The 103,637-nt window shown below is 28.6% G+C and overlaps 1 protein-coding gene across 2 annotated transcripts; it reads left to right on the top strand.

Annotated features, from left to right (window-relative positions):
- Positions 1-6,632: 6,632 nt before the first annotated feature.
- On the top strand, positions 6,633-100,536 carry speck. Of its 2 annotated transcripts, none has more exons than XM_065515073.1 (4): positions 6,633-6,878; positions 85,733-85,918; positions 95,967-96,119; positions 98,988-100,536. In XM_065515073.1, exons 2-4 carry the CDS (start codon positions 85,772-85,774, stop codon positions 99,414-99,416), a joined length of 729 nt encoding a protein of 242 aa, XP_065371145.1. In that variant the 5' UTR covers positions 6,633-6,878; positions 85,733-85,771; the 3' UTR covers positions 99,417-100,536. The 2 variants fall into 2 exon arrangements, with proteins under 2 accessions (XP_065371145.1, XP_065371144.1); XM_065515072.1 differs by lacking the exon at positions 6,633-6,878 and adding an exon at positions 81,079-81,268.
- Positions 100,537-103,637: the final 3,101 nt, after the last annotated feature.

Here is a 103,637-nt window from a genome sequence, read left to right as displayed (position 1 = left end):
TCAGAAAGTCGAAGTGATAATAGATTTCGGTGTCATTTTTGCAAAAATATTATTATTTTCTCAGGCTCATATCTTGCAAACAATTCGGAACTGAGGCAAAGTTGTAGTCCTTGTCACAAAGAACCAAAATTGCGAACATATAAAATCAAAAAAACTTCATCTTCAAGATCAAAATCGCAAAAAACTTAAATAGATTTTAGATTCAAGGAAACAATCAACTACAAAAATGTAGCTACGATCTCAATAAACAACTTTCTAGAAGGTAATGTCAATAATATAAGTTAAACTAAGGGAATTAAGTGTTTTGGGCCATAAACTATTATAAACTAAAGCATAATTTTAGGCAGCTTTAAAAAAGAATTATCTCTAAATTTATTTCGAGTTTTTTAAAGTTTTTTGCGATTTTGATCTTGAATATGAAGTTTTTTGGATTTTATATGTTCACAATTTTTGTTCTCTAGGGGCTACAACTTTGCCTCAGAGAGTAAATCAAAATTTCGAACTGTTTGCAAGATATGAGCCTGAGAAAATGATCACATTTTTGCAAAAATTACACCGAGGCCCCAAATCTTTGGGGGACCATAAACAAATGCAATACTTTGGGCTGGGAGACACGGGTCTTTTATCACGTAGTGGTGTCCGTATATGGTTATTTTTTTCTGGTATTTTATCACGTAGTACATATATATTTAGTAACATATTTATAATCAATTCCATTTTACTGAGATAATAATTTTGAAATTTTTTCAAAATAATATGGTCTTAGCTCTTTTGCATATTAATAGTTATTAAGCACATTCTGTTTTTAGTGATAACGGTTTCTATGAATCCTAACCATAAATATGTTATTTAAGTCATTACTTGTAACTAGTTTTAGTGCCTCCAATGACATTACCGCATTAAACTAAAGAGTTAAAATGCTATTGTGTAAGTTGTTAAGTGGCAGAATTAATTATTTTAAATGTTATTACTTGGTAATAAAAGCTATTGCTGAGTATTTAATTAAGATTAAGATAATTGAAATGATTTTAGTTGTATGGTGAGTATATGTATATTTAAGAAAATAATAATTGAAAAATACTAAAATAACTGGGGTTTTCAATTCTATATGATAATGTCATTAAGGTTATATTATGAGAGCAAGGAACATAGTCTGATATGTCATGAAGTATTCATATAAGACGTCTTCAAGAATTGCCAACTGGGTATACGATTGGAAAGCTTGCTTAGATGTTTTTCAATTAACGTCCATCTGTTTTTGACATTTTGCTTTTAGTATTTTACAAATAGGGTGTCGTATAATCGACTTTTAATAGTTTTAACTTTTTATCTTGTTTTTATTGTAAATTGCTTGTGTCTTGGGCACAATTTTACTTGAAAACACCTTTAATAAACAAATTATGAAACAATGAATTTGTTTAAATATTAATAATAAGTGTATCTGATGTAGATATTTGAATGCACTTGCAAATCAAACGTTAACAATCTAAAGGGGTGTTTGGTTCGTTAAAAGTTCAGTTTTATAGCTGATATTGTTCTTAAGATACTTTAAACAACAAGTATTTTATTTGTAAATATGTATGTCTGACTAACTAACTAACTGTCTTATCACGACTGTTGGTTGCTTTTATTTGAACAAAAATTGTTGTTGTTTTTGTTTAATGAACAACGACAACAACGAAACTTTTGTATATAAAATAATTCATATTAAAAATTATAAAGATAACGAACAGAGTCCGTATTAATGTGCGAGAATAAACAGCCACTGTTATCAGTTGTTGTACAAAAAACTGAATAAATATTTTCGAAACAAAAATGTTTAAGTGACCATACCTTGAATTGAGTTGGCGTCATACTCCTTATCAGTTGCAACAGTGTTGGAAGTTTGCACTTCAGAGTGAATAATGTATAAACAACATGTTGTTGAAGCAGTGCTGTAATATTATTTCGATTAAGGAAGGACTTAAGAATTGTATATGGTAAATTGTTCACGGATTCAGAGAACATCGAAACGAATTGTAAATTTTACTTCATTATTTGTGAGTTTTTTTGTTTATATAAAAACACAATATGATAAGTAAAAATATTGCATTCTATATATAAATAAACATAGATCGGAAACTCTACTGTCAAAGACCTAACTCAGTTGTCAAAAACCTAAGTGATGAAAATGTATTAGTAAAAAACTATGTTAGGTTCTGTTGTCATAGAGTCTGACGACTTGTTAAACTTTGGTTGCAACCATAGAAAAAATTTTCTTGAGTTTTTGCAAAGATAAAAATTTTTCAAATTGAAATTAAACTTTTATTTATGAATATTTTTAATGAAATTTTACAGTTGTATATATTTTTCTATTGAAAATGAAAAAATAAAAAACAATTTTTAAATTTGTACTCAGGAATCCTGCAATTCCCAAAAAAGAAAAATTCCAAAAATTTAATTTTTTAGTATTTTTTGGCTATAATAACCATACCAGGGCCGGGGTTATCGGAGCCCATTACAAAATAATTAAGAACATATTTGATCATCTAAAGTGGGTTACTATATTTTGATATCGACTATGCGATTTGAGAATTTTTACCCTAAAGTTGAATTTTATGTATCAAAAATTTGGAATTTTTTTTTGTACGAAAACTGAAACTAAGAATGTTTCTATGATGTCTATGACTTTGTCCTATTGAGTCCGAGGACGACATGTTATTAGACGAAACTGAAGACATTACTGAAACGAGTCTTTTATCAGAACTTGACGTAACTAATAAAGTATTCAAAATCTAAAATAATCCAAAAAGAACTCCAATGGTATGATGGAGGATTTTATATGCTTAGAGAAAACTAAAAACATAACTGAGAAATTGGATATTCTTTATCATGCCTTACTTTCGATTTCTACAATCAGTGAGAGAGTTTCGTCAAGTCAAGTTTTATTAAAAAGTAAAAAAATCGTTTAAAAGGAAAGCATTTAAATTATATTCCTTTTTTAAAAGATTATTTCAGAAGATTTATGTTTTTTATATTTTGTTTGTAACAAAATTTGGTGACATGAATTTCATATATACAAAAATTATTTGGAGCCATTGTAGAATTAGCAAGGTACAATTATTAGAAAGTATGTTCTCAATTATACATTCCCTATAACGTCAAACAAAAGAAAATTAAAAAATATAAAAAGGAAATGCCAAAAAAATAATTGAATTAAAATTTTTATTACAAAAATTTACTAACAATTGAAGAAAAACTATATTTTTTTTAATAAGTGTTTATAATTTCAGTTAAAACGTAACAATTTCAAAAAAAATTTCGCGGTAACAAATTAAAAAAAGTTAATTAAATACATAGTTTGACGTTTTAGGGGTGAACATTGGAAACTCTCTCTAATAATTGTACCTGGTAACTGATTGTACCATGATTTGGAGCGAAATTTGTGCAGATACATATATAAATTAAACCGATAAAGTAAAATTTTGAGAGGACATTTGTATGGGGGCTAGGTGAAATAACTGCCCGATTTCTGCCATTTTCAATAGGCTTGGTCCTTGGTCCAAATTATATGTACCAAATTTTATCGAAATATCTTCAAAATTGCGACCTGTACTTTGCGCACAAGGTTTACATGGACAGACGGACATCGTTTAATCGACTCAGAAACTGATTACAAGTCGAAAAGTGGATCGGTATACACCACTATGGTCGTGTAGGGTATAAATATATTTAAATAGATCAAAAAGAAAGTCAATTGTGGGAATCGTTAAATGTTTTTTTTTTTTTTTAAATTTGTTCAACTTTTTACTGTGAAATATCAACATCAAATAAATATATTGTAGCTGATCGTGATGTTCCTGGAGGATGAGTTGGTTTTGGCCAACAGAGAACTATTTGAACTATTGTTTAGCACAAAAAATACTTACACCAAAATATTTTCGAGAATTTTGGAAAAACAATTATTCACTTGCGTCTCCGATCATATGAGGGATGGTTAGAGTGGTCAAACTGGTTTTCGAATTATTTGCAAAACCCGGGTTTTTTTTTCCTATTTTGCGATTTTTTTAAACCGGTTTTTTCAAAAGGACGGTTTTCGAGTTATTCGACTAACCGGGTTTTTTGTCTCGAAATTATTCGACAAAATCGAATATATTTTTTATCTATTTTAAGATTATGCGATTACTTTTAATAACACTGTGTTAGTTGAAAAAACTGTCAAGCGGGGCACCCGGTGGGTTAAACTAATTCGGGTACGCTGAATTCAGTGGTGCTAACCGTTTTTTTAGGTTAGCTCGTATTTTCGAGATATACCGCGTAACTCAAAAACGGGTTTGTTTATTGTAAAAAATTAAAAAACCGAATTTACGCAATAAAATTACTTTCAAGAAAGGCTTAACAAGTTTTTAATCTTCACAGTCGTTTTAAAAATATAAATTTTTTTGGCAAACAAAAAATTATTTTTTAGCAAATTTTCGAAATTATTATTTTTTTTCTCTTAATAATGCTCTTAATTTTTTCTAAGCGTATAGAAAATAAAGTTCGAAACAAAACAAGCCCTAAATGATTAAATGATTGATTTTATAAACAAAAGATCAAGCAAATATCGCCAAATAACATTTTAACATTTTTTCCCACATTTTTACAAAAAGTCTTCTATAAATTTTTTAATTTTTAAAAATTGTATACATTTTTGAAAAGAAGACACAATTTCCTATACGTTGATATATTATATATATATATCTTATATTTTTCACTAGTCAAATTTATGGATTCAAAATCAACAACAAACAGCAAAATTACAGAATCTTTGCATTGCCGACTATAGCAGTACTAAACATAGAAAACAGTGCAAGATGTAAAATTAAAAGTTAGGGCTTGTTTTATTTGGAACTTCGTTTTCTATATGTGCGAAAAAAATTAAGAGCGTATATGGATTTTCCAATTTTTAATGCCGTTTTAAAATCCAAAAATTTCGAAATTTTTCTATAAAATTATTTTTTTTGACAAATAAAATTTATATTTCAAAACGACTGCGAAGATTAAAAACATGTTAAGCCTTACTGAAGGGTAATTTTATTGCGGAATTTTTTCAGTTTATTCAAGAAACTAAACCGTTTTTGAATTACGCGAATATATGTTGTGCAACCTCCTCTATTTTCGAAATAACGGTATATCTCGAAACGGTTAGCAGCATTGAATTCAGCGTACCCGAATTAGTTTAACACACTGGGTGCCCTTCTTGACAGAAAAAAAGTGTAAATTTCGAGCACAGTGTAATTAGCGATTACTTTAAACACCACTGTTTACAATCGCGTGTCTTTTAATTTGGATAAACCCTGTTATAAATCAAATCGTAAATTCTTGGAGTACTATTTATAAATCGACGTATGAATTGGTGGAGTACCATTATCACTCTTTATTTTAATAACAAGGTTTAAGCGTTCCAGCTTCCTATATAAAGATATAGGTCGATTAGGGTATTACTTGAGTCGACGTGGGATAATCTGGTAATTTGTGTTATATTTAAATTAAAAAAAAAACAATGTAAACTTTGGCAGATAGAAGTCAGAAAACACATCGAGCAAAAAATAATCAGTTGGCTTTTTAACATCACCTGTAATAAATTCGCCTTGTTATACAAACAATATGCAGAAAATCTTTTTAATAGACTTTTTGGAAATTTTAAACAGTCAGAACTAAATGAAAGTTCATTTGATATAGAAGCTCAGCTCAGTTTAACATTATAATAAGTTCATAATCCACACAAAATATTTAATATTGCAACAAATAGCGCCTTAAAACAAGATTTTGATTATTTTGACAACTTTCGAAAAGTTAAAATAAATTAAAACTTTTAAACCGAAAACCGGTTTTTAAAAATTACGATTTTTCGAATTATTCGAAAACCGGTTTTTTGTATATATCGAATATTTGATCACTCTAGGGATGGTGCATATTTCACAAACGAAAACAAGATGTTGGCTATTGTATTTAAAGAGGTAAAAAGGAAAACTTTGTATTTCATTTCAATAAAGGACCCTATAACTAACCAGAAACTCTTATCGGATTCAATTTGTTCTGTATTCTGTTAACAATTCCAGCTAACGTATTTCCAAAAATTATTTCACAAAAAGCAATAAAGTAGTGCGTTCCCTAATTTATTGTGTGCGGCTTAGTAATCCTCCTATTAAGTTACCTTTGAAGTGTCCCTCCCCCACCAACAACAATTTACCACACGCACTTGTCATGTTGTGTATGAATCATACAAATCTTTTGAATCTCATTGGGGTTCTTTTATGTTTGCGGCAGATTTTAATGAAACTTATGTTGTGTTGTGGTTCCACAAACCGTTCTTTTTTTCGATTTCATTTCATTTTCGTTCGGTGTTGTTTGTGTTGGGCACTCAACACATTTGGGGTTGTTATCAACGTCATTATCACCAACAAACCAACAGCAACCTCATTATTATCGTTGTCGGTACGAGTGTCGTCAACATTATGAAGACAACACCAAAACACTCGTAGAAACGAGTGTGTGGTTGTGTGTGCCCTGAATGAAAACAATACTTATTTATTCGTCGTTGTCGTCGTCGTTGTACAATGTACAATTTTTCTTTTTGTATGTTGCTGAGGGGTTGAAATAGTTTTGTTTACAACAGTTCTATTTAGTCGCAAACAATCAAGCCTTGTGTCAGAAGCTATTTTCTAACGGTTCTTTTTACACGACAAAAACCGCCGACCGCGTATTCAATTTTCACAAAAATTAACAACAAACAAATTGCGAAAATCGTAAAAATACCGCAAATATTGTAAAACATTAAAAGTTGTTCAAATAAACGCAACTTTTTTTAATTTCGGAAAATTATTCAAAAACCAAAAATCTGTTAAACATAAAAAGTAAGTCTTGAATGAAATATTACTACTAATAATTTAGTTAATATTAAATTTTAAAAAAAACCTTTATGATTTATGGTTGGCATATGTTTGCTGAAGTATTTTGTTATTTGTTATTCAACCACATGTTAATGTAGAAATACATTAATTTTCGTTTTAGTTTTTGGACATAAAAATGAACTTAAAACAAAATTCATTTAAAAAATATTCGTTTCAAATTAATTAAACACTTGAATACTATATCAAATCACTAGATTTATTGTTGTTGTGTTATTAATTCATTGAATATTGTGTGTATTTTTTTTGGTTTGTATACACATGTTTTGGCCATTGTAGTTTTTGGCTTTTTGAAATTCGTATTTTTTTTTGGCACATTTTCAAAAAAAGGCAAGAACAAATTTCATCGTCATCTTCAGAAGATGCTGTTTTTCTTATTATTATTGTTGTTGTTGGGATGTAAAAGCCGCAATAAACTACAACAATAACAGGAAAAATAAAGAAAATATTGTATTCTTAATACAAGTGTCCATTATAAAAATATAAACATTTGCTGGCAATATGTGAATAAGGATATAAAGACCATAATGTTTATCTTTTTTTTTTAATTAGATTATTTTTGCTTGGTTATGTGTGTTTATTGAGTAAGGTTCGGGTAAAGTTTATATCAGTATATTAAAATTGATGTATTTTATATTAGCGGAAGGGAAATTGTGTCTAATTTTAAAAATAATAGCCGGGTTTCAAAAATTGTGATACAGTTCAGTGCGCCTTTGATTTTACAGTGCACTCGCGATAATATGAACACCCTAAAATATGAACACCCCAATATGAATACCCCAAAATAGGAACAGTTTTTACTTCCATAGGGTACTCTAATATATGAACTTAGTGAACTAAGCGGTTCATATTTTAAAGCCTTTTAATGTATTTCATTTATCTACACAGAGTTGAAATATAAATCAAAAGGGTAGTGGATAAATTATAATTCAACTGCTTAATCATTTTTGGACTTCCCTAGCTGTAGATGCGAATTAGATCCCATTTGCAAATATGAACGATCTTGCAAAAGTGAACTGGCCTGGTTTTAATTAGTTCATATTATCGCGAGTGCAGTGTATACTACATTATTGAAATGTTTTTTTTTAATATTTGAAGACAACTATTAAAATATTAAATTAGAATCAGAACTTTGAATTAATTAATTCAGAATTAAAAAATGTCAGCCATTCAATCCATTAAACATCTAATTCTCAACATCTAATTCTTTAGCTTCATTTAGTTTTCTTTTTGTTTTGCTCTTAATCATTTACAAAATTAAATGGAAAAAAATGACTTATGTGCTGTTTTTATAATACAAGCGAGTACTTTGAGTGGACAATTTACATGTATTTCGTTTTTGTTACAATAACAAAACACCTATAAAATTTCCAAAGACTCGCTTGTATTATAAAAACAGCATATTAGGCCTTTTTAATACTATGTAGTAAAAGATTTGAATTAAAGAAAATTTTAATGATTCAATAAGGAATTAGTTCTAAAAATAATAATTTCTCAAAGGATTGAATTAAATACATTTGAAATGAAAGTTACTTAAGCCTATGAACTAATTAATAACGGAATGGTTGAGAGATAAATATGATTTCGAAAATTGAATTAAGAATTAATTATTTCGAACCTTTGCTTCGAATAAAAAGAAATATTCAATATAGTTATTATTGTTTCTACTATGTAAAATCTAGTTATGCAGAAATTGTTACTAAGTTCAAAAGAAATCGATTCATATTATTAAAAGCTATGGTTCCTAAACCTAAAAATTTTCTGGAAATATTTATTTAAAACTTCCAGGTGTATATTTAAAGAGAAATTTCTAGAATTTCTTAAAGTTACAGTACAAACAGATTCATTGTTATTTGTTGTCAATGCATTGTCAATAGAATGATTTGATTGAATCCATAGACTTTTTCGATAATAGCAGAAGAATTACGATTTTTAATAATTTGGTCAAGAGAATTTCAGCCACAACAGAAAACTTTGGTCAATTAGACTGTATAATTTGATTAGCAATACATTTCGCTTATCACATTTGTGTGACAAAACTAGAAAAATATTTATTAAAAATAGGAAATTAGTTGGACAACTTAATACAAATTAAAGGAATAATTCAGCTGCTTAACATTAAAACCGTAACGGTTATAAGTGATATCAAAAAAGTTATTTCATAACAATTATTTTGTGACTTTAAAAATAAAAATCCATCTAAAACAGTTATTTTTCAAAAGAGTTTTAAATAGCCGTCATAAAAAAACTGATTTGAGGAATTTTATTTTTATTTTTTCCGTCATAGAATAAAAGTCATTTGAAGAGTTTTATTTTATATATTTTTCATTAAAATAAAATCAAGTAGGATTTTAATTTGTTATTGTTTGATTCCTATTATCAAATTGTTGTTGTTTTTTTTTCTTAAACAAATTAATTACTACAAACATTATAAAGAAAGATAAAGTAGATATTAAACGAAAAGAGTTTTATTTTCTGACGGGAAAAATAAAACTCTTCAAATGACATTTATTTTATGACGGAAAAAATAAAAGCACTCAAATGTGTTTTTTTCTGACGGAAAAAGTCCTCAAGATTATGAAAGAGCACGTCAATACGAATCTATTGGTATATAACAGTATAGGTCTTCATTGACTCTAACATAGAGATTTTTGGATTTCAAATTTTCTGGGTAACCGTTATTTACGGTCCCTGATTAAAACTTATAATGATATTATTATTTTGAGAAAATAATGACAATACCCTAGGAAAAAACGTATTCATTATACAACTAGTTCTAGAACATATGCATAAAGCCAACACTCGTTCTTGTTTGGCGTTGGGATCAATGATTTTTATTTGAAATTGTCAGCTTCAGAACTAGTTTTAAAGAAGCGCTGCAGAGAGACCACTTTATTAGGAACGGTTCTGGTACCAGTACATTTATTTTTTATTTCATATTTATACGAAATTTCTTGAATTTATTTTTCGAAAAAAAAAATTATAAAACCGGTTCCAAAAATTTATTTCAGAACTAATAAGTGATCTATAGAACCGATGTAAACTAATGCCAAGGAAAAATGGTTTCTTAAAAATTCTATAGAAGATTTTTAGAAAATATGTTCCACCGAACTCGTTCCAGAAGTAATAATAACATTTTATAATTTTAATAATCTGTAAAACTTTGTACCTAAACTTTTGGTTAATAATCACTTATTCCCCTAATGGCTAACACATTTAATTTATTGTTGAGTTGGCTATAGTTTCTAGTATTTTGATTTTAAATACGGTGTCTCGCTATCAAAATAAATAAATAAAATCCATAAAAATACTTTAAGAAATACTCGCGTATTTTTGGAAACATATAAAATATTTAAATTCCCCATGTTTTATTGGTCTGCCGCAGCTATTTTTGGATATACATTTTATGGAAATATTTAGTATTATAAATACAAGAATAAATACAAAGTAGCTTTTAAAATGTACTATTGATATTTTAAGAGAACACTAACATAAGTTAGAAAATTATTTAAATTTTATTGATCGAATAAAAAGTATATGAAAAATGTACATTTTTTTTTATTTCTATTTAAGCACATTGTTTATTTTAATCCTCTAGAACATGCCACATTTTGTGACTTCAGTTAGCTGCAATGTGTCATGAAAAAAACCCAACAGGGAAGAAGAAGTAATATTTATAATATCTTGAACATTATTGAGGTTTAAAATGTGTGTTTAAAACACAATTATGTTAATTAAGAGTTTTGAATAAGAGAAGAAAATATTAGAATATTTAATACTAACAATTTAGAGTAAATAACATTTTGTTGTTCCAGCACGTATGAGCAACAATTTTAACTAACATTTCCTTGTTAAACATGTTGCGTATACGCCTGCTACCAGCAAGTGTTTTTTGTTTAGTGAAAAATTGTTGTCGCTTCATTAACTGCGCTCACAAACATGAACACATGAACACTTTTCTCCCCTGAGCTTGTGTCAATCCTTTTTGTTTTTGATTTATTACATAAATATTATGTTACCTACACAATTCCCAATAGATTTTAGATTTTATTTATAAGTAAGTATGTATGGATTAGAAAATTAAAATAGAAATTTGTTTCCAAAGTTGTCAGCTGCCATCGTTAGTAAATTAAACTTAAATTTGTTAAAGTTCCTGTAATTATTGAAACACATTTCTTAAGTTGTTTTATTTCAAATTAAGTTTTACAGTGTTAAATTATAAAGGTCACTGTGTAATTAATTTAACTTTTAGTTAGCGGCTGTAAAATTTTTGTTGTGGTGACAAAAGTTCGATTATTTAAATCGTAATTCTTATATGTCCTAGGTCTATTTATAAGACTTTGCTATTAACACCGCCTTAAAGTGAATTCACCTTAATATGAATGTTTGGCTTGGTATTGTAGTCAGCTGTTTTTAACAAGCTGAGTACAATACCAAGTATCCAAAACAAAAACCGGTCAACCGGTTTTTTCATCTTTGTAAACTTTAACTTTTCGGTATTTTGAGAAACCGGTTTTTGTAAGACGGTTAACCGGTATTCTAAAGCTCATTCAAACATATTTATGAAAAACTTTGATACCATTTTTAAAAAATATTGTTTTATTTTATAGAAAATTGTAGCATTTAACAATATTTCGTAAAAGATATAAAATAATTGCATAACGATAGATTCTTATGAATCAAAAAAGTTAAATTTCCGACGATTTAGTACACAATTCCTAACATATTTCTTATTAGCGTCCACAAATAAAAATAAATCTAAGTTGACCTTTTTCATATTGAATAAAAATTTAATATAAAGCGGTTAACCGGTTTTTTTTTGAAGACAAAAACCGAAACCGGTTTTTTCAAAAACATAATTTTTCGGTTAAACCGGAAATCGGGTTTTTAGACATTCTAAGTTTAACACAAAGAAAATTCCTGTTTTTCTTTTTCTGTTTGTATTGCACAGACCTTATTAATAGAAGTTCCCAAAATTTCCCGACTAAAATTATCCAGGAATTTTAAAAAAATATTTCCGGAAATTCCTGAAAAACTTTCCCGATTAGAACTTTATTCTGAACTCGGACCAATATTGACGAATATATCCAGGTTAAATTTATCCGATTTGGTTAATTTTATATTTTCTATTACTGTAAAATTCATATTGCTTCATGTCATCGGGAATAAAATATATGTAGTACAAAGTCCGTAGAAAGTTTATATATATTAGGATTCAATCTCTTTGGTCTGAATTTTTTTTTACATTGGCTGAAAGTTTTAAATTTTTGAACGAAGAGAGCATTACACTAACTGAAAAAAATGTTGTAAGTTAATGTCTCAGATATTCTTATTGTCAGAGTTGTATCGTGGAATTTTATAGGGATCATTTTTGTGGAAGACCTTAACCCTCTATCTCGAAAATGTTTTCCGGAAAATTTTAGTTTAATTATATTTTAAATATCAGCTCATTCGGATCATAAATAGATTTTCGGAAATTTTTTTTTAAAAATATGTCGTGTAAATTTGGTAATTAAGCGTAAAGAGCTTTATTCACAACATGGATGTCACCGAAGAACATCCACTGAAATTTTCCGGCCAACATTTTCGTAAAATAGTTTAATCCTTAAACGTGCTTTTAAAAGGATTTTTTTGATTTTATCGAAAAAGGGTCAAATTGAACCTTAAAGAGTGGAGATAGTGGGTTAAGATCTTCCACAAAAATGGTTCCCATAAAATTCCACAATATAACGCTGACAATAAGAATTCTCTCAGACATTAATTTACAACAATTTTCTCAGTTAGTATAATGCTCCCTTCGATTAAAAAATTAAAGCTTTGACCCACTGTAAAAAAATTCAGAGAAGCTGGACTATAAGTTTAGTCTACAAAAATGATCTACTCAACATGCCCTTTCAGAATTATCAGAAGTATTTTGAAGTCTCTTAGCGCGAGCTAGGTTTTGATTTTAGATCCATACTTTCTTTTGATAATTTTCTTAGAATTTTGTGCAGATTCCGATTTTGCTATACGCCTGTCACGTGTTTTCACGCCCGAACAATTTGTAACAATTTATGGCTAAACAATAAAATTTGAGAAAGTTTATTTTTGTTGTCATACTTATACACTTGAACAGATTTATTTTAAAGATTTCCAATTACTTTTATAGATATTTACTTGTTTTTAACGATGTTAATAATTTTTAAATAATCCATAATGCTAAAATTAAATTTCATTAATTTTATCATCTAATCGTTTTTTATTAGTGAACCATTTAATTGGAATTACCCATATGTATTTAGATTTTAAGAAATTGTTTTTATTAGCTACATAAATAAATTAATATTATCAGCACTGTTTTGCCACGGGCATGAACTATGATTTGAATTATCAGATTTCAAAATAACGTCAACTCTGATATCATACAAAGTGTGTTAAATTGATTAGAATTCTGATTAATTTAATTAAATATTTAGAAATATATATATGTTTAATTCTTACACGAAATCTGCACGATCATTTTTCTCCTGCTGCTTCAAAACTTAACCAAATTTGCCGTAGTTTGCTTCAGCGTAAAATTATAACTAAATTCAAAATTCTTAACACAGATAAAGTTAAGGCTAAATTAACTCTTTCTGATGGAGATGTGGTAACCTATAATACTGAAGAATGTGCTGGATTGCTGAATCCTGAGGGGGCTGAATGAAAATTGTCTTCTTTTTATATTTTTATTTTACATATGTATGTATATATCAAAGCATATTTTATGTATTTTCTATTGGCAATGTAGCAACCACTTAATGATTTTTTTCTCTCTCCTTTTGATATATGATTTATACATACATATGTATTATATATTTACTTACTTTTTATTATTCAGTATTATATATTTTTTTTTAATTTGATCTCATATTTACTTAAGACTGGCTGTTAGTTAGTTAATGTTAATACATTTGTAAAATGTTTAATATATTAGATAGTTATTATCTTTATTTTTCTTATTCTATTCGTTTTCCCCACGTAATGTTTTTCAATTACTTTGATGTTTTCTGATAATAACATTGGTCCGTTGATTAATAGCAGTACTCAAATTAAGAATATTTTGCTACCTTATATGAATGATTTCAAAGTAGCGCATTTAAATTGTCAAAGCATTAGACCTTCAGCTAACTCTTCTAAGTTTGATGAATTCAAATTTCTTTTAAATGGATCTCTATTGGATGTTTTTGCTATTTCTGAAACATGGCTTAAACCCCACATTTCCTACCGCTCTGTCCATGTCCAGGGCTATACATTTTGCCGTAATGATCGTCATGGTTCGAGGGGCGGCGGTGTTGGTATTTTTATTTCGAACCACATAAAATTTAGAATTGTATTTAAATCGTCTGTAGTTGGGTCTTGTGAGTCATTATTTTTGGAAATTTACTTCGGTAGCTTGAAGATTCTATTTGGTGTTGTTTATCTGCCTTATGGAGATATATATACTTTTGAGTCTGAGCATTTTCAACTTCTCTCTATGTATTCCAATATAATTATTGTCGGTGATTTTAACTACAACCTATTTGACAGCTTTAAGTCAACTACTTTTCGTTCCTTATGTACTAGTATGGGCTTGAGTATTATTCATAATTGTAAACCCACACACTTCGATGTTGCACACCATAGTACGTCTTTAATTGACTTTATGTTAATTAGTGATTCCTCTGCTTTGCTTTTTTCAGATCAATATCTATATCCTGCTTTGTCCCGTCACGCTGCAATTTTTGCATGTTTCAAGTTTAATATTATCCATGTAAATGAGTATATTGAATACCTGGATTATAAATGTACAGACTGGGATGGGATAATGAGCTTCTTGTCTGACTTTGACTCGAGCGATATTTATGGTTCTAGTGATGTCGACATAATATGCTCAAATATTGGCGCCTTATTACAATCTCTATTATGTTTTGTTCCTAAAGTTAGGAAAAGAATAAAATATAATGATGATTGTTGGATGAAGTCTAACAGAGTTGTATTAGCTAAATCTCTAAGTGATTTGGCTTTTTTAGCATATAAACGTAATAAGTCTTCTATAAACTGGAGAATATTTTGCAAACATCGCAACAGAGCGAAAAAAGCTATTCGTGTTGAGAAGAGGCGACACTTTTCTAAGTTATTTAACAGACTTGATTCTGCTGGCTTGTGGAGAGTTCTTAAGAATTATGGCTGTGTTGGCAGTGATGTTCCTAATTGTACTTTTGATGCTGATATGATTAACAATTATTTTGTAAACTCTTTAGGAGGGGATGGGAGTCTAAATGTTGATTTTGGTCATCTTCAATTCTCTGAATTTGGTGCTTCCTTTAGATGTGTTGATGAATATGAAGTGTTAGTGGCTTTAAATAAGGTACATTCCAATTCTATTGAAACTGATGGCGTTTCTATTCAATTTATTAAAATGATATTTCCATATGTGTCTGCTCTATTCCTTCATTTGTTTAATTCTATTTTGACCACATCTAAGTTTCCTGTTGGTTGGAAGACTGCTCGTGTTGTTCCGATACCTAAGTCTAAAGTTATTAATGGACCTGACGATCTTAGGCCAATTTCTGTCCTTCCTGCTCTTTCTAAGGTAATGGAACATCTTTTAAAGGACCAAATTTTGGAATTTACATCTAAAAAAATTTACCACTCACAATATGCTTTTCGTCGAGGTTATAATACCACTTCACTTCTTCTTGATCTTACAGATTCTATTAGGAAAGACATTAATGATAATAAATTTAGTATTCTTGTTTCATTGGACCTATCGAAGGCATTTAACTCCATTAACTATCGAAGAATGATTGATAAACTTCGGGTTGAATTTGGTTTTTCTGCGTCGGCCTGTAAACTTATTCTATCCTATCTTAATGAACGATCGCAGTTTGTTAACCTTAATGGTGTCGAGTCTGGTACATTACATCTTCACTCTGGTGTTCCTCAAGGCTCTGTTTTGGGACCTGTGTTGTTTAATATCTATGTCAATGATTTACCGTGTATAATTAATAGTTCTGTATGTAAAACATTTATATATGCAGACGATGTGGCCTTACTATTTAGTTGCAATAGAGATTTTGCTGATGTTCTACGTAGTAATATTGACTATTCCCTTCGGCTTATCTTTGACTGGACTACATACAATTTCTTAACTATTAACGCTTTAAAAACAAAAGCGATTATTTTTAGTCCTTTCGATAAATTTAATGTTAATCTGGATATTTTTATTGGTGGTGTGCGGATTGAATTTGTTGAACAAATAAAATTTTTGGGAATTATGTTGGATAGAAAACTGAATTTTGCTGCTCATATCGGTATTACTGTTTCCAGGGTATTGCAGACTTTACGTAAAATATTTTCTACTAATGTATATTACCCTCAACATATTAGATATAAGTTGGCATATTCCCTTTTAATGTCTCAAGTCACATATGGACTTGAGGTTGTATCAGGTACTAATTCTACTGATCTATATAAAATAAATCGTATTGTTAATACCATTGTTCGTTTTGTATACAATGTAGGTCGAAGGGATCATATATCCATTTATGTTAAACAATTTTTAAAATGCACTTTTTCTGATTTTGTTATACTTCGGTGCATGATTGCTTTTCATAAGATAATTAGAACTGGAAGTCCATTACCGTTGTTTAATAAATTTACTTTTAGTAGATCGACTAGAAGTCCCCAAATTTTGGTGCCTAGAATTAATAATTCTTTCTATGAGAAATCATTTATAATTCGAATTGCTCGTTGTTGGAACTACTTACCAATTGAGCTGCGTATTTTCTCACATTCCAATAATGTTTTCCGAATTAAACTTTTGAATTTTTTTGCAAACTATGGAGCTGTTTAAATGTATATTTATGTACAAGCTTAATTTTTAATTTAAGTTATTTTTCTTACATTGAGTACAATTTTCAGTGCTGCTATTGATTTGGGCCTTTTGTTTGTTTTTTTTCTTTAATTATTGTTACTTTTTTCAAATTCTTTTTAATTTTTACATTACGGTTGGGGAACCGTTATATATAAGAAAATTCAGATTAATAAGTTATTTGTATTATTTATATTTAACACCTTGTTAATTTTTTTCCTATGCTTAGGTATTATTGCTAAGTAATATGTAATTTTGGCCTTGAAGGCTTTGTATTACTTGAATGAATAAAATAAATAAATAAATAAATAAAATAAATCTGGTTATGCCTTAACAAATAGTTATACTGTCGGGTATATGTTTGTATGAAAACTGTCAGAATAACTATTAGTTAAAACATAACCAGACTTGGTGTTACTGGGGGTTAGCAATTATATATGAAGGTGGAGAGTCTTAGAGGATATTACGAAATATTTTAAATGTGTTATACACCATAATTTATATGTATAAATAATATTTTTACGAATTTGCATAACGGATTTGAATTTAACGGTCTGTAACGACTGCCTAAAACATAGTCCCGCAAATAGAGACATTAAATTTGTGTGCATGTTTAGGGTAAACAATAAAATATCCGCAACAACATCAAGCAACTGATTGAAATATTTGTATTTTTACTCTCTATTGTTTACATTCGTGATGTGTACGTATAAATTGACGAAAATCTTCGTATTCTGAACAATACCAGCGAGGAACTATGGCCTAAAACATTCATAATGTTTGTAAATATGTCCATCGCATGCATTTATTAGCATTGTTTATAAGTATGGTAAAACTATATGTTTAAGCTGCTACCATTCACATCGAAAGCTCTAGAATTCGAATATACTAATTTTGTCCGTTAAGGAACAATCGAGGATACTCGAATGAAGATGGCGCTCTCTATAAATAGTGGCTGCGGCATTATTAACGTGTGTATATTAAAAACACATAGCGACTATTTAACCCTTTAATGCATATTGTTGCCAATTGTCTACATTCCAGTTCCACTTAATTTTAGACGAATATAAGCTTGATACTAATTCAGATTCTAATTCAGAAAAATCAAATGGAGTGCGAAATGTTTCAGCTAAAGAAATTCTAAATCAAACTAAAGCTAAAAGAAATATAATATATAAAAATCAACTAAATATTTGATATTTTATAGAAAAATAAAAGTAAAAATCATGCACTTAAGGGTTAAACTGTTGTTGTTTATATTTCAATAAATAAAGAGATGTTACAAATTTTAAACTACTAAACAACTTTTATTTGCAATCAAAAGTAACCGGTTTATTTAAAAGAAATAAACCACCGTTTTTAAAAGCTAAAAACGTAACAATATATAAGACATAATATAAGAAGTATTTAGATATCTGTATATGAGTAAAAACACTTTTCTTTTAAAACCTTTGACATCGACCTTAATTTTTCATTATGACTTATGTTTTTTGATTTTGGCAACTAATTTTGGAAACTCTAAGCAGATATGGAGGAACAATATTGTTAAATAAGTTATTACTCAATCACCATCCAGTGGCAATTTATAAGGTACTAAATTGAACAAGATTTTGGTTATTTTTAGTTTTTTTGACCAGTGCATGTGGGTCCCTTTACAAATTTAGACGCAAATTATAATTCGTTTAAGATATATGCTGCTGATGTGCCCTCAGGGAAATATAAACATGTATATAAAGAAAATCATATTAATCAACACAATTTTGTAATTAACAATTTAAACTGTTCTACTTCAGATCAGTAAAATTTGTCAAAAGTATTTTCAAATATGAAATATTGTAAACAGACAGATTTTTTTTGGAGAACACGAAATATTCTTTATGAAACTACTAGAAAAAAGGATATAATTAATGTCGTAATCAGTTGCAATCGGTCTTGGAACAGACAAATTATAATTTTTTATCAAACAAGCTCTTTTTAGTTATTTTTTAGTTTTTACAACACGTTTTACTTGGCGTGAGAAATTGTTAATTAGAAAATATAACAAACATACAAATCGCAAATACAAGAAGTTGAAAAATGTATTATTTTTGACCAAAAATTTGAAAAAAAGTTCTTAATTATAAATTTTTTAAATATAAAACGGCCGGTTTTTGAAGCAGGAAACCCGGTTTGCGGTTTCTGTTATTGAATAATCTAATTTTATAGCATTAAAAATGAAATAATTACAGTGAATTTCAAAAAAAAAATAATACTGGGGCATTCGTGATCGAATGAAATATCGTATCGGAGAATAATTTCGATAGCGAAATTATAATAAAATTTATATCGAATGTCATAACCTCTAATAAGAAAATTACGATAAAGGCACATCCACAGGACCATATTCTAACCAATGTTTAGTAGCAAAAATGGTCTAAGATAAAAGAGTTGGTTCGACTTACTGAAGTGATAGGATTTAAAAAATATTTTATTGAAATTTTATAAGCGGAACACGAGATACGTTTATCTCAACATAATTTGCTGAGACACATCATTAATATTGTACATACATACATATGTATATGTAAGAATACATAAGTACATAAATTGAATGGATGATCAAACTTAGATATAAAATCCATACAGATTTAATTAAAATATTATCAATTCGTTAACTATGTTTTAGGTATTTCCAAATAACAAATGAAGTATTCAACATTACTTAGTATTAAACACTTGAAATTTGTTTGAAAAACTGCATTTCTTTATCTTATCACAAAATAAAAGTTGAAATAATTTAGCACAATAAAAAGTTTATTTTTCTATTTATGTTGAGTGGGAAAATCACTTCTCTTATCAGTTGCACAAATATAAACAAATAAAACATGTACTTTAATCTGTAGTAGACACAATATGTGTTGCAATTATAACAGAATAAGAGCAAACAACTCAAATGAATTTTTATTATACTCTTTAAAGATTAAAAACGATGGAAATAGCTACAGTGTTTGTCGTAAAGAAAATATCAAATAAAAATTCAACCTTTAATTCATTTATTTATTTTTTTTCCTGATAATTGTACAACATTTACAATCGTTAACAAACAGATACTTTATTTATTTATTTATTTTTCTTTTTTGCTGCTTTCTTTTCTTGGCAACAAATTGATTTATATGTTTTTTTTTTCTTTTCGCCTGACTGATGTAAAAGTTACATTTAACACACAACACAGCAAGTCGAGGATATTACAAAAACCTCAGTATGGTAGAATTAAACCAGCAGTTTTAGAATAAGTCAATGTATCCCTTAGTTACAGTAATTGTAACTAATGTCTGATCACTGGCTGGCTACAATTTATATAATTTGGTTCATTTGACTCGTATGTAATCATTGTAGTGCATATTAAAGTCATTTGGTTACTTTATACATCCCATGTAACCGAGCGTGAAGTCAATTGCCACTTTAGTGTCTCTTAGTAATCACTTTAAACGTTTATTTCGTAATGCACTTTAGAAAGTATTTATTTTACCCACCAGAAGTAATCTATTGGAGAGTATTCGGACAAAGGTTTGTTTACAAGCAATTGGTTATTGAATTATCTATTGAGCTCAATTAACTTCCACCTTACAGGCGTACATGTAAAATAACTAGTTATGTAGCTCAGTTATGTATCTAGTTAGCTAGTAAGGTAACTGACTATATTTGGCCGGTATGTGAATCCAATGCGTTGACTACTTCCGACCAGCTATTAGACAGTATATTTGTAATCTATGTAGGGTGCATGATTAAATACTATGTAGTGGTCATTCTAAATGTTCACTAGTTCGGGACAGTTATCCAGAACTGCTGGGAATATACAAATACACAGACTCATAAATACTTACACATTCATTCATACAGACGTACATGAATAGAAACATCTACGTATGTATGTTTGTATGTATGAAAGCTACGTTCAACAGAGTTCTACCAAGTCCCAGCTAGTTTTCTTCCTGTTCGATTTTTTGCTTGCTTACAACTGTTTAACTAAGAATAAATGTTGTGTTGAGTAAAAGGAAAAGAAAAAATAATAACAAAAAAACAGAAAAAGAAGAAGTAACTTTTTTCTTTATAAAATTCAATACAATACTTAGTAAAAGATAAATAATACGTTCAGATATTTAAAGTTTAAAATGATTTAAGAAGAAGATCGTGATGAAATTTTTGGTTTACATACGATCATTCACAGATACGTTTAATTTGAAAAAAGTCAAAAAAGTTTTTGAAAAAAGATATAAACAATTTTTTATTTTTATTTTTTAAGAACAACTTAGAGAGTTCTTGACCGATCTTTTTGCAAAATTGTTTCTGAATTACTATTCAATAGGACATGAAATCCCCCATATATAATTTTAAACAGTTCAATGATATTTTTTTCTATCTGTTCATTATCAAATTTTATCCCTTATACCTCATGTAATTTATATATATTCTGGATCGTTATAGATAGCGGAGTCGATTAAGCCATGTCCGTCTGTTTGTCTGTCTGTCTGTCTGTCTGTCTGTTGAAATCAATTTTCTGAAGACCCCAGATATCTTCGGGATCCAAATCTTCAATAATTTTGTCAGACATGCTTTCTAGAAGTTTCGTATTTAAAATCAGCAAAATCGGTCCACAAATGGCTGAGATATGAGGAAAAAACCAGGACAACCCGATTTTTGACCTATATCTGGATTACTTAGTCATTATTATAGACAATAAGGATATCTAATGATTTTTTTTAAAAAACGAAAATTTTTTTTTTTAAATTTAAAAAAAAATTTAAATAACAATTCGAAAAAACTTTTTTTACAAAAAATTAAAAAAACAACTTTGGAAAAAAAAATAAATTTTGTTTACATAAAAATATTTAAAATTTGTATTTTGAAGTATAATTTGGTGAAGGGTATATAAGAGTCGGCACAGCCGAATATAGCTCTCTACTTGTTCTATTATAAACTAATGGTTTCAATAACGCATTTTATAAAGTACAAATCTAGGCTCACTAAAATAAAAATATGAAAAGTTTGACTAATCATTTAATTGGAAAACTATATGATGAATTTGTACTGAATTATTGTATTGAATCTAATGAAATTCCCCAAAAAGGTATATTAGCTCCGTAACACTTTAAAAAAATATGTGGAGTAATAGCTGTATTATTATGTTCTAAAACGTAGTAAAAAATTTTATAAAGTTTTTAATGGATTTTAATGTTTCCTTTAAAACTGATTCATGAATGAAAATATACATATTGTTTAGCTTGACAAATTATATTTTACCTTGTAACTTGACAAGCCTTAAAATAACTTGATTGTCAAGCTCATTCAGGACCGTGTGAAAATCATAGTCACAGGCAACATGAAAAAGAAAATGTGAAATTTTGTAAATGGAAACAAATTTCCTTATCATCGCCCTAAGATTCATAAAATTATAACGTTTACCCATTCCTATTTGCGGTAAAAAAAATCCATTTTCAAAACTCCAATTTCATTATTATTTTTTATTTTTTAAAAACGTAATTCTTGACAATAGTTTGATCAACAGCTTTTACTTTTTACTCTACTTAAATTTTAATGAAACAATTTCAGAAGATTATGACCCAGATCAAATATATATATATTGATTTTAACTTGAGTCGATTTAGGGCCATTATTACAACTTGCCGTTATAGTTAAAGTTACCTTAAGGGTACCTTTTTCTATTGCTTAAAGTTACCTTTAACTATAACGGCAAGTTGTAATAATGGCCCTTAGTGTATTGTAATAAGTATTGATATTGGTTATAAATTTGTAATAAAATATGGCGACCGCTATATTAAATCCTTACAGCTTTTCTATAAATAATTTTAAATTATGAAAATACAAATTTCAATTTCAATAATTAGTTCATTAAAATCTACATATAATCAAATACACATAATAAATACCAATTTTGTCAGTTTACGTCAGACCGAAATAACTACAAATACCGTCACCTAATTAATCCAAATTGGCATTACAATACATACATATCTTTTAGCCTTTTCGAATCCTTAGCCTACCTTGAAAATGTCTCAACAAATGAATGTTTTCATTAAATTCTCTAAAATATCTGGATATGTTAAAGTCTTTATTTCCTTTTCTATTTCCAAGAATTTTGTACAAGTTTAACTTCTACAAACAGCAAACAAACAATCAACGTGCACAAGCACCAAATCACAGTCCCAGCGGTTCTGGAAACTGGTGACTAATCCCAAAGACAACTGATAACTGAACTAATTTCAGGGAGTAAGCTAATTGACCCCATCAGTCTCAGTTCAAAGTCTTCAACCCAATCGGTTATTAGCTACAAAGATACAGTTCAATAGTCGGTACTTAGAGTTAACTCATTCTTTGGTAATGCATATATTATTAATAAAGTGACAGACTATGTACTAACTCCAACGATCTCCAGAACTGCTGGTTATGTACACATTAACATACAAACATATATAACACAAGTAAATAACTAGTTGTAATCATAGAAGCAGTCGTAATGACCATACGAGACTCTTTACTTTCATTATTATACGAACATAAAGTCGGAAACTAACAGGATCTTACATTTACTTGACGAGTATTCAAACGTTGAATTGAAAATAAAATTTAAGCTAAACACATTCTTTACGAAGTTTACGATACCTTCTGCTTATGTGAATTAGGATGACCCCATTTGTATGGGAAAAACATTTAGTTGATGATCCCAACTAAAATTAAAGATTATTTTATGATAAAGATGTGTTCGGATATACTCGTACACATATGCCATTTCGGCATAAAATAAGTCTTATAGATTAAATGCATATTCAAATCGTTATAGTTTCTCAGTGATTTCCAATTTGAATTCTAGAGATATTCGATGTTTGCCATGGTATCCATAAGCATGATCTCATCTTGGCTAGTTTGTCCAGTTTTTCATTCCTGATAATGAAATAATAACTTGTCGTTTCTTAGGGTTTTAAACACCTCTGGACTATCCGTCAACTACAACCACTTAATATCCTCCATAATTACCACAGCCTGGAAAACAGTATTGTGATCCGAAAAAAGTAAAGTATCCGTGGTAATTTCTTACTCTTGTTACTTCATCCCATCCGATAATATGGTGATGCAGTTGGTGTTTAAATAGTTAATTTGAATTCTGTCACATCTTGAGTTTTTCACGGGAATTCCAGGGACGAGAAATCCAGGGAATTCAGCTAAATTTTCAATACCGAAATCACAAAGTATACAGAGGCGTCAAATTTGACAGTTCAAAAACACTAAAATCAGCTTTTTTTGAAATTGTTTCGATAGAAAGAGAAAGCAAATTTGCGGTTTAATACAGACAGTGCGTTAAAACAAACAACTATATAAATAAGCACAAAACCAAACCAGTTGAAATTGTTTCGAGCGAAAGAGACACATATATTTTTATTGCCGTGTCGCCTCTGTATGCTTTGTGCCGAAATTCCGGGAAATTGTGCGATAATTCCCGGGAATTATTTTCCTTAGTTTTATGTAATTTTTTTGAACTTGATTTTTTCTAAAAGATGCTTAAAGCTGCAAAACAAATGCAGAATATTAATACAAGAAAAAATATTAAACACAAATAGACCAATAACAAGTTCATTATTCAAAATATTCCAAAAACTCGTGAATGTTCATGGCAGTCACAGAATTCTATCCGATCGAAAGTGGAATATTTAGTATTTTTCTTTCACAAAGAGTAAAATTAAAATTTTTGGAATGAAACCACCTTCCATGGAATTGAATTTTGTTTAATATTATTGGGTTTTTTCCAGTTTTAATTAACATCTTAATTTAATTTTTTATTTAATAAGCAAAACCATGCAATTCAAAATTAAAAAAATAAAATATTTATTTTTTGCGAATTAACACAAATAAATAGAAATTGAAGCCATTCCAATACAAATGACAAATGGTGACAGGTTTGTATATAACCAAAACTAGAAATCGTATCAGTTTATATAAAATTTTTACTGGATTTATTTATTTTAAAACCAAAGACATTTTTTAGATTTTTAACGATGTCTACATTCTTAAAATTGAATAATTTTTTCTAGGCGGGAATTTCTGGGATCCCGGATAATTTCAAAATTAATCCTGATTCCCTGGGAAATGAAAAAGTACGAGAAAAGAAAAACTCTAGTCACATCCTCCAGTAAGTAGTAGACATACTTTCTGGAAAGTTGTTTATTATCTTTTGGTGTTTGGTTATGTGTTGCAGCTTTATAAAATATTTTTAATAGCTTTCGTCAATGAAGTTCTACATGCAACACATATGCCCAAGTAGCACTTTTAGTGCACTCGTCTATAGCCAGTGTGTCATCTTCGGGCTTATTGCTCTTCTGCAGAAACCCCATATTCTGAGTGCTTTTTCAACTTTGCTATCAATGTGGTCCTTCCAGTAAAGTGTCCAATTGAGTATAACTCCTGGGTATTTGTGTTTGTTTGTTATTAGTAATGTCTTCTTTTGAAAAAAGGACATTCATAAATTGGAATTTTCCGCTTTCTAGTGAACACACAAATGTCTTATTCGGGTTCACATTAAGTCTTCTAGCTCTGGTCGAGTTATATGTAAATTAATTTAGAGTCGTCTGCATAACATATGGTTTTTGAATCCAATTTTAAACCAATTGCATAATTTTAAAATAGAAATGGAAGCTAGACATCTTGAGATCTAAAAAAAATCATGATAGTAGTGGTTTCTTAACTAAAGAACTTTTTTTGTGCAATTTATAAAAAAAGTCAAAAAATTTGCTATTTTTTTGGTTCACTTGAATAAAGGCACTTTAACTAATTTTAATGAAAAGCAGTTTTTCTTGTTTTTTTTAAATTTATTTTACTTTATTTAAGAAATTAGTAATGGGTACAACCCCCTTTGTTTTTAATAACTTCAAATATACGTGTTTTCATTGACAGATAAAGAGAATGTATGTAATCCAACGATATTTGATTCCAAGCATCCTTAATGGCCTGAATTAGTGACTGCTTGTCATCAAATTGTCTACCTCCTTCATAGACCTTACGAGATAACCAACCCCAGACATTTTCGATAATGTTTAGATCTGGCGAATAGGGTGGCCAGTCCAGAATATTAACATTTTGGCTTGCAATGAACTCCTTTACTACTCTGGCGGTGTGTATATTGGCATTATCCTGTTGCAATATCCAAGATATGGGACCAAATAGTTCACTGAACTTCGGAAAAGCTGATTCCAATAACGTTTTATAGCTTGCACCAGTAATTTTTGCACTTTGAAATTCAAGATCAATGGTGCCATAGTACGTAATAGCACCCCACACCATAACGCCGCCCTCTCGGCTGTGATGTCGGTTCAAAAATCGCTTTTCTTTGCGCAAATCATGGAAATAATAGTTATAGCCATCAGGCCCATCCAAATTAAACTTCTTCTCATCAGTAAATACAACGGTTCTCCAGTCATTTACATGACCTCTTTGCTGCACATCCCATACCATGTAGTCTCTTGCGAATTGAAGCCGCTTTTCCTTACGAGGAGCATTAAGTGGCGGCTTTTTTTGTAATTTCAGGTATTTAAGATACTCACAGCTCTTAATTACTCTGCGTATTGATGACTTGCTCGCTTGCACTCCAGCTTGAGCTCTTATTTTTGACAAGGATAAGGCAGAATTAGAAGCAATTCTGACGATTTTTCTTTTCTCATACGTAGATAAAGACAATGAAACCCTTCCTTTAAAATTTTTTCCATACCCCTCGGGGTCCTTGATGTAATTGTCGACAACTGTTGGGCTTCGTCCAATTTTTTTAGCTATTGCGCGGTTAGAATATCCTTCAGAACGGTAAACATCGATTTTAGTTTTTTCCGATAGATTTAAAATTTTTTGTTTTGCCATTTTGACTCGTAAAATGATTAAGATGTAATAAATTGTAATAAACAAACGCTCGCTACAAAAAATCATCGCTTACTTTAAAAATAATAAAAAAAATAATAAAGTGCCTTTATTCAAGTGAACCAAAAAAAAATAGCAAATTTTTTTACTTTTTTTATAAATTGTTAAAAAAAAAGTTCTTTAGTTAAGAAACCACTACTATCATGATTTTTTAGATCTCAAGATGTCTAGCTTCCATTTCTATTTTAAAATTATGCAATTGGTTTAAAATTGCAGAAGATACAGGCTGCTGAATATGGAATTTTTAGTGCCTTTAAATAAGTGAACCAGAGTGTAGAATTCTTAGGATATTATTGTATATAGGGAGATAAAATACCAACCTGTGGGCCCCCTCTACTTATTCTGTCTCTTAACATATGACATATCCAGGCGAGGTTAGAACATTATAGTTAGGGTATATAAGCCTAGATCAGATGATCTTATAATATTTTTTTTTTTTTAACGTTTTATTGATTTATTGAATCTGTCTATTTTGACCTTACAATAAGTATTTAAATCTTATAACTAAAATTAAAACTATTTGCTCTTCAGCAAGAGAGCCATTATGGTAAACTGTCACTCATCTTAGCGGGGTGGTAGATCTGCTCTACGGAGCCTGGATCGGGTTTGGGTCTGTACAAGTTGTCTTGCAAGCGTATTGGGATGGTTTCGCAGCTTCACAATATATTTCTCACGGACTTTCTCGAACTCTTCCTTTACCAATGTCACTTCTAAGTCTCTGTGGATGTTTTCATTTCTTATGTACCATGGTGCTCCCGTCATGGTCCTAAGAATTTTAGATTGGGCCCTCTGTATAAGATCAATACTGGTGTTGCTAGCCATTCCCCATAATTGAATTCCATATGTCCAAATTGGTTTTAAAACGGTCTTATACAGGATGACTTTATATTCAAGGCTTAATTTTGATTGGTCACTGATTAACCAATGAAAGCTAGAGGCTTTTAACTTCATGTGAAGTCTCTTGGTTTCTATGTGTCGGCGCCAAGTAAGCCGTCTATCTAGATGAATACCAAGGTAGGTGACATAATCTTATAATATAGCATACAACTTTCTGTAGAGCTGTATCAATGAATATACCCTTTATATAGGCATGTCGTTTAAACTTTATTGCGTTATCTGCTATTTGGCTTTTTACAATTGTGTCGAAAAATCGCTATAATGTTTTCAACAAGAATATCGTTAAGCTTATGATTCCTCAAAAAGGAGTCAACTCTAAATTTTTCAATTCTCACTTTTTTGAGAGAAATCTAAGTACAGTGGTCATCCTCTACCTATCTACCCACTGTAAAAATCTTACATCATTTTTTATACTCTTTCGCCAAAAAATACAGTTGCATCCGTCTTTAACTTTCATTGTAATGTATTAAAATAAATAAACAACTTTTTTCCTCTACTGAAAATTTTTAAATTTTAAGTTGACTCTCTTTAGAGTAAAATGTGCAATATGTTTTGGATTTGCGTAGCTCTCTCTTCCAGGTTTTGCTATGAAGACGACCCATGTTTCCCTCCAGGCTATTGAAGTGTACGAACATTTTAAGCAAGTGGTAAAAGTGCCTGCTAGTTTGGTTTCGATGAGAAAATACTTTCCGGCCATGCTGCCTTGTACAGCGAGAAACTTTTAACCGCATCGATTATCATTTGAGTGGCTATGATTATATTAGTTGTGGCATTCCATTCCAGAGAGATCGATTTTTCCGTATCCCTTATTCTCCGCGTTTGAAAGTATGCCTTAAATAGCTTGGTTTCTAATATTTCTGTATGAAAAAGTTTACCATTTTTTTAGGGGCAACTTTATTTATATAGTTATTTAATTGTGCACATATGCGTGATATGTACACATGAGAATGTTTGTGTATGTGCTTTTGTATATCATTCATTCCATGATAGAATTATAAAAAATATCATTTTCTGACCGTGGGTCTTCAAACTATCTAGAAATTTTGAGCAAATATGTATACTCTATGAAGCCATTTTAACATTTCCATTTAAAATTTTTCTATTTTGGAAAAACTCGCAATTTAATTCATGATTATTGATATCTGGATATAGTAAAAACTGAAAGGGTAGAAATTTGTCAAAACTGCATCAGCAAATTGCATTTGCATTATGAATGCAATTTTATATTAAAAAATTCATATGTATTTACGTAATTTAAAGAGGACATAATAACCATTCAGAGGGTTTCACAATCAACCGAATCGGATCACAACTTTACAAGACAGTATATGTAAGTACATAAAATTAAATGCCATATTTTTCTAAATTAGCCAAAAACTAAAAAAATCTGAAGATCCAGAATACATTTTTGGGAGCTGTACAGTGGAATGAATGATAGACATATTTATGTAGGTATGTATGTATGTACTACTTATGTATACAGTATCGATTCGATTTGATTGAATTACAGATTTGTTTGTGTTGTTTTTTCTTCTTGTTGAATATTTTCGAGTATGTTTAGGTAAAGAGTTTGTGTACATATGTATGGGAAATTCCACGAGAATCGCTACCACGACTGAAAAAACAAAAACCTTTGAAACTTTTTTTCAAGATGATTTGAATAGAAGAAAATAATAAAATGTTACTATGTGAAAGTATTTAGATCATATTACAACATTTTAAAGACAAAAATAATAGTTTAAACTGATTATATTAAATTTTTTAATGTTTTAGGCTAAAATTGGGGCGAAAACTAGGCTCCCAATTAGCTTGTAGTATGAAATGAATTTGACTCTGATTGTTTTTTTGCTATTGTCAAATTGTTTATTGAAACCGAATGTATGTTTTCTATTAATTTTTTTAGTTTTTGTATACATACATACTGTAAATATACAGAATATATATTGTTTTATTATGTCACGCACGATATTAAATTGTATCTATATATATGAAAATGAAATGGTCCATGTATGTAATGTCATCACGTGAGAACGGCTGGAGCGATTTGGCTGATTTTTTTTATTCGATTCGAAATTTTCAGGAGATGGTTTGTAAAGAAAAAAATTAAAAAATTACTGCTTAAACCGGCTATTTTAAGTCCAGTCAACTGTAATAAAAGAGCCCCTAAAGTATGCAGTACAAATTTAGATATTTTATTTGCAAATAAATAAGAACAGACAGGGTTGGAGCAACTTGACGAACTAACATTAGGTCAACTAGTTTATTATAAAATCATCCAAATATTGTTTTTATTTAAATATGACGGATTGTAAAGAAAAAATAATTCGTTTAGTGTAAGAAATTAAAAGAAAACATAACGCCTCTCACGATTCGAATATTTTCGCATATTTCTACATGTACCTCAAAATGAGTTCCGTTTTATGTCACGTACGATTCGCTCAATATTTTGGACAACAATATTTCGAAAGAACTTTTTATTATTTTAAAATAGAGTACCCTCTGAATGGAACATAAAGACCAAATTATTTTTCAGATACTCTTATTTTTGCAAAATCTATTCCACTCTATAGGTGTACAAATGTCACGTACGATGATATAGAATTGCCCATATGTATGAATGTATATATTTATGTGTATATATCTGAATAAATAGGATGTGTATTTGTATTATTTGGAATTTCCATGCACATACAAAAGTATCTACATACATACATATGTATGTATTAATGTGTATATATGTATATACAAATATGTATGTTGTACATGTATTTTCTTCATGTTAGTCTTACAAAACGTTTAATCCTTTTTATGGTTGATTTCACAAATATTTGTAATTGCCGAGGCAGAAATGTATTTATTTGAAACTGAAGTTTATTGAATGAAAAATGAGACTTGTTTTCAATTTTAATTAAACTAATTGAATTTGTGGCTGAGACCATTGAACTAAGAAATTTAATGTAGCAAACATATAGAAGTAGTTTTGGGATAATAAATAAAATATTAATTAAAGAAAACTCTATACATTTTTTTATTAAACAATATTTAATTCAATGAAAAGATTACAGCTTTCCTTAGACGATATTTTTAAAAGAAAGTTGTACTTTAAGTTGATATTAAGTAGTAGACTACTACTAGTATTTCATATTGTATAGAAAACTTAATTCTTGGAATTGAGGAATAAAGTTGCAGCATTAAAGCTATTAAAAAAGAAAATAATTATATGTAATAAATTTATAATCATGGTAGATTTTTGAGTAATAATGAAAGTTTTGTTGAGTACACAGAGAAAACAGATTCGTGATAGCAAGCGAATTTGTTGCCAATCGAATGATTCTATCGTAGTGATCGAATTTTACATTTACCTTTTAAAAGAGGTAACAAAAGTCTGGTTGCTTTAACCGAAATTCTTCTTTGTCAACTGACTTTCTCTTGATATAACCGAAATTCAGCTGGCAAAGTTTTCAGGGCTACAATTTTCACGTAAATTTAACCAAATACTTTTCCGAATCAATTGATTTGCAACAATATTTTATCTGTATGTATATAATTTGGTTACTGGTTCTTTGGCGAATAGTAACTGGTGTAATTATAAAACTATATATGAAATTAACATGTCACGTTAATTGGACCCATACACATATTGAAGAATTTGTTTAAAATTCATTGCCACAAATTTCCCGCAGGCAATTTTCTCCTTTCTTCAATATATTTAATTTCGTATGGGGGCATGGGTGGACAAAACAGTATAAGTATTTAATAAGAAAATAAATTACAGTAAATATTTATGTACAACCAATGTAATTTAATAAGTGCGTGACATTGAACCATTACAGCGGACATATTTCAAATGAGAAGAGTATGTACAAGGATCTATTAAATATTTAGGCCACAACAAGCGGTATTTTATGTTATAAATATATGATTTACCAAAAATTCAAAACAACACTCATGATTTTTATGCTTATTATTAGGGTTCCTAATTTCCCGGACATTTTTCTTTCCCGGGAGGAAGAAAAATTTCCGGGAATTTTTTAACACTAAATTAAACCAAAAACCAGAAAATTTTTTTCGAACAAATTGTCTTATAATTGTATCAGGGTTTTAAAAGAAGTATAACCATATTTGGTTGTACAATGTTGGTCCAGCCTTTATAAGGGTTTCTAATTTAATAGTGTAATTTTATCGGAATTGTCACAGTCGTAGTTTTAATCGGTATAAAATCAATAAATTCTTAAGAACTTAAGAATTTCGACTATGTTAAATCTATAAAACATGCGAAATTTTTCATATCTGATTGTAGATAAACAAATTTGAACCACTATTGTTGTTATTATTTTCACTAAATATGAATAATATTATTTGAATATCCCTAAAAGTTGTAATTTTAGGCATCTTAATAATTCCTTTAAATTAGATTCATTCTTAATAACTAAATGTTTCTGCTGTGGCTTGAGTTGAGTGAAAAAAATTCGGTTATTTCAACCGTAATACTTCTTTGCCAACTGACTATCTGCTGCTAGAACCGAAAAAATCTATGGATATAATAGAATGATTCAATTAACGACAAATATGGCTATCGAAACGAATCTGAAAATTGTAACTTTTAGAAGAAAACTTATGAATAAATTCCCGACAAATATTTCCCGAAAATTAACAAAAAATAAAATTTTCCTGAGTAGGAACCCTACTTATAATACTTTCGTGCTAATATTTCGTCATGATTAGATCTTGATTTAACGTAGGCAAGCTTTGCAGTAGTTTCGTATGTTTGAATGTCATTGGAATTGGAAGCGGAATTGGTACGAATTATTTCACGATTATCTTAAATATAACGTATAAAGCATTACTTTAACAATATAAAATCAATATAATGGCTATTCTTGAATATATCTTCTCAGTTGGTCACTAACTACTTTCGAGGCAGCATTAATGATTAGGAATATGAAAAATTATACAAATTTTCAAAACATCATATTGGTTTTTTTTTGACATAGTCTAGCCAAGCTTTTGACTAATATCGGAACTATTTTTTCTCCAACTTTTTTAAAGAAAATGTTTTTGAATTAAAAACAAATTTTGTAGTTATACGAACAAATTTTTAAAGTATTACCATTTTTCTAAATGACAAAATAAAAACTTTAAGCCATATTTTGTCCAAAAAAATATTACAATGAATGAAATTTCACATGCACAAATATATAATATGTCTCCATTATGTGTTTTACGTGGCAAAATTAATTAGGGGAAACTTAACAACTCGCAGAGAATTTACCTAACATAGCAATTCATAAAAAAGTATGTTGCCTACCTAACAGAATTTTTATGAATGTAAATAATAGTGATAGGAAAATTCTTCATTTCACAGTTATGCAGAACATTCTATTTAAAATGGAAAAATAAAAACAAATTTTGAAATATATTATTAGCAATCCCGCAATTCCCAAAATAGTATTGAAAAATTCTAAAAATGGGAATTTTTAGTTTTTAGGCTTAATATCCATACCAGAGTCGGGGTTATCAAAATCCTTTACAAAAGAATTAAAAAAATATTGGGACATCTAGAATCGGTTACTATATTTTGATTTTTTCGAATACGCGATTTGAGAATATTTGACTAAATTTGAATTTTACATTAAAAATAGATGCTTTTTGACTGGACCTCGGTATTAAAAATTTTAGAATTTTTTTCATTAAAAATATTTGATGAAAAGTTAGCTTTTCATAAAGAATAAATTCCTTATACATCCTCTTATAAATTTTTTGCGATAACTTAAAAAGAAAAAAGTACTTTTTTCCCAAAAAATTTGCGAAAAATCGCCTTTTTAAATTCGAATGCATATAACTTTGGGTTAGTCATGATCAGGGCAACCAAAAATATGCTCTAAAAAAAGTGTTTTATGCGCATAAAATATGCACTTAAAAACGAAAAATATGCTATTAAAATATAAAAAATATGCACTTAAAAATAGTTGGTTATTGTTTGATTTCAAAATTTCATTAAAAAAATATATATGAAGTAAATAAAATATTGAGCTCATAAATTAAAATTGGTTATTATAGGATTAAATTTCGATTTTAGTGAATTTGGCACTACATGATAATAGTTTGATTCAATTCATTTTATTATATTTAGCAATAAATTACTATGTTTACTTAAGTTTTAAAATTTTTAAACTAAATCTTTGTTTTAGATTTCCGAGTTTCTTAGACAATCTTAATCAATTGATTTGTCTCATCTTTTAAACTGCGTAATACTTCAAACTTTTTTTTGGTAATTAGTGGCATAATATTTTACTTTCTCAATCCATGTGTCCCAATGTTTATAGGATCCCTACTAAGGATGTACCCAATCAACCCAATTCTATATGAAGCTTTAATATTTTTTTTACCATTTAAATAATGTTTCAAAAACTCTATGAATAGCCTGTGTCATTTTATGGTAAAAATTGCAATGGATTTTGGAGCATTCATCATGTATCTAGATTAATATCTGAATACGGCTTCTAAAATTTAAATAGAATTATAAAAAAAATCCTTACAATAGTGACGCTATTAAAAAAATATAAAAAACTTTTTATTCAAGATTTATCATTGGGACTCAAAATTCCCATGTTTCTTCCTTTCTTATCCATTGTATCGTCTATCGATATCCACGTATATAGTTTTTTAATGATTTCTTAATAACATTTTTTTACAAGTTATGTAAATACATATATCAATGGGTTTTGAACGCGAAATTTTCGATGGATCTTAATATTCTGAACATCTGTTGAATACTTATTAAATTTTACATTATTGGTAAACTATTAATGCCCAACCATAACTGTCTCAAGCTGACTTAAATTCCTTCTTTTAAATGTATCCAAAAATTTGTTATGAAGTTGCCCATAATAACATACAATTTTGTAATTTTCTTTTAATTTTTTACGTATTTTTACTATTTGTTAAATTTTAATATTTGTATGTGTATATTTTTAATTTAATTGAAATATATGGAAACTAAGCACCCTTAAGTCAACGAAAATTCTATGAAGATAAGTCGATTATGGGTGCTCTATTTTTGTATTTAAGTAGCTTAGACCAATTATCATTGGACCTCAACAAAATAGTAAAATATAGAAATGAAAAATTACAATACAAACAATAAAATTATATCAGGAAAATAAAATAATGAAAAATAAAAGAAAATATGCAACAAAAATATGCAGTTATGAGTTAAATATGCAAAAATATGTTATAAAACGCAAAATATGCTAAAATATGCAGTAAAGAGCAAAATATGCAAAAATATGCACTAACAAATCGATGCCAAAATTCTTAAAATTGTCTGAAACGGATATAAAACTAACTCATATGTTTATACGACGAACAGCAAAAAATATGATATTGCATATTTTTGGTTGCCCTGGTCATGATTTTTAAACAATTCTTTTTCTATTTGACACATACATGTGTTGTTACTCCAATAAAGGAAATTGGAGATAATCGGGAAATATTTGGATCCGCTGTTATCAAAAAACTGGAGTAGGGTGGGTAAAAATGTTGAAAATTTAATTTTCAAATGCGAATATCTCCTATAATAATTGGTAATTGAGATAATTGATAGATTTATTGTATTTTTTTTAAATCGGAACACAAACGAAGAAATATGATCGTTTTAAAAATGTAACATACCCGAGGTGTCATAACTTGGGGACCCTTGGTCGCGCCCCTGGTGGGCCTATGAGGTCAGAGTTCAAAACTTAAACTAGACAACACATCCTCTTTGTGCATGTGTCATTTCAATTAAATCAGACATACCGTTTAAAAGTTACATATTTATTTGCCTCTATTATTTGTTCTATACCACTGTGCGCTGTCCAGTATAGAAGTTCCACACAGTGGGGGAAATGAAAAAAGTGGAAATAAATCTGTAACTTCTAAACAGATAGTCCGATTTTAATAAAATTTCCCTAGGCTGTAGAGTAGCAGAGTTCAAGTTTTAAATTTGGAATTTAAACACCAAGGGGAGCGGAGCCTCATGAGAACATTTTTGCCCCATGCAAAAATGTTCTCTAACCGATTTGAAAGATTTTTATTTATGTCGAATCTACTAAAAGAGTCCTACAAAAAACATTGCTATAGCTACTATATATTTGTTTCAAATATAATTAAAAACAAATTTATAAGTATTCATAATAAATAATTATTTCAAAATCTCTATTGAGTCATAAGTTATGTACATTTAAAGTAAAAAAAATAAAAGTTCGTTTTTTCTCGATTTGGTACTGCCAAGAGTCAAAAATCTAAAAAATACCATTTTTTCACTTATTTATGCATTCTTTAGTAATTGAGTTTAAATTTAGAATAACATATTTATAGTATAAATCTGACATAGTTTTTATTTGTTTACTTTTTTACATCTAAAAAATTTTAAATTAGAACATGAAATTCATTCGAATCCTTCATTTCTTTCATTCAGGGGCTGTTCAATCAAAACTATTCAAATATTTTCGCGTAAAAATATTGATTGTTAAAGTTTAAATGGAATAATATAATTTTAAATTTTATATATTGTATTGTTATTGTTTCTAAAAAGAACATTCTCTCTTACACAAGTGTTGGGTATTTTCGATTCAAGTTGACCGAACAAATATGAAAACTTGTTAACTTCCTTCATACAATTGCTTTGAATTTATGTCTTGCTGGCGGCAAGCTTCCGGCAATATTTCCTTTGAAGGATAAAGACTAAAAAAAAACACAAGAAATAACAGTTATTATTTTTAATGGCACAAACTAAGTCCTACAAACAAGTAGAGCACAATAAACTAAATGTCATTTTTAGTAAAATAATAAAAACTAGACTAGACGGTTGTTTGTGTGAACAATACGGAGTAAGAACACTCCTCATTATTTGTTTTCCTTTTCATTTTTTTTTTGATACAAAAAAAAGAAGAGAGAAGGAAAGAAAGTAGAAACAGAGACATTTGCATATAACGATATGACAATGAATGACAACATCAACAAAGTCTTTACACTTAAGTTAACAAATACGCAGTCATGTAAGAGAGTGTAATGTTTGAATGCTTGACAGTCCCGTTCTAGTGATTTTACCCATCATTTAGTAGTTACTTCAATAGCTACGTGACTAGTTATTTTAAAACGTGCATGTCATAGGCAGGGGGTCAATTGACCCTTTTTGATTACAATGATACTGTCCGATAGCTGGTCCAAAGTAGTCAACGCATTGGATTCACATACTGGTTACATAGCGTCAGTTACTTTATTAGCTTATTTGATCAGCTAGATAACTAGTTATTTTATCATGTACTGGTGCTAATTGACCAAAATAGTCATCTAAAAAGACATGTCATAGACATTCCAATAAACTATTACTTGTAAACAAATCTTCCTCCGACAACTCTCCAACAGATTGCTTCTGGTGGCTAAACTAACTACTTTCTAAAGTGCAGAACAAAATAAACGTTTGAAGTGACTTCACTATAGGTTACTAAGAGACACTAAAGTGACTCTTGACTTCAGGCTATGTTACATGTAATATCAGTATACTTAAGCAAAAGTAAACTGTATGAGATTTATATCAAAACAATTTGTATAAAACCAGTTTGTACGAATTACTTACAAAACGTTTAAAGTGACCACAATCTAGATTACTTAGAGACACTTAAGTGACAATTGTCTTCACGCTAGATTACCTGGGATGTATAAAGTAACCAATTGTCTTCGACGTGCACTACAAAGAGCAAAGAGTGTCAACTACTTGCTTAACTTCTGGGATATTTGATTGCCAGTTAGCACTGTAGGAGTCTCTGTCTCCTCTGCTTTAGCGATAATATGCCTTTAGTTAAGGATGTTCATATTGTTTGTTGCCACACTTAACTTTGCTTTAAGAGTGTTTTCAATATGTAAGTTCTTTTATGAGTTTGGTTGTGTGTTTTGTATGTTAAATGTTAAAAATTTCATATAACAAATGCTTTGTATTATTACCCTCGTATCTTTGTTAAACAAACACTGACTGTGATTGTGCTGTAAATGCCTGAGAGTACAGGGAATGATTGAACGTGAGTGAGTCTGTCAGTCAGTTTATTGTAAAATATTTTAAATTTCATCTATGACACAAGAGACTTTTATAGGATTAGCTTGGCTTAAAGTTTTCCATTTGGATGATTGTGCTGATGTCAGGAGTATAAATAGAGTTATGTGCATAAACAATACACATGGCCTTTGGGATGAATCGTGATGGAATGGTATAGCTGGGAATTAGGGTTGTAAAGCCTATAGAAATAATTAAAATGTTTTATTGATGTGAGGAATTTTTTTATTAAAATAATTTTTAAATATTTACAAGGTGTTTTTAGTTTCAATGTAGTGTTTATTTGAAAATAATTATTTGAGCCATTGTTTTTTCAAACTTAATTTATTGATTCGATTTAGAATCTAAGTTTGGAGATTAACTACATCGATTTTATTTCTATTTTCCTTAAAAAATCACGTTTATAAGCAGCAATTTGTGCTTTGAAAATTTTTCAGTTTTTGTAAAAATATCGGTACTAAATAAATACTTTTGCAATTGAATGCAAAATAATCGAAATGTGTACATAATTATAGTTGTAATGAGAAATAAATGACAAAATTATGTTAAAAAATTTTAAAGTTATTACAAATTCGCCAGACCATTAACGTGTCTCAGGCCACTTGAACAAGAAATTTAGGAAAACAAATTAACATATTTCAATAAAAATTAAAATAAAACCTAATTTTTACTTAAAATATATCAGTATTTACTTGTGTATGAGTTTTTGTCTTCGTAGGATACCGTTAACCTATTCGCAGGTATGACTAAAAAAATTATTTTTTTTAAAAAACTGCAGTTTTGAATCACCATTTTCAATTTTTTAAAAATTTTGTTAAACAAATTTCAGAATTTTTTGATCATCACATTGGGATTTATTGATCTCATAATCTCATAATAGAGAATAAAAATATGAAAAAATTGTGTCAATACCTCCTACAGTTTTTCCATAACTACGATTTAAATTTTGTGATTTTCGGGAAAACCCATTTTTTTTGCCATATTTTGGCGAATGAGACCAATTTACTTACTGTTATAAATTTTAGTAAAACCTATACAGAATCTTATATTTCAGATAATTTTAAATATATTCTGAAAGTTTTACTAAAAATGGACAACTTTAACCCTTAAATGGTGAAGGTCAAAGGTAAAATTTTGCAATATTTCGAATGAAAGATTTCGAAATATTATATATTTTTGGGGCGATTTTAATGAAACTTGAGAAAAATATATATATGGATTTTAACCCTTAAGAGCACTTGGGGTCAGAATTACTGTGTTTTTCGAGATTTTAAAAGTTTAGGGTCATTTGGACCCCAAGTGCTATTAAGGGTTAATTTCCATTTTTTTGCTTTTATTTTAAGTCTTGGAGTTTATTTTATATTTTCCCAAAATTTCATTAAAATCGGCTCAAAAATATATAACATTTCGCTATCTTTCCTTTAGAAATTACAAATATTGGAAAATTTGACCTTTGACCTTCACTATTTAAAGGTTATCGTTTTCCGATTTTAGTAAAACTTTCAGACCATATTTAAAATTACCAGGACTATAATATTATGAATATGTTTTACTTAAAATTCATATCAGTAAGGAAATTCGGCTCTTTCGCCAAAATATGGACAAAAAATTAGTTTTTCTCGAAAATCGCAAAATTTAAATCGGAGGTACGGAAAAACTATAGGAGGTATTGTCATACATTTTCCATATTTTTAATCCCTATTATATTTTCAATAAATCCCAATGTGATGATCAAAAAATTCTGAAATTTGTTTAACAAAATTTTTAAAAAATTGAAAATGTGTATTATTAAAATAAAGATTGTTTGGAGACGATCAGGTATATAAAAATATTGGCAATAAAATGGCTCGATAAATGAAAATACGTCGTAATCAGTCCTTGGAACCGAAAAGTTTTTATTTTCACAAACAGGCTCTGTTTGTTTATTTGCTAATCCTTACAACATATTTTAATCAGCGTAAGAGATTTTGAATACAAAAAGTTAAACCAATTATTTGGTTATGTTTGTACCAAAAATTAAAAAAATATCTGAATTATCTTTTAACCTAAATATTACTTATTGTAGTCGTGGATAAACAAAAATCGGTACTGAGTCAAATGTTATCTGCACAATTTAAAAAAAAATATTTTTCGCCATTTTCTTGTGAAAAAAGTACTTACGTTACTTTTTAATAATACGAGAAATTAATAAAAAATGTTTAACATACATACTTACATTTTTCTGAAAGATAACTTTATAGAAAATACTAGCTGACCCGGCAAACGTTGTTCTGCCACTCAAATTATTTCTAGTGAATATTTTTGCTCTAGCGGTATGAAAATACTTAAAAAATTTCATAAATATCGGTTAAGCCGTTACGGAGGAGTTCAAACACAAACATCGTAACACGAGATTTTTATATGTTAGATTAAAATTGAAAAATAATTTAAACTGTGTTGGCACTGCGAGGACAAAAGTCCTCCAAAATATTTATCCGAATTTTATTTAATCGCATAGCTGGAATCAAAGGCCTGTTTTACATGATCCAATATGTACTTAATTATTTTGCAAAGGGCATTTTTCGCCCTCTTCTCATCACTCATTGTTTTTAAAAATCTTTTGAAAAATGCTGGATTTGCAATCACAAATCTCATAAATCGCAATCACAAATATAACTGTAAAATTTCATTCAAAAATTCTTTTCTTCATATAGAAAGAATTTAAACTTTAATTTTAAAAAGAAAATCTTTTTCTAAATTAATTTTAAATTCTTCATATAATGTCGACCAAGTTATTTTTATTTATCTTGTTGATACTCTAACCAATTGAATTGCTTTTACAATTCTCCCTTCCATTTATTTATTGTGTCCCTTTAAAATAGTTTTAATTGTTGCCTGAGTTGATTAAAAGAGTTTTTTCCTTTTAAATTTGAATGAAATTTTTTTTTTGTTTGAAACATTTTTTTTGCATTCACTTTTTTATGAGGCAAATGACTGGTTGTGGCAAAAAAAGGACATTCAATTTGGTACAAAAGCGTACGTCTGTAGTTTGTATATGGTAAGTTAAAATAGAAGTCTACATAAATGTATATACTCGTATTAGTGAAATTTTCATCTTCTCATGCGAATTTGGAAAGAATGCATAAGAAAAGATCTCATCATAGCTGTCATTTATTCGTAGTTATTTATCATATTTAATACAACTGTATTAATTTCATTTAATTAGATGTTGATAATAATTTGCATTCTGCAACAGTACTTTAATTTATTTTTAATAACACAATATAATTCCTGCAATAAAAGTAAATACTTTTAGCATTTAAGTCTACGATATTTTAATGGTTTCATTAATGACTATATACCCGGGTTTATTGCAATACGAGTAAATTGAAGCAACATCTGGTATTCAGAGATTTTTCATTTCGCATGGCTTGACTGTTGCATATGAATACCATCACATGAATATACATACATATCTGTGGCAACACGCTAAAACAAGTTAAATCATAGTTTATTTTTTGTTATTGAAAAACGAGCTTTCTTACCTGTTTTAAATAATATGGGATAAATTCACTGAATAAGCTAGTTGCACTGGTTGCTTAGGCCAAATATTTTTTTATTTGTATAAAGATATTATACAAATAAAATATAGATCGAATGGTAATAACAGAGACTCAAGCTTAACATGTAAAAATATTAAAATTAAGAGTGATAACTCCATCAATTCATACGTCGAGTTATAAATGGTACCCAAAAAACTTACAATTTGATTTATAATTGGTATATTTGACAATTAAAAAATTAATTTTTCAAATTGAAATAAAATTTTTATTTATGAATAGATTTTTCTATTGAAAATAAACAAATAAAAACAAATTTTGAATCCCGCAATTTCCAAAAAAGTGTTGAAAAAATCCCAAAAATGTGTTTTTTAGTTTTTTGGCTATTATATCCATACGGTACCTTGAAATAACTCCCAAATGAAATAACTCCCCACGAAAAGATGAAATAACACCCAACAAATTTTTCATACAAATTAGGACTAATTTCATTATGAAACAACTCCTAACGCATAGGGAGTTATTTCATAATTTTTTGTTGGAAGTTATTTCATAATGCAATAACTCCCAATGAAACAACTTCCAATGAAATTTTTGTTGGGTTTTATTTCATTTTATTTTGGGTATTAGGAGTTATTTCATTGTATTGGGAGTTATTTCATTTTTGTTGGGTTCTACTTTGCAAAAGCAGAACCAATGCAAACAAAATTTTCTGAGTGAAGCCAGTTTTTGACATATCCCAGAGGAGTAAAACTTTGCGCTACGCCATAGGCCCGCAATGCAAAAACTGTTTGGGAAGCGAAGAATAATTTTCACTTCTTTTTTTAGATTACATAAATAAATTGCTTCGGATTTGGAATTATTTCATTTCTATTGGGATTTATTGCATTGGGAGTTATTTCACTTTTTTGGGAGTAATATTTTTAAAATTATGAAACCGCCGATTATTGGGAGTAATTTCATTTTACCCGTTGGGAATTATTTCATTTTTGATGGGATCTATTTCATAGGGAGTTATTTCATTGGGAGTTATTTCATTTGGGAGCTATTTCACGGTACCTATCCATACCAGAGGCGGGGTTTTCGGAACCATTCACATATTTGGCCATCTAAAATGGGTCACTATATTTCGATATGGACTATGCGTTTTGATTTTTTCCCTTTTTGAATTTTTTCCCTAAAGTAGAATTTTACACAAAAATAGGTGTTTTTTGGATGGATTTTCAATTTTTTTTTATTTAAAATATTTAATATAAAGATATCTTTTCAAAAAGTGTAAATTTCTAATACATCTTCTTAGAATTTTTAAAGATAACTTTTTTTTTAAGTTACTTTAAAATCGAAACACAAGCGAAGAAATAGGATCGTTTTAAAAATTAAACAAACCCGAGGTATTATATCGCTGGTTGGCCGCACCGCAGGTTAGCTCATACTGTCCAAATTCAAAACTTAAACTCGATAACACTTCTTCTTTTCGCATGTTAAATTTCATTCAAATCGGACTAAGTGCTTGGAAGTTACAGATTTATTTTCCCTTTTTTTTATACCACTGTGCGTTGTTTATATTTGAAAAATGTGTTTATGAATAAGGCCTTTAATGCATTCATTAACTTTCTAGCACAATTCATAGGGAACTTTGATGCGAGGTGATATCATGAGCCAACCTTTGCCAAAATCTTGAGATCTTAATCCGAAATCTATGAAAACATTTTTGTTTAACTTTATAAATTATTGATTTTGTTCATTTGAGATTGTTGTTTCTATTTATAAAACTATTTTTAAAATTTTGAATTGAAAATAAGTTTATTCGAATACATATTCGACAATTATATTTTTCTCTATACTGAAAAAACCGAAAAAAATATATTTTTTCCCTCTATTCGGGTGCCTCGATAGACCATTCGATAGTTGGTTCGATTCCCGCCATAGTCTCTGGGTGTATCTGCAGACAAGCAAAACACTTCGCAGTTTCTGTTTGTTTTTTTTTTAAATGACAACCATAGATTGTATACATATACACCTGTATTGTTTGCAAATGTTCTTAATTTTATTGATTAAAAACATTTTTGTTACAATTTTAATTACCATAAATTTCAGAATATGGGGGATAAAATAGTTTTAAAACATATTAAAATACGTAATTTAACTTAAAACGACATGAGATGTTTTGCGTTATTTTCACAGATATACATCCATACAAATACATATATAGTGTATATATGTGAATGTGTAAACATTCAAATGTACATATGTATAACTATGCACTATATCTGTTTGTATACATATGTACATATGTTCATTATATACAAATGTAACCAGATATTCGTATGTCCAAATAAACTTTATTTGTATCTCTGCATATGCATCTGTAATATAGTTTTATAATTGTACATATGTACACATGTATGTTGCACATATATAGTTGTTTCTGAATGTACATATGCCTGTATGTGCAATTATAGGAGTGTATTGTGGATAGTTATAGTCAGGCTTGTCAGTTTTGGGGATTTGTCCCCAAAGATGGGGATTTTGAAAGTCTTTTGGGCACAGACAATTTCGTCTGGGGACTAGGGGTTTTATTGCGGATATTTTAAAATATTTCGAAAATTTTATGAGAATAAAGTAATTAGAATAAGATTGTTTTTATTATTAATAAGTGAACTTACTAAAATATTGAATATACTTATCATTAAACCTGTATCTACTGTGATACAATTTTTACATTCAAATTAGTATTTGCAAACGTCTTAAGAATTTTGGCTTCAAGAAATCTTTTTAATGTTATAATACCCAAAGTTTCATTATTCTGAAATTTGTATCCCCAAATATATCCTATGTCCTGGTAACCCTATAATCATGAATATGAATGGATTTTCATATTCTATTTTTACCCTATAACATGTCTTGGTCATTTTAAACATGAAATTGTAAAGTTAAAATTATTCCTACAAAATATCTCCAAATACCTAAACATTTCGAATACAATTGCAATTAAAATTAGTCAAGTTCTAATGAATATGTATTTGTATAGTATAAAAAGGTTTTCAAACATATAAAGTTCGTATACAAGTAGTTAAATATATTTTCAAGATATGTTGTTTAATTCACACCATTTTTTGGAAAATTTAGTTTAAATGTGACAAAAACGAATTTCAAAATTCTTCTATAATATCGAGAATACTTGTGTGTGCTATTCACACTACATTATACTGATATAATTCGACCCTTGATACCAAAAGAATAAATAAATGAACCGAACGTATGACAGTTGAGTGTTGATGATGTTCTGTGTGATTGTGTAGAGATATACATAGATACATTGCCAACAGCAACACTAACTTAATTGGCAGTATTTGCCAAATAAAAAGAATGAAACAGAATCATCTGTATCTAAAAGCAACAAGCAACAATCAACATAATATGTGTTTGAATCTACAATGTAGATTCTACATACATGGAAGTGTGCATTATTTGCAAATTTACACACATGCACACTTAAACAGTTATATGCATTTCCTATATGCCATTTCCGTTTTATAACTTTTGGTTTTAATTAAAAATTGCAATATAAGAACATGACTGGTTATTAAAATAAAGGCAATTTACATTTGCTTTTAGGAAAAAAAATTTTCAATTTATTGTTGAATTAGAATTTAGTATCTAGTTTTTGTTGAAAACTTTATTATAGATGACATTTTATTAAAAAGTTAAAACAACTTTAATGGAATGTGTTTAAATAAATTTATTTTAATAAATAAAAAGAAAAACTGTTTGCTAAATAGAAAATATATAATATATATATTATATATTATAACGATTTTATAATGTTCGAGAATAAAGATAAATATTTATATTACGTTTGAAAATTATTTATTCATTTTTATAAAAGTTGGCAAAAATAACAAAGAAAGTTGTAAGCCTAAAAGTATGCAATACGAATGTAGCACACACTCCATGATATTAATTTTTATAACACTGTGCAAACAATTTTGAGTCATCGAATTTATAATAATTTCAAGACATTTAAAATCAGACAAGTTTTCCAATTTTGTTAATATATTTCTCATTGTTTAATTAAGTACAAAAAATATTTTATCGTACATTATAAGAAGTTCTTTATTCTAATATCATAGAGGTTTTCTCGATTTATTTAATTTGCTTTTAATTCCTAGGCCTTATAACAAGTATTTAAAACAAATGGATAATGGACCTCAAATTAAATTAAATTTCGCCATATATTATTCGCGTTGGAACTATTGTTAAGAAACATTTTAATTTTATTTGAAAGAAGTTATCCGGTATCTCTCCCACTATACGTCACAAATTTTCTTTTTTAACAGTTTTATAATTCAATCAGTCTATAGCCGATTTGATAAATAGTTGTATTATTACATTCAATATATTTTATTTTACTGAAATTAATGCATTTAAAATTCAGTGTGTCTGCTTTTAACGAAAATTTTTATACCCTTCACCTTCGTGAGAAGGGTATATATAAGTTTGTCATTCCGTTTGTAATTTCTACATTTTTCATTTCCGACCCTATAAAGTATATATATTCTGGATCCTTATAGATAGCGGAGTAGATTAAGCCATGTCCGCCTGTCTGTCTGTTGAAATCAATTTTCTGAAGACCCCAGATATCTTCGGGATCCAAGTCTTCAATAATTCTGTCAGACATGCATTCGAGAATTTTGCTATTTAAAATCAGCAAAATCGGTCCACAAATGGCTGAGATATGAGGAAAAAACCAAGACAACCTCGATTTTTGACCTATATCTGGATTACTAAGACATTAATATAGACAATATGGATATCTAATGATAGATATTTCAAAGACATTTGCGACGACGTATATAAGACCATAGTAAGTTGGACCTACAATGGGTCAAAATCGGAAAAAAAATTTTAACCCGAATTTTTTTTTCACAAAAAAAATTGAAAAAACAAAAAAAAAATGTTTTAAATTTAAAAAAAAAATTTTAAAATTTAAAAAAAAAAAAAATTTTAAATTTAAAAAAAAAAAAATTTTAAATAACAATCGAAAAATTTTTTTTTCGAAAAAATGAAAAAAAAACAACTGGAAAAAAAATTAAATTTTGTTTACCTAAAAATATTTAAAATTTTTATTTAAAATATGAGATTCGGCACAGCCGAATATAGCACTCTTACTTGTTTTTAATCATTTCTATCCATTTCTAAAATTCTAAGCTTCGTTTTTTCGTATTCTGCATTCCTTAACATACTTACCAATGCCGCTTGACTTGGGGTTTCTAAATCTTTTAAATGCCGCTCAATAACACTGTGGACACAATCCACATCTTGAATCTGTGAGTGTCCTGGTTAGGAAAATGTTTGTATTGCTCTTTTTATATGGCATTGGTGTGCATTAAAGCTGCATACGGCAATTATTTTATTTCGATTTTGCCGAACACAAGAATCAGTCTACAAAATTATTTGGTTTAGTTCGGTGCACAGTGGCTCATTATCGTTTTTCATCGGCCAAAACTCTGTAACTTTTGAACCGATAGAGATATTTTAGAATTTTGATGGACAGATAACTTCTTGAATTTTTCTCCAGTTTTTATTTTATTAAAATCGGTTCAGCAGTTGTTGAGCAATTTAAGGTTAATTTTTAAAATGCAATAAAATTAGTTTATGAATCGTTTTTAATGAAATTTTGCACTTAAGTATATAGTGATCCAAAAGTGAAAAAGATATATGTGAATTGTTAATGACAATCCCATAATTCCCAAAAAACTTTTCTAAAATCCCAAAATTGGGATTTTTTGATTTTGGTATCTATTGAAGGCACCAAGTTCGGGGCTATGAAATCCTTTTGCGCAGTATTGAAAAACATATTGGGACATACAAAGCAGGTTTTAATTTTTTGAAAGCCGCGATTAGAGAACATGTTGTCTAATGTTGAAATTTACATAAAAAATAGGTCTAATTCGGAAGGCTCTGGACAACGCACTAATACGAATTTTGATATTATTTTGCTTTTATAATATTTATCGAGATGTTATATTTCAGAAAAATATAAATACATTATTTATCTTTTTCTTATTTTCTGTATAATTTAAAATTAATGCAAGTACTTTTTTTGAAAAAAAAAATTGGCGAAAAAAGTTTAAGTTTGAATACACATAACTTTTGACTCAGTATAGGGTTTTAAATAGTTTTTTCTAACGATTATTGATAAATTTGTTGTTAATACAAAAAAAGATATTTCAAGAAAATCGAGAAAGAGTTGGATCCGTTATTAGCAACAAAGCAGACCAAGGTAGGTAAAAAACATAAAATTTTACTTCTAAAATGCGAATAACTCGTAAACTATAAGAAATAATATATGGCTAAAATCTGATAGCAAAGAAAAATTTTGCATCATTTTTAATTTTTGATATACTAGAGGTGCCCTACTTTGGGGCATTGTGGCGTTGTGGTGTTATAAGTCCAAATTCAAAACTTTAACTTATCGGCACCTCCTCTATAGCCATGAGAATTTTTATTAAAATGGGTCCATTCGTTTGGAAGTTACATATTTATTTCCACTTTTTTTCTCAGTTCCCCCACTGTGCGACGTATATAAGGCCAAAGTAATTCTGCACCAACGAATATAGCTCTATTACTTGTTTATATTATTGTTATTTTTAAAAATATCTACATGTTGTAGTTTTTAAAATCACTTTAATATTATTATTACTATTATGTAACAGGATTTACATTTTTAAAATACAACTTTTGTGCTTATAAAAGTAATAACTTATCGTTTGTTAAATTCTTAATTCTAAGTATCAACAAATGCAATTAACAACCTCCATGTACCGCCTTTTAATTAAGACACATCCTATTCCATTCAGTTTGAATAATTACTCATGAACGTTATTCTTATAAACGACAGTGTTAACGTAAATCTATATACATTCATATACATGTAAATATGTACGAATGTATGAAAGTACGAATTTATTACATGTTTACATTTGCATTTCATGCCTCCCACTTTGTTACATTTATAACAAATGTAATTACACTGATTTCATTACGATACATTGATAAAAATTATTTATTTTTAAGTATTTAACAAACATACATTCATATTATTATTATTGTTTATATGCAAATTGATGTAATTTTTATCTGGCAAATTATTTAATCAAACAAATATTTCATATGTTCTGCATTTATTGCAATATTAACATGTATTCTGCACTTTATTTCACTTGCAATATTTAATTGAAATTATATTCAATTAAATGTTATATGAAATTTCATGCCATTTCTGCTTATAAGCAGATTATTGTTATTAGATGTATTAAATTATGGGTTTATATCAGCATTAAAGTCAGGCAAATAAATTTATTTTATTATTTTCTGTTGCTGTTGTTGTCATTAATTTATTACAATATAAAACATTTAAAAACACATTATTAACAATTTGTTCACCTACATTTCAATTACTTGTAATATGAGTGTAAAGGTACATATACAATACACAAATACATCATTGTAATTTTACATGAACATACATATATGTACTGCAATGGCGGACAAAAGTTAACTTCAATACTAAATTGCAACAGTGGTTAGTAAAAGTGGTATTTGATAATGAAATAATTGGACAAGCAGCCGTCAAGTGAGTCAAGACTTTATTGGATAGTTTATACAAATAATGAAATACATGAAAATAAATTAATTTTCATAAATTCATAATTCATTCAACCTTTCAATGATCCAGTTTTTGTTAATTCAAATCAAATACAAATTGAATAAAAATATTTGTTTTTCATTTAGTTTTGTTTTGCTTTTAATCATTTGCAATATTAGTTGAAAAAAAATTACTTAATCCTCTTAGATTTGAATTGAAGAAAAATTGAGTCATTAAATCCATTAAAGCTGTTTTGTAATGGATTTGAATTAAATAAAACTTTGATGATTCAATAGGAATTAATTCTATAAATAATGAATTCTAAAATTAATGTGTTGAGTGCATTTGAAGTACAAAGGAATTAAGCCTATGAATTAATTTATGATGAATTCATTAATGATTTTGATCTTAAATATTAAGTTTTTTTTGATTTCATATGTTTACAATTTTTGTTCTTTATGACAAGGGCTACAGCTATGCCTCAGAAAGTAAATCAAAACTGTTTGCAAGATATGAGCCTGAGAAAATGATAATTTTTTTGCAAAAATTACACCGAGGCCCAAATATTTAAATTATACGAATATTCTCTACGGGTTTCTTGATAACTAATTAAGAAAGTTTCTGGAAGTTGCATTACCTTATCAAAGAGATCTATGGATGTTTGTAAAAAAATATCACCAATTAATCAACTTTAATACGGTATCAAAATATATACAAAGTCCGCCGTTATTTTTTAATTTCACAATTAAAAACAAGTAAGAAAAGAACAGAAACATTGTTCTTTTAAAATATCAATAATTTATATTCGTGACTAATTTTCGGAATTGGGCCTTATATGGGAGCTATGATCAGTTATGGACCGATCACCATGAAATTAGGTCGTGTGATTTATGTCTATATGAAAGGTATTTATGTTGAATTTTGTGTGTATACCAACATTTTTAAGAGATTTATGCACGTTAAAGTGATTTTCGGAAGCGGGTCTATATGGTAGCTATGACTAATTATGGACCGATCGTACCAATATTTGGTGACATGCATTTTGTATATATAAAACTTATTTGGAGCGAAATTTGAGTAGATACCTATATAAATTAAACATTTATGACCGATAAAGTCCAATTTCGGGAGGACACTTGTATGGGGGCTAGGTGAAATAACGGCTCGATTTTAGCCATTTTCCTTGGGCCGAAAAAATTATATGTACCAAATTTTATCGAAATATCTTCAAAATTGCGTCCTGTACTTTGCGCACAAGGTTTACATGGATATACGGACGGACATCGTTTAATAGACTCAGAAAGTGATTACAAATCGATCGGTATACTTTAAGGTGGATGTTAGATTAATATTTTTGGGCGTTACAAACATCTGCACAAACGCATTATACTTTCCCCACTATGGTGGTGTAGGGTATAAAAACTACTCCTACTCACTTTTACCCAACACTGTAAGTACGTACCTTTTTCTGTTGATTTGGTATTTAGCAAATGCTGTTAAACCGCAGATACAACATTAAACCATACGAACGACATACTAACAAGTGCTTTTATGCTAAATTAAAACCCCATGTGGTGTTAGAACAGACAAGAAAAAATGCAAAAAATATTAATTCTACCATAAATAAAAATTCTAAAGTTCAGCTTTGCGGATTAAAAAGTCTGTAATAATTTATGTATGTTCAAGTATGAGTACGTGTAATATGAGATTTACTAGATGTTACCTAATGAATTGGGTGATAAGTTGATGTGCATGCAAATTGATCACAAGTTTAAATTTATCTTTTGTAATAGCTGGCGTTGCGGGAGTTTTTAGTAGATAAATAGATTAGGTCACGTCTCGTTTACTTGGAAAATTAATTTAAATTGTTTGACATTAATATTATTATACATATTTTGTAAATGTTATTGATAAAAATCTGTCAAAGAATTTGAGGCCATTAAACATCGGTTTAATTTCAAAGATAATATAAAGCTTAAGACATATGAAATTGCTAGTTCTACAAATTTGGTCGAATATCGAACGATATATGGGCATTTCCTACGATTAGTCAACCAGGATCAAAAAATAAAATATTGATAATCATCGTGTTTTATTGAAGAAATTTCGATATAATTTGGTACAAGGACGAAGCCTATTGAAACTGGTAGAAATCTGTTCATTATTAAACCTAGCCCCAAAAAAATGTCCACCTGAAATTGGACTTTATCGGTCATAAATGTTTAATTTATGTAGGTATCTACACAAATATTGTTCCAAATAAGTTTTATATGTATATACCGAATTCATGTCAGCAAATTGTATTATGATCGGTCCATAATTAGTCATTGCTCCCATATAAGACCCTCTTCCGTAAATTACTTTAACTTTCATAAATCTCATAAAAATGTTGGTATACACATACAATTCAACATAGATAACTTTCACATAGACATAAAGTACGACCTAATTTCATGGGGATCGGTAAATAATTGGTCATGGCTCCCATATAACCCCACTTCGAAAATTACACTCGAATATAAATTATTGAATTTTTTCGGGCTTGACCGGCCATACTTTCTTTCTTTCTTGTTTGTTAAAGAAATTTTAAGATATTTAAGGGAAAATGCATGGTGATAATAATAAAAAAAAACATATGAAAAAATCGTACGTTCGATACCGGTATTTAAGCCAATTAAACAAAAACCAATAGAGTTATTTTACTGTGTAAATACAAATAAATAGAGACCTACATTTTGAAAATAAATTAATCGCTTTTAAATATCCGTTCCATTTCGCCTATTAACTACTGTCAGCTAAAGTTGACTTCTATTTTGCGTACGTTCGTTACCACATGTTTATAACATAGAGCTACCAAAATGCTATCGGATCGCAAAAAAAAGTACGTTCGTGACCCCAGGAAATGCCCATATAAATGTGCTATCCATAGAAAATTTGGTATTGAAAATGGGCAACATGTTAAAAAAATATTGGTGGTTGGTATATAAGATTCGGCACAGCCGAATATAACACTAATACTTGATATAAACTTTTCAAAGACAAAGCTAACCTTTTGGCTGAATTATTTGCAAATAATTCGAACCTACCCGAAAGCAATCAACCACTACCCGAGCTCGAAAGAGTATCAGTTACTATGCCGAATATATTGTTTCGCGCTAGCGCAATTGAAAAGGTTTTATCGGATCTCAACATATACAAGTTTCCTCGGCCTGATGGTATTCCAGCACTGGTCTTGAAGCAGTGTTCTCCGTCGCTAGCTCGTCCATAAGCTAACCATTTTAGCACTCCTTATGGTATGCTGGAATGTTGCAAATGTAACTCCAATTCCTAAAAAGGGAGAGGCTAACAATACTGAAAATTATCACACAATAGCAATTTGTTCTGCACTTTCCAAAGTTATGAATAGTATGGTTAACCACCATCTTGTGAAATATTTAGAGTCCAACAATCTACTACAGCAACTGACAGTAAGGCTTTCGTAGAGGACGCTCTACTGGAGACTTGCTGTCGTTCCATTCACCGTTTTGGTGAAAGTATAGTGGTGACTCTAGACATTTCCAAGGCGTTCGATAAGGTGTGGTATGGTGCGCTTCTATCAAAATTCATTGCTTTTGGTGTCGGTAATAACTTCTCTCCATTTATATCGAGCTTTCTTAGAGGTCGCACTATACGAGTTGTTGTAGATAGGATCTCATCAAACGAGTTCAAGTTAAATTCAGGGGTACCGCAAGGCTCCGTTCTGGCTCCTACTCTATTTCTTATCTTTCTAAATGACCTTCACGTCAAACTTCAAACCCTATCTATTCTTTTGCAGATGACAATAACATTTGCCATTCATATTCATTCAATTATAGACCATGCCTGTCGGATATTGGGGCAATTAGGCTAAACATGAATGATTCCCTTAATCGGGACCTTGTGACATGCAAAACTCAAGCAAAAGACAGATATTGTTGCTTCATCTGTTTTTATGGGTGGTTTAAATATTAAAGATATTGATATTCTAAGCATGAGTTTTCAGTGTGATGTACGATGGACAAAACACATTTTTCAAGTGTCGAAAGAAGCATTCAAGTGCCTTGGTTTTCTAAGACGGTGTAGGAAATCTTCACTCCTTCTGATCTCCTTACTATTTACACAACTTATATCCAAAATGAAATACAAGTTTCAGGTATTTTCCGCGTACAGGAAAGAGCGAAGGTACTTATCGGTGACAGTAGGGTATCCAGCTCTATTGACTCACTGGAACATCGTCGCAATGTGGGTTCTATTTCACTGTTCTACCGATACTACAATGGTATGTGCTCTACAGAAATTAGGGAACTCTTTCCCGAAACAAGTAGTTTTTTTACGAAATACACGTTTTTCGGCAAGGGCTCAGCCATTCGTGGTCGCTTGGACAGTGGATCGCACTACGCATTACAGGCCAAATTCGTTCTTTAGCCGTACAGTCCGTATGTGGAATAAGCTTCCTGCATTAATCGTTCCTGTCACTTTCAATATAGGAATCAAATTCCATAACCTATTTAGGGGTCATCCCTTGAGTGCTGGTCCAAGCAACAAAAAAAAAAAAAAAGACGCTGGTCATTTCTTCACGCAAGACAAAAGGCTTCACAGTTTGTGTTTGTTTAAAAAAAACTTCGAAAAAACTACAATACCAAGTCTTTTGGCGCTTAGATTTAATATTCAACTTGAAAACAAAATTCCGGGATTCTTGTCCTTGTTCAGTAAAGTGTGTTTTTAAAGCATTATTATAAAAGAAACAAGAAGCTAGGATAATTTTAGTATCCTTATGACTGTATTGGAAAAATATTTTACTCTTTACAGATGTAGTTGAAGGTCATGTTGTTTGTTTTATTTGCAGTTGCTTTTAATTAGTTATATTAGATATTACCTATATATATATATTTGTATTATTACAATAAATAATTACTACATACATTCGTAACCAAAGACCATGGTCATTTAATAATTCCTTCATACATTTAAATTTAATAAACACTTGCTGGCTGCATTTATAATATATATTATCATGATTATTTTTTTTATTGTTATTTTTTCTTCAACCAATATTTTGAAATTATCGATATCATATAGTAAAAAGTCATAAACAATATTAGAGGATATAAATATTTATATGAATTTACTTGTGCTGTATCTAACACATTGGGTGGGGTAAATAAATAATAAAATCTAATAAATATGTCTGTGTCAACTGTGGTAGTACGACTAGAAAGTAATTCCACTACAATCAATGAATTCATACCCCAACAACTTTATACAATTTACGTACGAGTATTCATTTTATTTTAGGAAAAACCTTTGTTTAAATCAAAACTTTCATTTGAACAAGAACAATAATAATAATAACAATAATACGAGTAGTAAATAGAATTGTAATAAACAATTGCAAAAAAACCGAATGAACAAAACAAAAAAAACATTGTTAAACAATAACGTTTGCATTTCATACATTTATCACCTAATTGTGTATAGATTAGAGTAATTTGTCGGTATAACAGTAAAGGTGTTCACCGGTACTGGCAATGATATTCGTTGCTGATCCCCTGATTCGCTTGTTCATTAGTAGTCAAAATAATTGGACCAATTGGTTCAATTATTTTAGATTATATAGGTAGTATACAAGTATACCTGAATTTTGTGGCAATATGTTAATTTGAATGCTTTGAAAAATGTACCCAGAAGTTCTATGAGACAGTCCCGGACTAGTGATTTTACATATCATTTAGGGTGGTCAATTGACCCCCTTTGATTAAAATGAGACTGTCCGATAGCTGATCCAAAGTAGTCAACGAATTGGATTCACATACTGGTTACATATCATCAGTTACTTTACTAGCTACCTAACTGGTTACTTGATCAGCTACGTAACTAATTATTTACGGGTGCTAATTGACTTCAAATTGTTATATGAAAAGACATATCATAGAAAGTCCAATAAACGATTGATTGTAAACAAACCTTCCTCCGACAACTCTACAATAGATTGCTTCTGGTGGCTAAAATAACTACTTTCTGAAATACAGTAAAAATACTATACTATTACTCTATTTCTTATCTTTATAAACAACCTTCTACGTCAAACTTCCAACCCTATCTAAATGTAAGCAGATGACAGCAACATTTGCCATTCATATGTATTCAATTATAGCATTTCGGAGATTGGGGCAATCAGGCAAAACATGAATGATTCCCTTAATCGGGACCTTGTTACAATCTCTGAATGGGGTTGTGCGAATAGAGTCGATTTCAACGCACGCAAGACTCAATGTTGTATGATAACACACAAACGCACAACATATCATGTTGCTCCATCTGTTTTCATGGGTGGTGTAATTATTAAGGAATCATAAGCTCTTGATGTTCTAGGCATGAGTATTCAGTGCGATGTCCGCTGTCGAGTGACGAAAGAAGCATTCAAGTGCCTTGGTTTTCTAAAAAGGTGTAAGAATTACCTCACTCCATCTGATCTCCTTACTATTTACATCACTTATATCCGATCTAAAATAGAATACAACTCTCATGTGTGGGCCGGTGCTTCGAAGTATATTTTGGAGTTACTCGACCGCGTACAGGAGAGGGCGAAGGTGCTTATCGGTGACAGTATCCAGCTCTATTGACTCACTGGAACAACGTCGCAATGTGGGTTGTGTTTCACAGTTCTACCGACACTACAATGGTATGTGCTCTGCAGAAATTAGGGAAATTGTTCCCGAAACCCATAGTTTTTTGCGCGACACACGTTCTGCGGCAAGGGCTCATCAATTCGTTGTCGACTGGACAGTGGATCGCACAACACATTACAGAGAAAATTCGTTCTTTAGCCATACTGTCTGTATGTGGAATAAGCTTCCTCCTGAAGTCTTTCCTGTCACTTTCAATATAGGAAAATTCAAATCTAATGTCCACAAACACTACTCCCTCTATCCTCCCTCCAATAACCTAATTTCCTAGTTCCAACACAATGCTTTGCATGAGTAGGGGTCATCCCCTGAGTGCTGGTCCAAGAAAAAAAAGTATACTTAAGTTTAAAGTGACTACACTCTATATTAATTAGTGGCAATTAAGTGCATTTGTCTTCACGCTAGATTACCTGGGATGTATAAAGTAACCAATTGTCTTCTCTCTGCACTATAAATACCACATACGTGTCAAATGACCCAAAATATATAAATTGGAGTCAGCCAAGTGATTAGTGGCAATTACTGTCTATTAGGGATAAATTGACAACTTGCTTAACTGCTGGGTAGTGTATGTAATCTTATTAGAATATAATGTCATTTTGATTTGAATATGCATAAGTCCAGCTGATCATGTTTCTGTATATGGCCGTCCTATAGAGAAAAAACGAGGTATTCAAAACATTTTTTAATTTGTGGAAATAATTTTAAAATATATTTGAATTCCTATTGTTTTTTTTATTAAATAAATTTAATCTAAATCACGGGTTTTGATAAATAAAACCTGCTACTTTAATGGTTTTTACTGTTTGAAAACAAAACTTTCCACACCGCAAAGAACGGGAATTTTGTTAAAAATATTAAAATGTATGACTCAATGGCCAAAGATATTAACTACACTTGCCGATTGTTTTTTTAATTTTTGTTTTTATTTTAATATTAAATATTTGACTGACTCCTGACTGCATTGTTTTTTTTTTAAATTAAGTATTAATACTACTAAATGACAAAATTTCGTAGCCATCGAATATTTAATTCATTAAAATATTATAGGGAGCATATATTCCGAATAGTCCGAGAAAAGTCGATTATATATTTTGATCCGACATTTTTAATCAATTCAACATATTTTGTTAATTTATCTATAAACAATAAAGGCCCGATTCATATTCAATTTTTAAATTTATTACAGGTTTATAAAACAGATTTTGTATGGAAATTCTGTTTTATAAACCTTTTATAAAATAACAAATTGATTATGAATTAGGAGGTAACTATTTATGCCAAATTTCTCGGTCTCTTCGTATAGACCTTATCGTTTTTTATTGCTCTTAAACGACGATCGAACATTTTAAAAATTTTGTCCGATTTTTCCCATTTGTAATAAAAATGTGGTTTTTCATGAAAATACAGTAATAATTAAGGCATCTAATAATTTAAAATTTTGAGTTATAGCAATCTTGTAGAAAATGTGCGATGTTTGACAAAAACAATATTGATATAATTAAACAAATGAAAAAAAAAAAATAATTTAATTCAATTATTTAATTAAAAAAATGTACAAAGTATGTGAAAACGTGTTAAACTAATTGGTTCCCATAATAGGAATTTATAATTTGAGTACCCTACATAATCTTAAATAATTGCCAACTTTTATTATATACATATATTTACTTATCAATTTGATTTCGCTTCCTTAATTGATTGGAGTAGAACTAGAAATGAAGCTATTTTAAAAGGTTCTATGGACGAACCCAATTGAAATAATATGGAATCGGATCATGTGGTAATAAATGGTCTTAACAAGCAAAATGGAATGCATTCTCTTCACCTCTACGAATTTCCATCAGCATTATTTTAGCTATAAGGCCAATTATAAATGGAGTTTTTACGCTGGAGCTTTTTTTCCCCTTTTTTCCCATTCAAATTCAATGTTAGAAATGGGAAAAACTATCTATCTAACTACTATCCCCAAATATTATCCAATATCACTATGATTTAGGGTATAACATGGATGAGTTTGACTGCCAAAGTATAACTTTTTTTTATTAATTTAAAGTGAAAATTATTATTGTTTAGAAAATAACTGTAGAACTCATTAAAATTGATTTATACTGTGAATACTGTCATTGTTACAAAATCAAATACATTGTAAGAGTACTTATTGTAATTTGTAGAAACAAGTGTAATGTAATTTTATATTTTGTTTAAATCGTTTTTTTTCGTAATTTCCATTGTTAATAAATCAAGGTGATTTCGAATTGCAATTTAACGACAAACTTTTAGCAAAATAATTTATTACAAGTCAAAGATTATTTGTTGTCTGGATACTTATGTGCGAGTACACCGAATAAAAAAATAATATTAAATTAATGTTTTATCAAACAAAAACAAAGCATAACAAACAATAATAATGGGAGTAAAAGGTAGAATTGTGAACATTATATTAAAGGTATAGTGTGGCACAAAAGTTGATTAATTTTGGCCATAATATGGAAAGAAATGGGACTTTAATCGAATTTGAAAAATAAATATTTTGGGAAATTTAGCGTTAAAGCAAACTTATACATACAGTGGGGAGCTCAAATGAGTACATGTTTCTATTTTGTGCACTTCTTATGGAATAAAAATAAAACTAATAAAGCAAATCCAAAAATTGTTTCTGTCATTTATTTTATGTCTAATATGTAACAAAATGAATTACAATTCAAAACAAAAAACATCCAGTTCTAAATAAAAAAACAGACAAAACTAAAATAACTCGCATGTACTCGATTTTGCACCCGACAATAAATTTAGGGAAGAATTGAATTTTTTAAAAAAAATTTCAAAATCCTTTATTACGTAAATAAAATTTTACACGCTTTGGCATATTTTCTATAAATTTTTCATTAACTTTTTTTGGAATACTCTCTCTCTCTCGTGCTCAATCCACTGTTAAAGCCCGTACAAATTGGTAGGAGTTGATCGGTATTGTTTCAACCGCCAATTCAAGATTCACTAAAAATTCTCAATAGGATTGAACTCCAGACATTGAACTGATAACTGCATTAATAAGAAATTTTTCTAGGAACACCATTCTTTACGATTTTTGACGTGTGCATTGGGTCACCATCCTATTGAAAAATTACTTCTTCTGCAGGATTTCCTCTTTTATAAACAAAAACGTGATGATGAGACTACATGATCGGTATGGTGAGTCTGCAAAATACGCAGATGGTTTTCTTTTCCCTTTATTTCATTGATTCTTTGCATTGGTCCAAGGTGGCACCATATAAAGCAACCCCATATCATTACCGTGTTTTACTGTTTCCTTACTGTGTCATCAATTTTGAAAAAATCGGCGAAATAATGAGTTAAGAAGACTATCTGTGTATATTGAAGACTAATCATACCGAATTTATGGACTTTCCATTCCGATTTTGTAGATAAGAGCGCCAATCATGTCGAAGAAGTTATTTTACAGCAGGACGGCGAATTAAATCACTCATCAAAAACTTTGAAAAATAGTGTCCAGTTCGATATACCGACCTCAATACGTAATCATCTTTGTATTTTTCACATTCATCTTTTGACTTTGTAGATTATAACGCTTATCCTGCAGAAGAAGTAATTTTTCAATAGGATGGTGACCCAATACACACGTCAAAAATCGTAAAGAATGGTGTTCCTAGAAAAATTTCTTATTAATGCAGTTATCAGCTCCATGTCCTGAGTTCAATCCTATTGAGAATTTTTAGTGAATCGTGAATTGGCGGTTGAAACAATACCGATTAACTCTTACCAATTTGTACGAGCTTTAACGGCGGATTGAGCACGAGAGAGAGAGTATTCCAAAAAAAGTTAATGAAAAATTTATAGAAAATATGCCAAAGCGTGTAAAATTTTATTTACGTAATAAAGGATTTTGAAAATTTTTTTAAAAAATGCAATTCTTCCCTAAGGTTATTGTGGGGTGCAAAATTGAGTACATGCGAGTTATTTTAGTTTTGTCTGTTTTTTTATTTAGAACTGGATGTTTTTTGTTTTGAATTGTAATTCATTTTGTTACATATTAAACATAAAATAAATGACAGAAACAATTTTTGGATTTGCTTTATTAGTTTTATTTTTATTCCATAAGAAGTGCACAAAATAGAAACATGTACTCATTTGAGCTCCCCACTGTATATGTTAAAAAAGTAAAAAAAAAAGTTTTTGATTTTAATAAAAAGGTCAACAATTTTTTTATTTTTTTTTAATTTTTCTTTCGAAATATTGAAGAAATAGCCCACAGAAAATAATCGAGAGGTGTCAAATCGAACAACTTTGGAGGCCAATTGACAGGTCCATTTCTGGAAATCAAGTTATCGCCAAACCTGTTGAAACCACATCTCGCCTGGATCAATGTCATCCATATTTTCAAACAAAAAATCATTGATCATGGTTCGGTAACGATCTCAATTGACCTTTATGCGAGCTTCAGCTTCATTTTCTAAGAAATCAGGTCCAATGATGCCATGATAATTTGATAGCGATGTTCAATCGTCCATCTATTTATGATGATTTGTCTGAGTGTTCTGATCATAAATGTCAAAAAGTGATCTCAGTATGACAGTTCGTTTGACAGTTAACTCTTAATTAGTTAGTTTCGAAATAGAATTTTTTTCTAATCAGATTAAATTAAAATACAAATACAAATTAAAACACTATTATTGTTATTATTATCTCTAAATATCCTTTAAGAACATCAAATTTCAATTTGATTAATTCTTAGAGTTGAGTGAAAAAATTCGGTTATTTCAGCCGTAATGCTTCTTTGGCAACTGAATATTTGTTGCAAGAACAGAAAAAACTATGGATATTATGGAATCAATAAATTAGCAAAAAATTTAAGAAGAAAATTTATAAAGAATATTCCTTGAATTCCCGAGAAAATTATTAAAATTTGTAATAAGCATTTATTTAATGCTTATTGCCTTTTAGAAATAATTCTTTATTGAATAATTCTTTAAAAAATTTGTGAGACACTGTATAAATATATGTATATAATGTATACATTACAATAATAAACATTAATATATTTATAAATATAGTCAACTATTTAAAACGTTTTGTAAAAACAATGTTTTCGATACACAGCAAAAAATTATAATAAAATTATTGGCATTAAAACTAATTGAAAGATCAAAAATATTTAAAAGCTCACAAGAATTATATGTATAACAAACAAAATTATATATACAATATTGAATTATATAACAATATTGATATAATTTTCAACTTACGTTAAACCTATTAAAATTGCCCAAAACTTAGTAAATATAAAAATGTGTTTCAAAATTTTAATAAAATTTTTTCAACTGTACTTTTCAAATAAAGTGTTAGTTCCTATAACCTACTGCCGCCACTCATGGATTTTTCTGTTCTATATTTCAAGTTTGTATGCAATGAGATGTCCGACATATATAAGTTTTTACTGTTTCATAATGGAACAATAAAATCAGTAAAAATGGCCGGCAAAAGTTCCGTTTTATTTCACGTATATGGTCAAACAACGCTGAGTGCAAATCAACTGTCAAGTGGCCTGGGTTGAATGTCGTACAAATTCTATATCTGTATTACCAGCTGGTAAATAAATCCGCATATAAAATCAGCATTAGGGTGGCAATTATTGTTATTATTGAATCGTAGGTATTTGAAAATTTGTGAATAGTTTTCTGCTTCGATTACATGACATGTTGTCACCGATATCTTTAATTTTTTAAAGAATTTCCTCAATTATAAGCCATTGTATGATTAACAGCACATACAAAATTCAGAGTGGGATTATGATGGCTTTTCGAGATACATAATAAACCTTTAATAAAAGTATCGTAATATTTCGAAGAATATTAAAAAAAACAAATATAGTTATATACATATCTTATATATAAATAGGCCACACGTTTTTTTGTGGTACACTTTTAAGTATGTTATTGCCCACCAATATTGATGAAACATATATGGTTTTAAAGGTTATTTTCTCTAGATTTGCAGACCATATTTTTTTTTTAAAAAGCGTTTAAAAGTGGTCGAATTTCGGCCACCGGGCGATACTAGTCATTATAATTAGTTGTCGGATTTTTATAAACTTTGTCTTATATAAATCGTAGGTCCGTCAGTTTTCTGATTATATCACCATACAAATTCCCCCCGGAATAAGTTGAACAGTCATAAATATGCTGATTATGCGGCAATCCTGATAAAATTTGGCATAAATTAGTTCTAAGTACTCTGAAATTATACTATAAATTATTTCGAAAATCGAGCAACATTTGTCCCTAGCTCCCATACAAGGTTCTCCTCAGTCTTGTACATTCATAATTATCTTATAATAATTAATATCGTGATGAAATGACGAAAAAACTGTAGGAGGTATTGACATATTTTTTCATATTTTCATTCCCTATTATGATCTCAATAAATCCCAATGTGATGATCAAAAAATTCTGAAATTTGTTTAACAAATTTTAAAAAAATTGAAAATGGAGATTCGAAACAGCCGATAAAAAAATTTTTATTTTTGGTCATACCTGCGAATAGGTTAACGGTATCCTACGAAGGCAAAAACTCATACACAAGTAAATAAGGATATATTTTAATTAAAAATTAGCTTTTATTTTAATTTTTCTCGAAATATGTTAATTTTTTTTCCTAAATTTCTTGTTCAAGTAGCTTGAGACACATTAATGGTCTGGCGAATTTTTAATAACCTTAACATTTTTTAACCAAATTTTGTCATTTATATCTCATTACAACGATAACTACGTACATATTTCGATTCATTTGCATTCAATTGCAAAAGTATTTATTTAGTTACAAAATTTTTACAAAAACTGAAAATTTTTTCCGAATTTTGGCGATAATACAGTTTTTGGGTCATTTGGACCAAAGAAGATCAGGGTTAATTTCCAAAAAAATGTTTAATGTAATATTCATTAATAGAAAACAATGCAGAAAGTTAACTAGTTGCACTTATTTCATATAAATAGTAAAATTTTGCATATATCTGAACTTTGACCTCGATGCGCGTCCAGAAATCGTTGTCCGATTTGGCTCAAATTTTCAGCACTTAACTTTTAGGCCTAGGTCAAAATATTCCACCCGGCACTCTTTGAAATCTAAAAAAAATCGGCTGTCAATCTAATACACAGCGCCATCTTCCTTGCAGTAGCTTCATGAAAGTTATATTTCTACAATGATCAACTCAAAGCTTTTATTCAATGTTTTATGTTCCACAGCTAAGTTAATAATAACCACAGATGTGTTAATAACGTCCACAGTTATGTTAACTGCCGGTAGTAGTTTGCAAAGGAAACCTTTATCTTATGATGTGCTCAGAGTAACATTTTTAATTTTTAGCATGGTTTTCCACAACAGTTTAATCTAATTTTTATGAAAACAAAATACATAAATTAAGAACATGAATTTAGTGATATATGTACTTGCTCAAAGGACCCTACTCAGACTAATTATTCCTTTTCTAATAAAACTTATTTTGTTTGATTAATTTAATTTAATAAAATACTTTCAAGGATTAATATAAGAACAAAATTTATAAAAATTGGACAATAAATTTCATTCTGAATTTTATTATATCGCATTGGCTCATATTTCCAGCAAATTTTTGCTAAATAGAAGATTTATTTTTTGAGATATCCTTTTAAATTACCCCCTGTCTATACTTGACAAATATTCATCATAACAATAAATGACATTTGTTGTTAAGACAAAGTGGTCTAAGCAAAAGAACTTACAATTTTATCATAACTAGAGATGCCAAACGGGGAATCCCGTTCCCGAAAATCCCGGGGTTTTCGGGATTTTTTAATTTTAAATCCCGGGATTTTCGGTAGGGGAAATGTAGGGGAAATTGTAATTTTTGTGTGCCTTTTTATGCATTTTGACATTCTACATGTCCGAATATCGCAAAGTGATGTTCAGCATAGTTGTTAAGCTGAACTCCTGCTACAACATCTATCTTCTATATATATAAAAATGAAATGGTCCATGTATGTAATGTCATCACGTGAGCACGGCTGGAGCGATTTGGCTGATTTTTTTTATTCGATTCGAAATTTTCAGGGGATGGTTTGTAAAGAAAAAAATCAAAAATTCCGGGTAAAACTCGGAATTTATTTTTTTGAGTCCAGTCAACAGTAATAAAAAAGTTCCCTAAAGTATGCAGTACAAATTTATATATTTTATTTGCAAATAAATAAGAACAGGCGTATGTGGGTTCGAGAAACTTGAAGAACTAACATTAGTAAATGCTACTAGTAGTTAATAAAGGAAGGCGGTATTTTTTTCCTAGAGTGGGGCTCTGGAAAATCAATTCTTCACATTTTTTTGTAAGTTATCTAACAAAACTCAATTTAAATCCTCTTCAAACGAAATTGATTTTATCTCAGATGAGGAGCCCAAATAACAATAACGAAACAAAGTTATAATGTAAATTTGCATCTTGCAAAAGAAATATATCACTTTATTTCTGAAGGAACAAGAGGAAAATACTTGCAGATTTGTTATAAGTATTTGCAAATGGTTTTGCCAATATGAAATATGTTTTTCGGCAGCAGCATATGTCGGTAACAAAATTCGTTCCAGAATGGCAGACGAAACCATAGATGCTTTTTAGTGTCTAATAAAAATTAATTGCTAAATAAAAAGTTTACTTTCAATTGTAAATACATAATTATGTACGTTTCTTTCTTATAATTTTCGGTATTTTAGATTTCCCGAAAATCCCGAAACCCCGGGTCGGGATTTCGATATTCTTTACCAAATCCAGATCCCCGGGATTTTCAAAAATCAGTCCCGATTAGCATCTCTAATCATAACGAAGCAATAATACTAATAAATGGAGACTATACCTGATAATTTTTTTAACTAGACAACCTTTTTGAAGTTTATCATGATAAAAATTTATCAGGTATAACCAGGGGGTTAGGTATTTAGGTATAAACTTTAAAATAAAATATAAAAATCAAACAAAAGCAAATTTCGAAATTTAGCAGAACTTGAAATTTTGTATCGCCATGGAAAACATGTATACAAATATTATAGAATTCAGAAAAAAAGGTTCATAAATTAATTTTTATCGAAAATTTTCGTTTCTTCCAAATACAATAACACTGCGCACGAAATTGACATTATTTTTTTTCTGTCAAGAGGGGTACGCTGAATTCAGTGGTGCTAACCGTTTTTTTAGCTTAGCTCGAATTTTCGAGATATACCGTTATTTCGAAAATGGAGGAGGTTGCATAACATATATTCGCGTAACGCAAAAACGGTTTAGTTTATTGAATAAAATGGAAAACCAGAAATTCCGCAATAATATTACCTTTAAGTAAGGCTTAAAATGTTTCCAATTTTCGGATTTGTGTAGATAATTCTGAATTCGTATAATTAGTTGATTTGTCAATATGTACAACTATTAAAGCTGTTACAACCTTCTGATTTTGACCTGCTGAAATTTGAAAAAAATTAAGAAATGAAAAGAATTTCAGTAGGTTACTATATATGTTAAGATGTAAAAGTCAACGCAAATCTGAAACTTCCCTAAAAGCGGCCACCCTAATGTGAAATAAAATTTACACTAATGTACTTGAATTTGATATCCGATAGTTTGATATTTATTGTTGCATTTGGCCTGCAGTTCCCTCCTTGTCAAATGGAAGTGTTGTGTTTTTTTATTTATTTTAAAATATTTTCATTTTTATTTATTTTTTTTCTGCTGACTTAACAAAATGTTTGTTTTGCCATTTATTTGTTTGTTCAAACAACAAAGGGGGAATTCTATTTCAAACAGAGAAAATCTGGTCACGATCACTGTGTTGAGATTATGCCACGATATTTGTAACGTAAATAAACTATTAAATACAAATATATGTATCTAGATAGATTATATAATACTCATATTCATACATAAACATACTCACATGTATGCAGTGCATTAAAGCACTTGCAGTTTGCTAGATTAATTGAAAATGTCAAACTAATTCCGTTTTAGTTTTTTTTTTGTATGTTTTAGTTTTTGATTTTAAATAGAGTAACATACCCAGCGTGGCCATAACTAAATTTGTAATGTGTTTGTTTTGAAATTCATAAAATATTTCAATTCTTTTTTATTTAGTTTTGCTTGTTTGCTCATTTAGCTAAGTTAAAGGTGGATTCATTAGCACCCATGGCTAATTCATATTCATTCATGTATTTATTTATTCGTTCTTGCTGTCATTCGGTCATTAAAGATGTCAGGATTTCAATCAACAATAAAAATTTAAGACTTTATCACGAGTAACAGAGATAACTTGCGAATGTTGTTGGTTGTTGGGTTCATTCTATCTGAATATTTATACTAAAATTTATTTAAAAAAAATACTAAAAGTATCTTAAACAAATCTTGTTCTAATTAATACCAATTTCATTTAAATTTTTGTTCCACCAACTTGACAGACAACTTTTCCAACAAAGTTATTCAGTATTTCTATCTTACCTTTGCAAACGTATTTGTATCTGTTGAATTAAATAATTTATACTGTAAACATATTTAATTATTAAACTAAGTATAACTCCCAATTGGCTATGGAAAACGTTTTAATAAAATTGCAGTAAATAAAAACTGAGCTTTAATTGAAGTGAATGTTGTATATGAGTCCTTTTTTGCTATGACTAAGTAACCTTGAGATTAATTTGAATACTTAATTATCCGTCAAATTGCTTATTTGAAGAATTTTAATTATTCGAAAGAAACTTATAGCAGTATACTTATAACTACGTGTTTTGAATCTATTAATTGAAAATTGTCAATTGAATAACAACTCCAATATGATATTATGATTATGTGCTGAAAGACCCAGAATTAATTTTTAATTCCATTTTCGAAATCAAAATAAACAATATCGTTAATAAATTCATTGTGAATTAATTCATAGGCATAATTTCTTTGTACCACAAATGTATTGAATTCATTCCTTTGAAAATTTATTGTTTATAGAATTCATTCCTTATTGAATCATTAAAATTTTTTAATACAAATTCATTAAAAAATAGCTTCCAAAATATGTTGAATGATTATGATTTTCATTAATTCAAATCAATAACAAATGCTACATAACATATAGAATATATATGGTCGATTCACAAGGTCTCTCAAGTCATATTTTCATACTGTTTTTTTGGAAATAATTCAGTATCTCGGGAACTATGTGATATATTATAACGTAATAATATATCAAATAGTTCCCGAGATACCGAATTATTACAAAAAAAAGTTTCTAAACTTTCACAATGGAAATAATTAAATGAAAAAAAAAATATGTATGACAATAAAATCACCATAGCCTTTTTAATCACACAAAAAATACACCTCTCTTTGAAATCTAAATGTACCTGTTGATAACAAGTGACTTAAAACAATACAAGTAAAGAAGTATGGTATTATATAAGCCCGACCATATAATACCCTACACTAAGTAAGAGAGCAAAAACATTTTTCATTTAAAATTTCAATAATTTATATTTTTGAGTGATTTTCGGAAGTGGGCCTTATATGGGGCTATGACCAATTATGGACCGATCACAATGAAATTAGGTTGTGTGATTTATGTTTATATTAAAGTTAACTATGTTGAATTTTGTGTGTATACCAAAATTTTTAAGCGATTTATGCACGTTAAAGTGATTTTCGGAAGCGGGTCTATATGGGAGCTATGACGAATTATGGACCGATCGTAACAAAATTTGGTGACATGAATTTTGTGTACATAAAACTTATTTGGAGCGGAATTTGTGGAGATACATATATAAATTAAATATTTATGACCGATAAAGCCCAATTTCGGGAGGACATTTGTATGGGGGCTAGGTGAAGTAATGGACCGATTCCAGCCAGTTTCAATAGTATTTGCGACCTGAAAAATCGACTCAGAAAGTGATTCTAAGTCGATCGGTATACTTTATGGTGGGTGTTAGACTAATATTTTTGGGCGTTACAAACATCTGCACAAACGCATTATACCCTCCCCACTATGGTGGTGTAGGGTATAAAAACAAAACATGAATTACAGTTACCTATTGTATTGAGAAGCTCATTAAATGATCAGAAGGAATGGTGCCAGAAATTTTTTGTATTTTGTCCAGCTAGATTTGTGATTTACCACATTGTGCATTGTGGAATATTAGGACTTTGTGACAATTGACATGATAGGAGGATCTTGTGAATCGACCAATAGTATACTATATCCAAGAAAAATGGCATTAAATACTTTTCTGTCTAGTGTTTCCAACAAAACAGAATTGCTACATAAGAACCCCCTGCATATTTTTTTCATTCACTTCTGTATCTCTTTGTTATGACTCCTGGCTAAGTTTTTATTATTATTATTTAATTACTTTTTTTTTCTCTTTCCAATCTTTAAAATACATATCTATGTATTCTAAAATTAGAAACAAACGTAAAATTTAAATTATGCATGTTTTAAAATCTCACTAGCTACTTAAGTATATAATTATTGAAGCATCTACAAACAAGTAATTTTTTTTTTAAAACTGTCAAAATACCAAAAAAAAAAAAATACTACATCTTTATAACTACAAATTCATCTTTTGATGTTTAAGAATTTTGTAGAGTATTTGTCAAAAAATGCAACAAAGAATCCAACAAAAATTGCGTTGTCATGTTAACATGACATCTTATTTGTCAGACTTAAACAATTATTCAGTTTTGTTTTCGACAAGTAATAAATTATAACTACGATATTAAGTTGTAGCTCTCTCTTTTTCTAACGACAAATATGTATTTGAATTTGCATAACGTTGCAGAAAAAATGCATTTTGCGTATGCGTTTATTATCATTGTCAACACAATATTGAAAAGTGGTTAATACTCCAACATACGAGTACAATAGGTGTTGACAGTATAAATCATTCTATAAAATACCCAGAAGCCGGACATTTTTTATTCTAAGGCATTCCATGGTTATGTTTGTTTTGCTTTCAAAGCATTGATAGAAATCGCAATTTGTATTAACTTTGTCTATAGTTTACACCAAATGTGATTATTTGTTTTGATGTTATTTTTTCATACTTATTTTCATAGAATTGATTATGCCAGAAATGAAACACTTAATAAATCAATTACCTTTTGCCAATATTTAGATATAAGTCAATCTAATACTATTTTTAAATCCCAATTAAATAATTTATTATAAATGTTAAATTTAGTTTTAAGCTTATAGTCTGTAAGGATTTCTTGAGTTTTTTTACGTCTATATTTTTTAAAATATTTAAACATACTTAATCACTGCCGTTGTTCTTGATATTAGTTTATCGTGAAGTTAAGAATGATGTTCAATTGAAATTGTTATTAAAAAATTGTAAGGGTAATTTTTTATCTTATTTTTCATACATAACCAGTTTTGCCCAATATGTTTTACATGCTATGTTTTTATTAATTGTCTTACTTTTTAAGCACAAAAGTATTTATCATATTGTGTTTTTTAGTTAACCCTCTAACCGGCCAATTTTATTTCGTGGTAAAATAATATACCAGGTTATTGTTTGGAAAAAAAATAAATACGTTGGAATAAAAACAAACAAAAGTCAAGTGCACGTTCTTGTTTATCACAACAAGTAAATTGTTTGTCTCTTTACACATATTTACCGTTATAACGGGAAAAATAACTAAATAAAGCAGCATTACATACATTTAACATACCCGCCTAAAGGCAGCCTTGCCGCTTGTTTTAAAAAACAAGCAAATTTTTTTCCCTACAGAAGTAGTATAGAAACAATTTTTGTCCAATGTGTTTTGACCGACACTGTATGTAGTAATAGCTTTTACCAACATCATTTGCATACTTCTTTATATTTTGAATATTACTATGAGTAAAAACAACTTTAAACCCAATCAATCCTCATATAAACCATGTTAATGACAATGTTTATGTTTCTATAATCTATGAAGTTTGTTTCTCCCAACAACCAGTTCTTGATTAAATTTTGACTAAAATTCTCTGACTCATTTATGAATCTTAGCTTAAAATGGTAAATAAATGTTTATATTTATTAATATGTTAAATTTATTAATATTTAAAAGACGAGAGAATAAGATTGTTTTGTTTTTATATTCATATTTTATTAATTATTTAAACTTTTACAAAAAACCCGTTGCGTTATCACAGATTTAAGAATCAATCCACCTCTTGAACTTGTCAATGATGATTATGCACAACAGAATTGTTAATTGCTGCTGATAAAAAAACCACAACTTTTTGTTATAGGGAATTTTTTTGGACTGTGGTTTTCATTTCGTTTCGTTTGTTTATTTATTTATCTTAATTGTCTGGAAATGTTGCTATACGGGTATTTAGCCTTTTTTTGATTTCTGTTTTTAAACCTGTTGAATAAATGCAGCAGAATATGAATATTTGAATTATTATTATTATTGTTTGTAATACAATAAAGACAATGACAACAAAAGAAAATAAAATCAAATAAACATATGCAAAAATAATCCCAGTTATTAAAAACATGTGTGTGTGATTTCGATCTTAAATCATGAACCTTTGCGGTTTTTTGTTTTGTTTTGGTAGTTTTAATTTGCCGGTTATGTCTCTTCAGATCGTTCGCTTAGTAATTAATTAAATAATGATTTCTACAATATATTATTTCGAAAACATGTTTTTGTGGTTTGTTTATATAAATATTGTTAGTAAATAAACTTTTATTCTCGATTCATTTCTTTGCAGATATATTTAATATTTAATTAAAATCACTACTTCGAACATTTATTAAGACACAGTTTGCTTCTTAAACAAATTTTATTCACCGATATTTTCTTTCAAATTATTTTTTCATCATAGAAATTTATCTTAAAAAATATTTTCTTTTTATATACCCTTCGCCATGTGGCAAGCTGTATATATGTATGTATAAGTTTGTCATTCCTTTTATAATTTCTACATTTTTCATTTGCGACCCCATATATATATTCTGGATCGTTATAGATAGCGAAGTCGATATAGCCATGTCCGTCTATCCGTCTGTATGTTGAAATCAACTATCCGTAGGACCTACAATGGTTTAAAATTTTTTAACCCGAATTTTTCTTCATCAAAAATTTTTTTTTTGTTATAAATTCTTTTTCCAAAAAAAAAATTTAATAATGAAATAAAAAATTTTCAAACAATTTAAAAAAAAAATTGGAAAACACTTTTTTAAAAAAAATTAAAAAAACAATATGGGAAAAACAATTTAAAACAAGTAAGAGAGCTATATTCGGCTGTGCCGAATCTTATATACCCTTCACCAAATTATACTTAAAAATATTTTTTTTTAAATATTTTTATTTAAAAAAAATCAAAATTTTTTTTTAATGTTTTAAAATTTTTTTTTCCAAATAGTTTTTTAATTTTTTTAAAAAAGTTTTTTCAGAATTTTTTTTTTTAAATTTCTATAATTAATTTTTTTGGAAAATTAATTTATGACAAATAAAAATTTTTAATGAAAAAAAATTCGGGTTAAAAAATATTTTTTTCCGATTTTGACCCATTGTATGTCCAACTTACTATGGTCTTATAAACGTCGTTGCAAAGGTCTTTGAAATATCTATCATTAGATATCCATATTGTCTATATTAATGACTTAGTAATCCAGATATAGCTCAAAAATAGGTCAAAAATCGAGGTTGTCCTAGTGGACCGATTTTCTCGATTTTAAATAGCAACCGAGCCGGAAGAATTTCGGAGATATTGATGTATGAATCGTGTATGTAAGTTATTTGGGGGCTTCGGAAAGTTGATTTCAACACACAGACGGACAGACGGACATGGCTATATCGATTCCGCTATCTATAACGATCCAGAATATATATACTTTATGGGGTCGCAAATGAAAAATGTGGAAATTATAAACGGAATGACAAACTTATATATACCCTTGCCACTCATGGTGAAGGGTATAAAAATATAATTTTAATTTTGTTTAAAATAATATTTAAAAAAAAAATTTAAGTATAATTTGGTGAAGGGTATATAAAATTCGGCACATCCGAATATAGCTCTCTTACTTGTTTTCTTCCTTTTTTATATTGAATCTGCTGAATGAGACAAAACTACGTGCGTTAATATGTAAAAAATCCCAATGAAAACTTCTAGCAAAATAAGCACCAATGCACCAAAAATTCTAGCACTTGAACATTTTTTGAAATTTGACTTGAATGCAAATGTAATTATGTTTTAAACATGAAAAATATTTTTCAAACAAAAAAACATATGGCGTAAATTTATGTTTAATTTTTACTGGAGAATTCTATTGAAATAAATTGTAATACAACTGTTATTCAATTGCTTGAATTAGACTTGCTTTGAACTTGAATTCCAGTAAAAATGCTCAAAGCTTAACCAAAAGAAAAACAATAAACAGTGATAAACATTCCCTACTACAATTTTAATTTTAAAAATACAATGCTACATTTAAATTTTGTAAAAGGTCATGTTTTTGAAAATTTAAATTACGGAATAATGTCCGTAATTTCAACAAATATATATCTATCAGTGATTAGTTACTAATGGAGTAAAACTATTTGGTAATTTTTAGCCGTAGATATTGATTTTAAATTAATGTCAAGTTACTTTTTAGGTAAATTTATCTGCTGGGTATTTTACACCGTAGATATCTATTTGTTGAAGTTACGGCCATAAGTTCTCAAACAAGTTTCCATTATACTGCCACTCGCTGTATATAAATAATGCAATACTTTGTAAGTACTTTAATTTTTCATCCATAGAAATAATGGAAATTTAAGCAATTACACATTTACATAGTTTGCTATTTTAAATTTCCATGAATCTCATTTTAAACAAAAATAAAACTTCTTTAGAATTAATTAAGTAAATTAATTAGTCATTTAGAAGAGGAACTATTATAAGTACAACCCAAATATGTAAGTACTTAAATGGAAATTTCAAATTTATGAATTAATTGATGTATGTATATTACAGACTAGACATATTTTTGAGAAATTTGTGCACACTGTGTGACATACTATATGAATGTGATTTTAATTTAAAAATCATGAAATTATAAAATGTTCAGTTAATGACACAATGAATTCAAAAAACATGCAATAAATAATTTTAAAATAATGACACATAATAAGAGTTGATCTCTACAATTTTAAATTAAAAAAAAAAAATAGTTCAAAAAACGTTTAAAAATTAAAATAACAAGCTAATCGTAGATTCAGCTGTGCCTAATCTTAAATACCCTCCACCTATAAAGTTTTACACAGAAAGATAAACGGACAAGGATTATATGTAAGGATTATATGTACATATAGACTTTAAATATTTCTCAATGTTAATCACGGAATGATGTTAGATCCTACACAAATCCTTCAAACGGATGATTTTCGGAAGTGGGGTTTAAAAGCTGTAAAAACAGCTTAAGGGCGCATGACAATTTTCAGAGAATTATCTGCAAAATTGCTCCTTATATTTTAATTTCCTGATTTACAAAGACGGATAGTCATATCATATTAAAAAGTGGGTGTAGGAGTATTATTTGTGGGCGCTATAAAGATCATCACAATTTAATTTCTTTAATTGAGGATTTTCTACCATTGCTTCAAATCTATAACAGAATTAATTCTTCAACATCGTCAATCCAAGGTTATCATACAATTCATTTCAAACTTATTAAAAACACGTTTACACATTTACTTTTTTACAAAACCCTCTAATCAAACAAAACGATTAATATTTTGCTAACGAGTATTACGTTGATCAAACTTACAATTATTTAACAATATATAATTGCACCAAAATAAAATACCTAGCTTGTTTATTTCTATTTGTGCAATTAGAAATTCATTAATATTTACACAAATATCTGATATAATTAATAAGAATTTCAGTTATTTGTTTCTTTTGAATATTTAATGTCGCGTGCCAACTTTAACACATGTCCAATAGATCCGCCCGCCATTCATTCATCAATCATTGTTTTGCTTTCATTTTAGTAAATTTAGCAAAAACAAGTAAGAGTGCTATATTCGGCTGTGCCGAATCTTATATACCCTTCACCAAATTATACTTCAAAATTTTAAATATTTTTAGGTAAACAAAATTTAATTTTTTTTAGTTATTTTTTTTCATTTTTTGGAAAAAAATTTATTTTAAATTTTTTTTTTTTAAATTTAAATTTTTTTTTTTTTAAAATTTAAAATTTTTTTTTGGTTTTTAAAAATTTTTTTTTGAAAAAAAAAATTCGGGTTAAAAATTTTTTTTCCCGATTTTGACCCATTGTAGGTCCAACTTAATATGGTCTTATATACGTCGTTGCAAATGTCTTTGAAATATCTATCATTAGATATCCATATTGTCTATATTAATGTCTTAGTAATCCAGATATAGGTCAAAAATTGGTCAAAAATCGAGGTTGTCTTGGTTTTTTCCTCATATCTCAGCCATTTGTGGACCGATTTTGCTGATTTTAAATAGCAAAATTCTCGAAAGCATGTCTGACAGAATTATTGAAGATTTGGATCCCGAAGATATCTGGGGTCTTCAGAAAACTGATTTCAACAGACAGACAGACAGACAGACAGACAGACAGACAGACAGACATGGCTTAATCGACTCCGCTATCTATAAGGATCCAGAATATATATACTTTATAGGGTCGGAAATTAAAAATGTAGAAATTACAAACGGAATGACAAACTTATATATACCCTTATCACGAAGCTGAAGGGTATCAAAATAAAAAAGCAAAATCAAATCAATTTCATTATCACCATCGTCAACGTGATTATCATGAGTGTACTATACATTTAATTAAATAAATAATGTTTATTTCATTAAATTCTCACACTTTTCGTTTTATTATTACTGATGTTGTTTAAAAAAAATTAAATTTATAAACAAAAAAATAAATAAAAACAAAAACTACAACAAAAAGAAAATAAATAAATATGTAATTAATTGGCGCCAAAATTACTGCCACTGATCTGAGTGACATGAGCATCTGATGTACGTGTACAATTCGTCATTCACTCATTCATCTCAATAGTCATACAAATACAGACTGACTGCCTGACTGATTGACAGACAAACTGGCTGACGATATGCTTGAGCAAGCTAGTGATTGACTACCATCGCCACCGTGTACATAAAATTTATTTGAACCATTGATACATACACGTTTGTCTGAAAAAGCCAGAATACTTAGTTGAAATTTAAAAGAAACAACATGATTTTCAAGCATTAAATTGGCAATTGTGCGAGTACTAACAACACAAATAAATAAACTTTTTTTTTTATATTTTTAAAGAAAAATAAACAAAACTGATAATTTATTTTCTTTCTTGGTTGGTTTGTGATTTTTTCTTTTGTTAATTTTGGTGTTAATTACTGGGCGGGTAATCGGTTCAATTTTAACATCTAAATATTAACAAGTAAGAGAGCTATATTCGGCTGTGCCGAATCTTAGATACCCTTCGCCAAATTATACTTAAAAATATTTTTTTTTAAATACTTTAGGTAAACAAAATTAAATTTTTTCGAAATTTTTTATAAAAAAGTTTTTTAAATTTTTTTCTTTTCGAATTTGTTTTTGAATTTTTTTTTGAAATTTTTTTTTGCAAATTTTTTTAATTTTTAAAAAATTTTTTTTGGAAAAATAATTTTGACAAACAAATATTTTTGATGAAAACAAAAATTCGGGTAAAAAAATATTTTTCCCGATTTTGACCCATTGTAGGTCCAACTTACTATAGCCTTATCTACATCGTTGCAATGGACTTTGAAATATCTATCATTATATATCCATATTGTCTATATTAATGACTTAGAAATCCAGATATAGATCAAAAATAGGCCAAAAATCTGGGTTTTCCCGGTTTTTTCCTTATATCTCAGCCATTTCTGGGCCGATTTTGTCGATTTTTAATAGCAACCGAACCGGAAGAATTCCCGACATATTGATGTATGAATCATGTATGTAAGTTATTTAGGGGCTACGGAAAGTTGATTTCAACATACAGACGGACATGGCTATATCGACTTCGCTATCTATAACGATCCAGAATATATATACTTTCTGGGGTCGCAAATGAAAAATGTAGAAATTACAAACGGAATGGCAAACTTGTACATACCCTTGCCACTCATGGCGAAGGGTATAAAAACAAACCAAGTGAATATGTATAACTAAGCGAAACAAATGTTATTGTTTTACTTATTTGCCATTTATTTATTTAAGAGTTTATATATAAAGTTGTAATACAAATTAAGGTGTTTAAATCGAATCTGTAACCAATACAATAGATTAACCCAACAAATGGCATAATATATTGTTATAAAAAAGTAACCACGGTTACCGCAAATATTCCGTTATCATTAAAATACATTTTCAGTTCAATTCTCCTATAATTCCGTTACCGTTAAAAATACCATTAATGAAATAAACGTAAATATCGGTACTTCAAAAATCCGTTACCGTTATTGCACAGATAGCTGCCGTTAGCTTACCCTTTGAACTGATATAACCCAAAATACCGTTACCGTTATTTAACCATTAATATTAAATTATGCAAATTTTATTTTATGTTCAAAAAACCGGCAGCTTTGAAAAACCGGTTACCGGTTTAACCGAAAAAGGCTTTGATTAGTGTCTTTTAAAAAACCGGTTAAACGGTTTTGGTTTTTATCTTCAAAAAAAACCGGTTAACCGGTTTATATTATTTTTTTTTTTAATATGAAAAAGGTCTCCTTATATTTATTTTTATTTGTCGATGCTAATAAGTAGGAAATGTGTTAAGATTGTGTACTAAATCTTCGGAATTCTTAAGGCTCTATCTTTATACAATTATTTTATATCTTTTACGAAATATCTTCAAATGCTATAATTTTGTATAAAATAAAACAATATTTTTAAAAATAGTATCAAATTTTTTTATAAATATGTTTGATGAGCTTTAGAAAATATATTTCATTAAAACCGGTTAACTGTCTTACAAAAACCGGTTTGTCAAAAAAACCGAAGAGTTAAAAAACCGAAACCAGTGGAGTTTACAAAGATGAAAAAACCGGTTGACCGGTTTTGGATACTCTAAAAATACAATTTTCATTCAAATTTTGTTACAAAAACTTTTATAAAATGAAAATTTCATTATGTAATACAACACATTTTTTGAATTGTTCATAAATTTTATTAATAATTTCAGACAATATAAAATTACAGTTATTTCTAAAATGCCGATAAACCGTTACCGCAATAATCCAAATGAATGTAAACATTACATTTTGATCGTTTGAATCGGTATATTTAATAAATGTCTTTTTTATGAGGATTAGGTGTAACATTAAGCTGATTGACGGCCTTTCATAAATATTTAAGACTTTAATAACATTGATTTAATATAAAAACAAGAAAAAAAATCATTTAAAAATCAACAAAAAGTTAATGATTTATTTACAAATAAACATTAAGGAAAACAGTGAAACTGAACAAAAGACTAAATCATTGTAAAAAAACCAAACACTCAGATCCACAAACAAACTTACTTACATTTTTGCATAAGTAAATTTCCCGGGTAAGAACCACTACATTGTAATCGGCTACAGCAAAAGTTTTTGAGATCAGGCTTGCCAGATTTTGGGAATTTGTTTCCAAAGTTCTGGATTTGAAAGAAGATACTGGGGATGCTTATATGTAGGGAAGTCGATTTAACTTGTATTGGTCGGAACATGTTTTCCGAAACCCCCCAGATGTTCTTTTCATATGGCTGAGATATATTATGGTTACCGCAATCATATATATAATTAAAGTGACCATAATATTGATAAAAAACCTGTAAAAATTTTTAAATGGTTATGGAAACATCTAAAACTATATTTTTCTCTGCGTGAATGTATAAACAATTACTTAAAATTCATAACAGTAAGAAAATTTATCTCATTCGCCAAAATATTGGAAAACTTAGTTTTTCTCAATAAATCTCAATGTGATGATCAAAAAATTCTGAAATTTGTTTAACAAAATTTTAAAATGGAGATTTGAAACTGCCGTTAAAAAAATTAAATTTAACGGTATACTACGAAGACAAAAACTCATACACAAGTAAATACGGATATATTTTAAGTAAAACCTGGACAATTTTGTAATTTTCATTAATCTTATATATAAATAGGCCACACGTTTTATTGTGGTACACTTTTAAGTATGTTATTGTCCACCAATATTGATGAAACATATATGGTTTAAAAGGTTATTTCCTCTAGATGTGCACAATATAAAATTCTTTATATAAAAGTGGTAAAAAGCTTTTTAAATTTGCTTGAAAAACAACAACAACATGTTTATGCACATCTAAATACATATGTATTTGTACACAAGCGTGAAAAATATTTTTGCGTATACTCAAAAGTAACTGTATAATTTTGTTATTAGTGGTCGAATTTTGACCACCAGGCGGTCCTAGTATTAATAAATCTACATACATATTTCTGTAAAATAATGCAGAAAGTTAAGAAGTTTCACAACTTTGAAATATAAAAAAATATGCTGTCACCCTAATAGTTAAAATATATATTCTTTAACCAATTGAAAGGACTATTCTCGAAATCAAATTTACTTTATTAATGTGATAATACCGATAATTTAATATATATGTAATTAAATTGTTACTTGAAGAAAAAACAATAATTGGGGATATTTTTAATTCCGGTTGGGAACAGCGACAAAATTATCTGACAACTCTGGTTGAAATTCATTGAAGGCTACTCGTAATAAACATTGTATACCTTTTTTTGATTTGGATTCTGACCGTTAAACGAGTATAATCCAGAGATGCAAAATGGTAACTGCAATTGCAGCAAAAATGTTAATAAAATTTTTTTTTTAATTTAATCTAGAATACACTCTTAGCTCAGCTAAACCGATACCATTTGGTAGCAAAATGTTGTCTTGAGAAATCATTCATGGGCGATTTATGGACTGATTTTCAATAACAAAATTCAAGGTATAACGCTCTATATATTTGTGTATCACACATGTGTGTCTATGTTGATTTAAGTGCTTCGAACATGTATATGGGAATAGTTTAGATAGCTATTTCGTCAATATTTCGAAGAAAAAATTTAAATAAAAAAAAGTTTTAATTTTTCACTTGACATGAAATCCCCCAAATGTTGAATAGTGTATAAGTTAATTAAATTTTTACCATTTTTTTAGCTGTTTATATAAATTTTCATTTCAATATTCATTTTTCAAAAATGCCCAAAGTCATGCACATTTTTTATGGGCCCCCAAAGGTTTGGGGCCTCGGTGTCATTTTTGCAAAAAAGTGATAATTTTCTCATATCTTGCAAACAGTTCGGAATTTTTATTTACTCTCTGAGGCAAAGTTGTAGCCCTTGTCATAAAGAACAACAATTGTGAACATATATAGTGATTTGAATGCCTGGTACGGAACTGAAGACCTGATTATAAAAGTGATTTTAAAGTGGAATTAAAATACTTTCACCTCAACACATTTAGTGCCAAGGGATTTTATTTCCTGGAGGCCAAGAATTCTTTATAAAGATTTCTAAGATATACTCGATCTGTTTCTTATTTTTGATTTTATAAATTTCATTGTTAGCATATGCTAACCATCTCTAAAGATATACAAAAATTCATGACGGAAATATTAGGTGTCGGACACAAACGTACTACATGGCAATCAATGTGTTAAATCAATGTATTAAAAAGCAATGAAGTCAAGACAATGATTTTATGTAAGTAACCAGCAGTTCTGGGTTACTGTCCGGAACTAGTAATTTTACCTATCATTTAGGGTCAACACTAGTTACATAAATAGCTACGTGACTAGGTATTTTAACATTTTGACATGTGTTCTAAGCAGAAGGTCAATTAACTCTAGATTGCAAAGAGACTATCTGACAGGTGGTCCAAAGTAGGCCTCACTTTGGATTCACATACCGGTTACATATATATTTGTATGTTTTTTAGTTACATATATTTATTACTTACTTAAGTCCCAATAAATAGAGTTCGTGGCATCATGGTTTATTGCCATTTTAACACAGTACTGATTAACACTTTTGATGGTTTAAGAATCCATATTTTATTTTAATTTTTTAACTGAAGCCAAATTATTAGAGTGGACATTTCAATTGAACCAAATACGTTATGGGTGTTACATTGTACCTTATGGATCTTAATTGCACCAAAGAACAATTCCATACCTGGCACAAACAATCCCATGGCGCAGAATCTCTATGCAAACATCTCTCACGCTAGTGTGGAATAAAATTATTGTTATTGTTTGGTATAAGAGTATGTTTGAATGTGTTTTAGCAACAAAGTTTTTTTAAACAAAAACAAATTTTTCCGTTTATAAAAATTCTCCTTCAGCGCATGCTCTTTTTTCTTTATAATGATATTGTTTTTTCTGTTTGTTTTTGTTTAATGCCGGCCTGTATTTTTGTTCCGTCACATTTCTACACAGAGTGAAAAGCAATCGTGACCAGTTAGTTAAGACTCACTCGAGTACGTACACAGACCAGACGACGTTGCTAAAAGTATCTTTTCAGTTGCAAATACAAAACTCGCCGGAAACCACACGAAAAATATACACATCTATAAGATACAAAAACAAAAATATAAATAAACAGCAAAAAATAAAAAAACACAAAAAGTAAAAAGTATTGGCTAAACACAAAAACAATACAATATTTTTTTTATTTTTTTAAATACAAATCTGATTGTATGAGAATATTCTAAGCAAAAAAAAAAAAAATAATACATTACGCTAAAAAAGTATAGTCGTATAAAACGTGACACTATATAATGTTGACAATCATTCACTCATTCGCCAAGTGTATCAAACGTCGTGTTCCCAAACAACACATTCTATCCACATTCTTTCAAGGATAACTCCTGCTAGCCATCATTAAGGATTTATAGAAAAATACTACAATTTGAGAAAACTACAGTTTAATAATAAAACTCGTGTACTTAGTAAATTGACAAGTAGCTGTGAATTGATCACAATAAAAAAGTGTTTAAACATTTCAAATATAAACAAACATTCGTTAATGACTTAAACAATATTTCGTGCATTGTGTGAATGCTCGACAATTTTAAAGTTATCGCTCTGTGAATGAATCTATACGAATTTGTTACAAAAGACAACAAAGACTAAATGAATAAGAAATAAACAAAACCGAGGAAAAGAAAAAATTTAAAAAAATAAGTATAAAAAAAAGTCAAAAAGATAAACAAACTCAACAAATCTGTATCGAAAAAACTTTTGTTGATTTTTGTCATTTCGACAATCATCGAATTATCCCGTTCTATTTTATCATAGTTTCTTGTCGTTTGTTTTTTTATTGCTTTGTTAATTAAAAAAATTACTGAGTGTTCAAATTAATTTGTTAATAATTTTATTGCCGTGAAAAATTGTGTCGTTTTTTTCCTATTAACATCCGTACACACCTCCAGCTTCATCATGGAAATTGAAAATCTTCCACAAATGTTAAAAAATAATCGCACATTTGCTGATAATGATGCGATTATGATTGAAAAAAGATACACGGTAAGTTAATGGTGCCAATTTAAAGTGTTTGGTTTTTTTTTTTGGTTTCTTTAAAAAATGTGTGCTATTTAGAAATGTTTGTTTTTCTCAGTTTAAAACAAAAATTATAAATTATGTTATGTTCACAAACAACACAATTAAAATCAAAAGAAATAGTCATATGGTTTGGGATAATTTATTGAGGAAAGAAAAACTTTCTAAATATACACACATACAGTCATCCCTTAAATAACAGGGTATTATTTATTTAGAAACAAACAGCCTTACTATAAAAGAAATTTTAAAGTTAATTTTTGTTAAAGTCGACTTTATTTTAAAATAGAACTTTTTTTTATACCTAAGAAATATTTTAAAAAATATTTAAAACATTTTCTCAACTCATACATTCAAATAAATGAAAATATTTTTCAATGAATAAAAAAAATTAATTTCAAAAAATTAAAATAACAAAACAACATTTTAAATTATCACACTTATTCTACTTGGCGTCGTCGACATCGTTGTCAATATTGAGTCAAAAAATGGTAGATGTTACGCCGATATCGAAAACAATTGGTAACTTTTGACAGCGTTTTGTACTTTAACCCGACTTATAAAAGTATAAAATTCTGTCAAAAGTTACCAATTGTTATCGATTTCGGAGAAACACATGCCATTTTTGACTCAATATTGACGACGATGTCGACGACGCCAAATAGAATAAGGGTGTATATTTGAAATTTGTACGAAATTTAAAATAATAGTCAACTTTATGGACTTAAAATACATATATATTCTTGGAATACTACTGTGTAAAAAAAGAAATGTATTTTTCAAAATGATTTCTTAACATTCGGGATGTTAATAATTTTTTTTATTCGAGTGAGTGATTGATTAATTTTTAAAATTTTATTGATTATTATTCGAATAATATAATAAATTATATTTAAAACAGAAAAATTCCAATATATAACTTTGTTAAAAATAATAAAAAATTAATAAATAGAAATTACATCACATTTTCATTATTATTAAAATTTAGCTTCAAAACTACTTTGGGAGAAAATTAGAGTGTCAAAAAATGGTCTAAATCCAATATCTAGTAAAATTTTCAACTTTGTTCAACAATATGAAACTATTTTATAAAATTTTGGTTTAGAAATTCATTTATTCGACTGTTCGATTATTCGACTATTATTGATCGAATAACTTTTTATTCTAATCTGAACAATTTTATGCATTCAATTAAAAATATTTTTTTTATCGATTAATCGAATAACAATCCTAGTCCCCAGGAACTCATTTTTTAGAAATCTATTATAAGAATGACTCTCAAACGATTATTAGGGTTGTCAGTCATTAAAAAAATCGAGCAAAAATATTTTTTATTCAAATGAATTTATTTTCATGTTAAATTTTAAAAAAATTGTTTATATAAATAAAAATAGTCTTCATTGTTATCAAACTAATTATTGTAAATTTTCAGTGTTTTTGTTCAATTATTCAAATAATATTTTTTTTTGCTCGTTAAAAATAGCTGCATGGACCAAAAAATTTGACTATTAAATTTATACATATGAGCGTGTGTTTTTCTGAGATGTTTTTCGGTAATGTTTGTTGAGATGATTTTTCGGTATTTAACTCCAATTACAACTCACCCGTTAATTAAATTCCTTTCAAATTTTGAGGAACATTTGGATATTTTTGTCGAAAATGCCTGCAAATCTAAAAGCAACATAAGTATATGTTCTAAGAAAGTAATTTTTATAAATTTTACCATACCGGATCGGAACTAGTTAGATTATAATATTCCAACTATTGTGCCACGATAGACTCCGGCTAGACAATGCAGAGATGCAAAGAGCTTCGCATAATTGATCTTTGTAGTACTTTTGATTAAGACTTTTTAAACTAATCGCAACCAAAAATGAATTGAACAAAATTTTTCCTCTGATTTTGAGGTATTTGAAATTGTAATTAAATAATCGATTTATGGACTATTTACTTGTACATTCTTCCCGTATTACTCAGATTTGTGGGTATTAGTCACAGTTTACACAAAAAAAAAACATTCCCGTCCACAAAATAACTTTATTTTTTATTACAAATTCTGACTAATACCTACTACGATAACAAAGCATTAGTTACAATTTTTTTATAACCGTTCAATATATTTTTTCTCCTAATTGCCAATAATTCAAGAAGTTAAAGACCCGTATTTTAAATTTTAACAAAAAACTAATTTTTTTTTTTAAAAATATTTGAAATACGTGTTATTCAAAAACCAGATATTTAAACAAAAACATTTGAATACAAAAACAAGTTGAATACAAATTATAATTTATTACTTTGTTTTAAATGGGAATGATTTAAACATTATTTGAAATTAGAAAGTCTTAACAAGAGCGTTTTAAATGTTTGGAATACTAAAAAGATGTTAAATTATATTTTAAACAAAATTACACAAAATGCTAAAAATGTGTACTATCATTTCCTGGGTTGCTTCCTAAAATGCACTAGATAATCTAAATTTAATTCAAATTAGTTTTAAATGATACTACATACTTTTTAAGGGCGTGATTCAGTCAAACGAACTATGCAATTGAATAGAAACTTTTTTTATAAAAATCACAAAAATGTTATTATAAAACTAAATGATTTCCATAACAAATTTTAAATTTGTAGGACTTGTTTAGAATCCCAGGGAAATTTAAAAATAATTAGTTCTAGAACAAGTTTATTCAGAACCACTTCAGAATTGTTAATATTTTTCTAAAGCCAATTACATATCTACTATATACATATGTACATAAATTCATCAAAGTAATAATAAATAAAATGCTTTACAATATTTCATCAATTAATTTTTTTAAACTAAAATAATAGCAATATTAACCAGAAACAAAGGCCATTTTAATAAAAATTCACTTAATCAAAATAACATTTTTCTCAAAAAAAAAAAAAAAAAATATATGATTTTCGAATTTGGAATCTGCGTGAGTTTGCAAGTCTGTAGACTTATAAATATAAATATGTACCAAATGTGTGTGTATTCATGTTCTTAGAATACAGCAAACATACAATTTCCGGAAAAAATAAAGAAAAGTCAAAACAAATAACATTTCCTAATAAATAAAAAAAGTTTCCACATTGACATGTGTGTAAACATTACGGTAGTACATAGTTTGTTTTGAAATAATGTTCATGCTTTATTAAAAATTTGACGTATCAAATTCAAAGATACTTACGATGGGCTACTATTCTCCTGAACGGTAAAATCGATATGTGTAATATAGTGTCCCGGAATCTGTTGTAGGAATACATTTCAGACGATGCGTATTAATATTCCGTATATGTATAAATGGGTTAAAAATGTTGAACAAGGTTTTCAAAATTGTTTGAATTTATATTCCCTTAACTCCCTGTCTATACCTAATAAATTTTATCAAGATAAACGTCAAAATGTTTGTCGAGATAAAAAAATTATCAGGTATAGTCTCCATTTATTAGTAGTATTGCTTCGTTATGACAAAGTTATTAGTGCTTATGCTCAGACAACTTTGTCTTGACAACAAACGTCATTAATTGTTATGATAAATATTTATCAAGTATAGACAGGGGGTAAAAATAAATTTGAAACTTTTTTTGAACAAATTTTATTGATATCGAGATTTTGAATATCTGGTAGAGAACTAAAGGGATGGAAAAGTTGGTACTAACGTAATTTGTCATATGTCTTGTCCCTATTAACAATAAAAATATAACTTAGCAATAACTTTAGTTCATAATTTTAAAAATTATGAATTAATCATTTAACAAAAATACATTTTGTAGTAAATTTATTATATTTCAGTAAAATATTTCAGTTAGTACTAACTTTAAGTTAAGTTTTTATTGTTAATGGACCTAACCCCCATTATCACAATGTAAAGTTATGTTTTAACATAAAGTTATAGTGTCAGTTTTCATACAAACATTTTTTAATGGGGTTAAGTTAATTTCCTACAAAATACAACATTTAATTTGTAAGAGATATTTTCAAAATCGTTTTATTCGATGTAAACAAATTTAGATGTTTTAAATATTGGAATAAACTTACTATTCCAAGAATATATTAAGCACAAATTCATTATCGATTTCAAAATTTAATTAAGATTTTTAGTGATTATTCGAACTTTTCATTTTATGATTTGAAAGTAAATATAATTAGGCTCAAAAGCATGTAAATAAATAAATAAATATAAATTTGGTTTCCAATATTCTATTTCTCAATAATGGAAAGTTAAATAGATGATATTTACAATATATCTTGACAATAAAGATTGTTGATGACGCCCATGACAGGGTAGAAAATGCATTGCAATTTGTCAATTGTCTAAATTGCTTTAAAATGTTATTCCTTGAATTATTACACAGTAATTATAATAAAATTTAAATTTTACTACGATGTATTTAATTGATATTTTTCTTTGTTTTCATTTTCAGCTTTCGGATTTATATCCAATTGCGAGACTTACCCAAAAAATGGACAGTGTTTTAAATGTATCCTCATCGGCCACCACCACCACCACACAAACACAAAAATCCGATGATTTACCCTATACAGTTGAAACCGTAACCACCGAAGATTCTGATAAAGTTGTTGAAATGTTGAAAACATTTTTCTTTAAGGTGAGTTTGGAACTTTCCTTTTCAATGTCAAATTTCCATTAAAACATACTGGTAACATAAATAAACAAACAGTAAAATAAAAAATGTTTTGCAAAAACTTTGCTTTTGCTAAAACATTTGCTAGTGTCAATATATTTGAAACATTTGTTCGCTCGCCCGATTTTAAATAATATTTTAACAATTGTTTCAATAAATTTAATTGAGCTATGCAATATTTAGAATAAATCTCATTAACATTTTTTTTTTAATATCGAAAATAATACGTCTTGTACGTTAAAATAAACAAAAGTATCTAGGAATTAAAACATACAGTGCTGGCAGAGAGTTAAAGGAATGAAAATGCAATATTCATAAATTAAATTTGAAAAGTCAAATTCTTATCCTCAAATACAGATTATAATTCTTGTCATTTTCTTTTTAAAATTTAATAAATCGGATTTGACATTAATATGGTCGCTATTGGTTGCTATTAACAGCTCTCCGAATCCAAATTCTGAAAGCCTTATCCCTAATCACGATAAAAATGTAAACTTCTTTAGACATTTTATTTTAAATAACGAATTCATATATTAACAGCTCTTCATCGCACGTACTTCATCAATCAGTTACGGTATGCGTACTTCTGCTGTATGTCGTATCACGTATTCATCGCTTTTAATTTATTTTTCACACTGTTGTTTATAGAAAATAAAACGTCGGTGCAAAATTAAAACAATTTTGAAACGATTCTATATTTATGAATTTCAATTTCAATATGAATTTGAATAATTACTAGTGATGCGTACAATTTGCAAACATTTGTTTTGAATTTAATTTAAACAATTTGTATGTACCCTACAGTATCACAATACGGTCAATAATATTGACCGTCCGTCTTTTATGTCAAATTATAGGTCTCAGTTTTGTATATGATTTGATAGAACTTAGTAAGGCTCATAAATATAAATTTTCTTAAAAACTTACCATATTTCGTCACTGTAACCACTTTGTCAAATATCCAATAAATCATTGAACTTGCCCGACGAAACCTATTAAAGCCCTACCTACCTTCACAAATCAATTAAACGGTTATATATTTCATAGCTTGTTGGATCAAAATGAAATTAAGAAATAACACACATATTTGTAAGGTTTGTAGTTCATATCTTAGTCATCTATGGAAGGATTTTTAATTACAAAATGCTCATGATGTCTTGTTATATGCATGATACCAAATGTAACTCATTAACCTTTATCCTGTACTTATGGGTCAAAACTGTCCAAACATGATGATTTAAAAAAAGACGTTGTTCAAATATTCGAGATGTAATCAATTTATTTGTAAGAATCATTCCGAGACTCGTGTTACATCTCATGAGTGTAAAAACAAAATTTGAAATATTATCATTTGCGTTTAATTTTTGGAGTACAGGATAATGTTAAGATATCTTGGGGCAACAGGAATCGTATTTAAGTTGAAATAATCATCCAAATCGGACCATAAATTACCGATATATAAGTGAAACCTCCAATGCTGTAAAAAATGGATCGACAATAGGTGATTTTCTGGGAAAATGCCTTTTAATTTTTAACACGACTGTTTGAACGCTTAAGTTTCCCATTTGTGTAAAACAAAGAGGAAGTGTTTTCGAGTTTTAGTTTTGAGTTTGGACCTCATGGGCCCTCCAGTGGCGAGGAAAGCGCTCCCCAAAGTAGGACACCTCGGGTATGTACAATTTACACAGATTGCACAGGTTGCACGGCATTTTAACCCTATAACACGCAAACTTTAAAAAGCTAAAAAAAAGTTGTCGAATAATTTAGGGTAATTATGACCCAATAAACTCAGAACAGTCATTAGAAGCTAATTTGCAAATTAAGTTTAGGAACCAGGTGCAAAAAGGTGAAGAGTGCCTCAGGACATCGTTGCCGGTTTAGGTGTAAACAATAAGATGTAAATATAATTTTTTTTATTATGGACAAACTTATAAAAAAATATACAAAAAGTTAGAAAATATGATTTACTTTCTATAACAAAAATGTAAAAAACTATGAAATATAACACGCCGATAAATTTATCCGCAACCCGCAACGGTGCCCTCAGGCACCCCTTAGTTTTTGCGTTATCAATAAACTTTTTGTTAATTGTTTAACATTTACATATTCATAGACTGTAAGAAGAATCGATCGGGCAACTAAAAGTTAGTAAAACTTTGATTTAAAAAAAAATCACACACAAAATTCCACGTGCTAAAATTATGACAGAACAAAAACTAAAAGTCGGAATGTATTTCGACCTTCGAGGGAAATGTTAACAAATCTGTAACTGAATTGAGATAATTGGTGTTTTGTAATGCATGTCTTGGGGCACTCTTGCGGATTAGAGGGTTAATGTTTACATGAGGACCCTTATTAATGTAATAATACGACTCTTTATTCCTGAGATGGTTAAAGTGGTAGTTCACTGCTCACAAGCTGTCAAGTAGAGTCGAAAGGACCCCGTTTGGAGAAAATGCCTGACATATTGGCTAATTTTTCACAAAAAACGGACTAACTTGATTTCAAATAAATACAAAAAATTCTAGAAAAAAATATATTTTTTTTGTAATAAGTTGAAAGGTAAATAAAATTCGGCACTGCCGAAATATCACAATGACTTGTTTGCAATTTGATTTGTTTATATCTTAAAATTTAATGGAAAAGTAAAGAAATTTTTCCATAAAAAACAAATGTTCAGTGAAATTGAATCGATTTTATTAATTAATTTTGCACCTTTTGGAAAAATACACATTCGTGTGGATAAAATAAAACATACACTTATATGGGGGTAACCAGGTGTTTATTATTTCTATCGTTAATTTATTGTTAAAAGGGTAATTGTATTAAATATACATACATATGTATATAAATATGTATTTATGGAAATTGGCATGTTCCATACTAGGTGACAAAAGCTATATACGCGAAATTGTTAAAGCGAGCTCCCATTATTTAAACCACATATTTTTATAAAAAAAATTAATATTTGATTATTAAAATTATTTTTTTTATTTTTTAAAAGGTTTAATTACCATCAATTTAAATATTTTTTATTGAAAAGTTAAAGATCAGCTAAACTAATTTATGCCAACACACGATTTTCGTGTAGATTTAACAATTTTCAATATTAAATTTTTTTAATTACTTTTCAGATTTTAGCCAGAAAAAAACTCACACAATAGATAAACTATTAAGTACTATTATATTTACATACGAAAAACTATTATTATTTATTTGAAGATTACTTGGGTAATTTGCATATAAATCGCATTAAAAACTACTGAACAAATGAAATGACTTTCAATTCAATTCTCGGTATTCGTAATATTTCCTTAAAACATGAATTTTATACCAAATTGCTTGCATTCAATTAGTAATTTAGTAGCTTTGTTTAATTTTGGAAAATATTTTGTGCTGTCGTTGTATTAAGTCATAAATAACGAACAATCGATTGATATCGAAAGCAATTAAGGTGCCATAATAAATTATTACCCAGTTCCTAAATGAGACAACATAAAATCATGACAACAAAAACAACAACAACGTCAGAGTCCAAATACTGAAACAATAGACCAAATAAATACTGCTGGACAATTACACGTCTCAACAATTTTTCGTATTCGATTAGTGTAGTGTATTAGAATTAGAATATTTTAGATAAATTAAAGTTAAAAGGTGTCAAACTCGTAGGCAACCATTTACGAGAAACATTTAACTCTGTTTTGCATTTTTACATGCAACAACAAAGTTGAAAGCATTTGCATTATTGAATTATTTTGTATTTAATGGTGAAGCTGAAAAATTAATAGATATGTATATTGTTAGAGTACGAGCACTGTGGTAATAAATATCTAACAGTGAAATCTTGATTATCGTTAAGGGTAAATTTAACTTCATTTTGTTTAATATTTTATTTTCATTAACTAAAACCAATTCAAACCCTGCAAAAAAGAACTCACCAAGAGGCAAAAAATAAGTATCAGTAAAAATAATGAATCTTTAGAATTTGAGCTGTAAAAGTGATTATACTTAACTTCTTTGGAACTAGTGAAAATTTTGCAGAGCCCATCCATCAACTCTAAACTGATTTTCGTGCGAAAACAATAAAATATAGCAAGTTATAAGTTTGTCATTCCGTTTGTTATTTCCACAATATAATTTCTGGATATATATTCTGGATTTTTTACATAGATAGCGGAGTCGATTAAGCCATGTCCGTCTTTCTGTCTGTTGAAATCAACTTTCCGAAGTCCCAAAATTACTTACATACACGATTCAGACATCAATTCCGGCTCGATTGCTATTTAAAATCGAAAAAATCGGTCCACAAATGGCTGAGATAAAAGGAAAAAACTAGTTAGTGGTGTGCTAGTTTATCAGTATAGGCGTTCCGGGTTCGGTTCTCGCCATATGTAACTTTTAAACTAATGCATTCTTTAAAAAGAACTTGGAACATCCATAAAGGGGAAGATAGAAGTTCACATTGTGACGATAAACTGACAGTTCTGTTAATTGGAGGTTTATCGTTACGAAAAACGATAACCAGATATTGAGAAAATGGGGGTAACTCAAATATTGTTGATATCAATATAACAGATACACGTTCGAGAATATTTTCAATAATCGAGGAATTCGTGTTTAAGTTTTGTTTATGTAATTTTCATTACCAAACTTATTATGACTATATTTTATGATATATTGATACCACATGGTCCATACGATATCTCGGGACTTCGAAAAACTTCTTTCCGCCAACACACTGATAGATGGATATCGCCAATCCAATGATTTGATTATATCCATAGAATTTTTCTAATCTATCAACAGAAAATCAGTTCACCCAACTAAAATTTTTTAAACACAATAGAAAATTTTGGTTTTTTAGACTGAGGTTGCGTTTGTTAATGAAGTAAATTTGTGCATCACTGATGCAACGACCTGCAAACTTTTCCAACATCAAACTAAATGAGGAGGTAGTTGCATAAATTTGCGGCTTTACTTCCATCAATATGCATTAAAAAACTTTCATTGCTGCAATGCAATATTACTACATTTACGAACGCACCCTGAATCATTTGATTAGCAATAAATTCGTTTATCACAACCAAATCTATTTTCAATGTGTGACAACGAAAGCAAAATGTTTACTTAAACAAGGAAAATTAAATTTTCAAATTGGTCGACTTAATACAAACTTAAATTCTTAATAGAATAATAGTTCTTAATACAATTACTAAGCTTAACATTAAAACTTCTTACCCCCATTAACACGTAGGCTGGTTATGGGTTAACTAATAGTTATACTGACAGTTTTCATACATAAATAATTTTAACCGACAGTATAACTATTAGTTAAGGCATAACCAGGCTTTGTATTAATGGGGGTATTAATATTCAGAGAAAATATTGATTTAAATTTGTTTATATGATTTGAAAAATTTCTCTTTCGAATAGAAATACACATTTTTTTCCAAAATTTATTTTAGTCGGTCCCCGTAAATCTTTTAACTAATTATAATTATAATAAAAATAATGGAATTTGAACTGATTATTTGAAAAATTGGTTTTAGCCTTAATTTATTATTAAAAAATTCACAGGGATTCCCAGGAATTGAAAAAGTCTGGAAAATTTGGTTTCCTATTCGATAAATATAGATTAAAAAGGAGGAATAACACAGAAATATCAAAGAATTGTATTCAAATTAATTGATATTTTTTTAATAAATTTTGTCACAATTGGACAAGTTAACTGATACGAGCTCTTTCAGTATTACCGAGAAATTCTGAAATCTGTCTCTGATTTCGATTTGTTTTCTAAATAGCTTACACTTCACAACGCAAATATTACACTCATTACAAAACGTTTTAAAAACACATTATATTATAGTGAAATCTAGTTACGTCAATCCATACTGTAAAATATTTTAGCACATCTGGAGTATTTATTGTAGCTGTGATTTAAATTCAAAATACATACATACTTACTTACCTACCTACATCCATTATAGATCGTTATATGTAGTAATTTGAACGTGTATTGCAATAAGTACGAGTACTTACCTATATTTATTATTAAGTCTAGAATAATAATAATAACATTTGATTCAGAACCACCTGTAATCAGTCACCGAACAGAGGGTGAAGTCAAATTAAATGTAGTTAGTTGTCTATTATTATTATTTTTTTTGCATTTTACATTCTACGTGTTGATGGCATGAGTGATTAATTAAATTTAGACACAAAATTAAAGCAAAATAAGTGCAACCCATTGTATTCATAGTCGTCGTTCGTATTCTCGTACTAAAACAATAATTGAAGGAGTGTTTACATTTTAATATGAATAAATGAATTTATTTATTTATACATATTTGTAGATGTTTTTTTTTTTGTTCATTATTTGCTCCACTACTGCTATTAATTAATGAAAATGAAAATCCATGCACATGTCTGAGATTATTATTTGTCGTGTGTTTTATTTTTCTGTTGTTTTGGTTGTTCTAAGTTAAAAGCAGTTAAGTGAGGTGGGTGGCAGGTTCGTTGGTTGGCTTAGATTTGTGTAGATAAAACTATTTATAAGAATTTATACGTGATTCCAATATATGTTTATATACATATTTAAATTTGCACTTGTTCATTCATTCATACATTTATGCATACAAATTAAGCTAATGGCCAATGGTGTGATATTAAAAAGTTTACTACTACCAAATTTAATATTTTTAGAAAACTTTAAAATATTTTTGGTTTAACGAACATTTAGGTTTGGGATTTTGTTATATGTAATTTGTTTAAGATAAAAATATTATCAATTAATTTGAATGCAATTTTGTAATATATAGAACAGAATAAGTTCATTTGCAATATTATTAAAATTTTAGTTTTAGAAACTCAATAATATATAACAAAATCTTTATATATTAACAAAACTCAATGAAATTTTCAATGTTTTTTAAATTTGTCATTCTAAATAACAAAGTGTACAAAAACTTGTCAAAAGGTTAAAAGGAATCCCGCAATTCCTAAAAATTGGCTTGATAAATACCAAATACCAAAATTGGTATTTTTTAAAATTTTGCCCATAGGGTCCACTTTTCCTTCGTGACTTAGAAAATAATTTGAGGATAAATATGGAACACACCATGGTTTCCAAAGCTACTTTTCGTTTTCTGATCCCAGCTTTGGGATTTTAGAACATGTGGGCCAAAGTTGAAATTTTGTTAAAAAATATAGGTCAAATTCCGAAGAGCAAAAGGGCGACATATTTGTAAAATAGGACATGTTTTTTACACCAAAATCTTCTCCGCGAAGATGCCCTACAGAAAAGCATAAAATTGTTATATGTTCCTAAATAAAGGTTTTTTATAATAAAAAAAGAGTTAAGTCATCTTTTCGTCCAAAAAGCAGCAAAAATCTACTATTTTTGAATTGAAAATCGTTTATTTTTGGATCCATAATAATTGCTCTAAAATCGTTTGTATATTATTGGTAATTTAGTTGTCTAACTATAAAAAATATAAAAATCTTTGCAATCGGAAAATGTTACATGTCGAAGCCCACTTCACAAGCTAAAGCAAAATTGTGCTACTGTGTCCCCCCACTATATATTCGCCATATATCATTAACAGACACATTTTGGGAGAGACGTATAACATATTAAATACAAAAATTACGATACAGCATTGTAATTCGAAAGCCATACCGAAAGTTTTAACCCCTGTCAATCAATAAGTCAATATCGTGTATATCCAATTAATCAGCTTAGAATGGAAGCCATTTAAATACCATGCTATATATTCAGTTTCCATGATTAGTTGGATCACAGAATAATACGTAGGTTATGTTGGGAGCCAAAACATTTAAGACAACAGAGATAGTGAAGGATGTTCCGCCCTTTCTCACCATACTATCTGGAAATATAATGCTCGCATAGTCGAATCTTCATTAAGACACTTCTAAGATCATATATATATAATATAAATATTCACCACAATATCCTGTTTCTCATAAATGCCTACATGGTTTTCGCCTGTATACAACCCTGAAAACTGTGCATCAAGTAGGAATTCATCCCTTACATACTCATAACTGATGTCCATTCCAATATCTGCTCCGAACCGTACTAATTCATCCACAGTTTCAATACGTATTGTTCGTTGAGAACTTGTAGCAACAACGGCTGACAATCCTCGATCTAATAATTCTATTACTAAGTGTCTGATTATAAATATGGAATAATATCTAAATGTTTCGCACAGTCTGATAGGAAAAATTCACACTTCCGTAACCGTGATAGTCTGAACCTTGGTAAAATTATAATTAGAACCAGTTTTCCATTGTTTTGTATTACATCCTGAGATATTCCTGAAACCATCAACTCAACAGCCTTAATTCCTTAATTTTGTGTTCCACGTCTAACTTGTTTTGCCTTCTCGCTGTTCCCAAGACTTTTAGTGATACCTAAATTCCAGTGATCAAATTGCCAACTCGAGGAGAGTCGTATTTTCTTTGCTTGTTTGCCTTTCTTGAAAATAATAGAAGTAAACAATGACAACTTTATCAAATAAATTCTGCAAATTGAAAACAAACTAAAAAGTATTTATTATTATGGCATCGACAAAATAATGTTAATTTAGGTTACATTTTTACATAAATTGTCTGGCCCTTTTAAGTTGGGATTCCGCATGCACCGTAATCGGCGCCGATAACGAAAACTGAAACTGAAAAACGTTGGTGTTCGTCACCGTCTCGTTTCCGAATCGTTTTCATTTCAGTTGGGTGCGTTGCGGCATAAAACAGAAATGAAATTATTTTTTAATGTTTTTTAATAAAATTTCAATATTTTTTACAAAATATATTTTTTTCTCTTCTAATAAAGAAAATTTATTTTTTTTATTCATTTTCTTTAAATTTGAAATAAAAAAATAATTAAAATTATTTCGTTCCTACAGCACCGAAAACAACCTACTTGAAGTTGTTTTCGTTCCGATACCAAATGACAGGTTTTTCGTTACTGATCGGTGCCGTTTCGTTCTCAATTTTTGTTGCCGATTTCAGAAACGTACTTTTTTTCGGTGCAAATGTATGGAATTTCGTTTTCGGTGCCGATTACGGTGTATGCGGAAACGTAGCTTTAGTAGAAAAGTTTCCAATGTATTGTCACTTATATATTTAAGAACCTATAAATCAAAAGTGGTCAATCAAAGGCCACTTAATTATTATGAGTCCTTGAAATTTACAATAATTTCGCTTTAAATTTTATATGTTAATAATTTAATTAAAAAATAAAAGTTCTTGGAAAATCTATCCAAGAAAACCTTGAATATACATATGTACTTTAACAAAATTTAAATCATCAGACATTTATTTAATAGTTACCAAGTGAAATTATAAATTGCATATACTCACTATTTTTCTGTACATTATATAAAAACAATAGAAAGTTTTTGCAATTAATTGTTTTTAGTAAACAATGTTTGAATATATTTATGCGCGATAATAAAATCAAATATTCCAAATACGTAAATAAATTTGAATATTTTTTTAGATTAAAAAAAATCCAAATCCATATGGATGAATACAAAGCAAAAATATTTGATTAATACAAAAACAACAATATAAATTAAACAATGTGTTATTGATTGTTTCAAATCCGTCTATGAATTCTTTTTCGATAAATCCAAAATTTTAAGTTATGCACAACAGTTTTATAATTTAACAAAAACAAAAAACAGAAAAAACTATTAAGAATACTAATAAGAAATTGATTTAAAGGTGTACACAATAAGTGTCGTAATTATAAAATGTTTTTTTTTTAATTGTATAATAACTGGTTCTAAAAGTAATTTGTACAGGTTTATAAAATGCAATTAAATCATCAAACAACCAGAGAGGTTAATGGCCCTTGAATTTAAATTCTTTGCAATTAAAATGTGACAAAAAACAATATATTTTTTTGTTTAAATTATTTTGTTACTTTAATTAGTTAATTATTAAATACTTAATTATTCTTTTGGATTTTGTATAATTTCAGGATGAACCATTAAATACGTATTTAAATTTGGGAGAATGCAAGGAATTGGAAGAATATTCCGTAAAATGTATAAAAGACGGCTGCTCATACAAGGCTGTGACCAAAAGCGGTGAAATTATTGGAGTCTTCTTGAATGCTCTCATGCATCGTCCGGTAAGTTTTGAAATAATTATTTATTCCTATACTTCATTCCTTTAACAATTTATTCTTTATAAAATTGGTTCCTTGTTAAATCAATCAAGTTTTCTTTAATTCAAATCCATTACAAAATAGATTTCAAAATGTTTTAAATGATTCAATTTGTCTTTAATTCAAATCTATTGCAAAAAACCTTAAGACAATTTTTGTAAATGAGTAAAAGCAAAATAAAAACAAAACCGAATGAAGAAGAAATATTTTAATTCAATTTCTATTAGATTTGTTGCATTCCAAGATTTAAAATAAAACATGTCAGAGAGTTAAATTCGGCTATGCCGAATCTTATATACCCTTCACCAAATTATACTTTAAAAAAAGAAATTTATGAAAAAAGTCCGGTTAAAAAATATTTTTCCCGATTTTGACTCATAGTAGGTCCAACTTATTATAGCCATATATACATACATCGTTGCAGTGGGCTTTGAAATATCTATCATTAGATATGCATATTGTTTATATATTTATGACTTAGTAATCTAGATATAGATAAAAATAGGCCAAAAATCGAGGGTGTCCCGGTTTTTTCCCTTATATCTCAGCCTTTTTTGGTCCAATTTTATCGATTTCAAATATCAACCGACCGGGGAGAATTCCCGATATATTGATTGATGTATCAATCATGTTTGTAAGATATTTGGGGGCTACGGAAAGTTGATTTCAACATACGGACGGACATGGCTATATCGACTTCGCTATCTATAACGATCCAGAATATATGTACTTTGTGGGGTTGCGAATGAAAAATGTAGAAATGTACAAAGGAAATGACAAACTTATATATCGTCCCCTCAATAAAACAATAGTGTATAAGCTTATACACCGCATAAGAATCTACATAACTGATTCTATATGTGGTAAAAATTTAGTGAAATTCTACTTCCACAAAGAGGGTCAAAACACAAAAATTTTAAACTCAATTATTTCGAAATGGCAAAATATTTATACACTATTGTTTTATTAAGGGGACGATATACCCTTGCCACTCATGGTGCTCGCAATTTAGCGAGTTCACTCGGAGGCCTTGTGGCCCATTGTGATACCCTTAGAAATACTATTCCCTTATGCTGAAAATTCGTACATAAAGTGAGAATAGTTTCCCTCCTTAATTTCGTTGACTATGTGATTCCTGTGGTCCCCGTGGGAACCAACCGGTAATTCTAATAAACCTGATCATATTTACTACACCATTTCCAATTGTATTTCAGAAGTTTCTAATTGTATTTCGGAAATTTCCAATTGAATTTCAGAAATTTCTAATTATATTTCAGAAAATTCCAATTCAATTTCAGAAATTTCCATTTATATTTCAGAAATTTCCATTTATATTTCAGAAATTTCCAATTATATTTCAGAAATTTCTAATTATATTTCAGAATTTTCTAATTATATTTCAGAATATTCCAATTATATTTCAGAACTTTCTAATTGTATTTCAGAATTTTCTAATTGTATTTCAGAATTTTCCAATTGTATTTCAGAAATTTCCATTTGTATTTCAGAATTTTTAATTTATATTTAAAATGTTTCTAATTGTATTTCAGAATTTTCCAATTGTATTTCAGAATTTTCTATTTGTATTTCAGAAATATCCATTGGATATTTCTGAAATACAATTGGAAAATTCTGAAATACAATTGGAAACTTTTTAAGTATAAAATAAAAATTCTGAAATACAAATGGAAATTTCTGAAATACAATTGGAAAATTCTGAAATACAATTGGAAATTTCTGAAATACAATTAGAAATTTCTGAAATATAAATGGAAAATTCTGAAATATAATTAGAAAATTCTGAAATATAAATGGAAATTTCTGAAATATAATTGGAAATTTCTGAAATATAAATGGAAATTTCTGAAATATAAATGGAAATTTCTGAAATTGAATTGGAATTTTCTGAAATATAATTAGAAATTTCTGAAATTCAATTGGAAATTTCTGAAATACAATTAGAAACTTCTGAAATACAATTGGAAATGGTGTAGTGACACATCTTTGAGACAGTCCAGATCATGGAAAAGAGCTCTACCAAGATGTAGTAGTCTATGCTCTTGTAAGGCTGGGCATTCACATAAAAGGTGCTGTACCGATTCCTCCTCCTCTTCGTCTAAACAACTTCTACAGTAGCTATAACGTGGGTAACCCATACGTTCCGAAATATGTCCAATCATACAGAGCCCAGTAATTATACCCGTAAGAAGCCTGATCGAATTCCTGCTAAGATTCAAAAGAGTCCTAGTTCTTTCCTCTGTCAGCTTGGGCCAGAGCATTCTGGATATTCTACAAGTGATGATATTTGACCACCTGAGTTCCGTCTCGCTCAAAGCCCATTCATCTATCAATCTCGATACTGTCACCAGGGGAGTGTGAATATCCCTTTGCTCTAGAGATACGTCCAGGGACGACCCGTTGGTTGCGCACTCATCAGATACTTCATTTCCCCGGATGCCCTCGTGTCCTGGAACCCATATCAACTCGACGTGATGTTGTGTCAGTTGTGCCAGTGATTTGATACAATTGAGAAGACATTTCGACCTGATCACGTTGGAGTTAAGAGCCTTGATTGAAAGAGCCCGTGCCTCTTTCTGTCTTTGAACCATCAGTGTAGATTGAGATCACGTCATCCCTTAGGACAGAGTTCGCGGCCCAATCATCCCTTGTCGGTATTCTGTATTATGTAGTCCGTAGGTCCAACGGAAGGTTATAGTTATTTTTTGTACTACTGCAATTTGAACTAAAATTTAATAAAAATCTCCAAAGTGATATAATAATCAAAAATTAAATGATTCTAATTTGCAAATATAAATGTTTATTTCTCCACAGGCGCCCAATGCTGAACATGAACAATCCGCTGAATCCTGTGATCATCCAAAATTCAGAAAAATTTTACAATTAATGGATTTCATTGAGGGAGATTTCAATGTATTTGATTTATATCCCGGCACCGATGTTATTATGGATGGTAAAATTCTTTCGGTCAATTCCAATTATCGTGGCTTAGGCATTGCTGGTCGTCTCACCGAATGTACTTTGGATTACATGCGAGAACACAACATTCCGGTAATGCATGTTTTATGTTCCAGCCACTATTCGGCCCGTGTTATGGAGAAATTGGGTTTCCATGAGGTATATCGTCTTAACTATGCCGATTACAAAGTTGATAATAAAGTCGTGCTTGCACCAGCTGAACCCCATGTATCGGCCCGTATATTGGTCAAAGAAATTGCTGATATCAAGAAAAGTCAGCTGTAAAAAGTTGGTTTGAATCAAATGAAAGGCACTGGGTACTTGTACGAAAAGCTTAAAACTAAACGGAGATGCATAATATGTAGGTACACATGATGATTATGTACTTATAATTACAATTGAAAAATTACAACAGATATACTAGAAAATAACCCACCCAATCATTTACCGAAAAATGGTTGTAAATGCTGTTAAACTTTAGATTTTAGTGGTTAATTAATGATAAATACATTTAAAAATACAATATAGAAATATTAATTCTGATGTGATTTTAGATTTTTATTAAGTTAAACTTTACATTGGTGTTGGTCAGTAATAATACTTATTATACATATTAAAATAACTACCCTTCCTTATAATTTTACATTTCCTTAATCCTATCTCTCACTCTCACAATTTGTGAGGATACTAAAATTAGAGTTCAATACACAGTGGCGAACAAAATGCATTTAGCATTTACCATAAATAGGTACGTTCTTAGAATTTGAAAACATATTCATTAATATGAAGTTCATCCAAAGTTGTAAATAATATTGTTTTATAATTTTGTTCGCCGCTGTAAGAATGCTATGATATGAATTTATTTAAATCCTTTGTTTGTTAATAATCCTGAGAAAAGAGAGAGATTGTAATTATATACATACATTTATATTTTAATGATTTTATTATGTTCTAAATAATAAAAGGTATTCATTTATTCGTTCACAACTTAATTTGTCATAATTACATTATCCAAAAAATTTATTAAGAATATCATGTTCTGTTTAATATAAAAAGTATAAATTTGTTAAATCCTAAAAGTATACTTTAAAATAAATGAGAAATTGTCAAGGACACCGTGGTAACTTTGTGAAAGGTAATAGATGGATGAATGTTGATGATAATATTGAATCCTGCAATTAATATGTATGCCCATGTATTTATTATACAAAATTAATTATGTTTAAATAATCTTGTGTATGATATTTTGCTCATTTGTGCAGCAGCAATTAAAATTGCGGCAATAACTATTTTTTTTACATGCATAATTACATATTGTTAATATTTAAGTTATTTTTAAATATTTTTATTATAATGTTATGATTGTTTTAATAAATAAATAAAATGCCAAAATATCCTAAATTAATGGAATTGTTTACAATTTACTAGCCCCACAATTGTCTGTGATTTTGTGGTGAGCATAATTGTGGTTGGAACTAATTAAATGCTCTAGAAATATCCACTACAAGTGTATATAAATAAGTGAGTACATATTTATATATGTGGGAAATAATTGCGGTCTATAATGCAGTAACTATTTTGTTGTTAATTAAATTTACAAAAAAAAATCTAATTAATTGACTATTTCATGAGCATCAAATGGATAGTATTTTAAATTATTTTAGTTTCGCAAATTGAAGCATAAAATATATTTTTTACGTGAAAATAGCTAATTTTTTGTTTTAAAAAACTCATGAAAAATCGAAAACGGCTGAAATGGTTCAGGTTTATTACTCATTTTGTTGTCATTATATGTTGCTTTTTGATAATGCAATAAATCTGAACAATTTCTGCCGATTTCGATTTTTCATGATTTTTTTAACAAAAAAAAATTAGCTATTTTCACGTAAAAAATATATTTTATGCTTTTCAACAAAAATAATGCATTTTTCACGTAAAAATATATATTTTGCTTCAATTTGTTATTATAACTCCGAAACTACTGAGCCTATTAAAACGCAACAAATAAACAGATTAAAGGTTATGTAAATTGGAACTTTTTTAAGTTTATCAATAATATCGGACTAACGCTTATTGAGTTATCATAAATTATGTGGAGAAACATACAAAATTCGCAATTTTAGAAAAAAAAAATTAAAGAAAAATCTATCCATAGAATTAAATTTTTTTACCATTTTTGTACTTAGGTAACCATGATGCATCAAATCTATATAGTGGTTAGTGAAGCCTTTTTTTGCTGTTGACCTGTGTAATTTAACGCATGCAAGACGATATTTAAAATTTTAAAAAAATCCTATGAACATGTTCATAAATATTATAAAAATTTACATGACGGAATTATTTGTTTTTTTATATAAATTTGTTGATATTTTATAATAAATTGCATTACGTAATAATGTAGTTAAAATATTTTTGTATAATTGCTTTATATTGAAAAAAATCATACTATTTAAAAAATTATTTAGAAATGTTATGAATTGAAATCATACTATTTATCGTTGTCTAAAATCCAAACTACTTATTATCAAAATGGCATGATTTTCATAAATCTGAAGAACGTATCACTTGAGTCATAAATGAAAGCAAAATACTTGCATATTTGAAATAACAAAGCAGGCGTTTATTTAGAATATACTAGAATATTTCTAAAAGTGCATCCGAAAAGTAAATATATTTGCAAACCTTTACATAATTATTTTTCTTATTATTAGAAAATATTTTAGTTCGACTTGGCTGCTGTCAATGTAATTTCTTAAGATATTTCACTCCAAATAAGTTTTATATATACGGAAATCATGTCGCAAAATTTTATGGTGATCATATAAAGCCCGCTTCCGAAAATCATTTATATTTATTATATAAATCACTTAATATTATTAAAATCATCCAGTTTATCAAGAAATCATTTTGAAAAATACACTTCATGTTTACACGGCAGTATTGAAAATATTTTTGTATTGATTGTTGATGATTTTCTGTAAATTTTATTTATTTTTTATATTAGTCTGTTCATTTACTTTCCCAGTAAATACTTGCAACGAGAGAATAAAATCAAAATTTACAAAATTACTCTCTTAAATTCTCAAAAATAGTAAAAAGTAAATGAACGCTTTTCCAGTAACAATTGTTTTATACATACCATTTTCTTATTTTATTCTTTTTATAATGTATAAATACTCACATTTTTTTCAATTTTATTGAAAATTCGTTTTCTCGACATTTTTTCACCACAAAAATAAAATTGTAAATAAATAAAACATAACACAAAACATTTCAAATATAAGCTGCTAACTATTACGAGTTCAAAATAGAACTTGTAATAGTTTGCAACGAGAGAACACTCTCTAAAATTTATACGCTCTTGATTTTTTCTCTACTTGCTAGTTTTTTGAGTTAATGAACGGTTTTCCAGTAACAATTGTTACTAACTAGTAACAACTTTTAGTTATTGAACAAAGCTATTTTCTTCACGTTAATTGTTTGTCTCATTTGTATTTATAAATACATAAGCAACACACATGGAAATAAAAACTTTTTGAATTGTTTTAACAAATTTATAAATACCGGCCGTAAATCAAAGAAATAATTTGTATTATTTGAAAATCGAATTCAATTCTTCTTTAGACTATGAAATTGTATTATGATACATAAGTTTTTGACAAATATTAATACGTATAAGTATTCCCGTCTATAAAAGCCTTAATGAGCATAAATCTCTTAAAAATGTTGGTATCCACATAAAATTCAACAAAAAAAGCTTCATATATATCGGTCCATAGTTAGTCATGCTCCCATATAAGGTCAACTTCCGATAATAATTCATGAAAACAAAAACATATATCGGTCCATAGTTAGTCCTAGCTCCCATATAAGGCCAACTTCCAAAAATAATTCATGATAACAAATTATTGAAATAACAAAAAAATGTTTGGTCATTTACGACCATTATTTCTTGGAAACTTTCTAGTTTTTAATATACATATTTTAGTAAATTATTTGAATCGAGAAATTAAAAAAAAAAAATTAATCGATCACTCGAATAATATGAAAATGATAAACTATTATTTAATCAAATTTAAACTCAAATATTTGACAACTCTACTAGTGAGTATAAACAAATGTATAGTCGACGCTCGCAAATATGTATGTTTGCCTACATATATCTCAGATAGTGAGCTATTATATATAGTACCTATACAATATATCAAATGAAAGGTTTTTTCAAAGCAAAACGAAACTTAGAAATGTACAGCTGCGACCAAAATAATAAAATAAAGACATTCATATTTGTATATATAATACTACGTAAAAACTATTAATTTTTTTAAATTAAATACATAAAAAATTGAATTTGGTAACAATTAGTAGCCTTCTTTACATGTTATTATTAAAAGTATATACATACATAGTATCTTTTATTTTCGTATTTTTTTTAGCAAAAAAAGCCTACCCAATTTTTATATCGAACTCCTATTTCAATTTTCATTCCCCAAAATAATGATAAGT

Source organism: Calliphora vicina, chromosome 1, assembly GCF_958450345.1.
Source record: "Calliphora vicina chromosome 1, idCalVici1.1, whole genome shotgun sequence".
NCBI classification, from domain to species: domain Eukaryota; kingdom Metazoa; phylum Arthropoda; class Insecta; order Diptera; family Calliphoridae; genus Calliphora; species Calliphora vicina.
This window is presented reverse-complemented; position numbering and strand designations above follow the sequence as displayed.

Bases quoted from the DNA above. Each gene is read 5' to 3' on its own strand.
- speck (XM_065515072.1), top strand. From the start codon at position 81,182: ATGGAAATTGAAAATCTTCCACAAATGTTAAAAAATAATCGCACATTT. The intron at 81,269-85,732 runs GTAAGTTAATGG...TTTCATTTTCAG, and splicing joins TGATTGAAAAAAGATACACG to CTTTCGGATTTATATCCAAT. The intron at 96,120-98,987 runs GTAAGTTTTGAA...ATTTCTCCACAG, and splicing joins ATGCTCTCATGCATCGTCCG to GCGCCCAATGCTGAACATGA.